General features: G+C 43.5%; 3 protein-coding genes across 4 annotated transcripts in view; all 3 read left to right on the top strand.

Annotated features, from left to right (window-relative positions):
* The window catches only part of nipal3 (NIPA like domain containing 3), a 10,105-nt gene extending 6,640 nt beyond the window's left edge, over nucleotides 1-3,465 (top strand). The window contains exons 9-12 of one of the 2 annotated variants that reach the window (XM_041847169.2): nucleotides 526-614; nucleotides 707-770; nucleotides 1,022-1,125; nucleotides 1,509-3,465. In XM_041847169.2, coding sequence (XP_041703103.1) covers nucleotides 526-614; nucleotides 707-770; nucleotides 1,022-1,125; nucleotides 1,509-1,702 — 451 coding nt within the window. In that variant the 3' untranslated portion in view covers nucleotides 1,703-3,465. The remainder of the gene's footprint in view (nucleotides 1-525; nucleotides 615-706; nucleotides 771-1,021; nucleotides 1,126-1,508) is intronic. The other variant, XM_041847170.2, reaches the window with a different exon arrangement.
* Nucleotides 3,466-3,920: 455 nt separating this feature from the next.
* LOC121539706 (calcipressin-3-like) lies at nucleotides 3,921-6,603 on the top strand. The gene is made up of 3 exons (XM_041848419.1): nucleotides 3,921-4,003; nucleotides 5,274-5,575; nucleotides 6,541-6,603. Exons 2-3 carry the CDS (start codon nucleotides 5,378-5,380, stop codon nucleotides 6,601-6,603), a joined length of 261 nt encoding a protein of 86 aa, XP_041704353.1. The 5' UTR covers nucleotides 3,921-4,003; nucleotides 5,274-5,377.
* Nucleotides 6,604-33,836: 27,233 nt separating this feature from the next.
* On the top strand, nucleotides 33,837-94,368 carry LOC121539007 (calcipressin-3). The gene is made up of 4 exons (XM_041847172.2): nucleotides 33,837-34,150; nucleotides 80,718-80,891; nucleotides 87,244-87,415; nucleotides 90,359-94,368. Exons 1-4 carry the CDS (start codon nucleotides 34,064-34,066, stop codon nucleotides 90,520-90,522), a joined length of 597 nt encoding a protein of 198 aa, XP_041703106.1. The 5' UTR covers nucleotides 33,837-34,063; the 3' UTR covers nucleotides 90,523-94,368.
* The last annotated feature ends 49,811 nt before the right edge of the window (nucleotides 94,369-144,179 follow it).

Raw genomic sequence — 144,179 nt, 5'->3', positions numbered from 1 at the left:
TTTTATAACCCAACCCTGATCTGTTCTTCTCCACAACTTTGTCCCTGACCTCCTTGGTCTTCATGGTGCCGCTTGCTTGGTGGTGTGGCAGACTCTGGGGCCTTTCAGAACAGGTGTAAATATACTGAGATTGTGACGGATCATGTGACACTTAGATTGCACACAAGTGGACTTTATTTAACTAATTATGTGACTTCTAAAGGTAATTGGTTGCACTATATCTTATTTATGGGCTTCATAGCAAAGGGGGTGAATACATATGCATGCACCACTTTTCCGTTATTAATTTTTAGGAATTTTTTTGAAACAAGTTATTTTTTTCATTTCAGTTCACCAATTTGGACTATTTCGTGTATGTCCATTACATGAAATCCAAATAAATATCCATTTAAATTACAGGTTGTAATGCAACAAAATAGAAAAACGCCAAAGGGTATGAATACTTTATTTTTTATTTTTTAGGTCTACTGCTATGTAAGACATTTATATTGTGTTTGACTGACACCTCATTGTGAATCCTCTCAGGTTTCTCTCCCAGGCTACTCACCTGTACGACTCCTCCGTGATAGCCTGTGTTAACTACATCTTATCCACATCCTTTGCCATTGTAGCAGGTAAGAGAGCTGCTGACTTTGTCTATTGAACCTCTATGGAATCACAGCCCAAGAAGGTGTGAACATCAGTCTCTTTTTTTTCACATTTACAGGAGCCATATTTTACCTGGAGTTTAATCACGAAGACATTCTTCACATCTGCATGTTTTTGTTGGGGTGAGTAGGCTTTTCTATAATTGTGCATTATTATATGTTTACTTGTGTTAGACAAAGCACCCCCCTCCTCCAGACATATGGTGGTATGGCCCAAAACTAAAGGCACCACTAAGTAGGGCTATCAGACGATTAAACAAATTAGATGGGTTTTTTTTTCTCCTATTAGTTAATGAATCTACAGATGAATCAGTTGTGTCATAAGTGCTATGTGATTTATAGCCATGTAATGTCTTATCTCTGTCCTTCATTAGATGTTTGTCCTGTTTCCTGGGAGTCTTCCTGATCACCAAGAACAGGAAGAGGCTAAAGGCCTTTGAACCCTATGTGACAATGGACATGTCGCAAGGTAATGAAGGTACAATTCCCTTTGTCGCGACGCATGTTTACACCCCCCCCCCCCCTTATCGTCCCCGATGCGAATTCAATAGCTTGCCTTGAATCTTGTGACTTTGACATCAAAACTCGCTCGACTGTCTTGCAACGTTAGCAAAAAAAAGCTAACTGGCAATTGTGATTGATGCCACCATGGTGCTCTCCACGCGTCACGACGCAGGCAATCAAACATATTTTTTATCTACAAACAAACAGCCAATATGTTAATTGGTTTCTCTGTCCCATTGCCATGAATTCAAACTCGCATGTAGTTAATGACATATGCACCTTGTGTTATAGATTCACCCTGTGTTATGAATTTATCAGTGTGTTAAGTGTAATTCTCACCCCTTTTCCTAAACGCAGGTATTCCCACCATTCACGACAAGGGCTGGCGAGCGGTGCAGCCGGACTACAATGGTTCCTTTTCCTACGGTGCCCTGGTTAACAATGACAGCGTGGCGCCTGCCACTCTACCAGAGCCTGACCATAACCAGCTGGCAGTCACGCCCAGTCCCACTGCTGCCCCTTATAGTTCGGCTGACCTGAAGAACGACTGAGGCACCCCCCCCATAGGCTGCGTCTCAATCCTCCACCCTTCTCCTGAAGTGTGCACACGTCTGGAAACGGGTGCAGAACAGGGATGTAACCGTAGACTCGGTGTAGGATGATGTCATCGTTACTATGTTACCCCCCCATCTGGCCATGTCTTACAATGAGGAAGTGTTTTGTGGGTTTTCAGAATCATGCTCTACAGGAGTGGTTCCCAAAATGTTTTTTTTTTTTGCCCATAGATTTTATGTGTGAGTTGCTCAAATATCACATGAACACACATTAAACATGACAAAATTGTATAGAATTTTGAGAAAATTAGCTTTAAACTGCAAAAATGTTCTATCCACCCCATGACAAAATGTGTAGAATTGCAGGAAATAAGCTTTAAACCTGCAAAATATTCTCTCTGAAAACAAGAGGGTCTTGTGCCCATAGAAATAGACGTGGGGGTGCGGGATGTTCCCCAATGCTGGAAGGGGGGGGGGGGCCTGAGTGAAAACGTTTGAACTCCTACTCTACTGTACTTCAACTGAGCTGTACACTCGTCTCTTCATGTCTTCCTATCTCCGGACTGCAATGAGGGGCATTTCAACCATGAGAAATTAGCTTTATTCCTGCAATGAGACATTCGCTTTACTTCTGCAAATCATTCCAGAAAGGTACTGAAGTATCCGGAAGTTGTCACATGACTTGGGGACTGACCGTGAACAAATATCGACCTGGACTCTCATTCCAGGCCCATAGACATCATGTCATACCTTTGGACATTAATGTGCCTTAGACTAAAGCATCCTGCCTGTTGCTGCCTGCTGTTGTGTGTTCGCCACATAAGATTGAGTGACTTATTCCATGTTAATGCATTTCTGCAGGATTTCTTTCAATAGACTTGCCAATGAATACTGTGCAGTTTTCTTTGTGTGTTTTGCTTGAGCAGTTGAAGACGGTGTACGACTGCTTAGTCCGAAATGACCAAAATGGTTATAAACTGTTATTGTTTTAAGTTATTTTAGTTGCATTAGTTACATTTGAATCGTCAAGTTGTAGTTTGGGGTATGGTCTTAAATGCACAATGATTGTTTGTGTGAATTCTATGTAAAACTGAAAGAACTGGTGGAAGATATTTATTGTATTTGAAGCATATTATGATAAAGGTTGAAAGGCTTTATTCATGTGGTCTTGTGTTAGGAAAGGATTTGACGCTCTGGGCTCGTATCCACATAGCGTCTGAGTGGGAGTGCTTATCTAGGGTCAGGTCCACCCTGTCCATGTAATCTTATTCTGTATGATCCAACAGACACAACTGACCCTGGATCAGCACTCCTATTCTGAGATGCTTTGTTGATACTGTTCTGCTCACCACACGTCATTTATGACAATGTCAATGAGTGTGACGCCACGTTAAGTTGGGATCTACCATAGTTGAGCTGCATTTATTATGTGGACTACTGGGATTCTGAATTGTCTTGAGTTATATAGATATTATGACAATTTCCTTGTATCACTGTGCAAGCAAAACCAATATGAAAAAAATGTCCATGAGTGACTGAGCTGATTTTAGAATAGACTACTGATGTCTCTGGTCAACACTTGTTTGTCATTCTGCCAGTCTTTTTTTCTAAATAGAAAATCCAGTGGCACCGGCACTACCAATGAGCTCACAGCATCCCATTGTTTTCTTCCTGTAATGAATGATATATAACCCTTAACCTCATTGCCACTCTGCTTCTGTATTATGAACTAGGTAAGCAAATAAATAATATACTACTGACGTTCATGCAAAAGATTCATGTATAACCACGACGAGCTATGACCATATTAAACGTTTTAAATTGGGAGGGTACCCAAAGATAATTTTGGTGATGACAGAATGTCGTTGTTTTTCCATTAGGGTGGATGAGCTACAACAAGTCCATTTGGAAACTCGCACTCTGAGGTGAGCTGAAATTGCGGAAATATTAGTTTCAGACCTGATATTTCCCTAGTCATGCAGCTTTTGTGGTATGTTAAATATCTCAAAGATTTACACCCCATTGTCACTCGCAATATATCACCGAAGGGCTTCAGCATAAGGCTTCAGTAACGTGCCGTGTGTTTACTGCGTGCTTGCCACCAATCTTGGACACGAACATCCTCCCCTTGCTCAATTACCATTGGTAGAAAAGCGCATCAGCTGGGTTATCATTGGTCTCACCGGGCAGTGACCGGTGTTAGTGTAGGCTGCATCAGATATTGTACAATCATCTAATGTAAAGAAACACTGCATCAGAGAGATACATCAACAACCGTAACCGACTGTTTTTCTTCAGGTACAGTGAATGTTGAAATTTCTGGTGGAATGTCTTGACCAGAAAGCATATTGACATGCTGGAATATTTATTTTTTGTCAATGACAGTGGTAAATCATCTCAAGAGGACACTATTCGGCCTATGTCACTTAGAAAAAAATATGTAAATATATCACTTAATCAGTCACGACTGCGATTTTGATTCGTTGACATGTCGCTGTGTGTCATTTTGACGTTGATGGAGTTTCGCCGTTTGTGACAGCTCAGCTCGCGCTAAGCTTTTATCTGTCCGCTCTTATGTAACAAGTTTTGAAACAAATCGTTTGCTTTTAAAGAGAGATAAGCAACTATTCCGTTAGGCTACAATGTTACAGCCTTGCGTTGTTGACATGCTGTGCAGTTTAGACTACATAATTTGTTATAGTCTGTAGGCTATTCTGCGGTTTGGAAAGAAATGTATGGCATGTATATCACTTGTATTTCAGCTTGACAGCATACATTACATTTTACAAATTGTAAAGACATAAGGACTTCTTCCTCAACTATGATTATGAACGTCATAGTAAGTTTTTATTACAATGTATTAATTTATAATTCAGGTTGGGTAGTGCTTCAATTATCCTTCTATCGGCCGCCAGATGTCATCCTATCCCACAACAGCATTAGAAATTACCCTCAATTGATGTATTTGTTTAGGGCCCGGTTCACCAATAGGCGGCCCGCGTGCCAAATTCGGCCAGCGGTTGAATTGTTTTCTGAACACTTTTATTTATGTTGGACATAAAATACTGTGAAATCACTACAAAGTGATTTTAATTTAGGAAATCTGTTCCCACAAATTCCCACACATAAATAGAGAGGCATTTGCTATCACATCCCAATGTAATCAAGGTTTGAAATTACTCTATTTTTGTCAAACTATATCTGTTTGAATTCTTGCGGTCAGTTTGCAGTGTAAAATTATTTATAACAATGTTCTGGCCCCCCGACCATCCGCTCAAGGAAAAATCGTCCCACTGCTGAATGTAATTGGGGACCCCTGGTGTAGGGTATACATTCTAGTGTTGAGGTCTTATAATGGGAAAAACCCAAAGGACAAATAGGAATATCTGCAATGTTTGGTTTGATCAATATTCTCATCACTTGTTGACTAGAACTGATTGTCTGACATGAATGGTGAGACCATGCAGGGAAATTGCACCATCAATGTGTAAGATAGATTAGGCTCTTTGATTACTTGAGACAAGTAAAAACAAAATACTTTTGTATTTCTCTCTTTCTTTCTCTCAAGTCTTGTCCCTGCTAGAAGCCCCAGTAGAGTTCCATCTCCTCCCCCCTAGCGGCTCACCTCTCTTCCTCTGTTCCCTGCCTCTGTGTCCCTGGACCTGGGTTGCCATGCTGCGGGAGGGGGCCAAGGCCTGGATCAACGTCTCGGAGGCTTACAGCAGCGACCCTGAAGAGGAGGAGGAGGAGGACATGGTATGTGGGGAAGACGAGGATGGAGAGGAGGAGATGATGGACCTGAGTGACCTGCCCACCGCCCTGTTTGCCTGCAGCGTCCACGAGGCCGTGTTCGAGGAGGACCGCCACCGGGTGAGACACTAGTGATGATGTCACTTCCTGGTTCAGTTTCGCCACACCACCTGGTTGGCTAAACTAAAGGGTGTTAGGGAGCAATTCACCCAAAGTGTTTTTTATCTGACTATCCATCAGAGGAGGCTGGTGGGAGGAGCTATAGGAGGACGGGTTCAATGTAATGGTTGTAATGGAATGAATGGAACGGTATCAAACACATCAAATATATGGAAACCACATGTTTGACTCTGTACCATGAATTCCATTCCACCAGCCTCCACTGCTATCCATGCATGTGTGTGTTACCTTACATTAGTTCTGTTCATCTCATTATGTTCCAAAAATAGCATGATGTCATTATCAGCGATAATTTGCACCTCTCACAGCCTCAGCCTGGCCAAATTCAGTCATCTGCTCCCGAGTGGCGCAGCGGTCTAAGGCACTGCATCTCAGTGCTTGAGGCGTCACTACAGACCACCTGGTTCGATTCCAGGCTGTATCACAACCGGCCGTGATTGGGAGTCCCATAGGGCGGCGCACAATTGGCCCAGTGTCGTCCGGGTTTGGCCGGAGTATGCCGTCATTGTAAATAAAGGTTAAATAAAAAATAAATAAAATCTCTCCCACAATGGCTGCCAATGGCCCAGGAAGCACACCTGCTGCCACAGGGTTTATTGGTGACATCGATACCTGGAAACATCCCATGCTGGGGTCTGATATGATGACTCACACATCACACACTGTCCCTAGCTGAGCCACTTGCCATATTCAGTCACCTCTGTCAGAGTTATGTGTGCGGATGTAAGAATGATATGCATGCACATGGGGTTAACTTGGCCTGTGCCTGCATACAGTACAATGATATAGTTATTGCAAGAGCATGCACACACACAGGCTCACGCCTTTAAACAAACACACACAGGCGCAGACACCCACACACACACCTAAACTGAACCTATGGGCCCTGTCCCCCTCTGTGACAGTTGTGGATCATCGTCACTCTGTCACATCTACCAGGGATGACACACTTTGCCCAGGCTGTCTAGTGTTCCCCCTCTAGTTACCTCACTCCCTCTGTTCCCCCTCTAGTTACCTCACTCTCTCTGTTCCCCCTCTAGTTACCTCACTCCATTTGTCCCCCTCTAGTTACCTCACTCTCTCTGTTCCCCCTCTAGTTACCTCACTCCCTCTGTTCCCCCTCTAGTTACCTCACTCCCTCTGTTCCCCCTCTAGTTACCTCACTCTCTCTGTTCCCTCTCTAGTTACCTCACTCCATCTGTTCCCCCTCTAGTTACCTCACTCCCTCTGTTCCCTCTCTAGTTACCTCACTCCATCTGTTCCCCCTCTAGTTACCTCACTCTCTCTGTTCCCCCTCTAGTTACCTCACTCCCTCTGTTCCCCCTCTAGTTACCTCACTCCCTCTGTTCCCCCTCTAGTTACCTCACTCCCTCTGTTCCCCCTCTAGTTACCTCACTCCATCTGTCCCCCTCTAGTTACCTCACTCCCTCAGCTTTAATATTGCAGGTAAAAGCCACAATCTATCAATGTAGTTTTTCTTTATTTTTACTGGTTTCTACATTGTAGAATAATACTGAAGACATCAAAACTATGAAATAACACATGGAATCATGTAGTAAACAGAAAAGTGTTAAACAAATCAAAGTATATTTTATATTTGAGATTCTTCAAAGTAGCCTTGATGACAGCTTTGCACATTCTTGGCATTCTCTCAACCAGCTTCATGAGGTAGTCACCTGGAATGCATTTCAATTAACAGGTGTGCCTTGTTGAAAGTTAATTTGTGGAATTTCTTTCCTTCTTAATGCGTTTGAGCAAATCAGTTGTGTTGTGACAAGGTAGGGGGGTATACAGAAGATGGCCCTATTTGGTAAATGACCAAGTCCATATTATGGCAAGAACAGCTCAAATAAGCAAAGAGAAACAACAGTCCATCATTACTTTTAGACATGAAGGTCAGTCAATACAGAACATTTCAAGAACTTTGAAAGTTTCTTCAAGTGCAGTCGCAAAGACCATCAAGCGCTATGATGAAACTGGCTCTCATGAGGACCGCCACAGGAAAGGAAGACCCAGAGTTACCTCTGCTGCAGAGGAGAAGTTCATTAGAGTTGCCAGCCTCAGAAATCGGCAATTAACTGCACCTCAGATTGCAGCCCAGATAAATGCTTCCTTCGCAGAGTTCAAGTCACAGACATATCTCAACATCAACTGTTCAGAGGAGATTGCGTGAATGAGGCCTTCATGGTCGAATTGCTGCAAAGAAACCACTACTAAAGGAAACCAATAATAAGAAGAGACTTGCTTGGACCAAGAAACACGAGCAATGGACATTAGACCGGTGGAAATCTGTCCTTTGGTCTGATGAGTTCAAATTTGAAATGTTTGGTTCCAACTGCCGTGTCTTTGTGAGACGCAGAGTAGGTGAACGGATAATCTCTGCATGTGTGGTTCCCACCGTGAAGCATGGAGGAGGATGTGTGATGGTGTGGGGGAGCTTTGCTGGTGACACTGTCTGTGATTTATTTAGAATTCAAGGCACACTTAACCAGCATGGCTACCACAGTATTCTGCAGCGATACGCCATCCCATCTGGTTTACGCTTAGTGGGACTATCATTTGTTTTTCAACAGGACAATGACCCAAAACACACCTCCAGGCTGTGTAAGGGCTATTTGACCAAGAAGGAGAGTGATGGAGTGCTGCATCAAATGACCTGGCCTCCACAATCACCCGACCTCAACCCAATTGAGATAGTTTGGGATGAGTTGGACCGCAGAGTGAAGGAAAAGCAGCCAACAAGTGCTCAGCATATGTGGGAACTCCTTCAAGACTGTTGGAAAAGCATTCCAGGTGACTACCTCATGAAGCTGGTTGAAAGAATGCCAAGAGTGTGCAATGCTGTCATTAAGGCAAAGGGTGGCTACTTGAAGAATCTCAAATATAAAATATATTTTGATTTGTTTAACACTTTTTAAATTACTATGTGTTATTTCATAGTTTTGATGTCTTCAATATTATTCTACAATGTAGAAAATAGTACAAATAAAGAAAAACACTTGAATGAGTAGGTGTGTCCAAACTTTTGACTGGTACTATATTTATTTTAGTAAATATATATTATTAAAAATATATATATAATTATTTTTTTCCTTCTTTAATATTTTCCCCTAAACCTACTACCCGTCCCCTAATTGGAGTAAACTATTCGACAACAATACTTAGGCTTCCACTTCCGGCTTAAACTACATACATTTCACGGACAGTATATTTTATATTAGTTATCTTTCGTTTGTTTTTAGTCCCAGCTTTCAGCTACCCTCAACCCCTCCCATCTATCTCTGAAGACCATCCAGTTTTGATTTCTAGCTGCCATATATTTTCCCACCGTGCTGTGATGTTTCACAAAAGTTCTGAACCTTTCTATTCTCATAGTTTCTTGATTGTAAATTAAAGATAAACGCCTTTTCTAAGAGTATTATTATATTATTGATCGATTGACTATGACTTATCAAATCACCCAGCAGTGCAGAGTTAGCGCCAAGTAAATGTTGAATTTTTTCAGCCATTTCTGAACCTGCGACCAAAAACAAGCTACATATGGGCAGTACCAAAACAAGTGATCTAATGATTCTGTCTCTTCGCAACAAAATCTGCAGCGCTGGGACGGTTGTATCCCCGATATATATATACAATTCTATTGGTTGCAATAATTTTTTATAATAATTTCAATTGAAAAATGTTAAAGTTTTGAATCCGGCGTCGTTTTGTGTATCAGTTCATAAACCATGTGCCATGGTACATCGAAAATCTCCTTCCAACTATTTTACAACCTGTATGGTGCAGCTGTACATTTTTTGTCCTTAAATGAAACTGGTATACTTTTTTATTTATCACAATTTTCTTTAGCCAACAGACAAGTTCCTTACCTTCTCCCCTTTCCACTTGCCTCCTCCATTTTTGCGGTAATGCTGCAATCAGTTGGTTGTAATTTTGAATAGATCAGACATTTCCATATATTTTTGTTAACTGCATGTGTGGCAACTCCACCAGTCCTGTGTTCTTGTGTACAGTCAATGCAGCAGACATTTTTTGGTACCCTTCCCCAGATCTGTGCCTCGACACAATCCTGTCTCGGAGCTCTACGGACAATTCCTTCGACCTCATGGCTTGGTTTTTGCTCTGACATGCACTGTCAACTGTGGGACCTTATACAGACAGGTGTGTGCCTTTCCAAATCATGTCCAATCAATTGAATTTACCACAGGTGGACTCCAATCAAGTTGTAGAAACATCTCAAGGATGATCAATGGAAACAGGATGCACCTGAGCTCAATTTCGAGTCTCATATTAAAGGGTCTGAATACTTATGTAAATAAGGTATTTCAGTTTTTTATTTTAAATGAATTTGCTATAAAAAAAAAAAGAAGCTTTTTTCGCTTTGTCATTATAGACAAGTTTTTGAGCCGTTTCCGCTCTACTTCCTGAACTCCTCCCGTCGATGCAATCCACTTCCGTTCTGCCGGGCTGGGTTTGTTTTGCTAGCTAGCTCCGTTGTGCCGACAAAGCACTGATATCGCAGTGACAAAGAGGATATAAAAATTACAATTACAACATGAAGAAAAGTGGTTCGGGAACGACGTGTGCGGTAGTTGGTTGCAAAAACTCGAGAAAGCACCTGAACGAGTGGTTAGATAGAGAGTGCTACGACCACAAACCAGCTACGAAGAGGCAATGTCCATGCGCTCCATTGTTTACATTTTTTCGCAAGCCTGATACCGACTCGGAATCAAGGACCTGGCTGAAGGCATTGAATCTAAAGAAACCACCCCTCAACGTTTTTGTTTGTTCCTATCACTTTGTTGACCAAAAACCTACCAAGGATAATCCTTTCCCAGAGTTGTGGTTGGGATACAATCGCCCTCCCCAGCCAAAGAGGCGTCAACTCACCCAGCGGACCACTGCCTCCCCCAGATAAAGAAACGCAGACTTGAATCTGAGGGTAAGTTCAGCAACTTTAGCTATGAAGCTGACAATACTGTTAATTATGAAGAAGTTGTCATACATTAACATTGCTACCGGTATTTTGCTAAGGCAGTTGATTGTTTTGGAGATGGGACAAACAATGCCCACGATAGCTACATCATTAATTGTGTGTGTGTGTGTGTGTCTGCCTGCGTGTGCCTTAGTCTACATCATAAATACAATGCAAGGTGGCAGGCTGTTAAATAATAATAATAATAATATGCCATTTAGCAGACGCTTTTATCCAAAGCGACTTACAGTCATGCGTGCATACATTTTTTTTTTGTTTATGGGTGGTCCCGGGGCTCGAACCCACTACCTTGGCGTTATAAGCGCCGTGCTCTACCAGCTGAGCTACAGAGGACCTGTTGTGATGATGATTGTGTGTGTGCGTGTGAGTGCAATGTTGTAGTACACATTTTTCCATTGTGATGTTTGTAGTGAGAGGACTCTATGCCTGCATTAATTTTGCTCCATCCATGTTTTCTCTTCCCCTTTTTAGATGCTCCAGAAACCTGTCAGCCTGTCTGTGAGGCCGAGCCTGCTACACCAAAATTTCGAGATGCCCAGACCCAATGGGAGGATCCGTCACATATTGATCACATTTACTGTTCAACAACACAGTCTGTTAAAGTAGACAAGGCCACACAGTGCGAGGCAGAAATGGGTCCTACTGTGACCAGCACCACGGTCATTGATGATGCTAGGTCCCGGCTGTATACAGGAGTGCTTATGGTTAAATTCTTCACCCTGGTGACGGTGTTGTTGCCTTTCAGTAAGCCATCAATTACCCTTCCTGTTGTTGACCAAATACTTATGACGTTGATGAAACTAAAACTAAACCTAATATTAGGAGATATTGCTCACCGCTTCAATATGTCTACATCCATGGCAAGCATTGTGATTAGTCACTGGATTGACGTGATGGGTGAACAGTTCAAAGTCCTGATCCCCTGGCTTCCAAGAGAGACCATTCGTGCCACCATGCCCTTGTCGTTTCAGAGGAACTACCCTCGAACCACCTGCATCATTGACTGTGCCGAAAGTGCCATGCAGAGAGCCACAAACCACGACTCAAGGAGTGACACTTTCAGCCAGTATAAATCACGCAACACTGTGAAATATCTCGTCGCTGTGGCCCCTAATGGGCTAATCATGTTTATATCTGATGCCTATGCTGGCAGAAGCAGCGATAAGTTTATCACCATGGACAGTGGGTTCCTAGACTATCTGAGGGCTGGTGATGAGGTCATGGCGGACCGTGGGTTCACCATTCGAGACTTGCTTGATGAGAGAAGGGTCAGTTTGAACATCCCTGCTTTCACCTACAGGCACAATCAGTTGACCAATGAGGAGACGACACGCACCAGGCGAGTAGCCAATGTCCGCATACATGTGGAAAGAGCAATCCAGAGACTGAAGGTGTTTAAGATTTTATCCCAGAATGTTCCCATCAGCATGGCACCGAAACTGGACAACATCTTAACCATCTGTGCTGGCCTAGTTAACCTGAAGAGTCCACTGATCAGTGAGGTTTAGAATCTTGCCCTGTGTCCCTGTCTACCAACACCCAGCCATGTTGTTCATTAAATACAGATAAACACAACAAATACTGCGTGCATTGTATTTTTTAATATTATATATGAATATTTTCATAGTGATGTAATTGTGTGGGCTGCTTTTGTATTTTAATACTTTTTAATACCTGTTAAGATTAAACACGCAATCTTTCTTGTTGAAGCCATTTGTTTAGTTTCCTCAAAACAATTAATTAATCCAGTGTTATTTATGTACAGTATGAGCTTACTATGAATTATGAACTGTGTTAAAATAAATTGTAGCACTCTAAGGATTGAAATTACATCAAACTTTATTTTCACTCAAACAGTAGGCACACTGATATATTGCACAGCATAAAGAGATCATGTAAACAATGGACATCTGTTGGCTCCTGTGGGCATGACCTAAATAAGGCAGTTTATTTTGGTTTTAAAATGCTGAGATATTTACTGCAGAACTGTAACCTTCCCTCAACAAAATCATCAACAATTTTCGGGAGCATGTGGGCAAAGTAGAATGTGCGCAGCCTTATGATATGCCCCTGGACAAAGCCTTGGTCGTAGGGTACTTCGATTCCTAGGTGCTCAGTTTTGTTCCAGATCACCAACTTGGAGTGCTGAAGCCCTGTGCAGTGCATCCCAATTTGTACCTGCATGTAGTAGCCTTTTGGACCATTGCAGGCAATATGGTAATCTACCCTATCTCCGTTTGCCACAGTTGTGATTTCGCAGTTCTTTGTTGCCAAAAATTCTGCAAGTGACTTGTTTCCCATCACAGGTGATTTGATCTCCAACAGAATGTCGTTGTTTATCACTCCATCGGGAGATGCTGCAAGCCGTGTTCCCAAGCTAGCGTCGACATCGCTGTGTTTACACCGGCAGACGTTGTGCCAACAACTTCCGGCGGAAATGAAATGCATTTGTGTAGAGTTATGGCGCCACCCGGGATACAGCGCGTAAACTTGTCTATAGGGTATTATGTGAAGATTGCTGAGGAAAATGTTTTATTTAATCAATTTTAGAATAAGGCTGTGACGTAACAAAATGTGGAAAAAGTCAAGGGGTCTGAATACTTTCCGAAGGCACTGTAAGTAAACCTCTAATTGTCCTCCAATAATCTACCCGATAAAACCTCCCCCCATCCCAATTTGGGTTGTCGTCCCAGTGACTGGCTGGCCATCACATGGATCCTAGGGCCTTTAAGAGATAGGGGCCCATCCTTTAAAAAGAGCACATGGTGGTTCTCTGTAGCTCAATTGGTAGAGCACGGCGCTTGTAACGCCAGGGTAGTGGGTTCGATCCCCGGGACCACCCTTACTTAAAATGTATGCACACATGACTGTAAGTTGCTTTGGATAAAAGCATCTGCTAAATGGCATATTATTACATTATTATGGTGCCACCTACATTACAGATCCAGATTCGCAGAGAACATCATTTCCAACACCTTCGCCTCGGTTCTACTGCATCTAGTTATTTAAAAAATGTATATATTTTAAAAAATCTTGCATATCTTAATTTATTCCCACAATTGATGAATACTATGCACTTCTATGAAGGATTGTTACCCATAACAACGGCCGGTAGTAGGAATTCTACATTTTTGTCAACAGATGTGGGATGCATACACTCACTCACCCCACCCCACCCCTCCCAAACAAACCGCCCCTCTCTCCCCTTCCACCCATAGATCGACCTACACCCCCCTCCCCCCCACCCCCCAACAACACACACGCACACACACAAACAATCAAACAAGCACAAACTCAAATGTTCAATAGTTGTTCCATCCCCGAGCCCAACTCGAAGAGAAGACTTGATGTGTCAATGCGTAAACAGTTTGGCTGTTTAAGAAGGCATGCCAAATTGAGCAGGAATGGGAAGATTTGATTAACCTGTATCTAGTCTGAGCTGATGGAGCCCTGATACCCCTCCTTCCCCCCAACAGGCACACACCTCTGTGCAGTCAGACAGTTGTATTATTCTGTGCCGCCAGGGCCACAATAATATGCTTCCTCTCTGATTGTCTGAGTGTGACTCCATCCCCATGGGTTACTGCAGCCAGTGTTGCCACTCCAGACTCTTGAGGGGGCGGTCCTGCTTTAGTGGGTCTTCGACCGCAATCACCTTTCTGTCATTGCTGCGTAGGCTACTATAAAACGGTTAAGGACTTCTCCTTAGTGGGTGGGTCGCTCAGGTCGGTGTCTAGGGTATAGGGTTGGCACCGTTCCATCATGATAGGACAAAAATAAGCAAACTATATATTTTTATTTTATATCCCATATCTGCGCAAAAGTGAAGACTCTCACTATGTCACAACTCCTGCTCGCAGACACACATGGGCTCTGGCATTTCCCCCCTCCCCCTTACACTTCAGTTAGTGGATGTCAATACATTGTTCACTGTACACCCTATTTGAATAAGCTTGACTAAAAATAACAATTTCGACACTTATTTGAATATTTGAAAACTGGCAATGAAATGAGAACCTTTCAAAGGTTATGCAAAAAAACTCTCGACACCCCCAAATGTTAACTTATAGGTAAGAGAGTAGGTGGTCATTTTTGGTCGCTGTCAGTTTCATTGCGCATGAATCACACACAAGCACACACACGCATGAATAACACATGCACCGCATGTCCCATATTTATATAATCCCTTTGTTCTTTCACCTTCCCTGGTTAAATCTCTGGTGCATTGACTCTTTCTCATCTGTAAGAACTCCCATCCCAAACTCAGCCTTTCTCCTACTTACATGCGAGACAGAACATCGCAACCTACATCCTGGAGTCAGTCTCACACCCCCCTGTCTTCTCCACACACACACACACACACATACAGTACCAGTCAAAAGTTTGGACACACCTACTCATTCCAGGGTTTTTCTTTATTTTTTAAAACTATTTTCTACATTGTAGAATAATAGTGAAGACATCAAAACTATGAAAATAACACATATGGAATCATGTAGTAACCAAAACAGTGTTAAACAAATAACAATACATTTTTATATTTGAGATTCTTCAAAGTAGCCACACTTTGCCTTAATGACAGCTTTGCACACTCTATATACCCATACACACACATACACACACATACACACACACACATACACACACACACACACTCAGGGCCCTTGGCTCCTAACATTTACATTACATTCATTCAGAGTTCTGAAGAAAAGTGTATACCGTACGTGAGTGTAATCAGGTAGTGGGAGCGAGGCATGTGCTATAGCTTTATCAAAAGGCTCTTAACAACTGCTGGGACTGCAAAGAGCTTTCCCCTCCAGCTGCATTAGCAAGGGGAAAAACCTAGTGACACACTTTATTTTATCTGAAGTATATTCTCCTGTGACCTGCCCTCAGCAAAAAAATTGAAAAGATTTAGATTTTAAAAAACGCTTCTTAATACTACCAAGAAGTCACGGCGGCCCAGTGATTCCTCCCGTCGTTATGGAGTAATGGCCTTGTGCTAATACTTTATTTTACAGCCCGGGTTAAAGCTGGTAACTTCCTGGTATTTACAGTTGAAGTCGGAAGTTTACATACACCTCAGCCAAATACATTTCAACTCAGTTTTTCACAATTCCTGACATTTAATCCTAGTAAATATTCCCTGTCTTTACTTTATTTTAAGAATGTGAAATATCAGAATAATAGTAGAGAGAATTATTTATTTCAGCTTTTATTTCTTTCATCACATTCCCAGTGGGTCAGAAGTTGACATACACTCAATAAGTATTTGGTAGCATTGCCTTTAAATTGTTTAACTTGGGTCAAACGTTTTGGGTAGCCTTCCACAAGCTTCCCACAATAAGTTGGGTGAATTTTGGCCCATTCCTCCTGACAGAGCTGGTGTAACTGTGTCAGGTTTGTAGGCCTCCTTGCTCGCACACGCTTTTTCAGTTCTGTCCACACATTTTCTATAGGATTGAGGTCAGGGCTTTGTGATGGCCACTCCAATACCTTGACTTTGTTGTCCTTAAGCCATTTTGCCACAACTTTGGAAGTATGCTTGGGGTCATTGTCCATTTGGAAGACCCATTTGTGACCAAGCTTTAACTTCCTGACTGATGTCTTGAGATGTTGCTTCAATATATCCACATAATTTTCCTTCCTCATGATGCCATCTATTTTGTGAAGTGCACCAGTCCCTCCTGCAGCAAAGCACCCCCACAGCATGATGCTGCCACCCCCGTGCTTCATGGTTGGGATGGTGTTCTTCGGCTTGCAAGCAACCCCCTTTTTCCTCCAAACATAACGATGGTCATTATGGCCAAACAGTTCTATTTTTGTTTAATCAGACTAGAGGACATTTCTCCAAAAAGTACGATCTTTGTCCCCATGTGCAGTTGCAAACCGTAGTCTGGCTTTTTTATGGCGGTTTTGGAGCAGTGGCTTCTTCCTTGCTGATCGGCCTTTCAGGTTATGTCGATATAGGACTCGTTTTACTGTGGATATAGATACTTTTGTACCTGTTTCTTCCAGCATCTTCACAAGGTCCTTTGCCGTTGTTCTTGGATTGATTCGCACCAAAGTACGTTCATCTCTAGGAGACAGAACTCCTTCCTGAGCAGTATGACGGCTGCATGTTCCCATGGTGTTTATACTTGCGTACTATTGTTTGTACAGATGAACGTGGTACCTTCAGGCGTTTGGAAATTGCTCCCAAGGATGAACCAGACTTGTGGAGGTCTACCATTTTTTTCTGAGGTCTTGGCTGATTTCTTTTGATTTTCCCATGATGTCAAGCAAAGAGGCACTGAGTTTGAAGGTAGGCCTTGAAATACATCCACAGGTACAACTCAAATGATGTCAATTAGCCTATCAGAAGCTTCTAAAGCCATGACATCATTTTCTGGAATTTTCCAAGCTGTTTAAAGGCACAGTCAACTTAGTGTATGTTAACTTCTGACCCACTGGAATTGTGATACAGTGAATTATAAGTGAAATAATCTGTCTGTAAACAATTGTTGGAAAAATGAATTTGTGGAGTGGTTGAAAAACAAGTTTTAATGACTCCAACCTAAGTGTATGTAAACTTCCGACTTCAACTGTACATGGTATTAACTAAGAAACTATGTGGTAACAATGAATGCTGTCTGGTACTTACCTGAAAGGATTCAACATCATTTGGAAGTAACATTTGGTATCAGAATAGTAACTACCCGGTAAGCAGTGGGCTGTAAAACAAAGCTCTACCCAACTCGTTTATTTGTTCATTTTGATATTAGTTGCCCTAGATTTGCTGCACTTGTTATTACACCGATAAGCGATTTCTGTCTAAGGAAGGTCAAGCATGATGAGGCTGATGAGGGGTGTGTGAGGGAGAATTCAGTTAGTAACGAGAGAGAAGGAAGGGTGGTGGCGGAGTGGCGTAGGGAAAAGGTCAGGAAGGCTATTAAGACCTTCCATTTCTCAGACAGTCTATGCCAGTAGCCTAATCAGCAAACCGCAAGTTTTCAGATGTTTTCAATGCTGCTGGCGGGAACAATACTTGTAGGCTACTTTCGTTGCCTATCATGATTCAGGAAGACCCCCACCCCAAAACAATAACACAATGCTTTTTGTGGTGCAGACATGCAGCACTGCAATGAAACAGTAGTGACGCATTGGTAGTGCAGGAAAATAATACGTTCTTAGTAACCCTGCACATTGTAAAGTGCTTTGAACACCAGGAAAATCTAAAGGGACACTTTGGGATTTTGGCAAGATTAACTTGTGGATACCATTTTTATGTCTCTGTGTCCAGTATGAAGGAAGTTAGAGGTAGTTTCACAAGCCAATGCTAACTAGCGTTAGCGCAATGACTGAAAGTGTATTGGTATCTGCTAGCATGCTCATTGCCAAAATCCTGAAGTATCCCTTTAACTAAAATCAGAGAATAGCTCCTCATTACATCAGGGTTGGGGTCAGCTCCTCATTACGTCAGGGTTGGGGTCAGCTCCTCATTACGTCAGGGTTGGGGTCAGCTCCTCATTACGTCAGGGTTGGGGTCAGCTCCTCATTACGTCAGGGTTGGGGTCAGCTCCTCATTACGTCAGGGTTGGGGTCAGCTTCTCATTACGTCAGGGTTGGGGTCAGCTCCTCATTACGTCAGGGTTGGGGTCAGCTCCTCATTACGTCAGGGTTGGGGTCAGCTCCTCATTACGTCAGGGTTGGGGTCAGCTCCTCATTACGTCAGGGTTGGGATCAGCTCCTCATTACATCAGGGTTGGGGTCAGCTCCTCATTACATCAGGGTTGGGGTCAGCTCCTCATTACATCAGGGTTGGGGTCTATTCGAAGTGAATTAGTTAGTCAATTCAGGGAGAAAACTGAAATTCCAATTCAATAATTGAAATAGGGGCTTTTTTTTCAATGCCTTCTCAATAAACCGAAAAGGAGAAACTATTAATTTTAAGTTGTTTTATTTATTTTTTATTAAAATCACTTCCTAAATTGACTGACTTAAATTGGAATTGACCCCAACCCTGCATTCTGTGCTATAGTAGGCTACAGTGATGTAGTGGTAAAAAGAAATAGGTGGGTAAGCTCTGACTGCCGGTCAAGGTGAAAAAACAGGTTAAACTGCAGCACTTTTTCACAAAAGTAGTGTCTTTAATAGTGCTGTATTAGCGGATCGATATAGTGTCTGTAGCGCGGGCAATAATATTTTTACAGCACCCCCTTTGAAAATACAGTAAAAAATATACAAATGTTTTTAAAAAATCAACGCAGCACCCCCAAACGACTTCCTGCGGCTATGTGAGCAGCAGAGCCATATAGAGCAGAGGTCAGTGTCATGGCCAGTGTGTTTGTTTGTATCTAGAACAGTGAGGTGACCCCAGACAGAAGGATAGAGGGGATCATGGAGAGAGAGCTACTGTGCTGCGTGTGTTATGTTGTCCGTCTATTTTTGGGACTCTGTCCCCGAGGGGGAACGTGCGGGATGGTGCGCAGTGGGCTGAAGGTCACCTAGGGCTGGGCAATATGGCCAAAATATCATTTCACAATATTTTAAATAAAATTGGGTGATTTGATGGTATTTTATGTTTTTGAATAATACAAGTTCTACATTTGCTTTATAAGTAGTGCGTGACCCTAGGGTGGCAACACATACATTCTAAGTGATTTCAAATGGGTCTTTCTCCATTCTGATTGTTTTATACTGTTCAATTCAATTTCAACCCAAAATAATTTTCAGCATTTCCATGACTTTCTGGATTTCCTGCGCTCATTTGAGATCGTTTCCACACTGCCACGCAGGGCTGCACGATATGGGCAAACAATCTTGGCCTTATTTTTAACCAAATGTTGCAATTACGATTTGACTTGCGATTTAGAGTAAAACACTTGGGTGAACTGTTGGAATCATGGAAATAGAACGATTATTCTAATTCTATAGTTAGAATATAATAGTGGGCACTTTAAATACAGTGTTGTTTGACATGACAACAAATGAAAATGCCAGAGAGGAGTTATTGTGACAGGGTAGGAACCAAAGTGTTGTTAAGTTTTCTCTTAGCTACTTCATGTAGCTAACATATTCTTGGTTTGCGTATTCCTCTTTGATTTAGAAGATACTGTTGCACAAACAACATGCAGATGTACACTACCGTTCGAAAGTTTGGGGTCACTTAGAAATGTCCTTGTTTTCAATTTTTTTTATTTTTTTGTCCATTAAAATAACATCAAATTGATCAGAAATACAGTGTAGACATTGTTGTTGTAAATGGCTATTGTAGCTGGAAATGGCTGATTTTTAATGGAATACATAGGCGTACAGAGGCCCATTATCAGCAACCATCAGTCCTGTGTTCCAATGGCACGTTGTGTTTGCTAATCCAAGTTTATCATTCTAAAATGCTAATTGATCATTAGAAAACCCTTTTGCAATTATGTTAGCACAGCTGAAAACTGTTGTGCTGATTAAAGAAGCAATAAAACTGGCCTTCTTGAGACTAGTTGAGAACAAACTGGCTCTAACCAGAATAGAAAGAGGAGTGGGAGGCCCCGGTGCACAACTGAGCAAGAGGACAAATACATTAGTGTCTAGTTTGAGAAACAGGCGCCTCACAGGTCCTCAACTGGCAGCTTCATTAAATAGTACCCGCAAAACACCAGTCTCAACATCAACAGTGAAGAGGCGACTCCGGGATGCTGACCTTCTAGGCGGATTTGCAAAGAAAAAGCCATATCTCAGACTGGCCAATGAAAATAAAAGATTAAGATGGGCAGTCTGAGATATGTATTTCTGATCAATATGATGTTATTTTAATGGACAAAAAAAGTGCTTTTCTTTCGAAAACAAGGAAATGTCTAAGTGACCCCAAACTTTTGAACGGTAGTGTAGGTCTACACCATCACTGGTATTATCAGACTGTAGAGCTAGTTATGTTTGCGCTGACTCAGTACATTTATTAGCAAGCTAGTGATTAGCATTAGCGATTAGCATTATTGGCTAACAAGATTTAGGCCCAACTTGCTATGAAAAGACAAACTAACTGTTTGCAGATGTAAGAAACAACAATCTAATAGTGTAATTATAGAATGCTAGTGGATTTACAGTGCATTCGGAAAGTATTCAGACCCCTTAACTTTTTCCACATTGTGTTAGGTTACAGCCTTATTATTAAATTACTTTTTTTCCTCATCAATCTACACACAATTCCCCATAATGACAAAGTGAAAACGGTATTTACATAAGTATTCAGACACTTTGCTATGAGACTCAAAATTGAGCTCAGGTGCATCCTGTTTCCATGATCATCCTTGAGATGTTGATTGGAGTCCACCTGTGGTAAATTACATTGATTGGACATGATTTGGAAAGGCACCCACCTGTCTATATAAGGTCCCCCAGTTGACAGTGCATGTCAGAGCAAAAACCAAGCCTTGAGGTCAAAGGAATTGTCCGTAGAGCTCCGAGACAGGATTGTGTCGAGGCACAGATCTGGGGAAGGGTACCAAAAACGTTCTGCAGCATTGAAGGTCTCCAAGAACACAGTGGCCTCCATCATTTTTAAATGGAAGAAGTTTGGAACCACCAAGACTCTTCCTAGAGCTGGCCGCCCAGCCAAACTGAGCAATCGGGGGAGAAGCGCCTTGGTCAGGGAGGTGACCAAGAACCTGATGAGTTCAATCTTGGTTTAATCAGACCAGAGAATCTTGTTTATTTACATTTACATTTTAGTCATTTAGCAGACGCTCTTATCCAGAGCGACTTACAGTTAGTGAATACATATCATGGGCTGAGAGTCCTTTAGGTGCCTTTTGGCAAACTCCAAGCGGGCTGTCATGTGCCTTTTACTGAGGAGTGGCTTCCGTCTGGCCACTCTACCATAAAGGCCTGATTGGTGGAGTGCTGCAGAGATGGTTGTCCTTCTGGAAGGTTATCTCAGCTCCACAGAGGAACTCTGGAGAGCTGGCCGCCCAGCCAAAACTGAGCAATCGGGGGAGAAGGGCCTTGGTCAGGGAGGTGACCAAAAAGGCACATGACAGCCCGCTTGGAGTTTGCCAAAGGTACCTAAAGGACTCTTAGACCATGAGAAACAAGATTCTCTGGTTTGATGAAACCAAGATTGAACTCTTTGGCCTGAATGCCAAGTGTCACGCCTGGAGGAAACCTGGCACCATCCCTACGGTGAAACATGGTGGTGGCAGCATCATGCTGTGGGGATGTTTTTCAGCGGCAGGGACTGGGAGACTAGTCAGGATCGAGGAAAAGATAAACGGAGCAAAGTACAGAGAGATCATTGATGAAAACCTGCTCCAGAGCGCTCAGGACCTCAGACTGGGGCGAAGGTTCACCTTCCACCTTCCAACAGGACAATGACCCTAAGCACACAGCCAAGACAACGCAGGAATGGCTTCGGGACAAGTCTCTGAATGTCTTTGAGTGGCCCAGCCAGAGCCCGGACTTTTACCCGATCTAACATCTCTGGAGATACCTGAAAATAGCTGTGCAGCGATGCTCCCCATCCAACCTGACAGAGCTTGAGATCTGCAGAGAAGAATGGGAGAAACTCCCCAAATACAGGTGTGCCAAGCTTGTAGCTTCATACTCAAGACGACTCGAGGCTGTAATCGCTGCCGAAGGTTCTTAAACAAAGTACTGAATAAAGGGTCTGAATACTTATGTAAATGTGATACCTGTTTTTGCTTTGTTATTATGGGATATTCTGTGTAGATTGATGAGGGAAAAAAAACAATTTAATCAATTTTAGAATAAGGCTGTAACGTAACAGAACGTGGAAAAAGTCAAGGGGTCTGAATACTTTCTGAATGCACTGTATATTCTGAAATTCTGAAATTGCCATCCCCAACTATAACATTTTCCGTCTAGATAGAACTGCCAAAGGGGGTGGAGTTGCAATCTACTGTAGAGATAGCCTCCAGAGCTCTATCATACTATCCAGGTCTGTGCCCAAACAGTTTGAGCTTCTACTTCTAAAAATCCACCTTTCCAGAAATAAGTCTCTCACTGTTACAGACCTATATCCATCCTGCCCTGCCTTTCGAAAGTTTTTGAAAGCCATGTTAACAAACAGATCACCGACCATTTCGAATCCCACCGTACCTTCTCCGCTATGCAATCCGGTTTCCGAGCTGGTAATGGGTGCACTTCAGCCACGCTCAAGGTCCTAAACGATATTATAACCGCGATCGATAATAGACAGTACTGTGCAGTAGTCTTCATCGACCTGGCCAAGGCTTTCGACTCTGTCAACCACCGCATTCTTTTTGGCAGACTAAATAGCCTTGGTTTCTCAAATGACTGCCTCGCCTGGTTCACCAACTACTTCTCAGATAGAGTTCAATGTGTCAAATCGGAGGGCCTGTTGTCTGGACCTATGGCAGTCTCTATGGGGTTGCCACAGGGTTCAATTCTTGGGCCGACTCTTTTCTCCGTGTATATCAATGATGTCGCTCTTGCTGCTGGTGACTCTCAGATCCACCTCTACGCAGACGACACCATTTTGTATACATCTGGCCCTTCATTGGACACTGTGTTAACAAACCTCCAAACGAGCTTCAATGCCATACAACACTCCTTCAGTAGCCTCCAACTGCTCTTAAACACTAGTAAAACTAAATGCATGCTCTTCAATCGAACACTGCTGGCACCCGCCCACCCGACTAGAATCACTACTCTCGACAGGTCTGACCTAGAGTATGTGGACAACTACAAATACCTAGGTGTCTGGTTAGACTGTAAACTCTCCTTCCAGACTCACATTAAGAATCTCCAATCCAAAGTTAAATCCAGAATCGGCTTCCTATTTCGCAACAAAGCCTCCTTCACTCATGCTGCCAAACATGCCCTCGTAAAACTGACTATCCTACCGATCCTTGACTTCGGCGATGTCATTTACAAAATAGCCTCCAACACTCTACTCAGCAAATTTGATGTAGTCTATCACAGTGCCATCCGTTTTGTCTCCAAAGCCCCATACACTACCCACCACTGTGACCTGTACGCTCTTGTTGGCTGGTCCTCATTACATGTTTGTCGTCAAACCCACTGGCTCCAGGCCATCTATAAATCACTGCTAGGCAAATCCCCGCCTTATCTTAGCTCATTGGTCACCATAGCAACACCCACCCGTAGTATGCGCTCCAGCAGGTATATCTCACTGGTCATCCCCAAAGCCAACACCTCCTTTGGCCGCCATTCCTTCCAGTTCTCTGCTGCCAATGACTGGAACGAATTGCAAAAATCTCTGAAGCTGGAGACTCTTATCTCCCTCACTAACTTTAAGCATCAGTTGTCAGAGCACCTTACCGATCACTGCACCTGTACACAGCCCATCTGAAATTAGCCCACCCAACTACCTCATCCCTATATCGTTATTTATTTTGCTCATTTGCACCCCAGTATGTCTATTTGCACATAATCTCTTGCACATCTATCATTCCAGTGTTAATACTAATTTTAATTATTTTGCACTATAGCCTATTTTTATTGCCTTACCTCCATAACTTGCTACATTTGCACACACTGTATATATATTTTCTCTTTGTATTTTTGACTTTATGTTTTGTTTCCCCATATGTAACTCTGTGTTGTTGTTTTTATCGCACTGCTTCGCTTTATCTTGGCCAGGTCGCAGTTTTAAATGAGAACTTGTTCTCAACTGGCTGTAGAAGCAAAGTGAAGAAGCAAAGTGAAAACAGCATTGTTGTCATTAACATTGTTGCATGTGCTGCATTGACCATGCAGACTGAATGCAAGTGTCTAGTGGTCAAGGAACAACAAATGCGTTCCTTGAGTGACAGGGGGCGGGGCTAGGTCTGAATGGAAAGCGGCATGGAGAGTGAGAGTGCGGAGAGAGTTGACTCAAGTAGCGAAGTAAACTATAAACATGGACGTTTCACACGGCATATCACATTTAACAAACCAAACATTGAAATACCATTATAGAAGGTAAATTAAAATCCCAAACCGGTCTGTGCATCAATACAGGTATATTGTAAAAATACGGTATACCGCCCAGCCCTAAGGTCACTGTCACGAATTCTGCTGAGGCTGCTCCTCCTCCTGGCTCGGGCAGGCTTCGGCGTTCGTCGTCCCCGGAGTACTAGCTGCCACCGTTGGATGTTTTCAATAGTTGTTTGGTCTAGTCTTGTGTGTGCACCTGTTTCGTATTGAGTATTGATTATGTCACCTATAAGTTTCCCTTTTGGTTTGTTTGCAGTTGTGTGTAATTGTCCGCTTGTCCGTTCGGTGTCTCGTGTATGTTTAGTGTTTACGCGTGTGTGCGTAATCGTTCGCCTCCTTTGTTTCTGAGGCCTTTGTTTTCCCTGTGCTTTATTGAGTAAAGACATTTTGGATTGAACCTCCTTGTCCTGCGCTTGACTCCACCACTGCATCCACATCCGAACTCTGACAGTCACCCATGATGCAGCGTAGAGTGCGTCCATCGTCCATCGTCCATCGTCCATCGTCCATCCCTCCTGCGGCCTTCTGGAAGCCTTTGGTGAGGTGAGCCTGCCTCTTGGTCAATCCATGGTTATGTAATGGCTAATCTCTTTGGTAAAGTGAGCCTGCCTCTTGGTCAATCCATGGTTATGTAATGGCTAATCTCTTTGGTGAGGTGAGCCTGCCTCTTGGTCAATCCATGGTTATGTAATGGCTAATCTCTTTGGTAAAGTGAGCCTGCCTCTTGGTCAATCCATGGTTATATAATGACTAATCTCTTTGGTAAAGTGAGCCTGCCTCTTGGTCAATCCATGGTTATGTAATGGCTAATCTCTTTGGTAAAGTGAGCCTGCCTCTTGGTCAATCCATGGTTATGTAATGACTAATCTCTTTGGTAAAGTGAGCCTGCCTCTTGGTCAATCCATGGTTATGTAATGGCTAATCTCTTTGGTAAAGTGAGCCTGCCTCTTGGTCAATCCATGGTTATGTAATGACTAATCTCTTTGGTAAAGTGAGCCTGCCTCTTGGTCAATCCATGGTTATGTAATGACTAATCTCTTTGGTAAAGTGAGCCTGCCTCTTGGTCAATCCATGGTTATGTAATGACTAATCTCTTTGGTAAAGTGAGCCTGCCTCTTGGTCAATCCATGGTTATGTAATGACTAATCTCTTTGGTAAAGTGAGCCTGCCTCTTGGTCAATCCATGGTTATGTAATGACTAATCTCTTTGGTAAAGTGAGCCTGCCTCTTGGTCAATCCATGGTTATGTAATGGCTAATCTCTTTGGTAAAGTGAGCCTGCCTCTTGGTCAATCCATGGTTATGTAATGACTAATCTCTTTGGTAAAGTGAGCCTGCCTCTTGGTCAATCCATGGTTATGTAATGGCTAATCTCTTTGGTAAAGTGAGCCTGCCTCTTGGTCAATCCATGGTTATGTAATGACTAATCTCTTTGGTAAAGTGAGCCTGCCTCTTGGTCAATCCATGGTTATGTAATGGATAATCTCTTTGGTAAAGTGAGCCTGCCTCTTGGTCAATCCATGGTTATGTAATGGCTAATCTCTTTGGTAAAGTGAGCCTGCCTCTTGGTCAATCCATGGTCTTGTAATGGCTAATCTCTAATCTCGGCATCCAGAAGCAAATCTTCTGCAGGTCTGTCAGGAAACACTAGGTGATGGCTGACACTACACTGCTAGCAACCCAAGTGCTTTTCCCCCATCAGACCTAAACATAATTGGAGAGAACGATGATTTCTTGCACTGAACTGATTTTAAGCAATGTGATGATTATAATAATAATATGCCATTTAGCAGACGCTTTTATCCAAAGCGACTTACAGTCATGCGTGCATAAATTTTTGTGTATGGGTGGTCCCGGGGATCGAACCCACTACCCTGGCGTTACAAGCGCCGTGCTCTACCAGCTGAGCTACAGAGGACCACCCATCATTATAGGATTATTGATGCGACATATGAAATATCATGGATTGCCTTGATCGATAATAATGACCTTACAATATCATAATCTAGTAATACGTCAGGGAGGCCAGAGTAGCACAGATGACATCGTTCCTATTTTATGGTGTTATAGTTAGTGACATAACTGTACAACATTCAGTTAAAACAGGCAACATTCTATGTTTGTTGTACTGTGCTATTTTTGGCTTGATGAATGTACTTCAATATGAATATCTAGGGCAAACGAGGATGCCTTGTCAGTTGCACAACTGAATGCATTCAACCGAAATGTCTCTTCCGCATTTAACCCAACCCCTCTGAATCAGAGAAGTGCCTTAATTGACATCATTGGCGCCTGGGGAGCAGTTGTTGGAGGTTAACTGACTTGCTCAAGGGCAGAACGGCAGATTTTTTCCCACCTTGCCAGCTCGGGGATTCGAACCAGCTACCTTTCGGGTACTGGCCCAACGCTCTTAACCGTTAAGCTACATGCTGAGTGGCGTGTAGCTCGGCTGAGCATGAGTAATCAAAATAATCAACACAGGGTGCATCTTCAGTGTCAATAGCTTGGAGTTTTACTTACATCGTAAATTTGTTGGAGTCTGGCAGTGGTTAGAAGTATTGTGTTGGGAAGTCTCCCATGGTTTGACCTCCAAAGTGTTGTGCAGGTTGTTGTTTTTGAAGAAGGAGGGGGTGACATTTAAAGTACACTTCCCTTGTACCCTTTGGAGAAAGGATATATCGACAACAGGCTTATGCTTTTGCGGCTGCGGCTGCTTGCAATTTGTCTGGCAGGGAGTCTTACTGGAGGATAACAAGTCAATGTATTTCTCTCTTTCCATCTCTTTCTCTAAACTTATCACTGTCTTTATCCCCGCTCTTGTCCTTACTTGCTCTCCATCTCTTTTTCCTCCCTTCTCTCTCAAGTTAGTCCTCTATTTATTCCTCTCTCTCTCTCTCTCTCTCTCTCTCTCTCTCTCTCTCTCTCTCTCTCTCTCTCTCCCTCTCGTGTTTTCTCTCTAAAGGTATAGTCTATTTTTAATTCCATGGATTGTTAGCTAGATACTGTATCTCTTCATGGCATTGTTGAAAACACAGAGAGAGAGAGATATAAAGATGAAATGGGAACACTTTCTATCCTTGAGCAAAGTTCCATCCCTTGCATTCAGTCTGTGATTTCCGTAAACAATAAAGCTCCTTCAACGCTGTGCTGTCTTCAACGCTGTGCTGTCTTCAACGCTGTGCTGTCTTCAACGCTGTGTGTCTTCAACGCTGTTTTTTTTCAACACTGTGCTGCTTTCAATGCTGTGCTGTCTTCAATGCTGTGCTGCCTTCAACACTGTGCTGTCTTCAACGCTGTGCTGTCTTCAACGCTGTGTTTTCTTCAACACTGTGCTGGCTTCAACGCTGTGCTGCCTTCAACGCTGTGCTGTCTTAAACGCTGTGGTGTCTTCAACGCTGTGCTGTTTTCAACGCTGTGCTGTTTTCAATGCTGTGCTGTCTTCAACGCTGTGCTGCCTTCAGCGCTGTGCTATCTTCAACGCTGTGCTGCCTTCAACACTGTGCTGCCTTCAACACAGTGTTTTCTTCAACAGTGTTTTCTTCAACGCTGTGCTGTCTTCAACGCTGTGGTGTCTTCAACGCTGTGTTTTCTTCAACACTGTGCTGGCTTCAATGCTGTGCTGTCTTCAACGCTGTGCTGCCTTCAACGTTGTGCTGTCTTAAACGCTGTGCTGTCTTCAACGCTGTGCTGTCTTCAACGCTGTGCTGCCTTCAACGCTATGCTGCCTTCAACGCTGTGCTGTCTTCAACGCTGTGCTGTCTTCAACGCTGTGCTGCCTTCAGCGCTGTGCTGCCTTCAGCGCTGTGCTATCTTCAACGTTGTGCTGCCTTCAACACTGTGCTGCCTTCAACACAGTGTTTTCTTCAACAGTGTTTTCTTCAACGCTGTGCTGCCTTCAACGCTGTGCTGCCTTCAACGCTGTGCTGTCTTCAACGCTGTGCTGTCTTCAACGCTGTGCTTTCTTCAACGCTGTGCTGTCTTCAACACTGTGTTTTCCTTCAACACTGTGCTGTCTTCAATGCTGTGCTGTTTTCAACGCAGTGCTGCCTCCAACGCTGTGCTGCCTCCAACGCTGTGCTGTCTTCAACACTGTGCTGTCTTCATCAGTGTGCTCTCTTCAACACTGTGCTCTCTTCAATACTGTGTTGTCTTCAACACTGTGCTGTTTTCAACAGTGTGCTGTCTTCAACACTGTGCTGTCTTCAATACTGTGCTGTCTTCATCAGTGTGCTCTCTTCAACACTGTGCTCTCTTCAATATTGTGTTGTCTTCAACACTGTGCTGTATTCAACAGTGTGCTGTTTTCAACACTGTGCTGTCTTCAATACTGTGTTGTCTTCAACACTGTGCTGTTTTCAACAGTGTGCTGTCTTCAACACTGTGCTGTCTTCAATACTGTGCTGTCTTCATCTGTGTGCTCTCTTCAACACTGTGCTCTCTTCAATATTGTGTTGTCTTCAACGATGTGCTGTCTTCAACGCTGTGCTCTCTTCAACGCTGTGCTGTCTTCAACGCTGTGCTGTCTTCAACGCGGTGTTTTTTTCAACACTGTGCTGCTTTCAACGCTGTGCTGTCTTCAACGCTGTGCTGTCTTCAATGCTGTGCTGTCTTCAACGCTGTGCTGTCTTCAACGCTGTGCTGTCTTCAACGCTGTGTTTTTTTCAACACTGTGCTGCTTTCAACGCTGTGCTGTTTTCAACGCTGTGCTGCCTTCAACACTGTGCTGGCTTCAACGCTGTGCTGTCTTCAACGCTGTGCTGTCTTCAACGCTGTGCTGCCTTCAACGCTGTGCTGTCTTCAACGCTGTGCTGTCTTCAACGCTGTGCTGCCTTCAACGCTGTGCTGCCTTCAACGCTGTGCTGCCTTCAACGCTGTGCTGTCTTCAACACTGTTTTACTTCAACACTGTGCTGTCTTCAACGCTGTGCTGTCTTCAACGCTGTGCTGCCTTCAACGCTGTGCTGTCTTCAACGCTGTGCTGTCTTCAACGCTGTGCTATCTTCAACGCTGTGCTGTCTTCAACACTGTGCTGACTTCAACGCTGTGCTGTCTTCAACACTGTGCTGTCTTCAACGCTGTGCTGTCTTCAACGCTGTGGTGTCTTCAACGCTGTGTTTTCTTCAACACTGTGCTGGCTTCAATGCTGTGCTGTCTTCAACGCTGTGCTGTTTTCAACGCTGTGCTGTCTTCAACGCTGTGCTGTCTTCAACGCAGTGCTGTCTTCAACGCTGTGCTGCCTTCAACGCTGTGCTGCCTTCAACGCTGTGCTGCCTTCAACGCTGTGCTGTCTTCAACACTGTGTTTTACTTCAACACTGTGCTGTCTTCAATACTGTGCTGTCTTCATCAGTGTGCTCTCTTCAACACTGTGCTCTCTTCAATATTGTGTTTTCTTCAACACTGTGCTTACTTCAACACTGTGCTGACTTCAACAGTGTGCTCTCTTCAATACTGTGTTGTCTTCAACACTGTGCTGTTTTCAACGCTGTGCTGTCTTCAACACTGTGCTGTCTTCAAAAGTGTGCTGTCTTCAACACTGTGCTGTCTTCAATACTGTGTTGTCTTCAATGTTGTGCTGTTTTCAACGCTGTGCTGTCTTCAACACTGTGTTGTCTTCAACGCTGTGCTGTTTTCAACACTGTGCTATCTTCAAGTGTCCTGATTTCAACACTGTGCTGTCTACAACCATGTTCTGTCTTCAACAATGTGCTGTCTTCAACGCTGTGCTGTCTTCAACGCTGTGCTGTATTCAACACACAGTGCTGTCTTCAACACTGTGCTCTCTTCAACGCACTGTGCTCTCTTCAACGCACTGTGCTCTCTTCAATGCACAGTGTTGTCTTCAACACTGTGCTGTCTTCAACAGTGTGCTGTCTTCAACACTGTGCTGTCTTCAATACTGTGTTGTATTCAACGCTGTGCTGTTTTCAATGCTGTGTTGTCTTCAACAGTGTGCTGTCTTCAACGCTGTGCTGTCGTCAACATTGTGTTGGCTTCAACAATCTCCTGTTTTCAACACTCTCTTGTCTTCAACACTCTCCTGACTTCAACACTGTCCTGTCTACAAATCCTTTCCCTTCTTCAACACTGTCCTTTACCATGGGGACGAGGGAAAGAATCCATCCCATCATTAGAAGATTTGACCTGGTTTGGTGGTGATCAGAGGAGCCAAGGGCACGTGTGCGACGGGGATTTCAGTCACCCCTCCACATCCTGCTACTGACTAAACATGGCCTGGTAATGTTTAGTCTACCCTGCCTCACTAAACCTCTGGACTGGGTTAAACTTCTACACAGCTGCTGGCTACACAGGCTGGCATATACAATAAAAACAATATTAGACTATTAATTCAATATGCTCCTCATTCAACATAGGAACCGGTATCGAAGAGAAGAACAGAGTAACGATACTGTGTTAGTGCATTTTAAAGTATATTCATTGATCTCTTCCTATACATTTACATTTTAGTCATTTAGCAGACGCTCTTATCCAGAGCGACTTACAGTTAGTGAGTTCATACATTTTCATACTGGCCCCCCGTGGGAAACGAACCCACAACCCTTGCGTTGCAAGCGCCATGCTCTACCAACTGAGCTACAGGGGACTATCATTTGGTCATTCTTTCTCGGCTGTGCTCTCGTCCAGGTCTTCTCCTGGTCAGAGTCTTTCTCGGCTGTCCTCTCGTCCAGGTTTCCTCCTGGTTAGAGTCTTTCTCGGCTGTGCTCTCCTCCTGGTCAGAGTCTTTCTTGGCTGTACTCTCGTCCAGGTTTCCTCCTGGTCAGAGTCTTTCTTGGCTGTACTCTCATCCAGATCTCCTCCTGGTCAGAGTCTTTCTCGGCTGTGCTCTCATCCAGGTCTCCTCCTGGTCAGAGTCTTTCTCGGCTGTGCTCTCATCCAGGTCTCCTCCTGGTCAGAGTCTTTCTTGGCTGTACTCTCATCCAGGTCTCCTCCTGGTCTGCATTATCATTATCTATACCTGCTGTCCTCCACCTGGCTTCTCTCTCTCTTCTCTAATTATTGCTTTCTCCCTCTCCCCCTTCTGTCTCTTTCTCCCCCTTTTTCTCTCTCTCTCTCTCTCTCTCCATCTCTCTCTCTCCATCTCTCTCTCTCTCTCTCTTTCTCTCTCTCTCTTTCTTTCTCTCTCTGCTCTCTCCATTAAATGTTTATTTCTTTCTTTCTCTCTCTCATTTCCTTTCCCTCTCTCCCCACACCCTCTCTTTCTCTCTCGCGGTTTCCCCTGGCTCGCTTCGCCTGACGCTGATTTGCTTTATAAATAGCTTGGCCTAGATTATGGCAGCTGCAGTGGCGCCAGGGGGTGGCTGGGCAGGGCCGAGTGAGGTGGTGTGGCACTGGCAGCCTCCATCGCTGGGAAGGCGCAGGGATAGTTTGTGTGTGGAGGGGGGATTTGTGTGTGTGCATATGTGTGTGCAATGTGTGTGTGTGTTTTGATGCTGCTACTGCCTCTGTTGCAACGGGCCTGCATGCCTGCTCATACTGACTCCCATTCCCGCCCCCCCTGAAGCCCTTGCCCCTTGCAGCTCGACAACCAAAACACACAACAACACATGACTGTTATGTCTCATGTCAGATGTGGAGAAGTTCGATTTCTGATGTGTGACTCTCGTGTGTGTATCCTGAATGTTTACGAATGCATTGCGTGTCATTGTGGGTTAGTGGGTGGGTCTACTGCCCTGGTTTCATGTTCTCACACACAACCATGACTTTGGGAGTACAAATGTGCATTATGTTTCACATAAGTGGATTTTGTGATTGTACAGTCAATTTAGCAACAGTTCCTTAATATCTGTGTACTTCTGTGGTCTGAAGTAACCAGTTATGAGTGAATGATCTAGTAATGTCACCATTTTAGATCCCCTATCAATCAGGGATCTGGTGAGGGGAATGAAGGTTGAATATCCAGGACACCCAAAATATTCACATTCACATCACAGATTTGCAAGGAGCATAAACACCTCTGAAAGATCACTGGATTAATGTGGGTAGATTATGGGTTTTATTCAAATGTAATATTAAGATGGGTTTTGAAAATGCTGACTAACTGAGAGAATTTGAAATGAGGAGCAAGAAAACTCTAGAGGAGTGCACAGAAAATGCCTAATCGTATCAAGCAACATCCTCAATCTACTCCTCAATCTAATATGATCATAATGACATGATATTCATAAATAGTACTAACGATAATGGATCAAGAAGTGTACCACTATTCTATTCTATTTTACTATAGCAACATGGGCTTCATCCCAAATGGCACCCTATTCCTTGCATAGTGAACGACTTTTGTCCAGAGCCCTGTGGATTCTGGTCAAAAGTAGTGCACTATATAGGCAATACGGTGTCGTTTGGGACGAAGCCCATGTTGCTGTTTAGTCTATTCACACCCTAACAGAGACCCTGCATTGCCTCAGGCCTGTCAGAACCAGATTGAGCCACCCTAATAGTTATAGAGAATCATATCTGTCTGACTGTCTGTCTGACTGCTTCTTCCAGCCTATTGCCTACTCATCGTGGCTTATTGTCTTAGCTAGTGAATGATGAAACTGAGAGCTTGTGCCAGAGTTGATGAGTGAGAGGTTATGCAATGCCGAAGTCTGTTGGAAGTTTGGACCAATCGGATAAGGCTGAGCGAGTAAGGGAGATGTTAACACTATGGTTACTGTAGTTTACTACACGACAGGCTGCTTCTGCAATGTCCACTACATCATACAGTAAATTAGCAGGCTATACTGGATGTCTGGATTGTTTTTACTTATTGAAGTAACTCTGACATTTCAATAACAGAATAGTCCTACATGGATTTTATTTTAAAATGGAACAGACGCAAACTGACTAGCCTAGTGTCAAACATTAGATGGTGCATTCCATTTCTGAAGAGAAGAAAAAAAAAAAGCAGCCTGTTCTATCGTACCAAAACATTATCGTTTATCATTTATGCAACCAAGACAATAGTCAAATTCTATTCCAGGATATTTTTTTGGACTTCATTATAGGCAGTCCTGATTATTGTTGCTGGGGGGAAGCGGGCCTAGAATACATAATTTCAGAGCTATTGCCGCAGTTATGTTCATTGGCTAAATGAGAAGGAAAAATAAACAACAGGAGGCAGAAAGAACCGGTGTAGTTCTACAAGCTGCAGCGTAAATGAACAAATGAGTCTGCTCATGACGTCAATGTTGTGCCCGAGCGCGCGCTGGTTGGTGCGCTCGCGAATGTTTCTGACTGCTGCTCTATGTTGGAGCGGGTAGAGCGAGAGAGGGAGAGCGAAACAGATCGAGAGAGAGTTTTCTGCTGCAGCATCACTCACTTCAAATAGCGCACCCAAACTGTCAGGATACCACCTCATCCGAAGCGAACCCATTGGAGTTAAAATCACCTGCGAGGCTGCGACTGCACTTTCTCTGAAGTAGACAAGGACCCAACGAAATAATTTATTTTATTTATATTTTTCTCAGCTACGAAAGGGAATGCCATCGATAAATATGAAACTGGAGATGGTGACCATCATCGCCTGCGAGGTAGACACGGATGTGTTTACGTCCGACAAACTGCAGGTAGGCCTATACAGTTTCATAAAACTGCACGTTGAATATTTCTGAATTTTTGTCTATTTGTGAAAAAACTTGGAATATTTCTGCCTTTTTGTCTGTTCGTACTCCGAAGTACCCAAGACCCGTTTTTTCTGCATGTCCCAAAGTGCCTGTCTTGCTTACGTTCACCCTGGGGTTTTATCAATGAAACCGCAGCTCATCAAGATGCACGCCCTGAATGCGCATGGATGCCCTCATTGATTGACGTTTGTGGGGTTGCAGAAGTGTGGACGAGAGAGGGGGGGTGCAGACCTTTTTTTTAAACTGTATGCGCTATAGACTACATCTTTCTGCGGCGTCAATGTTAGTAGGCTTACGCAAGTTACATGCGTAAATGCAGGGGGTGAGAGGAGGGGGTTGTTGAATTGAACATGTGGAGGAGCACAGAACAGAAGTGAGGAACTGCAGTGTCGGAGTCGGACCTCTCCCCTTTCAGCATTGCAGGTGCGCCAGATACATAGGAGCGCATTGATTCCCCCCTTCAGCATTGCAGGTGCGCCAGATACGTAGGAGCGCATGCATTGAATCCAACAGTCATGGAGCAGATGGTACTAAGATGCGTAAAGCCTTGGCATTAGAAAGTGCCAGTGTTTACTTTAAATGCCACACAGATGGTGGTCAAAGCCATGGCTTACCCACTGAACCCTTTAAAAATTCCTTAGCCACATTTTTCCTATCCACAGACTGTCATTGTGGATCGAGGCCATTGGCCATCCATTGTAGCCTGTTGTACAGCACAGAGCCCAGCACGTGCCGTACCAGAACAATAACTTATTAAGAGTCCGTTATCCTAAGTCTTTCCTTAATACAGTTAATCAGTCTGAACAGAGATCATATGCTATGAGTCAAAAGTACACGGTAATGCTGCAATGTCCTCAGAAAACATAAACATTGTGCACCTCTGCACACCAGGGGTTGGAAACCGAAATTATTTTCCAATCATTTAATTCTGAACAGAACAATTTATTTTTTCCATTCAGTTCCACTGTTGTGACCAGCAAATTAAAGTTCTGAACTGGTTGGAACCCCGAAAAAGTAACGACTTATATCATTCCTTTCTGTTCCCTTTTAAACCTCTGAAATCTTTATTTTATTTTATTTTAGCTTGACATTAAACTATTTCACCAAACAGTGCGAATAGAGCAGCTTTCTATGGAGCAGGCAAGCTATATTAAACTCAGCAAAAAAAAGAAACATCCCTTTTTCAGGACCCTGTCTTTCAAAGATAATTCGTAAAAATCCAAATAACTTCACAGATCTTCATTGTAAAGGGTTTAAACACTGTTTCCCATGCTTGTTCAATGAACCATAAACAATTAATGAACATGCACTGTGGAACAGTCATTAAGACACTAACAGCTTACAGATGGTAGGCAATTAAGGTCACAGTTATGAAAATGTAGGACACTAAAGAGGCCTTTCTACTGACTCTGAAAAACACAAAAAGAAAGATGCCCAGGGTCCCTGCTTATCTGCGTGAACGTGCCTTAGGCATGCTGCAAGGAGGCATGAGGACTGCAGATGTGGCCAGGGCAATAAATTGCAATGTCAGTACTGTGAGACGCCTAAGACAGTGCTACAGGGAGACAGGACAGACAGCTGATCGTCCTCGCAGTGGCAGACCACATGTAACAACACCTGCACAGGATCGGTACATATGAACATCACACCTGTGGGACAGGTACAGGATGGCAACAACAACTGCCCGAGTTACACCAGGAACGCACATTCCCTCCATCAGTGCTCAGACTGTCCGCAATAGGCTGAGAGAGGCTGGACTGAGGCCTTATAGGCCTGTTGTAAGGCAGGTCCTCACCAGACATCACCGGCAACAACGTAACCTATGGGCACAAACCCACCGTCGCTGGACCAGACAGGACTGGCAAAAAGTGCTCGTCACTGACGAGTCGCGGTTTTGTCTCATCAGGGGTGATGGTCGGATTCGCGTTTATCGTCGAAGGAATGAGCGTTACACCGAGGCCTGTACTCTGGAGCGGGATCAAATCAAATCAAATCAAATCTTATTGGTCACATGCGCCGAATACAACAGGTGCAGACATTACAGTGAAATGCTTACTTACAGCCCTTAACCAACAGTGCATTTATTTTTAACAAAAAAAGTAAAAATAAAACAACAACAAAAAAAGTGTTGAGAAAAAAAGAGCAGAAGTAAAATAAAATAACAGTAGGGAGGCTATATATACAGGGGGGTACCGGTGCAGAGTCAATGTGCCGGGGGCACCGGCTAGTTGAGATAGTTGAAGTAATATGTACATGTGGGTAGAGTTAAAGTGACTATGCATAAATAATTAACAGAGTAGCAGCAGCGTAAAAGGATGGGGTGGGGGGGCAGTGCAAATAGTCCAGGTAGCCATGATTAGCTGTTCAGGAGTCTTATGGCTTGGGGGTAGAAGCTGTTGAGAAGTCTTTTGGACCTAGACTTGGCACTCCGGTACCGCTTGCCGTGCGGTAGCAGGGAGAACAGTCTATGACTAGGGTGGCTGGAGTCTTTGACAATTTTGAGGGCCTTCCTCTGACACCGCCTGGTATAGAGGTCCTGGATGGCAGGAAGCTTGGCCCCAGTGATGTACTGGGCCGTACGCACTACCCTCTGTAGTGCCTTGCGGTCGGAGGCCAAGCAGTTGCCATACCAGGCGGTGATGCAACCAGTCAGGATGCTCTCGATGGTGCAGCTGTAGAATTTTTTTGAGGATCTGAGGACCCATGCCAAATCTTTTCAGTCTCCTGAGGGGGAATAGGCTTTGTCGTGCCCTCTTCACGACTGTCTTGGTGTGTTTGGACCATGATAGTTCGTTGGTGATGTGGACACCAAGGAACTTGAAGCTCTCAACCTGTTCCACTACAGCCCCGTCGATGAGAATGGGGGCGTGCTCAGTCCTCTTTTTTTCCTGTAGTCCACAATCATCTCCTTTGTCTTGGTCACGTTGAGGGAGAGGTTGTTGTCCTGGCACCACACGGCCAGGTCTCTGACCTCCTCCCTATAGGCTGTCTCATCGGTGTCGGTGATCAGGCCTACCACTGTTGTGTCGTCGGCAAACTTAATGATGGTGTTGGAGTCGTGCCTGGCCATGCAGTCATGGGTGAACAGAGAGTACAGGAGGGGACTGAGCACGCACCCCTGAGGGGCCCCCGTGTTGAGGATCAGTGTGGCAGATGTGTTGTTACCTACCCTTACCACCTGGGGGCGGCCCGTCAGGAAGTCCAGGATCCAGTTGCAGAGGGAGGTGTTTAGTCCCAGGATCCTTAGCTTAGTGATGAGCTTAGAGGGCACTATGGTGTTGAATGCTGAGCTGTAGTCAATGAATAGCATTCTCATGTAGGTGTTCCTCTTGTCCAGGTGGGATCAATTTGGAGGTGGAAGGTCCGTCATGGTCTGGGGCGGTGTGTCACAGCATCATCGGATTGAGCTTGTTGTCATTGCAGGCAATCTCAACGCTGTGCATTACAGGGCAGACATCCTCCTCCCTCATGTGGTACCCTTCCTGCAGGCTCATCCTGACATGACCCTCCAGCATGACAATGCCACCAGCCATTCTGTGAGTGATTTCCTGCAAAACAGGAATGTCAGTGTTCTGCCATGGCCAGCGAAGAGCCCGGATCTCAATCCCATTCAGCACGTCTGGGACCTGTTATCCCCGGGGGGTGAGGGCTAGGGCCATTCCCCCCAGAAATGTCCGGGAACTTGCAGGTGCCTTGGTGGAAGAGTGGGGTAACATCTCACAGCAAGAACTGGCAAATCTGGTGCAGTCCATGAGGAGGAGATACACTGCAGTACTTAATGCAGCTGGTGGCCACACCAGATACTGACTGTTATTTTTGATTTTGACCCCCCCTTTGTTCAGGTACACATTATTCAATTTATGTTAGTCACATGTCTGTGGAACTTGTTCAGTTTATGTCTCACTTGTTGAATCTTGTTATGTTCATACTAATATTTACACATGTTAAGTTCCCACAGGGGGCCAGTATAAAAAAAAGTAAAAAAAATAATAATATGTATTCACTAACTGTAAGTCGCTCTGGATAAGAGCGTCTGCTAAATGACTTAAAAAAAAAAAAAAAAAAAGTTTGCTGAAAATAAACACAGTTGATAGTAAGAGGACGTTTATTTTTTTGCTGAGTTTAGTTGTTTACATGCATTGAACAGACAAGTGTATGGCATGAGATGCGACTGACATTTTGCAGATGGGGAGAGAATGAGAGACGGTGGAGGAGGAGACTTGGCTTGAAGCGCTGGGCATCTTGTTATGACATGCATTATCTGAATTAGGCCCACATAATTAAACCTACGGAGGAGGGGCTTCTATGAAGGAACTTTGAATGTCTGAACTTCTGAGAGTTGGACTTTACGTTGGACCAGACCTAGCTAGCTAGCTATCTAACAAGCTTGTGTGTGCAGAGCGGCACCAGAATTAAAATAAAAACACTTACCTTTTTGTAGTTAATAAATCCAATGTGAAACGTGATAACTATAGTATCCTTAACTAGCATTGAAAAAGTTAATCCATTCTCAAATAAAAAATCTCTCTCCCTAATTTCGGAATCACGCTTGTAACTTCAGTAGGCTAGTAGCTTAGGAGGAGGAAGGGCAGGTAGCCTACACACTCACACAGTAGTCGGTTCAATTATTTGAATTCCATTTCATGAGCTAAATGCACACATCAAACCGTTTCTCTAGAGATAAATCAGATCCAGCCTGAACTGTGACGATGTAGTAGGGAGTTGTAGTTTCCAACAGGCCAATATTCTACATAGTTTAGCGCATTAAACGTGGTAATTAACTACAATGACTATAATCCATTGCGCATCTACTTGTCTACTTTTACGTCTGCTACGGAAGGGAGAGGAATGCGCAATTGTGAGGTGATATGTGACTGACCGCCTCGATTCGGTCTTATGTGGCAAAATTTGAAATTGTGTTTTTTACATTGGATAAAAGTAGAGACTCAGAGCTAGAAAATGGTATATCATACACTGCAGTTGAGGAACAATGGGAAAGTAATTCTGCTTTTGAAAGTTGATCAACTTGGAACCCCACTTTTGAGAAAATGGCCCTTGAATGTTTTGGTACACCTACTGGAGAGCTCTTCTTTGTCTACACCCGTTCAGCATCGCTCACACCCTCTTAAGTCTTAGCTCCACCCATCTCTTTAAGGATTCAGAGTGAGTAGTTTAGTAAACAACCAAAGATTTCAAGACTAAAAGTGGTAAAAGTAGTAGCCTACAATAAGGAAAAACTCCAGGTAAAAATACACTTAATCTAGTTGTCACGACTTCCGCCGAGGCTGCCTCCCCTCCTTGTTCGGGCAGGTTTCGGCGTTCGTCGTCACCGGCTTACTAGCTGCTGCCGATCCATTTATCATCACTCCACTTGTCTTGTCTAATTAATCACACACACCTGGTCCTTATCCCCAATTAGTCATTGTATAAGTGTTCCCTCTGCTTCCTTGTCTGTGTGGGTGATTGTTTGTTGTGAGCTGTGTGTAGCTCGGTTGAGCTACCCTTACCTTGTTGTTGCCAGGGTAGATATTTCCCCTGTGCCTGAGTGTTGTTGTCCCATGCTTGCCCAACTGTTTATCAACGGAATAAACTTTTTGGATGCGTATTACTCTCCTGCTCCTGACTCCTTCTATCACACGCATCACACTAGTCCTTGGCCTAAATCCTAATCTGACTTTACATTTTAGTCATTTAGCAGACTCTCTTATCCAGAGCGACTTACAGTTAGTGAGTGCATACATTATTTTTTAAATTTTCATACTGGCCCCCCTGTGGGAATCGAACCCACAACCCTGGCGTTGCAAACGCCACGCTCTACCAACTGAGCTACATCCCTGCCGGCCATTCCCTCCCCTACCCTGGGCCAATTGTGCGCCGCCCCATGGGTCTCCCGGTCGCGGCCGGCTATGACAGAGCCTGGATTCGAACCAGGATCTCTAGTGGCACAGCTAGCACTGCGATGCAGTGGCTTAGACCACTGCGCCACTCGCACTTTGGTCTCTGGTAAAAACACACTATATCAGATCAAATCTAAGTTTATTTGTCACATGCACAGGATACAAAAGGTGTAAATGGTACAGTGAAATGGTTACTTGCATAGCAGCAATATCAAAAACAGAAAGTGTCCAGATAAAAATATTTTATAAATATTTTATAATTATTAGATGACGCTTACCCGACACATTTGTCTAAATTGATGGGTCATGTGAAGGAAATGCTATAACCACCCCTCAGTCACATCTAACTAAGTGGATGGGTCACTATTGTCTAGACATGTACACATGTTCATGAAATACAATAGATGGCCGTAATCACCCGCAGACACACCTGGCTAACCTGATGGGTCATTTACAGTACATTCGGAAAGTATTCAGACCCCTTGACTTTTTCCACATTTTGTTACGTTACAGCCTTATTCTAAAATGGATTACATTGTTTTTTTCCCCCCTCATCAATCTACACACAATACCCCATAATGACAAAGCAAAAACTGGTTTATATACATTTTTGCAAATTTATTAAAAACAAAGAAATGAAATATCACATTTACATAAGTATTCAGACCCTTTACTCAGTACTTTGTTGAATCACCTTTGGCAGCGATTACAGCCTTGAGTCTTCTTGGGTATGATGCTACAAGCTTGGCACACCTGTATTTGGGGAGTTTCTCCCATTCTTCTCTGCAGATCCTCTCAAGCTCTGTCAGGTTGGATTGGGAGCGTCGCTGCACAGCTATTTTCAGGTCTCTCCAGAGATGTTAGATCGGGTTCAAGTCCGGGCTCTGGCTGGGCCACTCAAGGACATTCAGAGACTTGTTCTGAAGCCACTCCTGCGTTGTCTTGGCTGTGTGCTTAGGGTCATTGTCCTGTTGGAATGTGAACCTTCGCCCCAGTCTGAGGTCCTGAGTGCTCTGGAGCAGGTTTTCATCAAGGATCTCTCTGTACTTTGCACCCTTCATCTTTCCCTCGATCCTGACTAGTCTCCCAGTCCCTGCCGCTGAAAAACATCCCTACAGCATGATGCTGCCACCACCATGCTTCACCATTGGGATGGTGCCAGGTTCCCTCCAGACGTGATGCTTGGCATTCAGGCCAAAGAGTTCAATCTTGGTTTCATCAGACCAATCTTGTTTCTCATGGTCTGAGAGTCTTTAGGTGCCTTTTGGCAAACTCCAAGCGGGCTGTCATGTGCCTTTTACTGAGGAGTGGCTTCCGTCTGGCCACTCTACCATAAAGGCCTGATTTGTGGAGTGCTGCAGAGATGGTTGCCATCTGGAATGTTCTCCCATCTCCACAGGGGAACTCTGGAGCTCTGTCAGGGTGACCATCGGGTTCTTGGTCACCTCCCTGACCAAGGCCCTTCTCTTGCTCAGTTTGGCCGGGCGGCCAGCTCTAGGAAGAGTCTTGGTGGTTCCAAACTTCTTCCATTCAATTGAATTTACCACAGGTGGACTCAAATGAAGTTGTAGAAACATCTCAAGGATGATCAATGGAAACAGGATGCACCTGAGCTGAATTTCGAGTCTCATAGCAAAGGGTCTGAATACTTATGTAAATAAGGTATTTCTGTTTTAAATTGTTTATACATTTGCAGAAATTCTGTTTTTGCTTTGTCATTATGGGGTATTGTGTGTAGATTGATGAATATTTTTATTTATTTAATCCATTTTAGAATATGGCTCTAATGTAACAATGTGGAAAAAGAGAAGGGGTCTGAATACTTTCGAATGCACTGTAATCATCTGGCAATTGGAGTCTTTTGTTTAGTTAGCTAAGCAATGAACCGGCATAATCCCAACTCATACTACTACCAATACAAACATTGTCATAGCTGTAGTATGAATCTGGAATAAGTTTCTGAGTGACAGAGTGAGGGTTTTGCATATGCATTTTGTTGTGTTTTTTTTGTGGGACTGTAAAAAAAATGCCCGGAACGTAAAATAATCGTTATGTTCCGGAACAGTATAGATAACTTTAGTTCTGATTCTGTTTCTCGAAAATGTTTGTTCTTTTTCGGTTTTCTGTTCTGTTCCCTGAACCGGTTCCAACCCCTGCCACGCACGCACGCACACACGCACTCACACTCTCTCACACACACACACACACACACACACACACACACACACACACACACACACACACACACACACACACACACACACACACACACACACACACACACACACACACACACACACACACACACACACACACACACACACAGAGAGGGCATATAGACAAGCACCCAAATGTATTGGACCTAAGAGGAAAGGTAAGGTAAACAGAACAGACAGGCTCACACCACCCTGACAAACCACAGCTCATCTCTAAATCCAAAAACAAAGCACCTTTTTATTTTTTCACGTTCTCCCCTGCAGCACCTGAGCTCTGCATATCCTAACTCTTCACCACAGACTCCCAAAACCCTACTACCACATCTTGCCTGAGGTGTTGAGGTGTAGGAATTGAGGGACAGTGTGCGATGATATTGTTGTTGGTTATAGTGATACAGTGTCTAGTTGTGAATGATATGCTGTCCATCTTGTGGTGGTCCATGGCCAACCTGGAACTGGTGCTGTTCTGATTCTGCCATATTGAGGAATTGCCACCTACAATATCATACTTGGCCTATATCTAGCTCTGGTGCAGGGTGTTAGTGTGCATTCCTCTACTAACTGCCTGTATCGACTAACACCCTGTCTCGACTAACACCCTGTCTCGGCTAACACCCTGTCTCGACTAACACCCTGTCTCGACTAACACCCTGTCTCGGCTAACTCCCTGTATCGGCTAACACCCTGTATCGGCTAACTCCCTGTATCGGCTAACACACTGTATCGGCTAACACCCTGAATCGGCTAACTCCCTGTATCGGCTAACACCCTGTATCGGCTAACTCCCTGTATCGGCTAACACCCTGAATCGGCTAACACCCTGAATCGGCTAACTCCCTGTATCGGCTAACACCCTGTATAGGCTAACTCCCTGAATCGGCTAACTCCCTGAATCGGCTAACACCCTGTCTCGACTAACACCCTGAATCGACTAACACCCTGTCTCGGCTAACACCCTGTATCGGCTAACACCCTGTCTCGACTAACACCCTGTCTCGGCTAACACCCTCTATCGGCTAACTCCCTGTATCGGCTAACACCCTGTCTCGACTAACTCCCTGTATCGGCTAACACCCTGTCTCGACTAACACCCTGTCTCGACTAACACCCTGTCTCGGCTAACAACCTGTCTCGGCTAACAACCTGTATCGGCTAACACCCTGTATCGGCTAACTCCCTGTATCGGCTATCACCCTGTCACGACTAACACCCTGTATCGGCTATCACCCTGTCTCGACTAACACCCTGTATCGGCTAACACCCTGTATCGGCTAACACCCTGTATCGGCTAACACCCTGTCTCGGCTATCACCCTGAATCGGCTATCACCCTGTCTCGACTAACACCCTGTATCGGCTAACACCCTGTATCGGCTAACACCCTGTATCGGCTAACACCCTGTCTCGGCTAACTCCCTGAATCGGCTAACACCCTGAATCGGCTAACACCCTGAATCGGCTAACACCCTGTATCGGCTAACACCCTGTATCGGCTAACACCCTGTATCGGCTAACTCCCTGTATCGGCTAACACCCTGTATCGGCTAACACCCTGTATCGGCTAACACCCTGTATCGGCGTTAATGGAGGAACCTTAGTAGCCCAAACCTTGCTGCCTGTTTGGAGATGATCAGACTAGGGAAATGGAAAGGGGGATACCTAGTCAGTTGCACAACTGAATGCATTCAACCGAAATGTGTCTTCCACATTTAACCCAACCCCTCTGAATGCGGGGGGCTGCCTTAATCAACGTCCACATCATCGGCGCCCAGGGAGCAGTTGGGGTTAACTGCATTGCTCAAAGGCAGAACGGCAGATTTTTACACCTTGCCGGATCAGGGATTCGAACCAGCGACCTTTTCGGTTACTGGCCCAACGCTGTTAACCGCTAGGCTACCGCCACCAACTAACATACTATGTTTTTTCAGATAGCCTCTGGTCTTGGATTAGTCTGTCAGAAGCACTGGTTGGTGCTTTTGTCAGTAGTACTCTATAAACTGAACCTGTGGTTCTAGGCAGTGGTGGAAAAAGTACCCTGTTGTCATACTCGAGTAAAAGTAAAGATATCTTAATAGAAAATGACTCAAGTAAAAGTGAAAGTCACCCAGTAAAATACTACTTGAGTTAGTCTAAAAGTATTTGCTTTAAATATACTTAAGTATCAAAGTACATGTAATTGCTAAAATAAAGTAAAAGTATAAATTATTTCATATTCCTTATATTAACCAAACCAGACGCCACAATGTATTTTATTGTTTTACATTTAGCCAGGGGCACACTCCAACACTCAGACATAATTTACAAAAGAAGCATATTTGTTTAGTGAGTCCACCAGATCAGAGGCAGTAGGGATGACCAGGGATGTTCTCTTGAGAAGTGCATGAATTTGACCATTTTCCAGTCCTGCTAAGCATTCAGAGTACTTTTGGGTGTCAGGGAAAATGGATGGAGTAAAATAAAAAGTACATTCTTTTCTTTAGTAAGTAAAAGTAAAAGTAGTCAAAAATATAAATAGTAAAGTACAGATACCCAAAAAATTACTTAAGTGGTACTTTAAAGTATTTCTACTTAAATATTTTACACCACTGGTTCTAGGTTAGTAAAGTTAATTGATAGCCTGGTCCCAGATCTGTTGGTGCTGTATTGCCTAACTCCTATGGTTATTGTCATGCCGTGTCAAACAGATCTGGGACCATGCTAGTTAATTGAATCCTGTGCCTGGTGTAGTTATGCTGGCAATGCTAGCTGATGCTAACAGGGTTAGTTTAAGTGGATGGCTGGCCTAGGCCTTAGCAGTTGCTATAGGACCTGAGATAGCTGATGCTAGCAGGGTTAGTTTAAGTGGATGGCTGGCCTTAACAGTTGCTATAGGACCTGAGATAGCTGATGCTAGCAGGGTTAGTTTAAGTGGATGGCTGGCCTTAACAGTTACTATAGGACCTGAGATATCTGATGCGTTAATCTGTGTGGTGGTTTGTTATTACCTGGAGAATATAGAGCAGCATCAGCAGATTCAAATGTGTAAGGAATGAGCTACATGAACAGGCTCTCTCACATGGTACACGTCAGACATCATACAGTATACACACACATACATGCAAACACACGTGCGCATGAACATACACAGTACACACACACACACCACAGAGAAAAAATACACACATGCAAATGAATATCACACACACACCAATACAATCTTTTCAATAAGCCTTACTACTAACATATAACTTACCCTTAGTGTAATTACCAGGTGGTAGTAAGTCGATAAATACGTTAAGTGTGTTAAGTTCACTGATGGACTGTAAGCTGGATGCGGTTAAGCAATAGAGGGCAACAAAACGTGTAGGCTGTTTAACATATGACCTCTAACTAAAACATTGAAACCCATTATTGGGAAACTACAGATAGGAGAGAAACAATGTATTCAGTGAGCTACACACACACACACACACACACACAGACAGAGAGAGAGTCTCTCTCTCTCTCACTCACTCACTCACTCACTCACTCACTCACTCACTCACACACACACACACACACACACACACACACACACACACACACACACACACACACACACACACACACACACACACACACACACACACACACACACACACACACACACACACAGTAGTGACTCAGCAGGATGGAAAAAGGTACCTGTTGTCAATTCCGTCTCTGTCAGTGTTCTGTCAGCAAACCTCCATCCATCCAAACTAAATCCCAGGCCTGTAGAACCCTACTTTCTTTCCATCAGCAGTTGTGGCCTGCCGGTCTGTTCCCAAGCCTACCATCATAACAATGGCAGCCGTCTGTGTCACTTGTACCTCTGACTGTCGCCCTGGAAACTCAGCGTAGAGCTTTGAGGAGCCACACCTGTTTTGATGCCTGGCCGGCTCACTTCAACTTCTGTATGGTCGATGTTTTTGCTGAGATCTTTGTTTTGGTCTCTTGCCTATTTATCAAGCGTGTACTCATGTTACAGTAGAGGGTGATATGGCCAAAATATCATTTGATATTTTTCACATTTTGGATGGTATTTTATGTTTTTTGAATAATAAAAGTTATAAATATGCTTTATGAGTAGGTCATACCCTAGGGTGGCAACACATACATTATAAGTGATTTCAATGGGGCTTTCTCCATTCTGGTTGTTTTATACTGTTCAATCCAACTATAAACAAAAATACTTTTCTGCATTTTCTAAAATGTCTGCATTTCCTGCACTGTTGTTATAATTTCCACACTGTTGCCATCCAGGGCTGCATAATATGGGCCAAAGAATCTAGGCCTAGTTAATTGGTGAACTGTTGGAATCATGGAAATATAATTATTATTTAAATTCTATAGTTGGAATATAGTGGGCAGCAGTGGTGGTCGGTGCCATTTAAGATTAATCAAATAAAATCAATCAAATAAAATTGTATTTATCACATGCGCCGAATACAACAGGTGTAGACCTTACCGTGAAATGCTTACTTACAAGCCCTTAACCAACAATGCAGTTCAAGAAATAGAGTTAAGAAAATATTTACTAAATAAACTAAAGTAAAAAATAAACTAAAATGTAACACAATAAAATTACATAACAATAACGAGGCTACAGTTGAAGTCGGAAGTTTACATACACTTAGGTTGGAGTTATTAAAACTCGTTTTTCAACCACTCCACAAATTTCTTGTTAACAAACTATAGTTTTGGCAAGTCGGTTAGGACATCTACTTTGTGCATTACACAAGTAATTTTTCCAACAATTGTTTACAGACAGATTATTTCACTTATAATTCACTGTATCACAATTCCAGTGGGTCAGAAGTTTACATACACAAAGTTGAATGTGCCTTTAAACAGCTTGGAAAATTCACAAGTCTGGTTCATCCTTGGGAGCAATTTCCAAATGCCTGAAGGTACCACGTTCATCTGTACAAACAATAGTACGCAAGTATAAACACCATGCGACCACGCAGCCGTCATACCACTCAGGAAGGAGACACGTTCTGTCTCCTAGAGATGAACGTACTTTGGTGCGAAAAGTGCAAATCAATCCCAGAACAACAGCAAAGGACCTTGTGAAGATGCTGGAGGAAACAGGTTCAAAAGTATCTATATCCACAGTAAAACGAGTCCTATATCGACATAACCTGAAAGGCCGCTCAGCAAGTAAGAAGCCACTGATCCAAAACCGCCATAAAAAAGCCAGACTACGGTTTGCAACTGCACATGGGGACAAAGAGAGAAATGTCCTCTGGTCTGATGAAACAAAAATAAAACAGTTTGGCCATAATGACCATCGTTATGTTTGGAGGAAAAAGGCAGACCCTTGCAAGCCGAAGAACACCATCCCAACCGTGAAGCACAGGGGTGGCAGCATCATGATGTGGGGTTGCTTTGCTGCAGGAGGGACTGGTGCACTTCACAAAATAGGAAGGAAAATTATGTGGATATATTGAAGCAACATCTCAAGACATCAGTCAGGAAGTTAAAGCTTGGTCGCAAATGGGTCTTCCAAATGGACAATGACCCCAAGCATACTTCCAAAGTTGTGGCAAAATGGCTTAAGGACAACAAAGTCAAGGTATTAGAGTGGCCATCACAAAGCCCTGACCTCAATCCTATAGAAAATGTGTGGGCAGAACTGAAAAAGTGTGTGCGAGCAAGGAGGCCTACAAACCTGACTCAGTTACACCAGCTCTGTCAGGAGGAATGGGCCAAAATTCACCCAATTATTGTGGGAAGCTTGTGGAAGGCTATCCGAAACGTTTGACCCAAGTTAAACATTTTAAAGGCAATGCTACCAAATACTAATTGAGTTTATGTAAACTTCTGACCCACTGGGAATGTGATGAAAGAAATAAAAGCTGAAATAAATCATTCTCCGTACTATTATTCTGACATTTCACATTCTTAAAATAAAGTGGTGATCCTAACTGACCTAAGACGGAATTTTTACTAGGATTAACTGTCAGGAAATGTGAAAAACTGAGTTTAAATGTATTTGGCTAAGGTGTATGTGAACTTCCGACTTCAACTGTATATACAGGGGTACCGGTACCGAGTCAATGTGCGGGGGTATTTTTATTTGTATTTATTATGGATCCCCATTAGCTGCTGCCAAGGCAGCAGCTACTCTTCCTGGGGTCCAGCAAAGTTAAGGCAGTTAGACATTTTAAAAACATTACAATATGTGTGCCCTCAGGCCCCTACCCTACTACCACATATCTACAGTGCCTTGCAAAAGTATTCATCCCCCTTGGCGTTTTCCTATTTTGTTGCATTACAACCTGTAATTTAAATTGATTTTCATTTGGATTTCATGTAATGGACATACATTAAATAGTCCAAGTTGGTGAAGTGAAATTAAAAAAATAACTGTTTAAAAAAATTCAACAAAAAAAATTACTGAAAAGTGGTGCGTGCATATGTATTCACCCCCTTTGCTATGAAGCCCCTAAATAAGATCTGGTGCAACCAATTACCTTCAGAAGTCACATAATTAGTTAAATAAAGTCCACCTGTGCGCAATCTAAGTGTCACATAATCTGTCACATGATGTCAGTATATATACACCTGTTCTGAAAGGCCCCAGTCTGCAACACCAGCGGCACCACCAAGCAAGCGGCACCATGAAGACCAAGGAGCTCTCCAAACAGGTCAGGGACAAAGTTGTGGAGAAGTACAGATCAGGGTTGAGTTATAAAAAAATATCCGAAACTTTGAACATCCCACTGAGCACCATTAAATCCATTATAAAAAAAATTGAAAGAATATGGCACAGCAACAAATCTGCCAATAGAGGGCCGCCCACCAAATCTCACAATAAATTAATACAACCGAAAGCTTACCTTGACTGTGAATAGTTGCAGTGTGGATAGCTAGCTAACATAAATAGCTAGCACCCCTCTCTGTTTGAGTCAGTTTGTTGAGTAGGCTAAATTAGCTGCATTAGCTAAGTAAGTGAAAGGTAAACTAAGAAGAAGAAAAAAATTTATATTGACATTGATAGCTAGCTGTCTCTCTGCTGCTTCTCCTTAATTTTTGAAGACATTAATTTGTTCAAAACTGTTCAACTATTGTCTTGTTCTCTCTTTGAGTCAACTACTCACCACACGTTATGTACTGCAGTGCTAGCTAGCTGTACTTTATGCTTTCAGCACTATATTTATTATCTGATCCTTTGATTGGATGGACAACATGTCAGTTCATGCTGCAAGAGCTCTGAGAGGTTGGAGGACGTCTTCCAGAAGTCGTCATAATTACTGTGTAAGTCTATGGAAGGGGGTGAGAACCATGAGCCTCCTAAGTTTTGCATTGAAGTCAATGTACCCAGAGAAAGATAGAAAAGAATTAGCTGTCCTCCGACTACACCATGGTTCTACCCAAGAGAGTGCTGTTGAGGCTACTGTAGACCTTCATTGCAAAACAGTGTGTTTTAATCAATTATTTGGTGACTATATTTAGTATAGTTTTACTGAAATTATAACTTCTTTAATGTTTCACTATTTTTATGAAATTCACTGAGGAGGATGGTCCTCCCCTTCCTCCTCTGAGGAGCCTCCACTGCCAGAGATCTGTATATAATGAGGAGATGCTAATTTCTCCGCCCTAACAATAGGAGTCGTTGTCCCAAAGGCGGGAAGGCAGGCGACAAGCCTTCGCTTCACCTCTTCCTATCTGTCTGACTAGCGATTAGCATTAGCGGCTAACAAGATTTATTTTAGCCACAACTTGCTAAGAAAAGACAAACTAGGAGACAGTAGTTTGCAGACAGTGAGATACACACACACACAAACTATAAGTTTAATGTAATTATAGAACGCTTGTGGAAAGCAGCATGTCACCAACATCGTACTGCATCTAGCCGACCTTGCAGAGTGCAGCAGTGGGAACAGCAAGAAAGTGTTCGTGACTCCGTGGTCGAGCAACTGCTCTCTCCTTGAGTAACAGGGGGGCGGGGCTTGGTGTGGGAAGCGGCCTGAAGCAGGAGGAAGGAGAAGACGTCTCATATAGCAAACGGAGTCAACTATAAAAACGGACATTACACACGCCGAGTAGTGTATCACATGTAACAAACCATACATTGAAATACCGTTATAGAAGGTAAAGTAAAAACCCAAACCGGCCAGTGCATCCATACCGGTGTATAGTAAAATACAGTATACCGCCCAGCCCTAGTACAGTACATAATCTAAAATTAAATGTGTCAAAACGTCATGTTTGAAATTATGAAATCATATTTTATTGAAAACATGGTACATTTGGGTTGCTGTTTGGCTTGCAAGGTCATCATATCATATTAAAAAACCTGCAGTGATAAAAGTCAATACATATTTCAAACAATCAGCAAATACCCTCTAAGCAAGGTTGCACTCAGCAAGCCCTCACAAAGGGCAGCACTTGCTCGATGATATAACCATTCCAATACAGCTGTGTAGATGTTTACGTGGCTGTAGTAGAGATGAGACAAACAGCATGTGTCAGCTGGACAGGTAAAGGAGAGGAGTGGTGGACGAAGCGGACGGAGGTATTATGTTCTGTCCAGGTGGGAAACCAGATCTGGCCCTGGCAGGCGGACCGGGCCTAGGCCCCTGGTGCATCTGTGTGGAGCTCTGATAGCCTAGCCAGGGAGCAGGGGGCTCAGGTTTTCACTTCTCCCACTCTGGGGACATGTCGAGCTGGGCCACGGTCGGCTCACATTCCCCCGAAACCTTAGAGAGGCTCTGGGTCTCGGGTGTCACGTAAAAGGTTAGAACTATGTCCGTTGGGAGTGACGTAGAAAAATTAGCACAAAAAACAAAGGTCTGTCTCCAACTCTGGCTTCTATCGTTGCCGGTGTGTCGGGTTACGAGAGCCAGGATGACAGGGTTGTGAGACGATAAGGCGAAGGCTAAAGGAAAAAACTTTCAGCTAAGCAAATGGAATGTGGGACGAAGCTTTTTATTCACTGATGTGGACGTCAATTCAACATCTATTCCACGTTGGTTCAACGTAATTTCATTGAAATTACATGAAAACAACGTTGATTCAAACAGTGTGTGCCCAGTGGAATGACTTGATGAATTTATGAAATTGCTTCTTCCAATTATTGATAAACATGCACCTGTTAAGAAACTGACTGTTAGAACTGTTAAGGATCCATGGATTGATGAGGAATTGAAAAACTGTATGGTTGAAAGAGATGGGGTGACTTACTGCAAATTGAGAAATTATGTGACTAAATTCAACAACAAAAAAGAAGAAACTGTATTATGAAGCCAAGATCATTGATATAAAGAATAATGGAAAAACACTTTGGAGTACTTTAAATGAAATTATTGGCAGAAAGACATTCAACTCCATCTTTCGGTTTAGTCATCACCATTTGATGTTGCCAATTATTTTAATGATTACTTCATTGGCAAAGTGGGCAAACTTAAGCAGGAAATGCCAACAATGAACAGTGAGCCATTGTACTCATGCATAAAAAAAACGAAATTAAATAAAATCATTGTAAGTTAGAATTTTGTAAAGTTAGTGTGGGAGAGGTGGAAAAATTTGTTTTATCGATCAGTAATGACAAACCTCCTGGCATTGACAACTTACAGTAGATGGAAAGCTACTGAGGATGGTAGATGACTATATAGCCACTCCTATCTGTCATATCTTTAATCTGAGCCTAGAGGAAAGTCTTTGTCCTCAGGCCTGGAGGGAAGTCATTCCGCTACCCAAGAGTGGTAAAGTGGCCTTTACTGGCTCTAACAGCAGACCTCAGCTTGCTGCCAGCTCTTAGTAAACTGTTGGAAAAAATTGTGTTTGACCAAATACAATGCTATTTCTCGGTAAACAAATTTACAACAGACTTTCAGCATGCTTATAGGGAAGGGCACTCAACATATACTGTACTGACACAAATGACTGATGATTTGTTTAAAGAAATTGATAATTAGAAGGTTGTGGGAGCTGTACTGTTAGAATTCAGTGCAGCCTTTGATATTATTGACCATAACCTGTTGTTGAGAAAAAGTATGTGTTATGTCTTTTCAACCTCTGCCATATCGTGGATTCAGAGCTATCTATCTAATAGAACTGAGTTTTTTTTAAATGGAAGCTTCCCTTAATGTCAAACATGTAAAGTGTGGTGTACCGCAGGGCAGCTCTCTAGGCCCTCTACACTTTTCTATTTTTACCAATGACCTGCCACTGGCATTAAACAAAGAATGTGGGTCCATGTATGCTGATAATTCAACCATATACGCATCAGCAACCACAGCTAATGAAGTCACTGAAACCCTTAACAAAGAGTTGCAGTCTGTTTTGGAATGGGTGGCCAGTAGTAAACTGGTCCTGAACATCTCTAAAACTAAGAGCATTGTATTTGTTACAAATCATTCCCTAAGTTCTAGACCTCAGCTGAATCTGGTAATGAATGGTGTGGCTGTTGAACAAGTTGAGGAGACTAAGTTACTTGGTATTACCTTAGATTGTAAATTGTCATGGTTGTAGAGATGGGAAGAGGTCTGTCTGTAATAAAAAGATGCTCTGCTTTTTTGACACCACACTCCACAAAGCAAGTCCTGCAGGCTCTATTTTTTTTTATCTTATCATGATTATTGTCCAGCCATATGGTCAAGTGCTACAAATAAATACCTTTTCACAGTCCCCAGGTCCAGAACAAATTCAAGGAAACGTACAGTATTATACAGAGCCATGACTGCTTGGAACTCCCTTCCATCTTATATAGCGCAAGTGAACAGCAAACCTGGTTTCAAAAAACAAATAAAGCAACACCTCACGGTGCAACGCCTCTCCTCCATGTGACCTACTTGTTGTGTGTACTGTATGTACTTACATTGACATATTTGTGTTGCCACACGAACGTTTCGGGTATGAGCCCTTTGTCAGCGTGCAAGGCAATGGCAACCAATGTCACAACAAAAAGACCACAAAGGTGGGCATAATTATACATTCACAGTCAGTATTGGCCCAATCAAGAGATCCCGGCAGAGGGAGCTGTGGGGAAAACATGAAAATCAAATAAAGGTAGACACACAATACAAATACATGATGATGTCATTACCAAAATGTTTGGCCTATTTATAACCTACTACAAAAAACAAGAAAGAACATTTTTAAGGCCTGCTGGGGCAAGAGTGACCAAGCAGTCTATCCAATATGTCTCTTTGGAGAAGTCATTTATCCCTATCTACTCCCCTACGTGGCGCCTTCACCAATTCAATGCCCATATAACGTAAGGCACTTAGTTCCATGATTATGGCTATTGAAATACCTGGCAACCGATGATTTTTCATCATTGGTTTGCGAATGGAGCTTTTATGCTCACATATCCTTGTCTTAAGTTCACGTTTGGTCTTACCCACATAATACAAGTTACAGGAACACTGAAGGAGATATACAACATATTTCGTGTTGCATGTTATTCTACCTCAAACCTTTATCCTCTCACCCCAATGGGGACGGATAAGAGAGTTCCCTCTGATCATGGCATCACAGTGGACACAGTTGTGACAAGGCAAACTGCCATCAGGAATGATAGACATATAATGTGATGCTTGTTTCTTAGGCGAATCTGACCTTTTCTAAACAAACCTGTAAAATTGAGGGTCTCTTATAGCAAAACCTCAGGGGGGGGATTCAAAAACTTGTCAATAATCAACTGACTGGCTTTCTTGATGTCTATAGTATTCTCTTTGGTATGCAATCTCGTTTTCGCTCAGGTTATGGATGTATGAAAATGTATGCACTCACTAACTGTAAGTCGCTCTGGATAAGAGCGTCTGCTAAATGACTAAAATGTAAATGTGTCACTGCAACCTTTAAAGGTCCTAAATGATGTCACCAATGCCCTTGATTCTAAGCAATGTTGTGCTGCTATTTTTATTTACTTGGCCAAAGCTTTTGATACTAGACCATTCCATTCTTGTGGGTCGGCTAAGGAGTATTGGTGTCTCTGAGGGGTCTTTGGTCTGGTTTGCTAACTACCATTTCTCAAAGAGTGCAGTGTATAAAATCAGAACATCTGCTGTCTCAGCCACTGCCTGTCACCAAGGGAGTACCCCAAGACTCGATCCTAGTTCCCACGCTCTTCTCAATTTACATCAACAACATAGGAAGCTCTCCCATCCATTTATATGCAGATGATACAGTCTTATACTGAGCTGGACCCTCCCTGGATTTTGTGTTAAACGCTCTACAACAAAGCTTTCTTAGTATCCAACAAGCTTTCTCTGCCCTTTACCTTGTTCTGAACACCTCCAAAACAAAACAAAAGTAATGTGGTTCGGTAAGAAGAATGCCCCTCTCCCCACCGGTGTGATTACTACCTCTCTGGGTTTAGAGCTTGAGGTAGTCACCTCATACAAGTACTTGGGAGTATGGCTAGACGGTACACTGTCCTTCTCTTAGTACATATCCAAGCTGCAGGCTAAGGTTAAATCTAGACTTTGTTTCCACTATCGTAATCGCTCCTCTTTCACCCCAGCTGCCAAACTAACCCTGATTCAGATGACCATCCTACCCATGCTAGATTACGGAGACGTAATTTATAGATCGGCAGGTAAGGGTGCTCTCGAGTGGCTAGATGTTCTTTACCATTCGGTCATCAGATTTTCCACCAATGTTCCTTATAGGACACATCACTGCACTCTTTACTCCTCTGTAAACTGGCCATCTCTGTATACCCGACGGAAGACCCACTGGTTGAGGCTTATTTATAAAACCCTCTTAGGCCTCACTCTAGACCTTATACGAATATTCCTCATCAAGAGGGTTTAGATGCAATAAAACATTATTTGAATCAAAGAACAGAACTGGATCCCCCCAATGACTACTGTTGAGCTTGACTAGTGAAATATTGACTAAGAATTATTTAAAGTTTGAAGTCTGTTATTATCTTCAGGTTCAAGGAACTGCTATGGGATCGCCAGTTGCGCACAATTATGCAAATGTATTTATGGGGAAATTTGAGTTGGACTTTGTATATGATAATCCCTATTCAAATGTTATCAAGTGTTTATGAGATATATTGATGACATTTTTTTTATTTGGTCAGGTGATGATCTTGAATTGCAGGAATTATTTACATACATGAATTCCAGGATGCCGTCCATTAAATGTACGTTAGTATCCGATAAAGAACATGCTTCCTTTTTGGATTTTTTGTTTTAAGAAAGATGGCAATGGCTTGCACACTGAGGTGTATAGAAGAGAAACAGATAGAAATACCTTTCTTCATTTCAGCAGACTGGAAACACTGTTTGTTATTTTAACTAAAACATAACAAATCTTTGTTAAACATAAATACCAAACCTGTTTTTGCATGGATTCCGCAACGCGGTTAGCTTTTAACAGCTAGAACCACTATTTCTTGTCCCGGAATCCTGCTTAACTGACAGGTTAAAGTCTGCTGCTAACATTAGCCATCAAGCTGACGAAGTTAGTCCCAGATGAGTTTTCCAATGGAGCCCTCTTTGTCTGGAGAGGTAAATGAACGGTTCCAGCGCTGTAGGAGCTGTATCTACTACGCTTTGTTTCGGGACAAACCGGATCACTCAGAGTTCCAATGCGGCAATTGTTTGCTTGCGGAGGATTATAGGCTTGAGGTGGCTTCCTTGATCACGCAGGTAGCCAGCCTATGTAAGAAACTGGGGAAAACGCAGAGTGGAAAGTTGTACCTTTTCTGCACCATCCTGTGAAGCGTGGGAATGGGCGGAATTCCTCGTCCTTCTCGCCAGCCGTGATTTTGGGCAGCTCCATGGTAAGACGTGACTGTTCCTGGTGAAAAAAACATGTCCTATCCCGGAGCTCGAGTAAATGACATTACTAAGCTGCTCCCGTATGTACTACGCCAGAACATTGATTCTATCGTAGTCCATGTGGGTTTTAATGACATTATGAAGGGCAGCTCTGAACAGTTTTTAACTGGATTTCAAAGAGCTGATTAACTCTCTGCTAGACACTAATCAAATACCCATCATATCTGGCCCTACGCCCTCTCTGAATGGTGGCATTGAATGCTTTAGCAGGATTATTTCTCTTCACAACTGGCTACGTGATTATTGCAGCTCAATGGATGTAACTTTTGTTGACAATTTCGATACCTTTTGGAAACAAAACACGTTTTATAAGGAGGATGGGATCCATCCAAATCATTTGGGTTCCTGGATCCTTTCACAGAATTATAAGGCTGCGATGAGACAATGACTTATCAATGACCCAAGCCCAGCTCAGCTAATCCCTACCATTGTGTCGCTGAGTCATCATAATACTTTAGCTTTATGTACATTATACCAGGGGCATTGGTAGACACAATGTAAGAAACCTAATTTATGTCCCTCTAACTGCCCTGAATGCCTCTGCTGATCCTACAGCTATTGTATGCAGCAATCATGTGTCTATGAACCAGATTTATGCTGTTAGCACTGAGGCGGTGTGCCCTAGTAGGAAGTCCACTGTGTGCAGCTCACCCTGCAGTACTTCTGCTAAGCTTCCCAGTAAAGCAATGAAAACAAGCAAGCATTCCAGAAAAGTGCTCAAAATACCCCACGTTAGCATATGTAGCTTAAGAAACAAGGTTCATGAAATTAATAACTTGCTAGTAACAGATGACATTCATATTCTGACTATCTCTGTAACTCACTTAGACAATACCTTTGATAATACAGTGGTAGCAATACAAGGTTATAACATTTACTTAAAAGACAGAAATGCCAGTGGTGGAGGTGTTGCTGTTTATATTCAGAACCACATTCCTGTAAAGATTAGAGAGGATCTCATGTTAAATACTGTTGAAGTAATATAGCTACAGGTTCATCTGCCTCACCTAAAGCCCATTCTTGTGGGAAGCTGCTATAAACCACCAAGTGCTAACGGACAGTATCTGTATAACGTGTGAAATGCTTGATAATGGATGTGATATCAACAGAGAGGTATATTTTCTGGGTGATTTAAATATTGACTGGCTTTCATCAAGTTGCCCACTCAAGAAAAAGCTTCAAACTGTAACCAGTGCCTGCAACCTGGTTCAGGTTATCAGTCAACCTACCAGGGTAGTTACAAACAGCACAGGAATGAAATCATCAACATGTATTGATCACATCTTTACTAATGCTGCAGAAATGTGTTTGAAAGCAGTATCCAGATCCATCGGATGTAGTGACCACAATATAGTAGCCGTATCTAGGAAAACCAAAGTTCCAAAGGTTGGGCCTAATATAGTGTATAAGAGGTCATACAATACGTTTTGTAGTGATTCCTATGTTGTTGATGTAAAGAATATTTGTTGGTCCGTGGTGTGTAATTAAGAGCAAACAAATGCTGCACTTGACACATTTATGAAATTGCTTATCCCAGTTACTAATAAGCATGCACCCATTAAGAAAATTACTGTAAAACTGTTCAATCCCCGTGGATTGATGAGGAATTGAAAAATTGTATGGTTGAGAGGGATGAGGCAAAAGGAATGGCAAATAAGTCTGGCTGCACAACCGATTGGCAAACGTACTGCAAATTGAGAAATCATGTGACTAAACTGAATAAAAAGAAGAAGAAACTACACTATGAAACAAAGATAAATGACATAAAGAATGATAGTAAAAGGCTTTGGAGCACATTCAATGACATTTTGGGAAAAAAAGCAAACTCAGCTCCATCATTCATTGAATCAGATGGCTCATTCATTACAAAACCGACTGATATTGCCAAATATTTTAATTATTTTTTCATTGGCAAGATTAGCAAACGTAGGCATGACATGCTAGCAACAAACGCTGACACTACACATCCAAGTATATCTGACCAAATTATGAAAGACAAGAATTGTAATTTTGAATTCTGTAAAGTGAGTGTGGAAGAGGTGAAAAAAGTATTGTTGTCTATCAACAATGACAAGCCCACCGGGGTCTGACAACTTGGATGGAAAATTACTGAGGATAATAGCGGATGATATTGCCACTTCTATTTGCCATATCTTCAATTTAAGCCTACTAGAAAGTGTGTGCCCTCAGGCCTGGAGGGAAGCAAAAGTCATTCCGCCACCTAAGAATAGTAAAGCCCCCTTTACTGGCTCAAATAGCCGACCAATCTGCCTGTTACCAACCCTTGGTAAAGTTTTGGAAAAATAGTGTTTGATCAGATACAATGCTATTTTACAGTAAACAAATTGACAACAGACTTTCAGCATGCTTATAGGGAAGGATATTCAACAAGCACAGCACTTACACAAATGACTGATGAGTGGCTGAGAGAAATTGATGTTAAAAAGATTGTGGGGGCTGTTTTGTTAGACTTCAGTGCTGCTTTTGACATTATCGATCATAGTCTGCTGCTGGAAAAACATATGTGTTATGGCTTTACACCCCCTGCTCTATTGTGGATAAAGAGTTACCTGTCTAACAGAACACAGAGGGTGTTCTTTAATGGAAGCCTCTCCAACATAATCCAGGTAGAATCAGGAATTCCCCAGGGCAGCTGTCTAGGCCCCTTACTTTTTTCAATCTTTACTAACGACATGCCACTGGTTTTGAGTAAAGCCAGTTTGTCTATGTATGCAGATGACACAACACTATACACACCAGCTACTATAGCAACTGAACTGACTGCAACACTTAACAAAGAGCTGCAGTTAGTTTCAGAATGGGTGGCAAGGAATACGTTAGTCCTAAATATTTCAAAAAATAAAAGCATTGTATTTGGGAAAAATAATTTACTAAACCCTAAACCTCAACTAAATCTTGTAATAAATAATGTTGAAATTGAGCAAATTGAGGTGACTAAACTGCTTGGAGTAACCCTGTATTGTAAACTGTCATTGTCAAAACATATTGATACAACAGTAGCTAAGATGGGGAGAAGTCTGTCCATAATAAAGCGCTGCTCTACCTTCTTAACAGCACTATCAACAAGGCAGGTCCTACAGGCTCTAGTTTTGTCGCACCTGGACTACTGTTCAGTCGTGTGGTCAGGTGCCAGAAAGAGAGACTTAGGAAAATTGCAATTGGCTCAGAACAGGGCAACACGGCTGGCCCTTGGATGTACACAGAGAGAAAACATTAATAATATTTTACATTTTGCATGTCAATCTCTCCTAGCTGAAAGTAGAGGAGAGATTGACTTCATCACTACTTGTATTTGTGAGAGGTATTGACATGTTGAATGCACCGAGCTGTCTGTTTAAACGACTAGCACACAGCTCAGACACCCATGCATACCCCACAAGACATGCCACCAGAGGTCTCTTCACAGTCCCCAAGTCCAGAACAGACTATGGGAAGCGCACAGAGCCACATAGAGCCATGACTACATGGAACTCTATTCCACATCAGGTAACTGATGCAAGCAGTAGAATCAGATTTAAAAAACAGATAAAAATACACCTTATGGAACAGCGGGGACTGTGAAGCAACACAAACATAGGCACAGACACATGCATACACACACATGATAACATACGCACTATACACACACGTACACATGGATTTTGTGTTGTAGATATTTGGTAGTGGAGTATGGGCCTGAGGGCACACACTTCGTGTGTTGTGAATTCTGTAATGAATGTACACTACCGGTCAAAAGTTTTAGAACACCTACTCATTCAAGGGTTTTTCTTTATTTTGAATATTTTCTACATTGTAGAATAATAGTGAAGACATCAAAACTATGAAATAACACATATGGAATCATGTAGTAACCAAAAAACTGTTAAACAAATCAAAATATATTTTATATTTGAGATTCTTCAAATATCCAGCCTTTGCCTTGATGACAGCTTTGCACACTCTTGGCATTCTCTCAACCAGCTTCACCTGGAATGCTTTTCCAACGGTCTTGAAGGAGTTCCCACATATGCTGAGCACTTGTTGGCTGCTTTTCCTTCACTCTGCGGTCCGACTCATCCCAAACCATCTCAATTTGGTTGAGGTTTGGGGGATTGTGGAGGCCAGGTCATCTGATGCAGCACTCCATTACTCTCCTTCTTGGTAAAATAGCCCTTACACAGCCTGGAGGTGTGTTGGGTCATTGTCCTGTTGAAAAACAAATGATAGTCCCACAGGGTTACGTAAACCATAGGAAGTTTGGGGAGGATGATGATGATGTGAAATACCTAAATGACAGATTGGTAATAGGATTAACGCTCCCCACGCTATAACCTGATTTCAATCTCTGAGAAATGGAGCATTACATCTCGTCCGTCGATACCGTTCCAACTCCCATATCGATCCCACAGCAATAACACAACCACTGTCAGGCAGCCTCAGTCGCAGTTATGTAGACACACTGTCATATTGTCATGAGTTGTTTAGTTGTTTGGCTGTTTTTGTTGTTGTTGCAGTGAATGCTAAGGCTTATTGCGGTTAGGCTATCTAAGGTGTGTTTTAGTTTTATCAGCATTAGCATAAGCCGCTATGAGGGAGGTAAATGTGAGTTGTTTTGCTGATTAGTAGCGCTGAAGGCTAAGCTAAGGCTTAAATTCCTACCAACTGCCACCAACTTCCTACAGTTGGACACAAGTTTGATCCAAGGCTAATATGAGAATAGCGACAAGGCACAAGGCACAAAGGCAAACAGTAGATGGCTGATATTGTCAAACAGTAGATGGCTGATATTGTCAAACAGTAGATGGCTGATATTGTCAAACAGTAGATGGCTGATATTGTCAAACAGTAGATGGCTGATATTGTCAATTAATATATTGTTCAAGGTTGCAGTTTGTTCACTGTTGTATGGTGGGTGAGGTTAGTGATATATCCTGTTAACTAAAGCCCTGTTAACTAAAGCCCTGCCTTGATGGGTTTGTCCGTAACTAAAGCCCTGTTAACCAAAGCCCTGCCTTGATGGGTATATCCTTAACTAAAGACCTGTTAACTATATTTTTACATTGACATTTTTGTCATTTACCAGATGCTCTTATCCAGAGTGACTTACAGTAGTGAATGCATACATGTTTTTAGTTTTTCGTGCTGGTCCCCCATGGGAATCGAACCCACAGCCCTGTCGTTGGAAGTGCCATATCTAAAGCCTTCCTTGATGGGTTTGTCCTTAACTATATGTATGTGGTCCTCTGTAGCTCAGCTGGTAGAGCACGGCGCTTGTAACGCCAAGGTAGTGGGTTCGATCCCCGGGACCACCCATACACAAAAAAATCAAAATAATGTATGCACGCATGACTGTAAGTCGCTTTGGATAAAAGCGTCTGCTAAATGGCATATTATTATTATTATATATTATAACTAAAGCTAGGGCTGGGCGATATATCTAATTCATTCGATTAAATGTATGTTTTTGTGCGATATTCCAAATGCCTGTATCGCAAGAATCAAGGTTTAGTTATTTTTCGTTTTTATGAGTGTTTTTGTCCGCTTGTTCTCGTGTTGTATTTTTGGTCTTGTCTTTTTACTCCTTCTGTGCTGTGTGCACCTCCCCATTTACACCAGAGATCTGTATATAATGAAGAAATGCACACCTCCGCCCTAACAATGGGAATTGTTGTCCCAAAGGCGGGAAGGCAGGCGACAAGCTTATGTCCAAAATAAGCCCATAGAAACGCATTGGTCTTATTTTGGGCAGATTTTAGCGAGTGTGAAACCTCTCGCCTCACCTCTTCCTCTATGGTTTACACACACCAAGCCCCTCCCCCTGCCTCTAACGCCAACAAAGTTGACAGATCACATCTTCCTCTCTGATAAGCGGTTTCAGCTCGCTATTTGCATTTGAGGTTTGGTCCAACAGAATCGGTCATATGGATACCGAAACACATCGAGACATTATTTTACTGTAATAGAGAAGTTAACTTTTCTAACAATACCCTTTTTATGTCTCAACTACTCAAATTGCGCGCAGAGCAGACACTACTAAAATAAGAGTATTAATGAACATTGATTCTGGAAAATGTATGCTCAGTTTGTCGCGCGTGGCACTGGGGTACCACGTACCGCTAGCAGCATTTTAGCCAAATACTGTTATACTAGCTGTCTAGTATGTGTTTTATAAATGTGCAATAAGCATAAAACACAATTATATAAGGAATTGGCAACTCGTTCTCATTCTGAGAAATAATGTAGGCCACTTGATTTCAACATCTGAACAAAGTGGATAGGCTAACATGCTTTTCAAACAGTTGGGGACAGACAGAAGGGTATGTTCATAACAATTCAACTGTTCAACCTTGTTAGCTAGCAAATAGATCCAAGTTGGCTAAACTTGAAATATAAAGATTAGCTAGCTAATCGCTAGCACGTGGGCTTGAGAGATTGTTGATGAGACTATAATAATAAAAATAATTAATCATTTAGCAGACGCTCTTATCCAGAGCGACTTACAGGAGCAATTAGGGTTAAGTGCCTTGCTCAAGGGCACATCGACAGATTTTTCACCTAGTCGGCTCGGAGATTAGAACCAGCGACCTTTCGGTTAGTGGCACAACGCTCTTAACCACTAAGCTACCTGCCGCCCTCAGACCTGTGTTAATTTTCTATAATGCCTACTACAAGAAGTTAGTCATTAGTGAATGTGCATTATGCATGGTTCTAGTTACATTTGTAAAGAAGAAGGGCATTTTCATAGACAGACTTGATTATTGCAACAACAAAAAAGCAGGTTAAACTATTTTGATGAAATAATTTAATTATTAGTGGGTCTTATGGTTGTGGAAGTCTTATATTTAACCTAGGTATAACTTCACAAGCCCTGAATTCATTAGATTATTGCTGACTGTTTGAAATGCAGTGTATTCTACCTTTAATTGTACAACAACGCTTATTTAGAGAGATGTGCCCTTGAGCAAGGCACTTAACCCTAATTGCTCCTGTAAGTCGCTCTGGATAAGAGCGTCTGCTAAATGACTAAAATGTCAAATGTAAATGTAAAACATCAAAAAAATGTAGATATACAGTACCAGCCAAAAGTTTGGACACACCTACTCAATCAAGGGTTTTTCTTTATTTTTATACTATTTTCTACATTGTAGAATAATAGTGAAGACATCAAAACTATGAAATAACACATATGGAATCACGTAGTAACCAAATTAAAATATATGTTATATTTGAGATTCTTCAAAGTAGCCACCCTTTGCCTTGATGACAGCTTTGCACACTCTTGGCATTCTCTTAACCAGCTTCACCTGGAATGCTTTTCCAACAGTCTTGAAGGAGTTCCCACACATGCTTAGCACTTGTTGGCAGCTTTTCCTTCACGCTGCCGTCCAACTCATCCCAAACCATCTCAATTGGGTTGAGGTTGGGGGGTTGTGGAGGCCAGGTCATCTGATGCAGCACTCCATCACTCTCCTTCTTGGTCAAATAGCCCTTACAAAGCCTGGAGGTGTGTTGGGTCATTGTCCTGTTGAAAAACAAATGATAGTCCCACTAAGTGCAAACCAGATGGGATGGCGTGTCGCTGCAGAATGCTGTGGTAGCCATGCTGGTTAAGTGTGCCTTGAATTCTAAATAAATCCCTGACAATGTCACCAGCAAAGCACCCCCACACCATCACGTGGATCGCCCATAAATAAATAAAAATATTTGTAGGCCATATCGCCCAGCCCTAACTAAAGCCCTGCCTTGATGGGTTTGTCCTTAACTAAAGCCCTGTTAACTAAAGCCCTGCCTCGATGGGTTTGTCCTGACTAAAGCTCTGTTAACTAAAGCCCTGCCTCGATGGGTTTGGCCTAACTAAAGATCTGTTAACTAAAGCCCTGCCTCCTGGGTTTGTCCTTAACTAAAGCCCTGTTAACTAAAGCCCTGCCTCGATGGGTTTGTCCTTAACTAAAGCCCTGTTAACTAAAGCTCTTCCTTCATGGAAACACTGATTACCCGCTTACTAGGCGGATATGAGTTTTTGGCTAGTCGACCAGGGTCGTATCAGGGTGGTACCAGGGTCGTATCAGGGCACATGGATGGAGGATCAAGGCAATGTTATGGTGAGATCACCACTATCAGTTTATTTCCACTGATGTAGCATGTTCAATGCTTATGTCATCAGAAAAAATGTAGTCACCATTGTGTTATTCATTTAACTCTTTGGACATTGCAAATATGAAATGTCTAAGGTTTCATCCAGATGACTACCTAGTGTTGTTTTTTCTATATTCAAGCAGTAGGGAAAATGACCCTGTTACAGTATATTGCACTTTGCAATAACAGGGAGATGTTGTTTCTGCTTATAGAAGTACAGCCCTGCTGTTTTTGTATTATCCTGGTTTGACTGCATCAGCAAAGTGTGTGTGTGTGTGTGTGTGTTTAATTATGGGCCTGCTGCCCTGCTAATCGTCACTGAGCCCGATACTAAACAAACGTAATCCTACTTTTACATAACACAAACAATAATAATATAATAATAATATGCCATTTAGCAGACGCTTTTATCCAGAGACTTACAGTCATGTGTGCATACATTTTTACGTATGGGTGGTCCCGGGGATCGAACCCACTACCCTATTATGCTCTACCAATTGAGCTACAGAGGACCACCCATACCGAATACAACAGACAGATACGTTGCGTGTGTGTTGCTGTCAGTGTGAGTGTGAGAGACGTGCCTGCGTGGTGTGTATTCCTCTCTCATCCACACTGTAACACCACAGAGACAGCTCATTTTAATTCCATCTGTAACTCATCCCTTGTCTCGCTCCTAGACCAAAGTAGCCGAACCACAAACAGTATCTTCGCAATATATTCACAAACCAGAATCGATCAATGTCTTCAGCTTGACCAAGTGTTTTTCGGTTGATTTCCTTTCGGGAATAATCACTTCCTTTCTTCCTATCTGTGTTGTCTTGGCGTTGTTATGGCCATGACAACCTTTCCATTACCGTCAGGAAAATCACCACCTCATTACCCACAGGGCAATCTGCTGAAAGATGACTGCCGCCGCAGGGGATTGTGTCACTCGTCTCTGTCTCTCTCTCGGCTCCTTTGGGCCAGCTCATTGGCCAGTCCAAGTCACCTGGAGTTTTACATAAAGGTGGCATAGAGATAGTGGAGGAGCATGGGTAATGCGGTACTGGATACCTTTTTTCTTGGAGTACTTAAGTCAATGTCAATACTATCATAGGCTACTACTTAGAATGGATGCCCAATGGGTTGCTTCATACTAAGTGCTATACTCTAGTATAGCTATTGGCTATTGGAACGGAGCCTTTTGTCTGTTTCAGACTTGGCCAAATACACTAAAATTGGGACCAGATGCATTTTTGCTTGGCACTCAGCATTAAGGAGAGCGATTGGGGGTAAGGCCCTGCTTTGCACTCAGCATTAAGGAGAGCGATTGGGGGTAAGGCCCTGCTTGGCACTCAGCATTAAGGAGATGAATTGGGGGTAAGGCCCTGCTTGGCACTCAGCATTAAGGAGATGAATTGGGGGTAAGGCCCTGCTTGGCACTCAGCATTAAGGAGCTAGATTGGGGGAAGGGCCTGCTTGGCACTCAGAATTAAGGAGAGAGGTTGGGGGTAAGGCCCTGCTTGGCACTCAGCATTAAGGAGGTAGATTGGGGGTAAGGCCTTGCTTGGCACTCAGCATTCAGGAGAGAGGTTGGGGGTAAGGCCCTGCTTGGCACTCAGAATTAAGGAGAGAGGTTGGGGGTAAGGCCCTGCTTAGCACTCAGCATTAAGGAGGTAGATTGGGGGTAAGGCCTTGCTTGGCACTCAGCATTAAGGACATAGATTGGGGGTAAGGCCCTGCTTGGCACTCAGCATTAAGGAGGTAGATTGGGGGTAAGGCCCTGCTTGGCACTCAGCATTAAGGAGATAGATTGGGGGTAAGGCCCTGCTTGGCACTCAGAATTAAGGAGAGAGGTTGGGGGTAAGGCCCTGCTTGGCACTCAGCATTAAGGAGGTAGATTGGGGGTAAGGCCCTGCTTGGCACTCAGCATTAAGGAGATAGATTGGGGGAAGGGCTTGCTTGGCACTCAGCATTAAGGAGCTAGATTGGGGGAAGGGCTTGCTTGGCACTCAGAATTAAGGAGAGAGGTTGGGGGTAAGGCCCTGCCCTTCTGGCTCATACAAGCCAAGTCTACTTACCAACTGACTTATCTACAGTACCTTCTTATGATCCAACCAGACTTTGAACAGTCATTCAGCCAGACTTGTTCTGTCCCGTTACTACTTCAGTGACAAAAAATGTCCCCCAGTTTTTTGCACAGACCTTCCCCCATGAAGTTAGATGAACAGGTCCCACAGGGGCCAACTGTGATTAAACGCTTTAGAGAACACCTTGTTCTATTTTCTTCATGCTTCTCTCTCTGTCCACCAGGTCTTCATGCTTCTCTCTCTGGCCACCAGGTCTTCATGCTTCTCTCTCTGTCCACCAGGTCTTCATGCTTCTCTCTCTGGCCACCAGATCTTCATGCTTCTCTCTCTGTCCACCAGGTCTTCATGCTTCTCTCTCTGGCCACCAGATCTTCATGCTTCTCTCTCTGTCCACCAGGTCTTCATGCTTCTCTCTCTGTCCACCAGGTCTTCATGCTTCTCTCTCTGTCCACCAGGTCTTCATGCTTCTCTCTCTGTCCACCAGGTCTTCATGCTTCTCTCTCTGGCCACCAGATCTTCATGCTTCTCTCTCTGTCCACCAGGTCTTCATGCTTCTCTCTCTGGCCACCAGGTCTTCATGCTTCTCTCTCTGTCCACCAGGTCTTCATGCTTCTCTCTCTGTCCACCAGGTCTTCATGCTTCTCTCTCTGGCCACCAGATCTTCATGCTTCTCTCTCTGTCCACCAGGTCTTCATGCTTCTCTCTCTGGCCACCAGATCTTCATGCTTCTCTCTCTCTGTCCACCAGGTCTTCATGCTTCTCTCTCTGTCCACCAGGTCTTCATGCTTCTCTCCCGATGGGAGCTGACGGAGGACCACGGGGCCTGTCAAGGTCTTCATGCTTCTCTCTCTGTCCACCAGGTCTTCATGCTTCTCTCTCTGTCCACCAGGTCTTCATGCTTCTCTCTCTGGCCACCAGGTCTTCATGCTTCTCTCTCTGTCCACCAGGTCTTCATGCTTCTCTCTCTGTCCACCAGATCTTCATGCTTCTCTCTTACTGTGGATAGCAGGTGTGTGTGTGTGTGTTTGTGCTTGTGTGATTGTGTGTGTACCTATGTGTGTGTGTGTGTGTGTGTGTGTATGTTCTACACCTTGGATTAAAAGGCCCGGTCGATCTTCCTTGACAGGCCCCGTGGTCCTCCGTCAGCTCCCATCGGGTTTGAGGCGCGTCTATCTTCCTTGACAGGCCTCGTGGTCCTCCGTCAGCTCCCATCGGGTTTGAGGCGCGTTACCTGTCGCATTATTTGGCCCGCGCCCACATGCGAACATGACCCCTTATTTATGAGAGAACAGATTCTCAGGTTACACCAGAGCCCAGAGGAGAAATGAAGTTATATGTACAGGCACCACAGCTGCTCCGTGGCTTGCTACCCTGACTGTCAAAATGACACTTTCTTTGTCATAGATATTAGATACCAGACTCATGCTGTGCTTGTCTATGATTATAAGTCGCTCTGGATAAGATTGCCTATGATTGTAATAAGGCGAAATTACTTAAATGTAAATGTGAAATGTATGTTTAATTGCCAGTCATACCAACTCCTTGTCCATCATTTTCATGCTAAACATTTTTGTCTTGACAATGACAGCATACAGCAATGGATTTGTTATTTTTGTTATTGCATTTTGTACTTTTATTTATTCAGGGGGGCCCAATTGAGACCAGGGTCTCATTCTTAATGGTGCCCTAAGAACAAAAAATGCACAAATGAAATGAATTCAATAAAACAGCAACAAACAAAAGAAATCTACAAGATACAGCACAGACACACTACATTTCAACAACACAAATACATTAGTACAAATCAAATCAAATCAAATTGTATTTGTCACATACACGTGTTTAGCAGATGTTATTGCGGGTGTAGCAAAATGCTTGTGCTTCTAATGTGCTAGTGATGGCTATTTAACAGTCTGATGGCCTTGAGATAGAAGCTGTTTTTCATTCTCTCGGTCCCAGCTTTGATGCACCTGTACTGACCTCGCCTTCTGGATGATAGCGGGGTGAACAGGCAGTGGCTCGGGTGGTTGATGTCCTTGATGATCTTTTTGGCCTTCCTGTGACATCGGGTGCTGTAGGTGTCCTGGAGGGCGGGTAGTTTGCCCCCGGTAATGCGTTCGGCAGACCACACCACCCTCTGGAGAGCCCTGCGGTTGTGGGCAGTGCAGTTGCCGTACCAGGCGGTGATACAGCCCGACAGGATGCTCTCAATTGTGCATCTGTAAAAGTTTGTGAGGGTTTTAGGTGCCAAGCCAAATTTCTTCAGCCTCCTGAGATTGAAGAGGCTCTGTTGCGCCTTCTTCACCACACTGTCTGCATGGGTGGACCATTTCAGTTTGTCAGTGATGTGTACGCCAAGGAACTTTCCTCATCAAAGTTTTAAACTTCCCTATTGGCACCAGGGATTCAAGATGTAATGTGGTTAGTAAATTATTCCAAACATGGGGGACGTTAAAACTAAGGTGCTGATTTACCTAGGTTGGTAGAGACACAAGGGACCTCAGGAGTTAACCAACCCTGTGTGTTTGGTGCCTCGTATTTGTATACTTTTTAAATACTTTTTATAACAGAGAAGTGAGATACACTCAGTGGCCAGTTTATTAGGTACACCCATCTAGTACTGGGTTGGACTCCCCTTTGCCTCCAGTACAGCCTTGGGGCATGGAAACTTTGTTCAATTGGTATCAAGGGACCTAACGTGTGCAAGGAAAATATTCCCCAAACCATTACACCACTGCCACCAGCCTGTACTGTTGACACCAGCAGGATGGGGCCATGGACTCATGCTGCTTACGCCAAATCCTTAAAAAAATTGTTTTAAGAAAACAAGTGATAGACAACAATACAGATAAAAACAAATAAATAAAAAATGGTGTACAGGTGTGGTTGGAAGCCCAAGGGTTGATATGAAAACCACACCACAACAACACTATATACAATACATAAGTACACAAATAAAAAAGGTTTGTTAAAACAGATAACAAAACCTACTAATTATAAATGTACAAATGAATTGATCAGTAATCACACACACAAAAAAAGATATTTGTTTTGTTTAAATGTGTGTGTGCATGTGAGTGTGTGAGAGTTAGGCTATGTGGAGGAGATTACTGAGTAGTTTGGTTCATCAGGCTGACCCCAGTCTTCATGGAGGGGATTACTGAGTAGTTTGGTTCATCAGGCTGACCCCCAGTCTTCATGGAGGGGATTACTGAGTAGTTTGGTTCATCAGGCTGACCCCCAGTCTTCATGGAGGAGATTACTGAGTAGTTTGGTTCATCAGGCTGACCCCCAGTCTTCATGGAGGGGATTACTGAGTAGTTTGGTTCATCAGGCTGACCCCCAGTCTTCATGGAGGGGATTACTGAGTAGTTTGGTTCATCAGGCTGACCCCCAGTCTTCATGGAGGAGATTACTGAGTAGTTTGGTTCATCAGGCTGACCCCCAGTCTTCATGGAGGAGATTACTGAGTAGTTTGGTTCATCAGTGTCACACCCTGGCTCTGGGACTCTATATGTTGAGCCAGGGTGTGTTCATTCTATGTGTTCTGTTTCTTTGTTTGGGTGTTCTAGGTTGTCTGTTTCTATGTTTGCCTGTGTGACTCCCAATCAGAGGCAACGAGTGTCAGCTGTCGGCTGGTTGTCTCTGATTGGGAGCCATATTTAAACTGTATGTTTTCCCTTGGGTGTTGTGGGTTTTTGTTCCGTGTCGGTATTGTTAACCGTGGACTTCACGAGTCGTGTTTTGTTTGATACTTTAATTAAATAAAGTCATGTTTGTTTCACACGCTGCGCCTTGGTCTACTTCTCTCCCTGACGATCGTGACAGAAAAACCCACCGTAAAAGGACCAAGCAGCGTGTCCAGGAGCAGGCAGACTGGACATGGGAGGAAGCGCCGGGAAAGGAGATGGAGAGGCTGGCGATGGCCCAGGTGGGCAAAGTGTGGTCCTGGGAGGACATGCTCGGGGGCAAGGGACCTTGGGGTAGGATTAAGGCCCTGGCGAGAGAGGAGCAGCGGCGTCAGCAGTGCCATCGTCGGACGGACGAGAGGCACCCCCAAGAATTTTTTAGAGGGGGGCACACGGCATGGGCGACTGGGCAGCAGGAGGCTGCCACAGGGCGAAATGGGAGACGAGGAGAGAAGGCCACCGGGTTACGGGAGCCATTGGCGAGAGGAGGGAAGGAAGTTGTAGAGGCACGGCGAGAGGTACTGAGGTGTATTACCAGTCCGGTCCGGCCCGTTCCTGATCCCCGTTTAAGGCCAGTGGTGTGTGTTCCCAGTACGGTCCGGCCTGTTCCTGCTCCACGCACCAAACCTACGGTGTGGGTCGCCAGCCCTGCCCGGCCTGTTCCTGCTCCACGCACCAAGCCTACGGTGTGCGTCGCCAGCCCAGCCCGGCCTGTTCCTGCTCCACGCACCAAGCCTACGGTGTGCGTCGCCAGCCCTGCCCGGCCTGTTCCTGCTCCACGCACCAAGCCTACGGTGTGCGTCGCCAGCCCAGTCCGGCCTGTCCCTGCTCCACGCACCAAGCCTACGGTGTGCGTCGACAGCCCAGCCCGGCCTGTCCCTGCTCCACGCACCAAACCTACGGTGTGCGTCGCCAGCCCAGCCCGGCCTGTTCCTGCTCCACGCACCAAGCCTACGGTGTGCGTCGCCAGCCCTGCCAGGCCTGTTCCTGCTCCACGCACCAAGCCTACGGTGTGCGTCGCCAGCCCAGCCCGGCCTGTTCCTGCTCCACGCACCAAGCCTACGGTGTGCGTCGCCAGCCCTGCCCGGCCTGTTCCTGCTCCACGCACCAAGCCTACGGTGTGCGTCGCCAGCCCTGTCCGGCCTGTCCCTGCTCCACGCACCAAGCCTACGGTGTGCGTCGTCAGCCCAGCCCGGCCTGTCCCTGATCCACGCACCAGGCCTACGGGGTGCGTCGCCAGCCCGGCCCGGCCTGTCCCTGCTCCACGCACCAAGTCTACGGTGCGCGTCGCCAGCCCGGTCCGGCCTGTTCCTGCCACTCGCACCAAGTCTACGGTGCGCGTCGCCAGCCCGGCCCGGCTCGTTCCTGCCACTCGCACCAAGCCAGGGGTGCGAGTCGTCAGTCCGGCACAACCCGTGCCTGGGTCATCGGTGCCAGATCAGGTACCGCTTTATTGCTCCCCAACGGAGCTGAAGCTAGCCGCTCCTGCTACGTCCAGGTCAGCTCCAGCCAGCGGAGCCAGACTGGACCAGGGGCGCTTATGGGGGTGCATTGGAGGGTGGTGGTCAAGGCCGGAGGCAGAACCGCCGCCGAGGAGGTATGCCCGCCCAGCCCTCCCCTGTTTTGCTTTAGTTGAGGCGCGGTCGCAGTCCGCGCCTTTAGGGGGGGGTACTGTCACACCCTGGCTCTGGGACTCATATGTTGAGCCAGGGTGTGTTCATTCTATGTGTTCTGTTTCTTTGTTTGGGTGTTCTAGGTTGTCTGTTTCTATGTTTGCCTGTGTGACTCCCAATCAGAGGCAACGAGTGTCAGCTGTCGGCTGGTTGTCTCTGATTGGGAGCCATATTTAAACTGTATGTTTTCCCTTGGGTGTTGTGGGTTTTTGTTCCGTGTCGGTATTGTTAACCGTGGACTTCACGAGTCGTGTTTTGTTTGATACTTTAATTAAATAAAGTCATGTTTGTTTCACACGCTGCGCCTTGGTCTACTTCTCTCCCTGACGATCGTGACAATCAGGCTGACCCCCAGTCTTCATGGAGGAGATTACTGAGTAGTTTGGTTCATCAGGCTGACCCCCAGTCTTCATGGAGGAGATTACTGAGTCGTTTGGTTCATCAGGCTGACCCCCAGTCTTCGCTTGAAGTTATTGAGGGATGATGAGGTTTTTGCAATGTGACGATAAGAATTCCAGAGTATGGTACCTCTATATCTGATAGAGAATTGACTATGTGAGGTGTGGCAGTGGGGAGGGTGAAGGTTTTCGCAGTGTCTTGTTATATAGATGGATTTGAGATTTAACCTGGAAGAATCCATTGAAGGGTTTAGGTAAACTGTCTGGGAGGTATGAGTATTCGTAGATGAAAATGCATAATTGGCGTACATTAATGTCGTAAATAGAAAATATATTGAGTTTCTTAAACAGAAGTTCAGATGGAGCCAGGTAATTAGAGGAGGTGGCTAGTCTTGCACATTTATTTTGTATGATGAGTAATTTGTGTAGGTAGGAGGCATATGTACTGGCCCAGACAATATTACAGTAAATTAGATATGGGTAAATTAAGCCATAGTATAGAGTTAGGAAGCAAGCCTGATGAACCAAACCACTAATCTCTCTGCCATCAGCATGACGCAACAGGAACCGGGATTCGTCTGACCAGGCGATGTTTTTCAACTCCTCACTTGTCCAGTGTTGGTGATGGCCTGTCCACTGGAGCCGCTGCTTCTTGTTTTTAGCTGATAGGAGTGGAACCCGGTGTGGTCGTCTGCTGCAATAGCCAATCCGTGACAAGGACCAACGAGTCCTATACTGTAATACTACTACTAACCTACTACTCACCAATGTCATTGGGTTCATCAAGCTTATTATCTTAGCGATGTATTACAACATACTGTACTTAACTGTCCATGCGATTAAAGACTTACTCTGTGTTAAGCCTGAGTAAACTGGTCCCAGATCTGTTTGTGCTCTTGGTCCCAGATCTGTTTGTGCTCTTGGTCCCAGATCTGTTTGTGCTCTTGGTCCCAGATATGTTTGTGCTCTTGGTCCCAGATATGTTTGTGCTCTTGGTCCCAGATCTGTTTGTGCTCTTGGTCCCAGATCTGTTTCTGCTATTGGTCCTGATGTGGCAAATTCATCCTTATACTGATCAAAGAACAAAAGTATTTCCAGAGTTTTTGTAGAATTATTACAATGGACAAAGCCAAGTGGTCTGCAGAGCATCTCCCTTCCATCTCTCAGCTCTCAGTTTATATAGTCATTTTACATACATTTTAGTTTAACCCCTCCCTCTTTGGTTCCACCGCCACTGTCTCCAGTTTTCACCTCTTGACCGCTCCACCCACTTCCTTAGTTTATGATAGTGGCGAAATCTGACTTCTATTCAGTTTGGAAACAATGGTGGTGTGACCAACCAAGCTTTGTCATGCAAAAATAATCATGTTCAGTTTAAACTCTGTTCAACCCCGGCTCACCCTTGCTTGACCTGGAGATTGATTGTGGACATGGCAGGTCCACAATCAATCTCTCAAAAATACCCAAGCCCAACCCCTCTCTCCCACCCCGTCAGGCTGTAATTAATCAAGAAGACACCCAAGGAGAGACAAAGGGTTTAACCTGAACTCTGTTCAACCCTGGCTCGTTCCAGGGATATGCCTAAGGAGAGCCACAGGGTCACAGTCTGGTTTCAGTCACTGATAAGATAAGACAACTGTAGAATTTGACCCGAACACAGGTCAGATGCCCATTTCACACACACACAAACCCAGTGAGAGGAACCAATTGAGTTCTTGCCTAGCAACAGAGATAAAAATCCATATTAATGTAAAAATCCACATCAGTCCCAGATCTCTTTGTCCTCTTGGTCCCAGATCTCTTTGTGCTATTGGTCCCAGATCTCTTTGTGCTATTGGTCCCAGATCTGTTTGTGCTCTTGGTCCCAGATCTATTTGTGCTATTGGTCCCAGATCTCTTTGTGCTATTGGTCCCAGATCTGTTTGTGCTCTTGGTCCCAGATCTATTTGTGCTATTGGTCCCAGATCTCTTTGTGCTATTGGTCCCAGATCTATTTGTGCTATTGGTCCCAGATCTCTTTGTGCTATTGGTCCCAGATCTATTTGTGCTATTGGTCCCAGATCTGTTTGTGCTATTGGTCCCAGATCTCTTTGTGCTATTGGTCCCAGATCTATTTGTGCTATTGGTCCCAGATCTGTTTGTGCTATTGGTCCCAGATCTCTTTGTGCTATTGGTCCCAGATCTGTTTGTGCTCTTGCCAATAGACACTCAGTTGTCGTTCACTAAACTGGTTTGCTCCTACAGACAGTGAACTGGTTTGCTCCTACAGACAGTGAACTGGTTTGCTCCTACAGACAGTGAACTGGTTTGCTCCTACAGACAGTGAGTCACGTGGCCGTGGCTTGCTTTATAAAGCAGGCAGATGGGCATCGAAGGCATTCAGTTACTGTTCGATTGAACGTTAGAATGGGCAAAACTAGTGACCTAAGCGACTTTGAACATGGTATGATTGTCGGTGCTAGGGGCACCAGTTCCGGTATCTCAGAAACGGCCGGCCTCCTGGGCTTTTCACGCACAACAGTGTCTAGGGATTACCGAGAATGGTGCGACAAACAAAAAACATTCAGTCAGCGGCAGTCCTGTGGGCAAAAACAGCTCGTTGATGAGAGAGGTCGAAGGAGAATAGCAAGAATTGTGCAAGCTAGCAGGCAGGCCACAAACAGGCAAATAACGGGGCAGTACAACAGTGGTGTGCAGAACGGCATCTCAGAATGCACAACTCGTTGGTCCTTGTCACGGATTGGCTATTGCAGCAGACGACCACACCGGAGTCCACTCCTATCAGCTAAAAACAAGAAGAAGCATTACTACAGTATAGGACTGGAACTCACCTGTAGATCTTAATTTCATTTTCTACAAGTGGGTCTCCGGACCACAATGTTCCATCATGTTATCCCATTTCTCACGCACACACACACACACACCAGAGCTGGGTTCAAATACTATTTCAAATATCTCAATTACTTTCACATACATTTATTCCAATATGTTTTATTTGAAAAAACAAGTAGTTGAATATTTGAATGTATTTGCAAATACACACTTGGAAAGTATTGGCATGTATTTGAAAAAATACTCAAATACATTGACTCAAATACACTCCCATGCAGTTAACTCGGGTATTTGAAAATAGTATTTGAAAATACTAAAATACATAAGTATTGAAATAGCACACACACACACACACACACCTCTACATTCACAGACATACTGTATATATATACATTCACAAACACACACCTGTACAAAACATACACACACATACATACAAACACACAAGGAGTGGGGCACAGCAGGAAACATGGCGATGGCAGATGTAGCAGGGCTGACGCAAACATGCCTTTCCTCAGTTTCCTGGCTCGCTGTACCACGACAGCTTTCGAATGGTTCTGTCTGCATTATACAATATTTATCTTGAGTTTCATCTACTGTATTTATATTTGGCTACAATTGGGAGAGATTGACTCACAGCCACAGCTCATATGTAACTATATTATGTGATGTAATATAGTGATGCGAGAGGTTCTAATCACCATAGAGGGTAGATTAAACAGTGACATGAGGAATTGAACACAGTTGTGACGATGCAGATTAACCTCAGCCTCTACTGCAGGATCTCACTGCTGCCACCAAATGTAACAATGTAGGATGTCAATGCCTTTGCAGTAGTATGTAGAATGCCTTTGCAGTAGAATGTAGAATGCCTTTGCAGTAGAATGTAGAATGCCTTTGCAGTAGGATGTAGAATGCCTTTGCAGTAGAATGTAGAATGCCTTTGCAGTAGAATGTAGAATGCCTTTGCAGTAGGATGTAGAATGCCTTTGCAGTAGGATGTAGAATGCCTTTGCAGTAGGATGTAGAATGCCTTTGCAGTAGGATGTAGAATGCCTTTGCAGTAGAATGTAGAATGCCTTTGCAGTAGGATGTAGAATGCCTTTGCAGTAGGATGTAGAATGCCTTTGCAGTAGGATGTAGAATGCCTTTGCAGTAGGATGTAGAATGCCTTTGCAGTAGAATGTAGAATGCCTTTGCAGTAGAATGCCTTTGCAGTAGGATGTAGAATGCCTTTGCAGTAGAATGCCTTTGCAGTAGGATGTAGAATGCCTTTGCAGGCTTCTGGAGGGGCTAGGTAGGGTTGCTGAACTTACTTAGTGCTGCCAACATGTAGATGTTTGATTGTTATTGATTTTGGATTTACAGTTCACTCAGATGTGATGGGGAGATTGATTCCAATAAAAAGCAGATTGTGACTTGGGGTATTTGGGCCGTCTGCAGTCATCTCATTCCTTATGTCCTCATTTCAACTCTCGCACACTAAATATGGTCTTCGACAATGATCCTTGCGGATCGAAACATTGAGTATGTTTACATGCACACTAATAATTTGATATTAAACTGATTATGGCAGAAGGCCAAGTATGGCATCAGTCATGTAAACACCTTACTCTATTTATCTTAATCGGCGTAAGGTCATAATCGAAGTAAGCATACGCAGATTAAAACACCTGGTTTTCTGAGCAACCTTTCCAACTATTAGGACATGACCTTTCCAACTATTAGGACATTACCTTTCCAACTATTAGGACATAACCTTTCCAACTATTAGGACATAACTTTTCCAACTATTAGGACATGACCTTTCCAACTATTAGGACATAACCTTTCCAACTATTAGGACATGACCTTTCCAACTATTAGGACATGACCTTTCCAACTATTAGGACATGACCTTTCCAACTATTAGGACATGACCTTTCCAACTATTAGGACATGACCTTTCCAACTATTAGGACATGACCTTTCCAACTATTAGGACATGACCTTTCCAACTATTAGGACATTACCTTTCCAACTATTAGGACATAACCTTTCCAACTATTAGGACATAACTTTTCCAACTATTAGGACATGACCTTTCCAACTATTAGGACATAACCTTTCCAACTATTAGGACATGACCTTTCCAACTATTAGGACATGACCTTTCCAACTATTAGGACATGACCTTTCCAACTATTAGGACATGACCTTTCCAACTATTAGGACATGACCTTTCCAACTATTAGGACATGACCTTTCCAACTATTAGGACATGACCTTTCCAACTATTAGGACATTACCTTTCCAACTATTAGGACATAACCTTTCCAACTATTAGGACATAACCTTTCCAACTATTAGGACATTACCTTTCCAACTATTAGGACATGACCTTTCCAACTATTAGGACATGACCTTTCCAACTATTAGGACATGACCTTTCCAACTATTAGGACATAACCTTTCCAACTATTAGGACATGACCTTTCCAACTATTAGGACATGACCTTTCCAACTATTAGGACATGACCTTTCCAACTATTAGGACATGACCTTTCCAACTATTAGGACATAACTTTTCCAACTATTAGGACATGACCTTTCCAACTATTAGGACATAACCTTTCCAACTATTAGGACATGACCTTTCCAACTATTAGGACATGACCTTTCCAACTATTAGGACATGACCTTTCCAACTATTAGGACATGACCTTTCCAACTATTAGGACATAACCTTTCCAACTATTAGGACATGACCTTTCCAACTATTAGGACATGACCTTTCCAACTATTAGGACATGACCTTTCCAACTATTAGGACATGACCTTTCCAACTATTAGGACATAACCTTTCCAACTATTAGGACATAACCTTTCCAACTATTAGGACATGACCTTTCCAACTATTAGGACATAACCTTTCCAACTATTAGGACATGACCTTTCCAACTATTAGGACATAACCTTTCCAACTATTAGGACATGACCTTTCCAACTATTAGGACATGACCTTTCCAACTATTAGGACATAACCTTTCCAACTATTAGGACATGACCTTTCCAACTATTAGGACATGACCTTTCCAACTATTAGGACATAACCTTTCCAACTATTAGGACATGACCTTTCCAACTATTAGGACATGACCTTTCCAACTATTAGGACATGACCTTTCCAACTATTAGGACATGACCTTTCCAACTATTAGGACATAACCTTTCCAACTATTAGGACATGACCTTTCCATCTATTAGGACATAAACAGCTTAATCGCCGTTCCAGCAGTGTATTTGATCTGTGTATGAGCTAGCACCGGGTAGCGCAAGCCTCTCTCTTATGTACTAGTGAAGTGAGTTCGAAAAACTGAAAGTATGCATCTTTTCACATAGTTTTCACATACAGTTGAAGTCGGAAGTTTACATACACCTTAGCCAAATACATTTAAACTCAGTTTTTCACAATTCCTGACATTTAATCCTAGTAGAAATTCCCTGTCTTAGGTCAGTTAGGATCACCACTTTATTTTAAGAATGTGAAATGTCAGAATAATAGTAGAGAGAATGATTTATTTCAGCTTTTATTTCTTTCATCACATTCCCAGTGGGTCAGAAGTTTACATACACTCAATTAGTATTTGGTAGCATTGCCTTTAAATTGTTTAAACTTTGGTCAAACGTTTTGGGTAGCCTTCCACAAGCTTCCCACAATAAGTTGGGTGAATTTTGGCCCATTCCTCCTGACAGAGCTGGTGTAACTGAGTCAGGTTTGTAGGCCTCCTTGCTCGCACACGCTTTTTCAGTTCTGTCCACACATTTTCTATAGGATTGAGGTCAGGGCTTTGTGATGGCCACTCCAATACCTTGACTTTGTTGTCCTTAAGCCATTTTGCCACAACTTTGGAAGTATGCTTGGGGTCATTGTCCATTTGGAAGACCCATTTGCGACCAAGCTTTAACTTCCTGACTGATGTCTTGAGATGTTGCTTCAATATATCCACATAATTTTCCTTCCTCATGATGCCATCTATTTTGTGAAATGCACCAGTCCCTCCTGCAGCAAAGCACCCCCACAGCATGATTCTGCCACCCCCATGCTTCACGGTTGGGATGGTGTTCTTCGGCTTGCAAAGCACCCCCTTTTTCCTCCAAACATAACGATGGTCATTATGGCCAAACAGTTCTATTTTTGTTTCATCAGACCAGAGGACATTTCTCCAAAAATTACGATATTTGTCCCCATGTGCAGTTTTGGAGCAGTGGCTTCTTCCTTGCTGAGCGGCCTTTCAGGTTATGTCGATATAGGAGTTGTTTTACTGTGGATATAGATACTTTTGTACCTGTTTCCTCCAGCATCTTCACAAGGTCCTTTGCTGTTATTCTGGGATTGATTTGCACTTTTCGCACCAAAGTACGTTCATTTCTAGGAGACAGAACGCGTCTCCTTACTGAGCGGTATGATGGCTGCATGGTCCCATGGTGTTTATACTTGCGTACTATTGTTTGTACAGATGAACGTGGTACTTTCAGGCGTTTGGAAATTGCTCCCAAGGATGAACCAGACTTGTGGAGGTCTTCAATTATTTTTCTGGGGTCTTGTCTGATTTCTTTTGATTTTCCCATCATGTCAAGCAAAGAGGCACTGAGTTTGAAGGTAGGCCTTGAAATACATCCACAGGTACACCTCCAATTGACTCAAATGATGTCAATTAGCCTATCAGAAGCTTCTAAAGCCATGACATCATTTTCTGGAATTTTCCAAGCTGTTTAAAGGGACAGTCAATTTAGTGTATGTAAACTTCTGACCCACTGGAATTGTGATACAGTGAAATAATCTGTCTGTAAACAATTGTTGGAAAAATTACTTGTGTCATGCATAAAGTAGATGTCCTAACCGACTTGCCAAAACGATAGTTTGTTAACAAGAAATTTGTGGAGTGGTTGAAAAAGCACCTGCTTTCAATATACTTTGTATCCCTAATTTACTCAAATGTTTCCTTTATTTTGGCAGTTACCTGTAGCTCTGGCTGGAAAGCAGCTGAGGGAATTTGAATGGGGATTGGGGAGTGCTCATCTTGTACAAGCAGCTTATTCACTTTTAACTTTCCCACAGCTTACACTCTTTACCAGCCTGTTACTGTAGTGAGTAATGTCTCATACCTTGACACGTCCATATCCCCATATCTACACGGTACTAACGTGCATGTGTTGGACGATACTATTGGAACAAGAGGTGAATTACATGTTATGATCTAGTACCAGTAGTAAAGTATGACACATACGTGTACCAATATTATTTTTGTTTTAGTTTAAGGACTAATTCTTATTTTGTGTCATAGTATATGCTTAATTCATTCAATTGTGTCCTTTTAGTAAAACTACGGTATGTATGTGATTGAGAGCCTTTCTGTTCAGCCGAATTCAATCACAGTTGCTCTAACCCAAAATGTGATTGCTAACATGCAAAACATGTTGGGACTGTATCAGAAGTAAATTCCAAAATATCAAAGAAGTAACATCAATGCAATGTCATAGTTAGAAACTTCCAAGCACAAACCTGTGATAGAGCTTGAAACATGAATTGACATTTTAATTAATAGCTATGTGAACAGGAAGTTAGTAGTGCTAAAAGTACAGCAGACTGTAGAACTTCCTCATAAACATAATCAACAGCATGTAACATGCAGCAGAATGCTGGTTTTTGAATGGATTATTCCTTTAACAGAGACATTTCAGGACAGGTGCAGGGTCATCTCTAGTCTAAAATGCCCGCCCTCTCTTTCTTTCCTTCTCTCCCAGGAGCGGTTCGAGGCCCTGTTCAGGATCTATGACGAGCAGACGTCCTTCCAGATGTTCAAGAGCTTCAGGCGAGTCCGCATCAGCTTCAGCACTCCGGAAGCGGCCGCCCGCGCTCGCATCGAGCTCCACGAGACTGAGTTCAACGGCAAGCAGCTCAAGCTCTACTTCGCCCAGGTGAGTGAGCTCTTCCTGGGGGAAGGTTTGGGCCGGAGCTGGGGCCTGTTGGGAGATATGGTAGTCATTACAGTCCAGGTTAGCCCTGCCTTTTTTAGTCTGTTTTCTTCCAGTTAGTCTGTTTTCTTTCATTTGGTACCTAATGAGCATGACCCCAGGTATTACAGAGGCTAAACACAGAGCAGTATACTGAATCGTAGGGCATGTACTGTACTCTCCAAGGGTGTGAAAGTGGCCCCAACAACACTGGCCCCAACAACACTGGCCCCAACAACACTGGCCCCAACAACACTGGTCCCAACAACACTGGTCCCAACAACACTGGCCCCAACAACACTGGCCCCAACAACACTGGCCCCAACAACACTGGCCCCAACAACACTGACTTTAAAACAGTTACAGAGTTTAATGGCTGTGATAGGAGAAAACTGAGGATGGATCTACAACATTGTAGTTACTCCACAATACTAACCTAATTGACAGAGTGAAAAGAAGGAAGCCTGTAATAATAATATGCCATTTAGCAGACGCTTTTATCCAAAGCGACTTACAGTCATGCGTGCATACATTATTTTATTTTTTTTGTGTACGGGTGGTCCCGGGGATCGAACCCACTACCTTGGCGTTACAAGCGCCGTGCTCTACCAGCTGAGCTACAGAGGACCACGTACAGAATAACAATATTCCAAAATATGCATCCTGTTTGCAACGAGGCACTGAAGTACTGCAAAACATGTGGCAAAGTAATTAACTTTTTGTCCTGAATACAAAGTGTTACACTATATATGCAAAAGGATGTGGACACCCCTTCAAATTAGTGGATTCGGCTATTTCAGCCACACTCGTTGCTGACGGGTGTATAAAATCGAGCACACAGCCATGCAATATCTATAGACAAACATTGGCAGTAGAATGGCCTTACTGAAGAGCTCAGTGACTTTCAACGTGGCACCGTCATAGGATGCCACCTTTCAAACAAGTCAGTTCGTCAAATTTCTGCCCTGCTAGAGCTTCCCCGGTCAACTGTAAGTGCTGTTATTGTGAAGTGGAAACATCTAGGAACAACAACAGCTCAGCCGCGAAGTGGTAGGCCACACAAGCTCACAGAACGGGACCGCTGAGTGCTGAAGCACGTAACGTGTAAAAATCTTCTGTCCTCGGTTGCAACACTCACTACCGAGTTCCAAACTGCCTCTGGAAGCAATGTCAGCACAATAACTGTTCGTCGGGAGCTTCATGAAATGGGTTTCCATGGCCGAGCAGCGCACACAAGCCTAAGATCACCATGCGCAATGCCAAGCGTCGGCTGGAGTGGTGTAAAGCTCGCCGCCGTTGGACTCTGGAGCAGTGGAAACACGTTCACTGGAGTGATGAATCACGCTTCACCATCTGGCAGTCCGACTGACAAATCTGGGTTTGGCAGATGCCAGGAGAACGCTACCTGCCCGAATGTATAGTGCCAACTGTAAAGTTTGGTGGAGGAATAATGTTCTGGGACTGGTTTTCATGGTTTGGGCTAGGCCCCTTAGTTCCAGTGAAGGAACGATTTTGTGCTTCCAACTACAGTGAGGGAAAAAAGCATTTGATCCCCTGCTGATTTTGTATGTTTGCCCACTGACAAAGACATGATCAGTCTATAATTTTAATGGTAGGTTTATTTGAACATTGAGAGACAGAATAACAACAAAAAAATCCAGAAAAACGCATGTCAAAAATGTTATAAATTGATTAGGATTTTAATGAGGGAAATAAGTATTTGACCCCTCTGCAAAACATGACTTAGTACTTGGTGGCAAAATCCTTGTTGGCAATCACAGAGGTCAGACGTTTCTTGTAGTTGGCCACCAGGTTTGCACACATCTCAGGAGGGATTTTGTTCCACTCCTCTTTGCAGATCTTCTCCAAGTCATTAAGGTTTCGAGGCTGACGTTTGACAACTCGAACCTTCAGCTCCCTGCACAGATTTTCTATGGGATTAACGTCTGGAGACTGTCTAGGCCACTCCAGGACCTTAATGTGCTTCTTCTTGAGCCACTCCTTTGTTGCCTTGGCCGTGTGTTTTGGGTCATTGTCATGCTGGAATACCCATCCATGACCCATTTTCAATGCCCTGGCTGAGTGAAGGAGGTTCTCACCCAAGATTTGGCGGTACATGGCACCGTCCATCGTCCCTTTGATGCGTTGAAGTTGTCCTGTCCCCTTAGCAGAAAAACACCCCCAAAGCATAATGTTTCCACCTCCATGTTTGACGGTGGGGATGGTGTTCTTGGTGTCATAGGCAGCATTCCTCCTCCCTCCAAACACGGCGAGTTGAGTTGATGCCAAAGAGCTCCATTTTGGTCTCATCTGACCACAACACTTTCACCCAGTTCTCCTCTGAATCATTCAGATGTTCATTGGCAAACTTCAGATGGGCCTGTATATGTGCTTTCTTGAGCAGGGGGACCTTGCGGGCGCTGCAGGATTTCAGTCCTTCACGGGCGTAGTGTGTTACCAATTGTTTTCTTGGTGACTATGGTCCCAGCTGCCTTGAGATCATTGACAAGATCCTCCCGTGTAGTTCTGGGCTGATTCCTCACCGTTCTCATGATCATTGCAACTCCACGAGGTGAGATCTTGCATGGAGCCCCAGGCCGAGGGAGATTGACAGTTCTTTTGTGTTTCTTCCATTTGCGAATAATCGCACCAACTGTTGTCACCTTCTCACCAAGCTGCTTGGCGATGGTCTTGTAGCCCATTCCAGCCTTGTGTAGGTCTACAATCTTGTCCCTGACATCCTCGGAGAGCTCTTTGGTCTTGGCTATGGTGGAGAGTTTGGAATCTGATTGATTGATTGCTTCTGTGGACAGGTGTCTTTTATACAGGTAACAAGCTGAGATTAGGAGCACTCCCTTTAAGAGTGTGCTCCTAATCTCAGCTCGTTACCTGTATAAAAGACACCTGGGAGACAGAAATCTTTCTGATTGAGAGGGGGTTAAATACTTATTTCCCTCATTAAAATGCAAAACAATTTATAACATTTTTGACATGCGTTTTTCTGGATTTTTTTGTTGTTATTCTGTCTCTCACTGTTCAAATAAACCTACCATTAAAATTATAGACTGATCATTTCTTTGTCAGTGGGCAAACGTACAAAATCAGCAGGGGATCAAATACTTTTTTCCCTCACTGTATGTGGCAACAGTTTGGGGAAGGCCATATCCTGTTTCAGCATGACAATGACCCCGTGCACAAAGCGAGGTCCACACAGAAATGTATTGTCGAGCTCGGTGTGGAAGAACTTGACTGGCCTGCACAGAGCCCTGACCTCAACTCCATCAAACACCTTTGGGATGAATTGGAACGCCGACTGCGAGCCAGGCCTAAATCCCCAACATTAGTGCCCGACCTCACTAAGTGAGTCTCCTCAGTCCCCTCAGCAATGTTCCAATACCTAGTGGAAAGCCTTCCCAAAAGAGTGGAGGCTGTTATAGCAGCAAAAGGGGGGACCAAATCCATATTAATGCCCATGATTTTGGAATGAGATGTTCGATGAGCAGGTGTCCACATACTTTTGGTCATGTAGTGTATGTTTGGGGCAAATCCAATACAACACGTTACTGAGTACCATTCTCCATATTTTCAAACATAGTGGTGGCTGCATCATGTTATGGATATGCTTGTAATCGTTAAGGACTGGGGAGTTTTTCAGGATAAAAAGGAAATTGAATGGAGCTAAGCACAGGCAAAATCCTAAAAGAAAACCTGGTTCAGTCTGCTTTCCATCAGACACTGGGAGGTGAATTCTCCTTTCAGCAGGAAAATAACCTAAAACACAAGGCCAAATCTACACTGGAGTTGCTTACCAAGAAGACAGTGAATGTTCCTGACTGGCCGAGTTACAGTTTTGACTTAAATCTACTTGAAAATGTATGGCAAGACCTGAAAATGGTTGTCTAGCAATGATCAACAACCAATTTGACAGAGCTTGAAGAATTTTGAAAATAATAATGTGCAAATGTTGCACAATCCAGGTGTGGAAAGCTCTTATAGACTTACCCAGAAAGACTCACAGCTGTAATCACTGCAAAAGGTGCTTCTACAAAGTATTGACTCAGGGGTGTGAATACTTATGTAAATTAGATATTTCTGTATTTCATTTTCAATACATTTGCTAAAATCTCTTACAAAATGTTTATCATTATGGGGTATTGTGTGTAGATGGGTGAATCCATTTTGAATTCAGGCTGTAACACAACAAAATGTGGAATAAGTCAAGGGGTATGAATATTTTCTGAAGGCACTTGTGGTGCATGTTGAATCAAAGCACTCGGGAGGAGCATATTTGTGTGCAGGCTTTCATCCTTTCTCTATTTCTCTACTGTACTCTCCCATTGAGAATGTAGTGGTAAGAGTCTATGGGGTAAGGGTCTATAGGGGTAAGAGTCTATAGGGGTAAGAGTCTATAGGGGTAAGAGTCTATAGGGGTAAGAGTCTATAGGGGTAAGAGTCTATAGGGGTAAGGGTCTATAGGGGTAAGAGTCTATAGGGGTAAGAGTCTATAGGGGTAAGGGTCTATAGGGGTAAGAGTCTATAGGGGTAAGAGTCTATAGGGGTAAGAGTCTATAGGGGTAAGAGTCTATAGGGGTAAGGGTCTATAGGTGTAAGAGTCTATAGGGGTAAGAGTCTATAGGGGTAAGAGTCTATAGGGGTAAGGGTCTATAGGGGTAAGGGTCTATAGGGGTAAGGGTCTATAGGGGTAAGAGTCTATAGGGGTAAGGGTCTATAGGGGTAAGAGTCTATGGGGTAAGAGTCTATAGTGGTAAGAGTCTATAGTGGTAAGAGTCTATAGGGGTAAGAGTCTATAGGGGTAAGGGTATATAGGGGTAAGAGTCTATAGGGGTAAGAGTCTATAGGGGTAAGAGTCTATAGGGGTAAGGGTCTATATGGGTAAGGGTCTATAGGGGTAAGAGTCTATAGTGGTAAGAGTCTATAGGGGTAAGAGTCTATAGGGGTAAGAGTCTATAGGGGTAAGGGTCTATATAAGGGTCTATAGGGGTAAGAGTCTATAGGGGTAAGAGTCTATAGGGGTAAGAGTCTATAGGGGTAAGGGTCTATAGGGGTAAGGGTCTATGGGGTAAGAGTCTATAGGGGTAAGAGTCTATAGGGGTAAGGGTCTATAGGGGTAAGGGTCTATATGGATAAGGGTCTATATGGGTAAGAGTCTATAGGGGTAAGGGTTTATGGGGGTAAGAGTCTATAGGGGTAAGGGTCTATGGGGGTAAGGGTCTATAGGGGGTAAGTGTCTATAGGGGTAAGAGTCTATAGGGGTAAGGGTCTATAGGGGTAAGGGTCTATAGGGGTAAGAGTCTATAGGGGTAAGAGTCTATAGGGGTAAGGGTCTATAGGGGTAAGGGTCTATAGGGGTAAGAGTCTATAGGGGTAAGAGTCTATAGGAGTAAGGGTCTATAGGGATAAGGGTCTATAGGGATAAGGGTCTATAGGGGTAAGAGTCTATAGGGGTAAGAGTCTATAGGGGTAAGGGTCTATAGGGGTAAGAGTCTATAGGGGTAAGAGTCTATAGGGGTAAGGGTCTATAGGGGTAAGGGTCTATAGGGGTAAGGGTCTATAGGGGTAAGGGTCTATAGGGGTAAGAGTCTATAGGGGTAAGGGTATATAGGGGTAAGGGTCTATAGAGGTAAGGGTCTATAGGGGTAAGGGTCTATAGGGGTAAGGGTCTATAGGGGTAAGTGTCTATAGGGGTAAGAGTCTATAGGGGTAAGGGTCTATAGGGGTAAGGGTCTATAGGGGTAAGAGTCTATAGGGGTAAGGGTCTATAGGGGTAAGGGTCTATAGGGGTAAGGGTCTATAGGGGTAAGAGTCTATAGGGGTAAGAGTCTATAGGGAGTAAGGGGTCTATAGGGGTAAGGGTCTATAGGGGTAAGAGTCTATAGGGGTAAGAGTCTATAGGGGTAAGAGTCTATAGGGGTAAGAGTCTATAGGGGTAAGGGTCTATAGGGGTAAGGGTCTATAGGGGTAAGAGTCTATAGGGGTAAGATTCTATAGGGGTAAGAGTCTATAGGGGTAAGGGTCTATAGGGGTAAGGGTCTATAGGGGTAAGGGTCTATAGGGGTAAGAGTCTATAGGGGTAAGAGTCTAGGGGTAAGAGTTAGAGGTCGATTGGGAATGGAAACAGGGTCGTGTTCATTAAGCTCCAAACAGAAGAAAATCAAAACAGGCAGGGACTACCTTTCATTTTCAGTTGCTAAATGTTTTCAACATTTTCCGTTACAAATGAACATGACCCAGATTTTATATCTGACATCCATTCTGACATGTCCCACTCTCCTCTCCTCCTCTCCTCCTTCTATAGGTTCAGAATTCTGGGGAGGATATAGACAAGTCGTACCTGGCTCCTCCCGCGCCCGTCAAACAGTTCCTCATCTCGCCCCCTGCCTCGCCGCCCGTGGGCTGGAGCCAGAGCGAAGATGCCACGCCTGTCATCAACTACGACCTGCTGTGTGCGGTGGCCAAGCTGGGCCCAGGTCAGTACACACACACACACACACACACACACACACACACATACATACATACATACATATACATACACATATCAAATCTCAAATCTCTGGAAGACTGAAACAGGTTTCCCTCAAGAATGTCCCTGTATTTAGCGCCATCCATCATTCCTTCAATTCTGACCAGTTTCCCAGTCCCTGCCGATGAAAAACTGTCTGTCTGGCTGAGTTAAGGGCTAGCGTTGGCCATACTCTGTGATTGTCTGTCTGGCTGAGTTAAGGGCTAGCGTTGGCCATACTCTGTGATTGTCTGTCTGGCTGAGTTAAGGGGCTAGCGTTGGCCATACTCTGTGATTGTCTGTCTGGCTGAGTTAAGGGCTAGCGTTGGCCATACTCTGTGATTGTCTGTCTGGCTGAGTTAAGGGCTAGCGTTGGCCATACTCTGTGATTGTCTGTCTGGCTGAGTTAAGGGCTAGCGTTGGCCATACTCTGTGATTGTCTGTCTGGCTGAGTTAAGGGCTAGCGTTGGCCATACTCTGTGATTGTCTGTCTGGCTGAGTTAAGGGCTAGCGTTGGCCATACTCTTTCCCTGTCTCTCTCGCTAGGTAAAGGGCTAGCGTTGGCAGTCAGATGGTGACCTTTAAGAAATGTCAGCCATATCAAACAAGGAGTGCTCTTTCTACTGGGGACAGGGCGGTAGGGTCACATGGTTCAAGAGGTCACCGAGCTCCCAGGATGCTTCACTGTGTCATTTGGACTTTCTCCTGAAGTGTGCGCTCGTACACAACTCCCCACAAATTGAAAAGCATTGGGCTAGAAGGAGTTTCCACCATATTTCTTACTTCAGTCATTTCCTTCCTTGTCTCCTTCTCAAAACCCATTGGAGGAGAAGGTCCTCCCCTTTGACCTTCTCCTCCAATGGGTTTTGAGAAGGAGACGAGGAGAGAGGAGAATGGATGCAAGGAGTTTTTTATTTAACCTTTATTTAACTAGGCAAGTCAGTTAAGAACAAATTCTTATTTACAATGACGGCCTACCAAAAGGCAAAAGGCCTCCTGCGGGGACGGGGGCTGGAATTAAAAATACAAATAGAATATAGGACAAAACACACATCACGACAAGAGAGACACCACAACTCTACATAAAGTGAGACCTAAGACAACAACATAGCATGGCAAAAGTGTATGCTATTGAGATCTTCCCTGTGAAGGGAAGTGAACAAGTGCACACTTCAGAAGAATGTACAGATTCGTTTTTTTTAACAATGGTAAAGACCCTGGTTATCTGTGGAAAGGAAACCCTCCTCACCAGTAATATATGGACTTAACGGCAGACAGACGCTATAGTTAGTTACACCATTATATGTTTAGTAGGTTCAGGACAGGAGGCAAAGAGATTTTCTTGGCCAATCCCGGCCTTTGGTTTTTGTCTGTGGTTGTCTGGAAATCCAGACATCTGAATATTGTAGCACTCTGAGTGCCTCTATTTGGTCTACCTACAAACCTGAACGGCTGTCAAAGAAGATGTCATTTAGCATTTCTCTGACTTGGCTTAATCTTATATGCACTGCCACCACCCCTCAGCATAATGCATTACAGGAATAATGATAATTCCTACATTACATGATTTACCATGTTTCAGCCAAGACCCACCACCATAGTGCTGTTCCTATGGTAACACCAGGCGGCATCAGGAAATTGGCCCTGGCTCTTGCTGGGGCTTCTTTAGCCTGCCTCTAAATCATGTTAGTGCGCTGCTGCAGCGTGGCCCGCTAGCGCTCTCTGCTGGCCTCCTGTGGTAGTGACCTTCCCGAGACAAAATAGGGCCTTTTTCTGTCAGACAGCAGTGTGGGAAACCTCTTCCCTTGTTTCCCTTGGCCCTGTCTGGTCTCCATGGCAACTGTGATACAATCTGCATATGTATTTTGGGCGGTTGGGATGAGGGCATTTGTGTTGCTTAACCCTGGGATTCTCCGGACTCCACAGCACCGACCATATCAAATCTTATCTGTGATATTTCACCTCAATTTGATATACTGATACTGGCTGTATATTTTAGGAATCATATAACATTTAATCCATGCCATAACAGTAATGTTATGTTAAATATATATAAATATATATTATATCTCCTCTACTATTGCAGTAGTTTGGCACACGATAGCAACAATTGCCAGTGTGATCCTATCCTAGCCTGCAGTACATTTCATTAGGCTGCAGCCAGCCAGCCAGCCGGTGTTATTACAGCTGATAACATCAGCCATAGCAGGGCTAATACTCAGTTCATAGTTCCAGAGGAGACATGTTATACAAGCATTTCACTACACCTCCAATAACATCAGCTAAATATGTGTATGCAACTAATAAAATTTGATTTTAGACCCATGGGGCGGCGCACAATTGGCCCAGGGTAGGGGAGGGAATGGCCGGCAGGGATGTAGCTCAGTTGGTAGAGCATGGCGTTTGCAACGCCAGGGTTGTGGGTTTGATTCCCACGGGGGGCCAGTATGAAAAATGAAAGAAAAAAATTTATAATAATGTATGCACTCACTAACTGTAAGTCGCTCTGGATAACAGCGTCTGCTAAATGACTAAAATGTAAATGATTTGATTAGATTTTTGATCTTGCAGCTTAGCTTAGCGGTTAGTGTTGTTATTTCTGTCTTTCAGGCTTATTTACAGGCTCCTCTACCTCTGGTACTGTAGGCTTGGATCTGTTCCTGGAGTCTGTTCAATCTGCCTCAATGGTAGATCAGACTTTTATGGGCCATCTAATCAAGAGATTGAAACTGAAATGCTGATGTAGGCCTGTTGATGGATCTGTGGCATTGTAAAGGCTAATAAATGGTGTATTAAAGTCTTTCTCTGTTTTTCTTTCTCTCTCTGCCTCGCTCTCTCTCTCTCTCTTTCTCTCTCTCTCCTTCCCTGTCTCTCTCCTTCCATTCCTCCCTACCCTCTCCCTCTTCAGGGGAGAAGTATGAGCTGCATGCGGGCACCGAGTCGACCCCCAGCGTTGTAGTTCATGTGTGCGACAGCGATGCAGAGGACGACAGCGACGAAGCACGGCCCAAGCAGAAACAGCAGATCGTCCAAACCCGACGCCCCGACGGACCGTCGCAAGTCCTCAACTAGGACGCCACCCCCTCCGGACCCCACTCCTACGACCCCAACACACACGCACCAAGTCCTGTCTTCTCTGTCTCTGCATTCGCAGAGCACAACAAGACAACGCCCCTCATTTCAGTTCAACCAAAAACACACGAACAGCAGACAGTTGGTGGTGTTTGTGGAGGGAGCATGGCTATTGGATGGAATGAGGCGGCCTGGCCCGTATGGATGATGGAGGATGGATGAGATTCACACACACACTCATCACACTCAAAGGAAAGGAAGGGGGGAACGGGGGTGCCTAACTCTTGACCCCTGACCTCTATTCAGCCAGGGGCGGTAATGTAACACCTTGTCCCCTAAAGCAGGCACCCTGTCATAGAATTATACACTCAGCTCTCATCTGTAGAAGTACTGTAGTAGTTCATCTGTAGAAGTACTGTAGTAGTTCATCTGTAGAAGTACTGTAGTAGTTCATCTGTAGTTGTACTGTAGTAGTTCATCTGTAGTTGTACTGTAGTCTTACCTCGTCCTTCCTTCCTGCTTACTGTCACTGGTTAGTTGTGTCGCGCAGTGGTCTTCGGGGACATGCAATACTTACAAAAAGGTATTTGGGTTTCTTTACTTTTTACTTTGAATTTTTTCTTCTGATTGTTAGTCTGTTATTCTTCTGCTATTTATCATATCAGCTGATTGGTTGTTTCTGCTAACACAGAATGAGGATTGATTGTCTGGTATTCCTCTTCTTGTCTTCATGTATATATGAGAACATACTCCTACAGAGACTCAAATACTAAACTGCTGTATAAAGCAAAGGAACCTATGGAGGTCACACTACATAGCAGCAGGTCGCCATGTGGTAACATCAGAGTTGTGGTGGTGTTCGCATTTTATTTACATATTTTTTGGTTTGCTAATGTCCTTTTTATCGGAGAGGTGTCTATTGAAGTGTTGCTGAACTAGGTGTGCATTCTTCTTAACATGTATTCGATACCATAAACAATAGGTTTTTTTGCATGCTTACTAACGTAGTCGGGAGCTGAGGCGTTTTATACTGGTCAAGACGACAGGGAAATGGAATGAAGCTTTTGACGACACGCATATCTCTAGTTTTATAGTGTCGGGGGAGACGGGGGAGACGGGAGAGGCTGGCTGAGGGAGAGAAAAGACAGAGTGAACGAGACCTTTACAGTGTGAGTAAAGCCGAAGAGTTGGGCTTTAGGATAGGAGTAAAGCCTAAAAGTTGGGCTTTAGGATAGGAGTAAAGCCTAAAAGTTGGGCTTTAGGATAGGAGTAAAAGCTAAGAGTTGGGCTTTAGGATAGGAGTAAAAGCCTAAGAGTTGGGCTTTAGGATAGGAGTAAAGCCTAAGAGTTGGGCTTTAGGATAGGAGTAAAGCCTAAGAGTTGGGCTTTAGGATAGGAGTAAAAGCTAAGAGTTGGGCTTTAGGATAGGAGTAAAAGCCTAAGAGTTGGGCTTTAGGATAGGAGTAAAGCCTAAGAGTTGGGCTTTAGGATAGGAGTAAAGCCTAAAAGTTGGGCTTTAGGATAGGAGTAAAAGCTAAGAGTTGGGCTTTAGGATAGGAGTAAAAGCTAAGAGTTGGGCTTTAGGATAGGAGTAAAAGCCTAAGAGTTGGGCTTTAGGATAGGAGTAAAGCCTAAGAGTTGGGCTTTAGGATAGGAGTAAAGCCTAAAAGTTGGGCTTTAGGATAGGAGTAAAGCCTAAGAGTTGGGCTTTAGGATAGGAGTAAAGCCTAAAAGTTGGGCTTTAGGATAGGAGTAAAAGCTAAGAGTTGGGCTTTAGGATAGGAGTAAAGCCTAAGAGTTGGGCTTTAGGATAGGAGTAAAAGCCTAAGAGCTGGGCTTTAGGATAGGAGTAAAAGCTAAGAGTTGGGCTTTAGGATAGGAGTAAAAGCCTAAGAGCTGGGCTTTAGGATAGGAGTAAAAGCTAAGAGTTGGGCTTTAGGATAGGAGTAAAAGCTAAGAGTTGGGCTTTAGGATAGGAGTAAAAGCTAAGAGTTGGGCTTTAGGATAGGAGTAAAAGCTAAGAGTTGGGCTTTAGGATCGGAGTAAAGCTAAGACTAATTTCCTACAGAGGGCATTTTTTAAAATTCCCATCTTACCAGTAATGTTTTTGGGGTCTTGTTATGTTATCAATACAGCTTTCTTCTTCTGAGACCTATATTGCTTGTTTTGCACTGAAAATTACTCGATCTCTAGAGCTACATTAAAGGAATGTCCTGACTTTCCTCTGTCAGCTCTTAAGAGTTTAAGGCTGCTTCTTAGTTCTTGCTGTAAACAGCTCAATAGTCAGTAGGTGGAAATAGTCCATTAGGTTTTAATGATTGACATTAAGCGTTGCTGAGAAATTGAAAAAGGTTCATTAGCCTCCCAGCCTCTGGAGATGGCAACCAAAGCCTTCATCTCACCTTGCAGTCACAGCACAAACTATATATTTGGAAACTCGAGAAACTAAAGAGAAGATAAAAAAGAAATGTTATTAAAAATGAGTTTTATTGTCACATACACCGGATAGGTGCAGTGAAATGTGTTGTTTTACAGGGTCAGCCATAGTAGTACAATGCCCCTGGAGCAAATCGGCTGAATTACTCCAATTTGGAATACTGCTGCATTCACAGTTGTTACTTTGCTCACAACAAATCTATAAGTTCTTCCCAACTCCCAAATAAAATGAATAATACATTAATGAAGTGTGCTTTTAGTCATTACTTTTAATCCTCTCCTAAATATCTTAGGAGGAAATTTAATAGTACCTTTTTCCAGAATTATAGATGTTTCTCCTGACCATGCACCTTGAATAAAAAAAAGCATAAAATGTCAAATATAATGTCAAGTGTCTGTTATTACAATGATTTGATGCCATAAAAAGTCCCTCATGTTTTAGTTTTGTCACAGGAACATTCTCCATGTAGTGAGTCTGTTGTATAAAGACTATTCCATGTAGTCTGTTGTATAAAGACTATTCCATGTAGTCTGTTATATACAGACTGTTCCATGTAGTCTGTTGTATACAGACTGTTCCATGTAAGAGTCCTTGATTTCATTCCCAACCTGAAAAGGTGTTTTGAAACCAGTATATTTTTACAAAATAAAAGCCCAACTGTTGAGGGGTACATTTGGGCCTCGGTGGTTAACCTAAACCTTTTCTGTTTTAGACAGCATGAAAAATGACTTCTTTTTTGCTCACAAAAGATGGTCTGTCTGCATGCGAGCACTTTATTGTCAGCAGTGTTTTTTCTTCTCACTGTAGATGCAGTCTTGCTAGAGAGAATGTTCTATATTTCTTTTGTTCTTTTTTAATATTCTGTTTTTCAGGATGAACACCTGGGTAGCCTTCTCACTAGCAGAGCAGCGTGAGTTTAACACTCAAATATTCTGAATTCCATCTCTCGCTACTGGGGTTTTGAAGGCTCTGAGGCCTTTGGATATATGTGCAAGAGTGTACTACTGAATAGGTGTGGTAGGAAGAACAGGAAAACTTGTATTTTGAGAGGATGGTTGGTTGCAACTATAGAACAAATGTGTGTTTTTGTTAGTGTTTGTCCTTGGAACAAGTGCAAGCTTTGTCCTTTCAGAGGTGACTTCTAAAAACATAGCTGCCAGCGAGTGTTGAAACACACTGCAATGGTACAGGCAGTTTTTAGTTGTGCTGACTGGTGAAAATAATGCTGATTGATGACAAAGATAGTGATTATGTTGATGAGGCTGTTCTGATGTTTTCTACTGACTGCTGTTCTCTGTCTCTGAAACTGGGAGCATTTTGGGTCACAGGCGAAAAGATTTTAAAAAATGTATTTTATTTTTATTTAACCTTTATTTAACCAGGTAAGCCAGTTGAGAACAAGTTCTCATTTACAACTGCGACCTGGCCAAGAATAAAGCAAAGCAGTGCGATAAAAACAACAACACAGAGTTACATATGGGGTAAACAAAACATAAAGTAAAAAATACAACAGGAAATATATATACAGTGTGTGCGAATGTAGTAAGTTATGGAGGTAAGGCAACAAATAGGCCATAGTGCAAAATAGTTACAATTTCGTAATTAACACTGGAATGATAGATGTGCAAAAGATGATGTGCAAATAGAGATACTGGGGTGCAAATTAGCAAAATAAATAACAATATGGGGATGAGGTAGTTGGGTGGGCTAATTACAGATGGGCTGTGTACAAGTGCAGTGATCGGTAAGGTGCTCTGACAACTGATGCTTAAAGTTAGTGAGGGAGATAAGAGTCTCCAGCTTCAGAGATTTTTGCAGTTCGTTCCAGTCATTGGCAGCAGAGAACTGGAAGGAATGGCGGCCAAAGGAGGTGTTGGCTTTGGGGATGACCAGTGAGATATACCTGCTGGAGCGCAGACTTCGGGTGGGTGTTGCTATGGTAACCAGTGAGCTAAGATAAGACTGGGATTTGCCTAGCAGTGATTTATAGATGACCTGGAGCCAGTGGGTTTGGCGACGAATATGTAGTGAGGGCCAGCCAACAAGAGCGTACAGGTCACAATGGTGGGTAGTATATGGGGCTTTGGTGACAAAACGGATGGCACTGTGATAGACTACATACAATTTGCTGAGTAGAGTGTTGGAGGCTATTTTGTAAATGACATCGCCGAAGTCAAGGATCGGTAGGATAGTCAGTTTTACGAGGGCATGTTTGGCAGCATGAGTGAAGGAAGCTTTGTTGCGAAATAGGAAGCCGATTCTAGATCTAACTTTTGATTGGAGATGCTTAATGTGAGTCTGGGAAATATATTTAGTGTATTTGTTGCCGAGGCCAGTTCCAGTGTGCAGCTAAAAAAAATTGGCTTCTAATTTTATGTTGATGTAAAAATAAAAATAAAATAAAAACCTTCTGAAATGCTCTATCAAATCAATTCTTATCTTGTCGTGTTGAAAATGGACTCAGTTCAAATGTTTTTTTTTGGAACGTCTACAATACAAAACGGTCAATACCGTCCATTACTGTTGTATACTGTTCTGTTGAAATCTGAATATTATGTCTTGTACTGTAGTTATCCAGAAAACTAAGTAGCAATCAAGCAATAATTTACAGTTATATACAGGTATCTGTATTTCATGTTATGTACTATTTTCCACAGTTGTTTTCTCTGACTGTTACAACAGTACTTGCTTATATTTGTGTAGTACAATTGTCATTCGTTTCACATGAGAAATACATAAAGAACTATTCTTAAAGATGTTTGGAGTTTGTGTGTTTTTTTAAGCTCCGGCATAATCCGTTTTTCCTTTTGCCCTGAATGTACTGTATCTTCAAATATACGACGTATGCTACGCTATACATTAATACTATATACTACTAAACTATACTTATCAAATCACGTTTTATTTGTCACATGCTTCGTAAACAACAGGTGTAGACTAACAGTGAAATGCTTTCTTACGGGTCCTTCCCAAAAATGAAGAGAGAAAGAAAATAGAGAAATAATAGAAAAGTAATAACAAGTATACAATGAGTAACGCTATCTTGGTTATGTACTGTACACGGGGTACCTGTACCGAGTCGATGTGCAGGGGTATCCAGAACGCTGCAGCCCGTCTGGTGTTCAACCTCCCCAAGTTCTCTCATGTCACCCCGCTCCTCCGCACACTCCACTGGCTTCCAGTTGAGGCTCGCATCTACTACAAGACCATGGTGCTTGCCTACGGCGCTGTGAGGGGAACGGCACCTCCTTACCTTCAGGCTCTGATCAGACCCTACACCCAAACGAGGGCACTACGTTCATCCACCTCTGGCCTGCTAGCCCCCCTACCTCTACGGAAGCACAGTTCCCGCTCAGCCCAGTCAAAGCTATTCGCTGCTCTGGCACCCCAATGGTGGAACAAGCTCCCCCACGACGCCAGGACAACGGAGTCACTGACCACCTTCCGGAGACACTTGAAACCCTACCTCTTTAAGGAATACCTGGAATAGTATAAAAGTAATCCTTCTACCCCCCCATAAAAAAAAAGTGATTGTCCCACTGGCTATCATAAGTTGAATGCACCAATTTGTAAGTCGCTCTGGATAAGAGCGTCTGCTAAATGACGTAAATGTAAAAATGTAAATGATACGTGTATATATAACTAGGAATAAAGCTATTTGGTTAACTACTGTATTTAACTATTTAGCAGTCTTATGGCTTGGGGGTAAAAGCTGTTCAGGGTCCTGTTGGTTCCAGACTTGGTGCATCGGTACCGCATGCCGTGCAGTAGCAGAGAGAACAGTCTATGACTTGGGTGACACCGCCTGGTATAGAGGTCCTGGATGGCAGGCAGCTTGGCCCCAGTGATGTACTGGGCCGTACGCACTACCCTCTGTAGCCCCTTGCGGTCGCATGCCATGCAGTTGCCATGCCAAGCGGAGATGCAGCCAGTCAAGATGCTCCCAATAGTGCAGCTGTCAAAGCTGTCAAAGCTGTCAAAGCTAAAATACCACCTCTGCAGGATTAACAATTCAACTCACCCCTGCCTACCCAATAGCAGGTCAGATATCAGTCCTCATTAATCCCTACAGGTCTGATAGATGCTGCTCTGCCTTACCACTGAGCTAGTCTACAGCTTGCGACTGTTCCTCAAACTCAACAGTAAGGACCTTACAGTAAAGTGGGCTATCCCCGAAGTCGAGTGCCTACGCTCCCTCACCCTGAACCTTATAAACCCGGCGCCTTCTCAGGATCGTCTGGGCCAGAGTTTCTACCTCGGCACACCATGAGCGGGTCGCCCTCCTCTGGATTGACTTTAGCCCAGAGACACCCCTCCCTACGACTCCTACCAATGCACTCAATAACTATAGTCTCAGGCAAGGTTCCTTTATACCAGCTACTCGGGTTCCCTATGGAATGATTAACCAAGAAAATTAGCTAGAGATCCTCAATTAATCAAGCCTATTTCAGAGACCCAGAGTAAAACGACATGCACTTGTATAACTCTTTGATGACACAGGGTTTCAGAACAATAAAGCAAGTTTATTCAAAATTCCAGAAACAGGCATAAAAAATCCCAGATCAATCAATCAATCAATCACAAATCAATATCACAAATCAATGATGAGCAAAAAGTGACAGTGAACGTTTTTTGTCTGTTACAATTTTATGAGAAGCAAAATATTGAATAACAAGAAAACGGTTTCTTACCTTCTAATACTCTATAAACAGTTTTTTGGCTGCCCCCTCAGGATGATCAGTCCTTCAGATGGCGTCTAAAACTCGAACAACTACTTTACCAAACTTCTATCAATGAGGTAACCTTAAGGATTCCTTCTAGAATTTTACTTTAACTGAGTATAATAAAAATCAAAATATCAGTATAATAAAAATCAAAATATCAGTATAATAAAAATCTAAATATACTTTCAGCTAAAAAGCTACATAAAAAATCTTCTTCCAGCTGTCGACAGTTTCTTCTAGCAAGCTCAAAGAGAGTTCTCCTCTCCCAAAAATCACAGCTCTTTTATACCCTCCATTCTTCTTTCTGCTAACTCATCGTGACTGACACCTGCTCCGATGACGCGTTCAGTGGTTAACACCTAATGCGGACTTCTCTCCTTTCCTCACCTAGGCAGGACGTTCGCTTACACAGGATGCCCGCCTTGACAGGATGTCTCCTCCTGGACGCTCTGACCAGGGAACTTCCAATGCAGACTAGCATTCTTAATGTTCTTTGTTAACATTAACTTTTAAAACATTCATTTTTAAACATTACCATTCCCCACTTAGCTCCATTATAATCCCACTCTAACCTAATTTATTACACTCCCATTACCTCTTAGATATCCAACAAGTTAAACATCACATCATTACAACATTTCAGCATTATAACCTTTCATTATCAACCTCATACAGGCCCTACGGCCTTGTCCCTATAGGCTTAACAAACCTAGTCTATATGCATCATACCTTAATGCAAACAACATTATAAAATTGTTAACCATTTTACTGCATTACTCTAATCCCCCTTTAATAATATATTCCACTGTACATTTCCCCATGCTTTCAAACTTTAACATTTAACATATTCAACCTTTAATCATTATTTTAGTAAATTCCAGTCCCAATTCATTTATTTTACTTATTTTTCTTATTTTCCTTAGTCAATGTCAATTCTCTCTCAATGTTCATTCTTCTTTGTGCTCCGTGTTTGTGTGTGAAAGTGGAACTTCTTCATGAGTGTGTGTATGGAAATGTGTCTCTAAAATGTCACAGAAAAGCCTTAGCCTACTACTCTTGACACAGCTGTAGAACTTGAGGGCCAAATCTTTTCAGCCACCTGAGGGGGAAGAGGCGTTGTCGTGCCCTCTTCACGACTGTGTTGGTGTGTGTGGACCATGATAGGTCCTTAGTGATGTGGACACTTTCCGGAGGGTGGTGCAGTCAGCCCAACGCATCATCAGGGGCACACTGCCTGCCCTCCAGGATATCTACAGCACCCGATGTCACAGGAAGGCCAAGAAGATCATCAAGGACCTCAGCCACCCGAGCCACGGCAGGTTCACCCCACTACCATCTACAAGGAGGACACAGTACAGGTGCATCAAAGTTGGGACCGAGAGACTGATAAACAGCTTCTATCTCCAGGCCATCAGACTGTTAAACAGTCACTACTAGCTGGCCTCTGCACAGTGCCCTGCCCTGAACCTTAGTCACTGATACTAGCCGGCTACCACCCGGTACTCTACCCTGCACCTTAGAGACTGCTGCCCTATGTACATAGAGTCATTGAACACTGGTCACTTTAATAATGTTTACACACTGTTTTACCCACTTTATATGTATATACGTATTCTAGTCATAGCTCATCCTATATAACTACTGCTGGACACACCTTTTCTATTCATATACTGTCCATTCTGTCTATACACACCATTATATACAGTATATCATGTATATATATTTATATTCCGGATTTATTTATTTTTACTTTTGGATTATGTGCGTATTGTTTTGTATTGTTTTCTAGATATCAGTACTGTTGGAGCTAGAAACATGTGATAACATCTGCAAATCTGTGTACGCAACCAATACACTTTGATTTGATTTGACCTGTAAGTTTGCATATGTTTTTGTAAAAATGGTCCCAGCCATTACAAGTAAAATGCCTTCAATCTAGCTTCTGAGGGCCTAGCCGATGGCTGATTTAGCAAACTAGATTAATCTCCCCAGAGACCACCAAAGAAAAATACTGATTTTGATATTTTTGCTCTTCAGTGTTAACCCTTTCCTTTCCAACACAAACTGAAGAAATGAGAATATAATTGAAAATCAGAATATAATTGAAAATAATAATATAATTATAATACCATTGAAATATCATTGAAAATATTCAATTGAAATTAAATTGAAATGTATATTTTAAAACTAAAACCATTATATTATAAATCCTTAGGCCTTCTCTGAAGGCGTAGAAGGTCCTCACGGTTCCCCACTGTTCGAATTGCACATTGTTCTTGAATTCTAAGAATTTTGAGTCATGCATTCTTTCAGTACAGTCAAATCCTAATATGGCCTGTTCCTCAGGCAGAGATTAAAGCCTATTGTCCTGGCTGGACTGAAATGCTTTTTTAATGGAGATTCTCTTTGATCTTGTTGTTTAGTCCAGGAGTAAGTTTACTGTCATCTGTTTCTGGGAAACTGGCTCATAGTGTTTTGGAGTAAGAGCTAAATCTTTCAATGAACACAAGGCCTATATTGATTTATTTATTGCAGGTCCCTGTCATATCACACCTTGTCTGTCTGCTTTGGCCGTGTTGAGAAGAAGCTGTTAATGCCATGAAGAGATAAAGGCAGACGAAGGAGGCTAATGTCAACACTTTAATCTACACCTCCGTGGGAGAAGTGCACAAAAGTTGCCTTGCTATTGTAAAGCCGCTTTGACTCACCTTCGTCTGTACTGAAGTAGCAGATTTCTGTTTGTGTAGAATATATGGAAACTGTCATAGGGAACATGATATACGTACTGTAAGAGATACTTCGTACTGTCTGAAGGGGCTGAACTAGCAATCAAAAGAGCCATATAGTGGTGTATTATTTGAATGGCAACAAAACAAAAATGGATACTGACATATATTAAAGAATATGACATAACCAATCTCTGCAGAGTAGCATGGTGTTCATTTTCAATTATTAATAATTAATTCATTTCAAGCTTTAAAATAAATTAATCAGTAATAAATCAACAATCAAATGTCACTGCATCCCCACCGACTGTTTGTATTGGAGTGAGATCAACAAAAAAGGGTTGCCATTTTGAAAGATGCATTCATTCTTCTCCTGCATCTGTGTGAAATCTGATCCAGATCTTTAGAAGTGGCTTATGTAATAGTCCTGATGATAAAAAAGTTTTTTTCCACAGGGGATCTTTTCAAGCAAACAGGCAAACAGAGTTAAGCCTACTGGGAGCGGGCAGAAGAACAATGCCTGTCCAGTTTAATGACTCAGTTACACTTTCTCACAAAAGAGGGAAAGTAAGTAACTAGGTTTGGAGTTCTAGAGGGCCACCACCTAGCCTCGCGCAGGTAAATACACCTGGTCTAAAATACTGTTTGAAATAATTGAAAATACTTAATCTGTGCTTGATTGAGCTTGCCTGTCTAAATGGACCAATGGAATAATCCCAAACAGTAAAGCCCACCCATCTGGCACTCCAGGAAGACCAGAGCAAACGCTCAAACGATTTGAACGATTTCGAATAGTATTTGAACCCAGGTGTGCAGGTAACACGAGGCTAACAGCTAGCATGTCTATTGAATAGCTGGCACGGACAGGAGAACCATTGCTGCTTGTCACGGGATCTGGTGAGAAGAGAGGAAAGAGGAGGAGAGAAAAGAGAAAGCATGTTTCCAATTCAGCGAGACACGTGTTGGCCAAGCCTTTCATTTAGGCTGTTTGTCTTGGTAATAGAATATCCCCCTTGGGGTGAGGGGAGTGGCTTTCTGAAAGAGAAAAGTCATGCGTTACATATATGTTCTGTTGTAGACCAATCCAATGACCTGTGTACACACTATATTGTACGTTAGGAGGGTATATTACATACAATGAAATGGGAAATAGCCTACAGCTAGAGGGACATAAAATACATTATTTAGTTAGGGACCTTTTAGTTGGGGGACCTTTTAGTTGGCAGACCTTTTAGTTGGGGAACCTTTTAGTTGGGGGACCTTTTAGTTGGCAGACCTTTTAGTTGGGGGACCTTTTAGTTGGGGGACCTTTTAGTTGGGGAACCTTTTAGTTGGGGACCTTTCAGTTGGGGGACCTTTTAGTTGGGGACCTTTCAGTTGGGGACCTTTCAGTTGGGGACCTTTCAATTGGGGGACCTTTTAGTTGGGGGACCTTTTAGTTGGCAGACCTTTTAGTTGGGGGACCTTTTAGTTGGGGGACCTTTTAGTTGGGGAACCTTTTAGTTGGCGACCTTTCAGTTGGGGGACCTTTTAGTTGGGGACCTTTCAGTTTGGGACCTTTCAGTTGGGGGACCTTTTAGTTGGGGGACCTTTTAGTTGGGGACCTTTTAGTTGGGGGACCTTTTAGTTACAGAGCTTTTAGTTTGGCACCTTTTAGTTGGGGACCTTTTAGTTGGGGGACCTTTTAGTTGGGGACCTTTTAGTTGGGGACCTTTTTGTTGGGGACCTTTTAGTTGGGGGACCTTTTAGTTACAGAGCTTTTAGTTTGGCACGTTTTAGTTGGGGACCTTTCAGTTGGGGACCTTTTAGTTGGGGACCTTTTAGTTTTGCACCTTTTAGTTTGGCACCTTTTAGTTGGGGACCTTTTAGTTGGGGACCTTTTAGTTGGGGGACCTTTTAGTTGGGGACCTTTCAGTTGGGGACCTTTTAGTTTGGCACATTTTAGTTGGGGACCTTTCAGTTGGGGACCTTTTAGTTGGGGACCTTTTAGTTTGGCACCTTTTAGTTGGGGACCTTTTAGTTGGGGACCTTTTAGTTGGGGACCTTTTAGTTGGGGACCTTTCAGTTGGGGACCTTTTAGTTGGGGACCTTTTAGTTTGGCACCTTTCAGTTGGGGACCTTTTAGTTGGGGACCTTTTAGTTGGAGACCTTTTAGTTTGGCACCTTTTCTTTTAGTTGGGGACCTTTCAGTTGGGGACCTTTCAAAATCAAATCAAATCAAATGTTATTTGTCACATGCGCCGAATACAACAGGTGTAGACCTTACAGTGAAATGCTTACTTACAAGCCCTTAACCAACAATGCAATTTTAAAATCACAAAAAATACAATATAAAGTAATATGAAATAAAAGTAACAAATAATTAAAGAGCAGCAGTAAAAATAACAATAGCGAGGCTAAATACAGGGGGTACAGGTACCGACTCAATGTGCGGGGACCAGTCCAAAACATGCATTCATTCCTTGAAGTTACCGGCAATGGAACGTTTCAGAGAGACTTTATACAGTGAACATGCAGATTGATTTCTGTGTACATCCAATGTAGAGTTGACGTCCTAATGTGGTTGGTCGGTACCCAACTGGACACAGCACTGATGTGCTCCCTGATTGGTCTGTTGAAATTGTGTTTATGAGATAACATCTCTGAGCGACACACATAGGTGCAGGCACACAGTCACACACACACACAGTCGAAAACACACACACACACACACACCAACAATCTGATACATTCTGTAGTACAGACACATTACTAGCTAACTGTAAGACAGTGTTTGACCCGGGGAAAACCCCATAATATTCATGTCCTGTTTTTCTTCTCTTCACGTCCGCGGGGTCATCAAGGTCAAGGTTCAGGTCAGCGGGGTCATCTACTTCTGTGCTTCCCCCTGTGGAAGCCGGGCCTCGTTGGAGCAGAGAGGTCGGGGAGAGGTTACTCGCACATTCACCAGCCTCTTGCTCGAAGTCTGCTACCACCCAGAGGATGCCCACAATTAGGGTAAGCAGAGTGCCTCTACTTGTGGGAGTGAAAGGAGTAACATCTTCTTCTGTAACATCTTCTTCTTCTGGCTCTGCTACTTCCTTACAGTGGGAGGCGTGGATCCAGGTGTCTTTCCCTAAGCACTTTACCGCTGTTGGGGTGGTGAGGGCGATCTGATGTGGTCCCTTCCACCTGGGTTTTACAGGTTCTTTACCTCTTTCGTGCCTCCTGATCACTACCCAATATCCAGGCTGGAGATCGTGATGGGGACGGTCTCAAGGGGAGTTTGGGCAGCAGAGACCTGTCAGTGAACAGCTTGGAGTTAGTCAGAGCTATACAGTGAGGGAAAAAAGTATTTGATCCCCTGCTGATTTTGTACGTTTGCCCACTGACAAAGACATGATCAGTCTATAATTTTAATGGTAGGTTTATTTGAACAGTGAGAGACAGAATAACAACAACAAATTCCAGAAAAACACATGTCAAAAATGTTATAAATTGATTTGCATTTTAATGAGGGAAATAAGTATTTGACCCCTCTGGCAAAACCCTTGTTGGCAATCACAGAGGTCAGACGTTTCTTGTAGTTGGCCACCAGGTGTGCACACATCTCAGGAGGGATTTTGTTCCACTCCTCTTTGCAGATCTTCTCCAAGTCATTAAGGTTTCGAGGCTGACATTTGGCAACTCGAACCTTCAGCTCCCTCCACAGATTTTCTATGGGATTAAGGTCTGGAGACTGGCTAGGCCACTCCAGGACCTTAATGTGCTTCTTCTTGAGCCACTCATTTGTTGCCTTGGCCAAGTGTGTTTTGGGTCATTGTCATGCTGGAATACTCATCCACGACCCATTATCAATGCCCTGGTTGAGGGAAGGAGGTTCTCACCCAAGATTTGACGGTACATGGTCCCGTCCATCGTCCCTTTGATGCGGTGAAGTTGTCCTGTCCCCTTAGCAGAAAAATAATGTTTCCACCTCCATGTTTGGGGGGATGGTGTTCTTGGGGTCATAGGCAGCATTCCTCCTCCTCCAAACACGGCGAGTTGAGTTGATGCCAAAGAGCTCGATTTTGGTCTCATCTGACCACAACACTTTCACCCAGTTCTCCTCTGAATCATTCAGATGTTCATTGGCAAACTTCAGACGGCCCTGTATATGTGCTTTCTTGAGCAGGGGGACCTTGCGGGCGCTGCAGAATTTCAGTCCTTCACGGCGTAGTGTGTTACCAATTGTTTTCTTAGTGACTAGGGTCCCAGCTGCCTTAAGATCATTGACAAGATCCTCCTGTGTATTTCTGGGCTGATTCCTCACCGTTCTCATGATCATTGCAACTCCACGAGGTGAGATCTTGCATGGAGCCCCAGGCTGAGGGAGATTGACAGTTATTTTGTGTTTCTTCCATTTGCGAATAATCGCACCAACTGTTGTCACCTTCTCACCAAGCTGCTTGGCGATGGTCTTGTAGCCCATTCCAGCCTTGTGTAGGTCTACAATCTTGTCCCTGACATCCTTGGAGAGCTCTTTGGTCTTGGCCATGGTGGAGAGTTTGGAATCTGATTGATTGATTGCTTCTGTGGACAGGTGTCTTTTATACAGGTAACAAGCTGAGATTAGGAGCACTCCCTTTAAGAGTGTGCTCCTAATCTCAGCTCGTTACCTGTATAAAAGACACCTGGGAGCCAGAAATCTTTCTGATTGAGAGGGGGTCAAATACTTATTTCCCTCATTAAAATGCAAATCAATTTATAACATTTTTGACATGCGTTTTTCTGGATTTATTTGTTGTCATTCTGTCTCTCACTGTTCAAATAAACCTACCATTAAAATTATAGACAGATCATTTCTTTGTCAGTGGGTAAACGTACAAAATCAGCAGGGGATCAAATACTTTTTTTCCCTCACTGTACAGTCCTTCATCATAGTGTCATCCAACAGATGAAGATCTGGGACTGCAGCTGGTGGTGAAGCGGGGGTCCTCATGGGATGGGCCATCAGTACCTCATGTGGACTGAGGCCAGTTTTCCGGACTGGGGTGGAACGCATTGAAAACCAGGCCATGGGTAGCGCATCCACCCAGGTAAGTCCTGTTTGAGCACATACTTTTGCCCGTTTATTTTTCACAACGCCATTGTAACATTATACAAGTCCAGAACTTTTTCGGGTGAAACGGTACATGCTGATTTCTCTTAACTTGCCTCATGTCACACAGTTCTTTCATTATCTTCGAGTTTAAATGTTCCCCCCTGTCTTTATCATAACTTTGTGGGACACCGAATCGTGGAACTGTATCATGTAACAGGCATTTAGCCAGTCTTCATTTGCTTCCACTTTAGATGTGGGGATCGTTTTTTTATTTTTCACACTTCATTTACATAGTTATAGCATAACTTCCATCCTTACATGGACTGTAATGGTTTTGCTCTTCCGAGGTTGGGGCACACACACAAACACACGCGATACACACTCACAGACACACACACACACACATGCACAATACTCACACACAGCCACACCCTCTGTGTGGGATGCCATTGAGAAATCCGGGGTATTTGAAACAGGACTGGAGCGGAGGTATATCTTGCCAGTCAGGCAGCCTGAGACTGGATGTGCGTCGTTTTGATTAACGCCTAGGGCCAGGCATGCAGACCTGAAAAACCAGCTGCTCTGAATTACACTTACCAGCATTACCAGCTTCCACACACACTCCACAGAGAAGTAACAGAAACCATCCAACATTCTGTGTGTAGTTTCTGTGGTTTCTGCGTCTCGTGGGATTTTATGATTTTCTTTTTCTTCTTCGACTGGCATTGTATCCCACTCCTCTCCCCTCAAAACCCCTCCCCCAGCTGCAACGGTCTCTGAGTGGACTATGCCCCCCTCGGCTGAGTGAGTGGGCGCCAAGTGCTGCTTTTGAGGCTCCTAGAAGAATGGTCTGGGACAGAACTTGACAGACAGCGGAGACAGCTAGGTGAGCAATCTGAAAGAGGGAAAGTAGTGACAAAGGGCTTTCTTTCCCACATACTATATCTCTACCAGTCTCTGTTGTATCTGTGAGTGAGTTGGTCACAATTCTGACTAATCTGGGAGTGGGATAGAACCGGGTAGGGGAGATGGGGGAGACGGGGGAGACGGGGGCGAGGGGGGGTCCCAGACGTTGTGGCGACTGCCAGGCAGCAGGTGATTCTCAGGTGGAACAGAAAAGCCGGTCGATCTTTCTTAAGAGAGCAATAAATACTTCTTTTTTTTTACAATCAACAATTATTCCAATAGCCTTGAATTTAGAAAATGTGTTAATTTGATTGTATATGAAGACTGGTTCCTCTCAGTATTGTTCTAAAAGCAGATCAGTGACCTGCCATTCTGCTGTCTTTGGCTTCTCTCCAGCTGCTATAGAAAATGTCATCTAGCCCTTGTTTTTGAGGATGCTCTTCCACACACACATTTCCCCTATGTTTAAGTGGTTTGATAAACTCAATATGTGTCTACTATCCGATGAACAGTGTTAGATAGTACTAGATTAATGTCTTGTTTGTGGCACAGTTCGTCGTTGGCAGTCTCCTTTTGGGAAATACTATAAATATATAGTTTTGTCCTGACTGTCTTTTGAAAGGCTGCTAACAATGAATTTTGAACTGAGTGAAGTCATTGTACAAGCACACCCTTTTCACAACTCAAACAGAGACACGCTCAAGTGTTTTTTTAGTCCAGGTTCAGAGTATACAGTGGGGGAAAAAAGTATTTAGTCAGCCACCAATTGTGCAAGTTCTCCCACTTAAAAAGATGAGAGAGGCCTGTAATTTTCATCATAGGTACACGTCAACTATGACAGACAAAATGAGGAAAAAAAATCCAGAAAATCACATTGTAGGATTTTTAATGAATTTATTTGCAAATTATGGTGGAAAATAAGTATTTGGTCAATAACAAAAGTTTCTCAATACTTTGTTATATACCCTTTGTTGGCAATGACACAGGTCAAACGTTTTCTGTAAGTCTTCAAAAGGTTTTCACACACTGTTGCTGGTATTTTGGCCCATTCCTCCATGCAGATCTCCTCTAGAGCAGTGATGTTTTGGGGCTGTCGCTGGGCAACACAGACTTTCAACTCCCTCCAAAGATTTTCTATGGGGTTGAGATCTGGAGACTGGCTAGGCCACTCCAGGACCTTGAAATGCTTCTTACGAAGCCACTCCTTCGTTGCCCGGGCGGTGTGTTTGGGATCATTGTCATGCTGAAAGACCCAGCCACGTTTCATCTTCAATGCCCTTGCTGATGGAAGAAGGTTTTCACTCAAAATCTCACGATACATGGCCCCATTCATTCTTTCCTTTACACGGATCAGTCGTCCTGGTCCCTTTGCAGAAAAAACAGCCCCAAAGCATGATGTTTCCACCCCCATGCTTCACAGTAGGTATGGTGTTCTTTGGATGCAACTCAGCATTCTTTGTCCTCCAAACACGACGAGTTGAGTTTTTACCAAAAAGTTATATTTTGGTTTCATCTGACCATATGACATTCTCCCAATCCTCTTCTGGATCCTCCAAATGCACTCTAGCAAACTTCAGACGGGCCTGGACATGTACTGGCTTAAGCAGGGGGACACGTCTGGCACTGCAGGATTTGAGTCCCTGGCGGCGTAGTGTGTTACTGATGGTAGGCTTTGTTACTTTGGTCCCAGCTCTCTGCAGGTCATTCACTAGGTCCCCCCGGGTGGTTCTGGGATTTTTGCTCATCGTTCTTGTGATCATTTTGACCCCACGGGGTGAGATCTTGCGTGGAGCCCCAGATCGAGGGAGACTATCAGTGGTCTTGTATGTCTTCCATTTCCAAATAATTGCTCCCACAGTTGATTTCTTCAAACCAAGCTGCTTACCTATTGCAGATTCAGTCTTCCCAGCCTGGTGCAGGTCTACAATTTTGTTTCTGGTGTCCTTTGACTGCTCTTTGGTCTTGGCCATAGTGGAGTTTGGAGTGTGACTGTTTGAGGTTGTGGACAGGTGTCTTTTATACTGATAACAAGTTCAAACAGGTGCCATTAATACAGGTAACGGGTGGAGGACAGAGGAGCCTCTTAAAGAAGAAGTTACAGGTCTGTGAGAGCCAGAAATCTTGCTTGTTTGTAGGTGACCAAATACTTATTTTCCACCATAATTTGCAAATAAATTCATAAAAAATCCTACAATGCGATTTTCTGAAAAAAAAATGCTCAATTTGTCTGTCATAGTTGACGTGTACCTATGATGAAAATTACAGGCCTCTCTCATCTTTTTAAGTGGGAGAACTTGCACAATTGGTGGCTGACTAAATCATTTTTCTCCCCACTGTATGTATCACATATATCAATAGTCAATTGTATATCTATACTACCAGAAATCCCTGTTGATACATTTGATACATTTAATATATTTTGCCATTACAAAATTATGTTCTTAATGTATTGCATAATGAAATGTCAAGATTAAATATAACCCTGATTTTGGATTTGGATTCAATACATTCTCATCACTTCTAGAAGGAGTGATCTCTTTGCCTCTCAGGAAAGGCTTGTTTGCCCGGGGACTAGATGGAGCCCTTCAAGTACCCAGACACCAGGGCCTGAAAAGTGGGCTGTGGGTGAACGGTGAACTGCTTTGGGAACAATTCATCAAACATGCAGTGGAAAACTAGGAGTCAACAAACGTTTCTGTAATTTTAGCGTGTGACGAAGAGCCCGAACATCGCTGATAGCTGCGTGATATTATATGAAGAGCGACTAGCTGCACCTGTGCCATATTACAGCTTCAGAGCTGACTGTCTTTGATTGACTGGTTCAATATTGACTCAGACCTGCATTTGATTAAGGGTTAGGGTTAGGTTGCTCAGTTCATTGTACTGTGTAGAAAGTTTAGCCGGTTAACAACGCTAGGCTTTTTTGTTGTTGAGGAAACTAAATTGTCTGTTGGAAGCCAATTGTATGAAAAGAACAATAAAACCATATTTGTTTGCTGAGGGAAATGGAGAGGATATTAGCTTTGTGGAACAACATACAGTACACACATGTGGCTTGAGGAGTTAGAGAGGGGTTAGAGAGGGGTCAGAGAGGGGTTAGAGAGGAGTTAGAGAGGGGTTAGAGAGGGGTCAGAGAGGGGTTAGAGAGGAGTTAGAGAGGGGTTAGAGAGGGGTCAGAGAGGGGTTAGAGAGGAGTTAGAGAGGGGTCAGAGAGGGGTTAGAGAGGAGTTAGAGAGGGGTCAGAGAGGAGTTAGAGAGGGGTCAGAGAGGGGTCAGAGAGGAGTTAGAGAGGGGTCAGAGAGGAGTTAGACAGGGGTCAGAGAGGGGTCAGAGAAGGGTTAGAGAGGGTTCAAAGAGGGGTCAGAGAGGGGTTAGAGAGGAGTTAGAGAGGGGTCAGAGAGGGGTCAGAAAGGAGTCAGAGAGGGGTCAGAGAGGAGTTAGAGACGGGTCAGAGAGGAGTCAGAGAGGGGTTTAGAGAGGAGTCAGAGAGGGGTCAGAGAGGAGTTAGAGAGGGTCAGAGAGGAGTCAGAGAGGGGTTTAGAGAGGAGTCAGAGAGGGGTCAGAGAGGGGTTTAGAGAGGAGTCAGAGAGGGGTCAGAGAGGAGTTAGAGAGGGTCAGAGAGGAGTCAGAGAGGGGTTTAGAGAGGGGTCAGAGAGGAGTTAGAGAGGGTCAGAGAGGAGTTAGAGAGGGTCAGAGAGGAGTCAGAGAGGGGTTAGATGGAGAAAGAGGAAGAACAGCAAATAGAACAAAAGGTACAGTTGAAGTCAGAGTTTATAGTCGGGTTTATGTTCAGTAGACTATTGGTTGTTGAATAAATGCAGGTGATTGGTAGGGCATTGTTGTATCGGCCTACTTCCTTTCTTGAGCTAATTGTATAACGTACTCCTGAAACAGAAAATGTTTCAATTTTAATGTCATATTGATCTCCAAACGTCCAGAGAACATCCCTACAATGTCCAGAGAACATCCCTACAATGTCCAGAGAACATCCCTACAACGTCCATGACTCAGCTATACAGCATGTGATCATAAAGTTATTAATGGCTGTCACCTCAGTAAATATGTAATTAGTAATCGCCCTGATTCGACCATGACTTAATGTTGAGTCACCAACAGATACGGAGTTGTGTGATACTTGCTGAAGAGGAAGCAGACAGAGGAAGAGTGGTGAAATTGGAATTGGAAGCGTTAGTTGAGGTCCATTATTCTCTATTTTGACTGTCTGAAAACAAAAGACTAATTGACTATTGCCTGAGATACTGTTTCAAACAGTTGAGAATCAAATTGTTGTAATTTTGTTTAAAATATCCTGCACACTCTCGGTCGCAACCTTGAACAAACAATGTGTACATGGAGGGAACCCCCTTTGGAGCACTTCTTAGTCTTAGTACAAAACACATCCTCATCCTCTTTGACTATACCAACTAACCCTATTCCACTATATTAGATAATTCCAGCTGTGCATTCGAAACACAGAGAAAGGTAAAATCTCCGTGTCCAGCGTCAGTTGGGTTTCATAGAAAAGCCATGCGTGGGGGTCGTAAACCGCATCTCACCTAGCTTCCTGATTGACCAGCTTAAAAGGGGATCTTATCCAATAGGAAGTGGCCCTGGAAGTGGAATCAAGCTGTCTGACCTGTGGGTGAACCTAGCAGTGGGTGCTGCCAGGCAAAAAGTACCCGGAAGCACTGGTCTGTAGCCAGCTTTTTAAATATTGTTGTGATGGTTTTAGTTAGTGTTGTGGTTGGTAAGGCAGGTCCAGGATCAGATCAGTAACCTATAGGTAGCTTGGTTATTAGGATATGGCATGGGCTGTCACAGGGGTAGTGAGGATAGTTGTGGGCGTTGGACTCTGTTAACCTGAAGGGTCCGAAATAAATCTCAGATACTGCTGAGACAGCAATACTGACTTGATTCCATTATAACCATGGGCATCACAGGAAATGGCTGATTAAAAAGACAGTTCACCCAAATTACAAAATGACTAGTCTTTGGACAAGGAGAGACACAATCCATGCTTTGGTATTGTTTAACTGGCTGCTGTCAACAAATGGTTGACCACAGAGAATGGTTGACCAAGGAGGTTCCCCACTGATCCTCAGACTAACTTTTCTAGTATGTTATTGAGGTTTTGTTCGAGCAAGGGTGTCTTACCAAGAATTAAAGGTCTTGAGACGGAGTAGGATCTGGCGTCATAGAATCATCGTTCTTCCTTTCTTACCAACTGTAAATATCTATGTAATTAGGGCTAACATGATGTCGCGATAATATTAATTTCTGATCCTTTTACAATCAAAGTCTCCATAGTGACTGACTTTATGAAGACTTCAGATCTGTGTGTTAAATCCAACATGATCTCCCGAGCTAGAGAACAGGCTGCATGGAGGCTCAGGTCTGAAAAATGGGGGCAATACTTGACTGGCCTGTGATTCAGGATATGTGCTGTGTACTTTTCCCTCAGGGTTAGTGCCTATCTATAATACTGTTAGACCATGCACATTTTATGAAATGTCTAACAGATGCCACCCTTTACCTTTCTCAACAATAACATCTGAAAAGTTGTACTGAAAAATTGCACAATTAAAGCAAACATTACGTATGTCTTCAGGCTTCCATTAAAGAGATACACAACTTCCTTTCGGATTATGGATGAACTATGCCCCTTTAAGCCTCCCCAAGAGGCTAGAAGCTCTTGATTAAGTCACCACTCTTATTAAAAAGGGATCCAAAAGGATTCTCCTATGGGGATAGCTGAAGAACCCTTTTAGGTTCTAGATAGCACCTTTTTTTCTAAGAGTGTAGGTGTTGAACTAAGGTTGCTATTGTAATTTAACAAGAAGATCTACTTTTTTTATTACCATTTTTAATTAGCTTTTTATTTTTTATTTTTTTAATCCTCACAAGCTGTTAAACATTTAATAACATTTGTATGGCCTTAGGTAGTGATTGACTTTTTCAACCAATGGATGGCTTATTATAACTGTCCAATTGATTGGTTGATGAATTTATATACTGTACTTGATTGGCTGTTACTATTTTGGGGGTGGTTGTTATGCTGATAGCTGTGGAGCAGAGACACAGTGTCTGCAGGCACATTGACTTCCAACATGTTGAGCACTCTGGACAGTAGTTTGGAATGATGGAAAACAGATGTGGGGCCTCCCGGGTTCTGCCCTGCACAGTTCTAACAGGCCTTGCATCAGGAGAGGAGGCAGCTATCTACGCGCCCCCAGCGTGGAAAATATTCTTGCTGTTATGAAATTGTGTTTTGCATGTTTTGTGGTGGTGAAGCCATTTGAATGTAATCAGCTAGGAATGGGGATGACTTATTTTTGTTTCTCTGAGTGTGTGTGTGTGTGTGTGTGTGTGTGTGTGTGTCTGTGTGTGTGCGTGTGTCTAATCAAATCAAATGTTATTGGTCACATACAGTGGGGGAAAAAAGTATTTAGTCAGCCACCAATTGTGCAAGTTCTCTCACTTAAAAAGATGAGAGGGGCCTGTAATTTTCATCATAGGTACACGTCAACTATGACAGACAAAATGAGAAAATAAAATCCAGAAAATCACATTGTAGGATTTTTAATGAATGTATTTGCGAATTATGGTGGAAAATAAGTATTTGGTCAATAACAAAAGTTTCTCAGTACTTTGTTATATACCCTTTGTTGGCAATGACACAGGTCAAACGTTTTCTGTAAGTCTTCACAAGGTTTTCACACACTGTTGCTGGTATTTTGGCCCATTCCTCCATGCAGATCTCCTCTAGAGCAGTGATGTTTTGGGGCTGTCGCTGGGCAACACGGACTTTCAACTCCCTCCAAAGATTTTCTATGGGGTTGAGATCTGGAGACTGGCTAGGCCACTCCAGGACCTTGAAATGCTTCTTACGAAGCCACTCCTTCGTTGCCCGGGCGGTGTGTTTGGGATCAATGTCATGCTGAAAGACCCAGCCACGTTTCATCTTCAATGCCCTTGCTGATGGAAGGAGGTTTTCACTCAAAATCTCACGATACATGGCCCCATTCATTCTTTCCTTTACACGGATCAGTCGTCCTGGTCCCTTTGCAGAAAAACAGCCCCAAAGCATGATGTTTCCACCCCCATGCTTCACAGTAGGTATGGTGTTCTTTGGATGCAACTCAGCATTCTTTGTCCTCCAAACACGACGAGTTGAGTTTTTACCAAAAAGTTCTATTTTGGTTTCATCTGACCATATGACATTCTCCCAATCCTCTTCTGGATCATCCAAATGCACTCTAGCAAACTTCAGACGGGCCTGGACATGTACTGGCTTAAGCAGGGGGACACGTCTGGCACTGCAGGATTTGAGTCCCTGGCGGCGTAGTGTGTTACTGATGGTAGGCTTTGTTACTTTGGTCTCAGCTCTCTGCAGGTCATTCACTAGGTCCCCCGTGTGGTTCTGGGATTTTTGCTCACCGTTCTTGTGATCATTTTGACCCCACGGGGTGAGATCTTGCGTGGAGCCCCAGATCGAGGGAGATTATCAGTGGTTTTGTATGTCTTCCATTTCCTAATAATTGCTCCCACAGTTGATTTCTTCAAACCAAGCTGCTTATCTATTGCAGATTTAGTCTTCCCAGGCTGGTGCAGGTCTACAATTTTGTTTCTGGTGTCCTTTGACAGCTCTTTGGTCTTGGCCATAGTGGAGTTTGGAGTGTGACTGTTTGAGGTTGTGGACAGGTGTCTTTTATACTGATAACAAGTTCAAACAGGTGCCATTAATACAGGTAACGAGTGGAGGACAGAGGAGCCTACAGGTCTGTGATAGCCAGAAATCTTGCTTGTTTGTAGGTGACCAAAGACTTATTTTCCACCATAATTTGCAAATAAATTCATTAAAAATCCTACAATGTGATTTTCTGGAGAAAAAAAATCTCAATTTGTCTGTCATAGTTGACGTGTACCTATGATGAAAATTACAGGCCTCTCTCATCTTTTAAAGTGGGAGAACTTGCACAATTGGTGGCTGACTAAATACATTTTTTCCCCACTGTACACATATTTAGATGTTATTTCGGGTGTAGCGCAATGCTTGTGTTCCTAGCTCCACAACAATACACACAATACAATACACAGTGCATTCGAAAAGCATTCAGACCCCTTGACTTTTTCCACATTTTGTTATGTCACAGCCTTATTCTAAAATGGATAAAAAGAATGATCCTCATCAATCTACAAACAATACCTCGTAATGACAAAGCAAAAACAGGTTTTTATACATTTTTGCAAATTTATAAAAAATACAAAACTACATTAAATTACATTTACATAAGTATTCAGTGCCTTTACTCAGTACTTTGTTGAAGCACCTTTGGCAGCGATTACAGCCTTGAGTCTTCTTGGGTATGACGCTACAAGCTTGGCACACCTGTATTTGGGGAGTTTCTCCCATTCTTCTTCTCTGCAGATTCTCTCAAGCTCTGTCAGGTTGGATGGGGAGCGTCGCTGCACAGCTATTTTCAGGTCTCTCCAGAAATGTTAGATCGGGTTCAAGTCCGGGCTCTGGCTGGGCCACTCAAGGACATTCAGAGACTTGTCCTGAAGCCACTCCTGCATTGTCTTGGCTGTGTGCTTAGGGTCGTTGTCCTGTTGGAAGGTGAACCCTCTCCACAGTCTAAGGTCCTGAGTGCTCTGGAGCAGGTTTTCATCAAGGATCTCTCTGTACTTTGCTCCGTTCAGCTTTCCATCGATCCTGACTTGTCTCCCAGTCCCTGCCGCTGAAAAACATCCCCACAGCATGATGCTGCCACCACCATGCTTCACCGTAGGGATGGTGCCAGGTTTGCTCCAGGCGTGACGCTTGGCTTTCAGGCCAAAGACTTCAATCTTGGTTTCATTAGACCAGAGAATCTTGTTTCTCATAGTCTGAGAGTCCTTTAGGTGCCTTTTGGCAAACTCCAAGCGGGCTGTCATGTGCCTTTTACTGAGGAGTGGCTTCCATGTGGCCACTCTACCATAAAAGCCTGATTGGTGGAGTGCTGCAGAGATGGTTGTCCTTCTGGAAGGTTCTCCCATCTCCACAGAGGAACTCTGGAGCTCTGTCAGAGTGACCATCAGGTTCTTGGTCACCTCCCTGACCAAGGCCCTTCTCCCCCAAATGCTCAGTTTGGCCGGGCAGCCAGCTCTAGGAAGAGTCTTAGTGATTCCAAACTTCCATTGAAGAATAATGGAGGCCACTGTGTTCTTGGGGACCTTCAATGCTGCAGAAATGTTTTGCTACCCTTCCCCAGATCTGTGCCTCGACACAATCCTGTCTCAGAGCTCTACCGATAATACCTTTGACTTCATGGCTTGGTTTTTGCTCTGACATGCAGTGTCAACAGTGGGACCTTATATAGACAGGTGTGTGCCTTTCTAAATCATGTCCAATCAATTGAATTTACCACAGATAGACTCCAATGAAGTTGTAGAAACATCTCAAGGATGATCAATGGAAACAGGATGCACCTAAGCTCAATTTCGAGTCTCACATCAAAGGGTCTGAATACTTATGTAAATAAGGTATTTCTGTTATTTATTTATTTAAAATTAAAAACCTGTTTTCGCTTTGTCATTATGGAGTATTGTGTGTAGATTAATGAGGAAAACAAGCAATTTAATCCATTTTAGAAAAAGGGAAGGAGTCTGAATAATTGCATGTGGTATATCTGAAGAATAGTATATGTACAGCAATAGTTAAATAGAATAGGCCTTGACTAGAATACGGTATATACATATGAAATGGGTAAAACAGTATGTAAACAATATTAAAGTGACCAGTGTTCCATGACTATGTACACTGAACAAAAATATAAATGCAACATGCCACAATTACAAGTCATATAAGGAAATCAGTCAATTTAAATAAATAAATTAGGTCCTAATCTATGGATTTCACATGACTGGGAATACACATATGGATCTGTTGGTCACAGATACTTTTTTTTTAATGTAGGGGCCTGGATCAGAAAACGAATCAGTATCTGGTGTGACCACCATTTGCCTCATGCAGCGCGACGCATCTCCTTTGCATAGAGTTGATCAGGCTTTTGATTGTGGCCTGTGGAATGTTGTCCCACTCCTCTTCAATGGCTGTGTGAGGTTGCTGGATATTGGCGGGATCTGGAACACGCTGTCGTACACGTCGATCCAGAGCATCCCAAACATGCTCAATGGGTGACATGTCTGGTGAGTATGGCGCAGTGGTCTAAGGCACTGCATCGCAGTGCTAGCTGTGCCACTAGAGATCCTGGTTCGAATCCAGGCTCTGCCGTAGCCGGCCGCGACCGGGAGACCCATGGGGCGGCGCACAATTGGCCCAGCGTCGTCCAGGGTAGGGGAGGGAATGGCCGGCAGGGATGTAGCTCAGTTGGTAGAGCATGGCGTTTGCAACGCCAGGGTTGTGGGTTCGATTCCCACGGGGGGCCAGTATGAAAAGTAAAAATAAGAAAATAATGTATGCACTGACTAAAATGTAAATGTGAATGTATGCAGACCATGGAAGAACTGGGACATTTTCAGATTCCAGGAATTGTGTACAGATCCTTGCCACATGGGGCCATGCATTATCATGCTGAAACATGAGGTGATGGCGGCGGATGAATGGCACGACAATGGGCCTCAGGATCTCTGTGCATTCAAATTGCCATAGCTAAAATGCAATTGTGTTCGTTGTCTATAGCTTATGTCTGCCCATACCATAACCCCACCGCCAACATGGGGCACTCTGTTCACAACGTTGACATCAGCAAACCGCTCGCCCACACGACGCTATATACTGCCATCTGTCCGATACAGTTGAAACCGGGATTCATTCGTGAAGAGCACACATCTCCAGCATGCCAGTGGCCATCGAAGGTGAGCATTTGCCCACTGAAGTTGGTTACGACGCTGAACTGCAGTCAAGTCAAGACCCTGGTGAGGACGACAAGCACGCAGATTAGCTTCCCTGAGACGGTTTCTGATAGTTTGTGCAGAAATTCGGTTGTGCAAACCCACAGTTTCATCAGCTGTCTGGGTGGCTGGTCTCAGACCATCCTGCAGGTGAAGAAGCCGGATGTGGAGGTCCTGGGCTGGCGTGGTTACACGTGGTCTGGGGAGGTCCTGGGCTGGCGTGGTTACACGTGGTCTGGGGAGGTCCTGGGCTGGCGTGGTTACACGTGGTCTGGGGAGGTCCTGGGCTGGCGTGGATACACGTGGTCTGCGGTTGTTATGCCGGTTGGACGTACTGCCAAATTCTCTAAAACAACGTTGGAGGCGGTTGATGGTCGAGAATTGAACATTAAATTCTCTGGCAACAGCTCTGGTGGACATTCCTGCAGTCAGCATGCCAATTGCACGCTCCCTCAAAACTTGAGACATCTGTGGCATTGTGTTGTGTGACAAAACTGCACATTTTAGAGTTTAGTTATTGTCCCCTGCACAAGGTACACCTGTGTAATGATCATGCTGTTTAATCAGCTTCTTAATATGCCACACCTGTCAGGTGGATGGATTATCTTGGCAAAGTAGAAATGCTCACTAACAGGGATGGAAACAAATTTGTGCACAACATTTGAGAAAAATAAGCTTTTTGTGCGTATGGAACATCTTTTACTTCAGCTCATGAAACATGGGACCAACGCTTTACATGTTGTGTTTATCTTTTTGTTCAGTATACATAGGGCAGCTGCCTCTAAGGTGCAGTAGAGTAACCGGGTGTGACAGTGACTAAGTTCGGGGTGAACAGGCCGTGGCTCGGGTGGCTGAGGTCCTTGCTGAGCTTCTTGGCCTTCCTGTGACACAGGTACTGTAGATGTCCTGGAGGGCAGGCAGTGTGCCCCCGGTGATGCGTTGAGCAGACCGCACCACCCTCTGGAGAGCCCTGCGGTTGCGGATGGTGCAGTTGCCGTACCAGACGGTGATACAGCCCGACAGGATGTTCTCAATGGTGCATCTATAAAAGTTTGTGAGGGTCTTAGGGGCCAAGCCAAATGTCTTCAACCTCTATTGCGCCTTCTTTACCACACTGTCTGTGTGGGTGGACCATTTCAGATTGTTAGTGATGTGCACACTGAGGAACTTGAAGCTTTTCACCTTCTCCACTGCAGCCCTGTTGATGTGGATGGGGGCATGCTCCGTCTGTTGTCTCCTGAAGTCCACGATCAGCTCCTTCGTTTTGTTGACGTTGAGGTTATTTTCTTGGCACCACTCCACCAGGTTCCTCACCACCTCCCTGTAGGCTGTCTCGTCGTCATAATCAGGAGACAACCTACAGGGAGGGGGTGAGGGCCTTGGCGGAGTGGTGCCAGGAAAATAACCTCTCCCGCAACGTGTGTGCAGGCTTCCGTGCGTGTGTGATAGAGTGTGTGGGGGTGTAGGACTAGCTGCATGTAATGGTACAGAGGCTGCTCTTCCGTGTTCCAGGGTTTTCAGCTTTTTATAGCCGATGCAAATGTTGTTATCTTTTGAAGCACCTGTTCAGATTGCGTTCCATTGTATTGAACTCTCAGTAGCCGCCACACAGTAACCCAGAAGCCACTCTGGCATCCATTTCATACACAACTGTTACACAAAACACACTTACTGTTTGATTAAAGGGATAGTTCACTTTTAAGAAGTTTTAGATTAATTTTGGGTGTTGTCATTTCATCCAAGCCATTTTTTTATATTTTTTTATTAAGCTGGCAAGCATTTTTGAAGCATGTTGAAAATATATATATAAAAAACTTCCCAAAATAAAGTAAGCTGTCCCTTTGAGCACTAGGAGTAAGTCAGTGATCTACTACCAGAAATATTCTAAGAAGATGCTAAACTTATTAGCATTAGCCGTAACGCCAGTGAGAATGTTAACCGCGTGGTGCATTCTGGGTCAAGGAGAGCACTCCTTTAAGGAGTCATTTGGGCACTAGTTCAACCAGCCAACATTAGCATGAGATGTTTACTGTTAACTTGTTCTCTGTAATATTGTATATTGTACAGTTTCAACCAAAAAGACCAGGGAGGTTTTCCAATGCCTCACAAAGAAGGGCACCTATTGGTAGATGGGTAAATAAAATCAAAAAAAGCAGACATTAAATATCCCTTTAAGCATGGTGGTTATTAATTACACTTTGGATGGTTTATCAATACACCAAGTCAATACAAAGATACAGGCATCCTTCCTAACTGTTGGGAAAGGGCTCATAAGGAAGCATTTCACGGTAAAGTCTACACCTGTTGTATTCGGTGCATGTGACAAATACAATTTAGGGTGCGTTCGTAAGAATAACTAATGAATTTACGAACACTCAACACCCGTTGAATATGGCCAGTGTCAAATGGTCAGAGTGAGGTGTCCTCTCATTTGTGTCTGGAAGTAGTGAGCAAGCTAGCCAACGTTAGCCTGCTAGCTTGGGCGCTTTACTGCCATTGTGAGGTCAGAACGCTCGGATCAACCCTACTCCTCGGCCAGAGCGTCCAGTGAGCGTTTGAATTTATGAATGGACAATCTGACAACGCTCTGAATTTACGAACGTCCAGAGTGCACTCTGGCACTCCAGATTGAATGTACAAACACACCCTTCATTTGATTGATTTGATTATGAATCGTGACATTATGTACCTTAGAAGAAAATAAGAAGTTACTCGACTCATACCCTGACTTTCTAGAAGGGAGTGCGTGGCGAATGGCTTAGCAACCTCATGACGCATTATGACAACATAAACGTGATTGGTCGAGATTCCCCATTATCTAAGCGTTATGCATTTCTCCATTCATTCTCCCCGCTGTTTAGCATCTCCCTCCTTCTTATAAATATCTCTGATACTACTTTTCTACTATACAGACCAGGTCAAAGGTCAAACCAGCAATGAGGCAAGGGGCTAGACAAGATAAACTACAAAACAGTCAGGGCTGGATTCAATTTACAGTTGAAGTCGGAAGTTTACATAAACCTTAGCCAAATACATTTGAACTCAGTTTTTCACAATTCCTGACATTTAATCCTAGTAAAAATTCCCTGTTTTAGGTCAGTTAGGATCATCACTTTCTTTTAAGTATGTGAAATGTCAGAATAATAGGAGAGAGAATGATTTATTTCAGCTTTTATTTCTTTCATCACCTCAAACTACGCAACAGTTTATAATTTGGAGAGAGCACCTCAAACTACGCAACAGTTTATAATTTGGAGAGAGCACCTCAAACTACGCAACAGTTTCTAATTTGGAGAGAGCACCTCAAACTACACAACAGTTTCTAATTTGGAGAGAGCACCTCAAACTACACAACAGTTTCTAATTTGGAGAGAGCACCTCAAACTACGCAACAGTTTCTAATTTGGAGAGAGCACCTCAAACTACGCAACAGTTTCTAATTTGGAGAGAGCACCTCAAACTACACAACACTTTCTAATTTGGAGAGAGCACCTCAAACTACACAACTGTCACGGATTCTGCCGAGGCTGCTCCTCCTCCTAGTTCGGGCAGGCTTCGGCGTTCGTCGTCCCCGGAGTACTAGCTGCCACCGTTGAATGTTTCTATGTTTGATTGCTTTTGTCTGTCTGTTACACCTGTGTCCGTTTGTGTCTGATTACGTGTTCTATAAGTTGCCTGTGTTGTATTGGTTAGGTTGTGTGTTGTTTTTCGCCTGTCCGTAGTGCTGCGTGTTTTTTCTCTGTTTTGTTGTTTTATTGTTTTACGCATAGTTTGCGTAATAGCTCGCCTCTGTTTTGTTTTGAGGCCGATCGTTGTATCTTTGCCTTGTGGTTCACAAGTAAACTTTATTGGACTAAGCTTCGGTGTCCTGCGCCTGACTCCCACACCACATACACCTCAGCCTTGACAACAACAGTTTCTAATTTGGAGAGAGCACCTCAAACTACACAACAGTTTCTAATTTGGAGAGAGCACCTCAAACTACACAACAGTTTCTAATTTGGAGAGAGCACCTCAAACTACACAACAGTTTCTAATTTGGAGAGAGCACCTCAAACTACACAACAGTTTATAATTTGGAGAGAGCACCTCAAACTACACAACAGTTTCTAATTTGGAGAGAGCACCTCAAACTACACAACAGTTTCTAATTTGGAGAGAGCACCTCAAACTACACAACAGTTTCTAATTTGGAGAGAGCACCTCAAACTACACAACAGTTTATAATTTGGAGAGAGCACCTCAAACTACACAACAGTTTCTAATTTGGAGAGAGCACCTCAAACTACACAACAGTTTATAATTTGGAGAGAGCACCTCAAACTACACAACCGTTTCTAAACCAGCATTTAAGGAAATGTGCCCTTCATAAAGGGAAGGTTCCGTGCCAAAAGAAATAGCGCTGACTGTCATCTGCATTGTTCTGTAAACTGTATTGTCAACAGTGTTGAACAAGGACAGACAGACCGTATCACCACTTTATTGTACAATATCTTGGTCCTAGTAATAGTTAATGCGCAGGCATAGCCTAAAAGGCTGCCCAAAGTAGGCCAACTTCATTCCTGTGGCTTTTGGCACGTGTTCATTCATTTCGCCCACTTGTGTTTTGTCTTCCTCTGTCCTCTCTCTCTCTCTCTCTCTCTCTCCCTCTCTTCCTTTCTCTCTCTCTCTCTTCCTTTCTCTCTCTCTCTCTCTCTCTCTCTCTCTCTCTCTCTCTCTCTCTCTCTCTCTCTCTCTCTCTCTCTCTCTCTCTCTCTCTCCCTCTCTTCCTTTCTCTCTCTCTCTCTTCCTTTCTCTCTCTCTCTCTTCTTTCTCTCTCTCTCTCTCTCTCGTCCTCGCCCATTTTGTTGGAGAGGATATGGCAGGCATGACTCAGGTGGCTCTTGGACTCATAAGTGACTCATGACTCATACTCTGACTCAAGTCAATTTTCATATCATTCCTATGACTGAATAGCCTCCATGCTTAGATTAAAAATTCCTGTGCAGCAGGTACAACGTTAATATGACAGACTCTCTCCCAGGGTGACGCCAAGCACCAAGTTCATTAGCAATCATCTAACAATAACCTATGTAATAAAATGAACATATAGCCACTTTGTAGAACATGTTTTTACCTTTTTAATGGGCGCAAACTGTAGTTAGAAGGAATCAACATCATATGGTCTGTCGTATCGGGTGAATGGTGGCAATTATTGCTGATAAACAAAGGAGTCCGCTCATACTGAACTTTGATCATAAGGTTTATTCAGATCACAAGCTTCAGCATAAGTGACAGGTGACATGCCCACCCGGAGAGCGACGCCTCAGAATGGCCGCTCTAACTTCTTATTCGTTTAACCCCTACTTATAAACAATGCAAAAAGATGGGCTCCCTCTTCTGGCCAATCACCAGTCTCCCCTGTCTACAACACACTTCCTGTCTGTTGTATGTGGCGTTACACTAAAACATTCCCTCTTGATACTAAAATTAACGTCCTCTCTGGTTCCACTTAAAACATTAACAACGTCATAATCTCAATACACGACAGGTCCTCTGTAGCTCAGCTGGTAGAGCACAGCGCTTGTAACGCCAAGGTAGTGGGTTCGATCCCCGGGACCACCCATACACAAAAATGTATGCACGCATGACTGTAAGTCGCTTTGGATAAAAGCGTCTGCTAAATGGCTTATTATTATTATTATGCTCAATGTGAAGGTTTACTGCAGGTCGTGAATGTATCAAAAGACATGCTACGTGTTTTCTCTCTCTGCACAGGATATTGTTGAAGATGACTTCAACTGTCTCACATGAGACCAACTTCACTACAGTCTTCTCCAATACCACGACCACCACCAAGTCCAAAGAACAAATACTCTCCCAGAGTAAGTAGGCGTTTGTGTCACAGGAGGTTGGTGGCACCTTAATTGGGGAGGACGGGCTCGTGGTAATGGCTGGAGGGAAATTTGTGGAATAGTATCAAATACATCAAACACATGGTTTGATGCCATTCCATTCACTCCGTTCCAGCCATTGTTATGAGCCGTCCTCCCCTCAGAAGCCTCCATTGGTGTGTGTGTGTGTGCGTGTGCGTGTGCGTGTGTGTGACCTGGCTGGTGTGTGTGAGAACCATTATTTTTTTTTTTTACATCATTTTATTTGGAGTTCAAATTAAAAAAAGATTCAGTAGTTAATAAACTATTCCGAATATTTTCTAAATTTCACCAAGTGGTTATCATCAAACAAAACACCTCCCCTATGGAAGTTCAAATCAATAGGATAGTATGGCCCTAGTTAAGATAAGCATGTGCTGATTAGATGTCACACCATCTAATCAAGATGTACTGTAAGGGATTGGAAACAATTTAAACGTAACCCTTTCACTAAAGGATACACCTACAATCCCTCCTAACTATGCCATCTATCAACAATGAAAGGCTCAACACAGCATGCAAGATGGCTGACCAAGGAATGTTGATGACAGGGTACTAAATTACCATTCACTATCACAAATAAATAACACGTTTCCTCTCTGCTCATTTTCCAGGTTCAGGGGCTATGATTGCTGTCATCGTCATTGGCATCATTATTCTCGTAACTATACTGCTTGTCATCCTGAAGACATACAACAGGTCAGGCTGCATTCCATATAAATAGGCCTCCATGACATTCTCAGAGTGTTTTCACACTTGGTCCCTTTCAGCCAATTTCTCTGAACTCAGTGCGGTTTGCTTCATTTTTTTGTTCAGCGTGAACATTCCAAAGGAACTCAGACCCCTCAAAAAAGCCCCCGAAGTGAACCAAACTGAAACCGTCTCTGGAGGTGGTCTGAGTTCGGTTCTCTTGAATTCCGCGATCCAGTTCCCTTTTTTAGGGCAACGTGAACACAAAGCTCCCCAGGTTCGCTTGTCATTATTCACGCACCACACACTAGACTACTGCAACACCGTTGCCCCTGCCATAACCCCTCACACTAGACTACTGCAACACTGTTTCCCCTGCCATAACCCCTCACACTAGACTACTGCCATAACCCCTCACACTAGACTACTGCAACACCGTTTCCCCTGCCATAACCCCTCACACTAGACTACTGCAACACTGTTTCCCCTGCCATAACCCCTCACACTAGACTACTGCCACACTGTTTCCCCTGCCATAACCCCTCACACTAGACTACTGCCATAACCCTTCACACTAGACTACTGCAACACTGTTTCCCCTGCCATAACCCCTCACACTAGACTACTGCCATAACCCCTCACACTAGACTACTGCCATAACCCCTCACACTAGACTACTGCAACACTGTTTCCCCTGCCATAACCCCTCACACTAGACTACTGCAACACCGTTTCCCCTGCCATAACCCCTCACACTAGACTACTGCAACACCGTTTCCCCTGCCATAACCCCTCACACTAGACTACTGCAACACCGTTTCCCCTGCCATAACCCCTCACACTAGACTACTGCAACACCGTTTCCCCTGACATAACCCCTCACACTAGACTACTGCAACACCGTTTCCCCTGCCATAACCCCTCACACTAGACTACTGCCATAACCCCTCACACTAGACTACTGCAACACCGTTTCCCCTGCCATAACCCCTCACACTAGACTACTGCCATAACCCCTCACACTAGACTACTGCAACACCGTTTCCCCTGACATAACCCCTCACACTAGACTACTGCCTCACCGTTTCCCCTGCCATAACCCCTCACACTAGACTACTGCAACACCGTTTCCCCTGCCATAACCGCTCACACTAGACTACTGCTACACTGTTTCCCCTGCCATAACCCCTCACACTAGACTACTGCAACACTGTTTCCCCTGCCATAACCCCTCACACTAGACTACTGCAACACTGTTTCCCCTGCCATAACCCCTCACACTAGACTACTGCCATAACCCCTCACACTAGACTACTGCAACACTGTTTCCCCTGCCATAACCCCTCACACTAGACTACTGCCATAACCCCTCACACTAGACTACTGCAACACTGTTTCCCCTGCCATAACCCCTCACACTAGACTACTGCAACACCGTTTCCCCTGCCATAACCCCTCACACTAGACTACTGCAACACTGTTTCCCCTGCCATAACCCCTCACACTAGACTACTGCCATAACCCCTCACACTAGACTACTGCCATAACCCCTCACACTAGACTACTGCAACACTGTTTCCCCTGCCATAACCCCTCACACTAGACTACTGCCATAACCCCTCACACTAGACTACTGCAACACTGTTTCCCCTGCCATAACCCCTCACACTAGACTACTGCAACACCGTTTCCCCTGCCATAACCCCTCACACTAGACTACTGCAACACTGTTTCCCCTGCCATAACCCCTCACACTAGACTACTGCAACACCGTTTCCCCTGCCATAACCCCTCACACAAGACTACTGCCTCACCGTTTCCCCTGACATAACCCCTCACACTAGACTACTGCCATAACCCCTCACACTAGACTACTGCAACACCGTTTCCCCTGTCATAACCCCTCACACTAGACTACTGCCAACCCCACGTTTGACACTGCCATAACCCCTCACACTAGACTACTGCAACACTGTTTCCCCTGTCATAACCCCTCACACTAGACTACTGCAACACCGTTTCCCCTGCCATAAACCCTCACACTAGACTACTGCAACACCGTTTCCCCTGCCATAACCCCTCACACAAGACTACTGCCTCACCGTTTCCCCTGACATAACCCCTCACACTAGACTACTGCCTCACCGTTTCCCCTGACATAACCCCTCACACTAGACTACTGCCATAACCCCTCACACTAGACTACTGCAACACTGTTTCGCCTGTCATAACCCCTCACACTAGACTACTGACATAACCCCTCACACTAGACTACTGCAACACCGTTTCCCCTGCCATAACCCCTCACACAAGACTACTGCCTCACCGTTGCCCCTGCCATAACCCCTCACACTAGACTACTGCAACACCGTTTCCCCTGCCATAACCCCTCACACTAGACTACTGCAACACCGTTTCCCCTGCCATAACCCCTCACACTAGACTACTGCCATAACCCCTCACACTAGACTACTGCAACACTGTTTCCCCTGCCATAACCCCTCACACTAGACTACTGCAACACTGTTTCCCCTGCCATAACCCCTCACACTAGACTACTGCAACACTGTTTCCCCTGCCATAACCCCTCACACTAGACTACTGCAACACCGTTTCCCCTGCCATAACCCCTCACACTAGACTACTGCAACACCGTTGCCCCTGCCATAACCGCTCACATGTGTGCCACAAAAGAGAGAAGATTATGATGAGCAGGTTAGTGGAAAAACTTGTGCTGTTTTTGAATATTGATTAGCGATTGTCAAGGATGCACAGAAATGCCAAAATGTGTGTGGAGTTTTGTACTGACACGATGTTCAGATTATTTGTTTGCAATATGTGTTCTAGTACAGGCTAATAAAGCTTCATACGCTGTTTATTTGATGGTTGGGTTTGAATAGTGTGAGAAGACAACAACATATTTGTTGAGAATCACAACATAGGGTACATCAAGGTCCCTGCTATCTGAAATCCTTGGGACGTCACAACTCTGACGTTACCCCATTGAAGTTGACATTTAAAATGGTTAAGGTAAGGGTTAAGGTTAGGAAATGGTTATGGTTAAGGTAAGGGGTTAAGATTAGGGTTAGGATTTAGGGTAGGGATGTCTCAAAGATCCAGCATAGCACTAACCACAAAATCAGCTATCTTTTTAACGGGCCAGTAGCCTACATTTGGTGTACAATTTTCAATTACAACAATAATGCATTAATCTGCATTATTCTTCTGCTATTTATTCTGTTACCAATAATATTTACATGTTAATATTATCTTCAAATTATAATTATCACTATAGGTCTCATCTTTTAACTATGTAAATTCAATCTATTAGCTTCCACTATGTTAGTATATCTACGCTGAACAAAAATATAAATGCAACATGCAACAATTTCAAAGATTTTACAAAGAGTTACAGTTCATATGTGACCGACCGACTCGATTCGTTCTGATGTAGCAACATTTGAAATTGTGTTTTTTACATTCTATAAAAGTAGAGACCCAGAGCTAGAAAATGGTATATCAAACACTACAGTCGAGGAACAATGGGAAAGTAATTCTGCTTTTAAAGTTGATAAACTTGTAACCTCACTTTTGAGAAAATGGCCTTTGAATGTTTTGGTACAACCATTCAGCATCGTTCACACCCTCTAAAGCTTTAGCCCCACCCATCTTTTTAAGTTGTCGCAGTGACATCATGAACATTCTATTGAAATGGATACTAATAGTGGAGTCTTTTGTTAAGACATGTAGCTAGCTAGCTAAACAATTAACCATAATCTCAATTCATGACTTTACTACCCTGCATGAATCTGCAGGTAGCTAACCAACCAGGTTTAATGTTAGCCAGCTAACGTTAGCTAGCTAGCTAACAGTACACTTTAACTTGAAATGAAAACGACTTTCTGACAAAATTAGAAATGTGTAATATCTGAAAATGTAGCTAGCTAGACTATCTTACCCGTATACATGGATGGACGCTTCTCCCTCTCTGTCACGGATGCCATGGTTTCCCTTAGTTTGAAGATGTAATCCGGAGACAGGTGTTTTCTCCATCTCCTTAGCTATCATACTCTAATTCCACTGATTTCAAAAATCAGTCCTGCAGAAAGTGGAGAGCAAAACTTATGCAGTTCTACTACGCAATATATATATATTTTTAAAGCCGCGTTAGACAGGATTACCTACACATACTGACCAGCTCAAATAGTGGGCTAAATGGCAGACCAATCCGAACTCATCTTTCGGCATGTCCAGCCTACTCATTATCTCAGCCAATCATAGCTAGCGGGAAGGTTGCTGTCTTTTTCTGTGGCTAAACAACCTAGGCTTGTAATTTAACAATTGTATTCGTATTTACAGATGGCATACAAGTTTGATATTAAGGCACATGAAAGTTCACATGTTCCAGAAGGCATTTTTGGCAAAAAATGCATTTGGATTTTTAAAAAAAGTGTGAAGTAGTGACGCGTGACATACGCCTAGTTTCCTGAAACGAGTCACATATAAGAAAATCAGTCAATTGAAATAAATTAATTAGGTCCTAATCTATGGATTTCACATGACTGGGAATACAGATATGGATCTGTTGGTCACAGATACCTCAACAACAAAAAGTAGGGGCGTGGATCAGAAAACCAGTCAGTATCCGGTGTTACCACCATTTGCCTCATGCAGCGCAACACATCTCCTTCTCATAGAGTTGATCAGGCTGTAGATTGTGGCCTGTGGAATGTTGTCCCACTCCTCTTTAATGGCTGTGCGAAGTTGCTGGATATTGGCAGGAACTGGAACACGCTGTCATACACGTCGATCCAGAGCACCCTAAACATGCTCAATGGGTGACATGTCTGGTGAGTATGCAGGACTTGGAAGAACTGGGACATTTTCAGATTCTAGGAATTGTGTACAGATCCTTATGGCTTGGAGCTGTGCAATATCATGCTGAAACATGAGGTGATGGTGGCGGATGAATGGCACGACAATGGGCTTCAGGATCTTGTCACGGTATCTCTGTGCATTCAAATTCCCATCGATACTATTTAATTGTGTTCGTTGTCCGTAGCTTATGCCTGCCCATACCATAACCCCACCGCCACCATGGGGCACTCTGTTCACAACGTTGACATTAGCAAACCGCTCACCAACATGACGCCATGCTGTCATATGCCCAGTACTACAGTTGAAACTGGGATTCATCCGTGAAGAGCACACTTTTCCAGCGTGCCAGTGGCCATCGAAGGTGAGAATTTGCTCACTGAAGTCATTTACGACGCCGAACTGCAGTCAGGTCAAGACCCCTGTGAGGACGACAAGCACACAGATTAGATTTTATGAGACAGTTTCTGACAGTTTGTGCGGGTGGCTCGTCTCAGGCTATCCCGCAGGTGAAGAAGCTGCATGCTGAGATCCTGGACTGGCGTTTTTACACGTGGTCTGCGGTTGTGAGGCCGGTTGGACGTACTGCCAAATTCTCTAAAACGATGTTGGAGGCAGTTTACGGTAGAGAAATTGACATTCAATTCTCTGTCAACAGCTGGTGGACATTCCATTCAGCATGCCAATCAGCAGCTCTCCCTCAAAACTTGAGACATCAGTGGCATTGTGTTGTATGAAAAATGGAATACACTGAATAGAAAGCAAAACTCCAGCACACTGGTGATGTTGATGCTTCTGAACATTAAATGGGTTGCATAAAATATCCGTGCTATAACAAATAACATTTTAGCACATTTACTATTGAATTGTATATATTGTCCTAATCCAGATGGTATTCACTGTATATGTTATCCTAATCCAGATGGTATTAACTGAATATGTTGTCCTAATCCAGATGATATTAACTGTATATGTTGTCCTAATCCAGATGGTATTAACTGTATATGTTGTCCTAATCCAGATGTTGCTGACTTTTCCTGATTATTCATTAGAAATGAACTAACATTTAAAAATGCAATTTATAACTATGGTATGTTTTGTTATAGTGTGGGCCCAGAGTTTTTCCTGGTCAGGTGACAAGGTCAGGGAAATCTCAGGGTCCTAAAGTTGACCTTTAGAATAGAATAGAATAATTTAGGAAACGTATTTTTTAAAGCATTCAGATAAAAAATTTAACATATTCAAATGTCTTTCTCCTTCACAAGGCGGACACATGCATCCAGAGTGCTGGGTAGAGGCTCCAAAGGTCCACCTCGTCAGAAGATGTCTTCCTCTACAATGCAGACCAGCATACCCTTGGGAAATTTAGGAGCCAGCTCTGTGTCTGGTAGCTTTGCTCTGTCGAGTAGTATGTCAGAAAATGGATTCCGGCTACCCCGAGTGGAACTAAACAGCCTGGACCACAACAACTTGGAGCAGCAGAGTACGATCAGCGATTCCACAGTGGTCACCATACATGATACTCCATCACTAGGAAATACATAGCAGACCTCTAACTTATTGGACAGGGGACAAAGTCAGCATATCATGCTTGAAAACAAATGATGAACAAAGTGGTGCCATAGGGAAGCAATGGACACTCCTGTGGACATAAAACAATTATTTCTCGACTATAGTGTTCAGAACATGGAAAGAATGATCCTGCTGTCTGTGCATTTATAGCTGTGCTTCCAACAACCATGAGGATAAGCGTTGGAGGAGAGATGTGTACAAGATTCAAGACATGGCTAGTTATTCTATGTGTGTAAAGTTCTATGGGAGGGAGTTGTTGACAGGGTTTTGAATTGATTCACATTACTCTGATGTGAGTGTTTTTTTGTAATAATAATGTTGTTATGGTTTTCACCACACAGGCGAAAATCATCAGAATGTTTCTGTGAAAAGTCAATAATGGTTTGAACCCAGTGGAGCTCTACATAGCAGACAATTATGAAATAGTAAGTCCCAATTAGTTTGACACCAAAGTATTTAGCACTTTACACACACCCTGTCCTGTGATTATTTGTTGTTCTTTAATTGAAATTAATACTGAAAAGAAATGTTGATATTTCTAAAAGTGTGTGCATGTTTCTGCTAGAAGATGATTACATTTCATCATTTAGCGGACAGTTTTACAGAACAACTAGGTTAGTTGGTGACATTATTCACTTTATATTCATTTTTTATATCACTGCCTAAGTTTGCTTGAAAATGAACTAATTCACTTGGATGCAGTCAATCTATATCCGACAATAGTGAAATGGATGGAGGCTCTGTCAAGCCTGGGAACAACATCAGTTTTGATGACAAGATAATACTTTCATAATAAGATGCACACATAAAACAATAGAATCGTAGACGCTATTTATTGACTTTAAATGCACAACAGATGTCAACAGGGGTTTGAGAATATTTTTTTGAATGACTGGCAACTGAAAGATTTGGCGCCCTCATCTGATGGAAAGTAGATATTGAGGCAAATTTGAGGCTGCATTACAGATCTCAATGAGCTGCAGTTGCAATGCATTTGGACGTTGTTTACGATTTTACATTAAATTGATTAAGACCATCACACTTGAACAAAATAAATATTTTAGTTGTATGCTCTATGAAGCCACAGTTAGCTTCTGAAATGAAACCATCAGATATAATTACTAACTTTGATGGAGCCAACGTTGCAGAACTGTTTACCGTAGTTGACTTGAATGCTACTCAGTACTTTTGTGTTTACGATGGTGTCCGTGGGTAAGTATCTAGATAGCTAGCATATCGGGTAGACTACCGTATATCCTGATTGCTCTCTTATTTTATAAATCACACAATGAAACTGAGCAGTCTGGATTTATTATTTAACCTACCTAGAAAATGAAAGTCAAAAGTTAGTAACTTGTAGCTAGCTTTCAAGACATTTAATATATTTACATGATTGTTCAATTCGCACGTTTTGAACAGTTCAACAGACCTAAAATAAGCCAGGCTTGTGTTTTGATGTGGAATATGGGGACACGTGTAACACCTGTTTTTACATTTTACACCACCGGCATTGTTGTCTGTCCAATATGAGTACCCATTTCAACTGAAATGTATAATTAAGTTTGAATCAAATGTAGGCTAATTAAGGAAGATGGTAGACAGATCTTTACTTATTTGCTTATATTTTTTAATTTTATTTAAAAAACTGCATTGTTGGTTAAGGGCTTGTAAGTAAGCATTTCACTGTAATGTCTACACCTGCTGTATTCGGCGCATGTGGCAAATAAAATTTGATTTGATTTGACAGATGATTGACAGACATTTGCTTTCTAGTGGAGGTACTTTGCCTCCTGCTGGTAGCTGTGCTGTGGGGCTGCACCAACCCACATCTGAAGAGAGGCACAGAGGGGATTGAACATGTTAAAAAGGAGAACAAGTTTCTTCAGTTCCTGGCTGAGGTCAAGTTCCTGTTTTTAAACATCAAGGTAAATTCAAACCTGTATTTGGAGAGAGACTACAACTTTTTAATTTATTATTCTACAGTGCATTCGGAAAGTATTCAGACCCCTTGACTTTTTCCATATTTTGTTACGTTACAGCCTTTTTCTAAAATGGATTACATTGTTTTTTCCCCATCAATCTACACACAATACCCCATAATGACAAAGCAAAAACACGTTTTTAGAAATGTTTGTAAATGTATTTATTTTAAATCAAAAAGGAAATATTACATTTACATACGTTTTCAGTCCCTTTACTCAGCACTTTCTTGAAGCACCTTTGGCAGCGATAGCCTCGAGTCTTCTTGGGTATGACGCTACAAGCTTGGCACACCTGTATTTGGGGAGTTTCTCCCATTCTTCTCTGCAGATCCTCTCAAGCTCTGTCAGGTTGGATGGGAGCTTCGCTGCACAGCTATTTTCAGGTCTCTCCAGAGATGTTCGATCGGGTTCAAGTCCAGGCTCTGGCTGGGCCTCTCAAGGATATTCAGAGACTTTATTCCGAAGCCACTTCTGCATTGTCTTGGCTGTGTGCTTAGGTTTGTTGTCCTGTTGGAAGGTGAACCTTCGCCCCAGTCTGAGGTCTTGAGCACTCTGGAGCAGGTTTTCATCAAGGATCTCTATGTAGTTTGCTCCATTCATCTTTCCCTTGATCCTGACTAGTCTCCCAGTCCCTGCCGCTGAAAAACATCCCCACAACATGATGCTGCCACCACCATGCTTCACCGTAGGGATGGTGCCAGGTTTCCTCCAGGCGTGACGCTTGGCATTCAGGCCAAAGAGTTCAATCTTGGTTTCAGCAGACCAGAGAATCTTGTTTCTCATGGTCTGAGAGTCCTTTAGGTGCCTTTTGGCAAACTCCAAGCGGGCAGTCATGTGCCTTTTACTGAGGATTGGCTTCCGTCTGGCCACTCTACCATAAAGGCCTGATTGGTGGAGTGCTGCAGAGATGGTTGTCCTTCTGGAAGGTTCTCCCATCTCCACAGAGGAACTCTGGAACTCTGTCAGAGTGACCATTGGGTTCTTGGTCACCTCCCTGACCAAGGCCCTTCTCCCCCGATTGCTCAGTTTGGCCGGGCGGCCAGCTCTAGGAAGTCTTGGTGGTTCCAAACTTCTTCAATTTAAGAATGATGGAGGCCACTGTGTTCTTGGCGACCTTCAATGTTGCATAAATTGTTTGGTACCCTTCCCCAGATCTGTGCCTCGACACAATCCTGTCTCGGAGCTCTACGGACAATTCCTTCGACCTCATGGCTTGGTTTTTGCTCTGACATGCAGTGTCAACTGTGGGACCTTATATAGACAGGTGTGTGCCTTTCCAAATAATGTCCAATCAATTTAATTTACCACAGGTGGACTCCAATCAAGTTATAGAAACACCCACCTGAGCAACCCATACACCAAAGAGAAGTTCCCATCTCTTTTATGGACCTGCTGTGAGTATGCAGCCTAAACAGAGAAATAAATGCGGTCAGAGACCTACTTGAGCAGCACCGCCCCCTCAAGATTCTGAGCCTGCCTGGCAGGGTTGGTCCTACAAAGCCAGAGCCCCCTGATGGGAGAGCATACTATACAAGGAAATTCTCAAAGCTGCTAATGAGAACCTTGACGACCTTTTACCTAGCCGGTGGGGATTCCGGTGGGGTACGCCCACCCAGGTAGTGGCAGTGCTGGCAACACTGGCTGCAGTAACCCATGGGGAGGGGGTCACACTCGGACAATCAGAGAGGGGGTTTATCATTGTGGCCCAGGTGGCACAAAATAATCAAAGGTCTGACCGCACGGAGATGCTTGGGAAAATGGTTACAACAGGGGATTAGAGTGTTTGTGTCTCAGGTGAAGAGGGTGGATCTGATCTCCATCACCTAGGACTTGACATAGATTAAGTAGATTAATCAAATCTCACATTCTTATCAATTTCTGCTCAATCTGCATGAATTTATAACTGACTTTCTCAATCAGCTTTAACTGTATGTGCACTCGTAAATCAGGTTATTTCTCGAGTTGGGCTCTGGGATATAACAGCCGTTGAGTATCTGATTTTATGGTGGATTGTGGAGGAGGGGGGTTGAGTGTGTTGGAGTATGTGAGTATGTGCGTGTGTGCTTGTCTGGCATCTGTTGTGGGGGGGTGGGGATGTTGGGGGGGAGTGGGGGTATGGAATGGACCACGGGAATTATTTGCTAGGATAATAATTGCTTGTCAATGAATTAAATGTAATACAATGGTAATCCGGGTTATATGTTAAAATCCTACGCGTGAACTGCCGACATTATTACGCATATTAATTGATAATGATGGAAAATAGGATATGCATAATTTTTTTTAAATAGTTATATATATATAGAGGTGACAGCATTGGAAATGCTTTTGGCGGTTAATCTGCTTCTGTTTTGTGGGTGGCACTGTGTGCTGTTTTCGATGGATGGGTCCTGGCCTCTCGGGGCCTTAGGGATCCGGAGGGACGTGGGTGGGATGCTGATCACTGGGATGACGGCTCAACTTGGGATGGGGAGGGGCTTTAGCAGGAGAATTAGTGGAGAACAATTGAAGGGTTACTCCGTAGCAATACAAATATCACGGTACAGCTATATGGACACTCAATCATTACGGTATTTTTTATTGGTAGATTTACAAACATATATAATGATAAATAGACTTGAAACTTGTATCTCATTATGGTGTATGGTGAAATAAGTATAGCCAGTTATAATTGTAATGGCTTAGCTGATAATAACAAAAGAAGAAGAATATTTACATGGCTCAAAGAGAAGGAATATAATATCTATTGTATACAGGAAACTCATTCAACATTTTGAGATGAAGTTGCGTGGAAAAAAGAATGGGGGGGAAATATACTTCTCCCATGGGCAAAGAAATTCAAAAGGGGTGATGATATTAATTAATAGTAATTTCGATCCGAATGTGCAAATTGTCCAAATAGATACGCAAGGTAGATGGATTATTTTAAATATGTTATTGGACCATAAACAGATATGGCTCATTAACCTTTACGGACCAAATAATGATGATCCTGAATTCTTTGACAATATATATAATAAATTCTCAACCCTGCAAGCAATTCAAGACAATATTATTATGGTGGGTGATTATAATACTGTTTTAAATAGCTCAATGGACCGTAAAGGAAATCACACCACAAACAATCACCCACATGCTCTTAAGGAAATCGTGAACGTCATGGATACATTAGAACTAGTAGATATATGGAGGCTTAAATATCCTGATCTAGTGAGATATACATGGCGGAGACTCAATCAAGCTAGTCGTCTTGACTTCTTTCTTATGTCATTCTCGTTGGCACCAAAAGTTTAAAAAAAGTGTTGATAGGGGACAGAATACGGTCGGACCATCATAAATGGCATATACATTACTCTTACTGAATTTCCACGTGGGTGAGGATATTGGAAATTTAATCAAAGCCTATTGGATGATAATTTATTTATAATTAGAACAAAGGAATTTATAACTGACTTTTTCCAACATAACATAGGTACAGCGAATCCTCTTATTGTATGGGACACCTTTAAATGTGCCTTTAGAGGCCATGCAATTCAGTACTCATCTCGAAAACAAAACCAATTTAGGTCAAAAGAGTTTATACTAACAAAGGAAATAGAAAGTCTAACAGAACAGATAGATGGCAATAAAAACTGTAACATAGAGGCTCAGAATAAATTAGAGGAAAAACAAAAAGAAATGGAGAAACTTATTCAAGAAAGATCAAGTGTAATATATTATAAAAATAAAGCAAACTGGGTGGAATATGGGGAAAAATGCACAAAATTATTTTTTAATCTTCAACATAGGAATGCTACCAAAAATAACTTAATGAAACTGGTTACAATTGACGGAGTCACCCATAATTCACCAAATTATATTTTGAAGGAAGAAACAAAGTACTTTAAGCATATGTTTTATTTTCAGTCGCCTCCATCTCCTCTAACTGAAGCTAATTGTAGAGAATTTTTTTCTATTGATAATGTCAAATTAACAGCCACACAGAAAGACTCATGTGAAGGTGAAATTACAGAGGAGGAACTTCTGGATGCAATTAAAGACTTTAAGTCTGGGAAAACTCCAGGGTTGGATGGCATACCAGTCGAGGTATACCAAACCTTTTTGATATACTAAGAGGACCGTTATTAGCATGTTTTAACCACTCCTATGTAAATGGTAGATTATCTGACACTCAAGAAGAAGGTCTGATCTCATTATTACTGAAACAGGATACAAGTGGAAAATATAAAGATCCAGTCCATTTACAAAATTGGAGGCCCCTTACACTTCAGTGTTGTGATGCAAAAATTCTAGTAAAATGTATAGCGCATAGAATTAAAAAGGTATTGTCGGATATTATTCATTCTAATCAGACAGGTTTTTTACATGGAAGATACATTGGAGATAATATAAGGCAAGTATTGGAAACAATAGAACACTATGGAAAATATGGGAAACCAGGCCTGCTATTCATAGCAGACTTCGAAAAGGCATTTGATAAAGTTCGACTGGGGGTTTATATATAAATGCCTGGAGCATTTCAATTTTGGAGAATCTCTTATAAAATGGGTCAAAATCATGTATAGTAACCCTAGGTGTAAAATAGTAAATAATGGCTATTTCTCAGAAAGTTTTAAACTGTCAAGAGGAGTGAAACAAGGTTGTCCACTATCGGCATATCTATTTATTGTGGCCATCGAGATGTTAGCTATTAAAATCAGATCCAATAATAATATCAGAGGATTAGAAATCCAGGGCTTAAAAACAAAGGTGTCATTGTACGCTGATGATTCATGTTTTCTTTTAAATCCACAACTAGAATCCCTCCACAGCCTCATAGAGGATCTAGATACATTTTCTAACCTCTCTGGATTACAACCAAATTATGACAAATGTACTATATTACGTATTGGATCACTAAAAAATACAGTTTTTACATTACCATGTAGTTTACCAATAAAATGGTCTGATGGTGATGTGGATATACTCGGAATACATATCCCAAAGGAAATAAATGATCTCACTTCAATAAATTTTAATAGAAAGTTAGCAAAAATAGATAAGATCTTACTACCATGGAAAGGAAAATACCTGTCAATTTGTGGAAAAATCACCCTGATTAACTCTTTAGTATTATCCCAGTTTACCTATTTGCTTATGGTCTTGCCTACACCTAGAGAACAGTTTTTTAAATTATATGAGAAAAATATATAAAATTTTATTTGGACCAGACAAAATTAAAAGGGCATATTTATATAATGAATATGAATTCAGAGGACAGAAATTATTACATATTAAAGCATTAGACCTATCACTAAAAGCTTCAGTCATACAAAAGTTATACTTAAATCCGAACTGGTTCTCAAGCAAATTAGTAAGATTGTCTCACCCAATGTTCAAGAAAGGCCTTTTTCCCTTTATTCAGATTACAACAACTCATTTGCAGTTATTTGAAAAGGAAATAATCTCCCAAATATCACTATTTCTAAAACAAGCCATAAAAAGTTGGTTGCAATTTCAATTTAATCCTCCAGAAACGACAGAACAAATAATGCAACAAATATTGTGGTTAAATTCAAATATACTAATTGACAAAAAACCTTAATTTTTTGACAGAATGTTTAAAAAAGGTATAATCTTCGTAAATGATATCATCGGTAGGACTGGTGGAGTTATGTCGCACATGCAGCTAACAAAAATAGATGGAAATGTCTGCTCTACCCAAAATTACAACCAAATAATTGCAGCCTTACCGCAAAAGTGGAAGAGGAAAGTGGAAGGGGGAGAAAGTAAGGAACTTGTCTGTCGGCCTTGCATTAAAGAACATAATTGGTTAAGGAAAACTGTGATAAATAAAAAAGTATATCAGTTTCACTTAAGGACCAAAGGATTGACAGCCATCCCATATAGATTGCAAAATAGTTGGGAAGAGATTTTTGACGTACCGATCCCATGGCATAGTGTTTATGAACTGACACGCAAAACGACACCGGATTCAAAAATTAGAATCTTTCAATTTAAATTATTATATAAAATTCTTGCTACCAATATAATGTTATTTATATGGGGGATACAATCTTCCCAGCTCTGCAGATTTAGCTGTGAAGAGACAGAATCATTAGATCATTTGTTTTGGTTCTGTCCATTTGTAGCTTGTTTTTGGATACAGGTCCAGGAATGGCTAAAGGATTGCAATATTTACCTGGAGCTAACCTTGCAGATAGCATTACTGGGTGATCTGAAAAGTCATAGTCAATCGATCAATAATATAATAATACTTTTAGCAATTTTTTTTATTTTTAATTCACGATCTGTAGAAGCAATGAGAATAGAAAGGTTTAGAAAAACATCACAGTACGGTTGAAATATATATGGCAAATAGAAATCCTATATGGATGGTGTTAAGAGATAGATGGGAGGTATTGAATAGAGTTGAAGGATGGGACTAATAACAAATAACAACAAATAATAACAAAGATAGCTAATAATGTAAGCATACTGTGTCCATAATAAGTATATAGGTTGTATGTTGGGAGCTTTTGGAAAAGAGCACAGTTAGAAAGATATGGCATATAGAAGCAAACCGGATGGACATCATGAAAATGATCGGAGAGGTTGAGAGTAGAAGAAGTTCAGGAGCAAAAAAAATATATATATATATATAATATAATTATTGTAAAATTAACTGTAAGTAGAGACCTGGGCATTGTTGTTCACTAATTTACTCCAAGTAGGGAAAGGATGGCGGGGTTGAAAAGTAATAAAGGGGAGTATATATATAAAAAACATGGGGGATTGGAAGTGATGCAGACAATTACATTGATAGAAGATACAATCTATCTGCAATATTAAGCTGATCCATCCCCCAGAGAAAAAAAAGAAAAAAAAAAAAGTTATAGAAACATCTCAAGGATGATCAATGGAAACAGGATGCACCTGAGCTCAATTTCGAGTCTCATAGCAAAGGGTTGAATACTTAAGGTAAATAAGGTATTTTTATTTTACTTTTTAAAATACATTTGCCATAATGTCTAAAAAACTGTTTTTGCTTTGTCATTATGAGGTATTGTGTGTCGATTGATGAGGAAAAAACCTGAAAATAGCTGTGCAGCGACGCTCCCCATCCAACCTGACAGAGCTTGAGAGAATCTGCAGAGAAGAATGGGAGAAACTCCCCAAATACAGGTGTGCCAAGCTTGTAGCATCATACCCAAGAAGACTCGAGGCTGTAATCGCTGCCAAAGGTGCTTCAACAAAGTACTGAGTAAAGGTTCTGAATACTTATGAAAACGTGATATAATTTATTTTTTATAAATTTGCAAAAATCTATAAAAAACAGTTTTTGCTATTTGATTACGGGGTATTGTTTGTAGATTGATTTGGATTAATCTTTTTTTGGTATCCATTTTAGAATAAGGCTGTAACGTAACAAAATGTGGAAAAAGGGATGGGGTATGAATACTTTCCAAATGCACTGTTTGTGAATTTCCATGCTTGTCCTGATCATTGTGGCAGATGCAGCCTATAACAACATGTCCCTTCACATTTGCAGTACCTGATTCCATTCCTACTGAATCAGAGTGGGTCCTTTGTGTACTACTTCACTTTTGCCACCACAGGTGAACTACATCTAACTAATACGACTAATTGAACTACAGTTTGACTGTTTTACACATCCTCTAGGTTTCTTTTATCACAAAATCTCATGATTGACGGCTATATTGATGCCAGTTACCCTGTGTTCTGGGGTGTAGGGTGAAGTTGCCCCTAGATGCTGATATTGGGTCAGTATTGCATTTTCCCCACTAATGGTTAAGGTTAGGATTGGGGGAGGGAAGCTGATCCTAGATCTGTACCTAGGGGAAACTTCACCTAGGAGCGTGTTCTAGCTCTGCTGTGACAGTACAGTGTTCATCTCTCCTCTTCCTCCCCCTTTTCTTCCTCCTCTTCCTCTTCCTCTTCCTCCTCCTCCTCCTCCTCCTCCTCCTCCTCTTCCCCTTCCTCTTCCTCTTCCTCCTCCTCCTCCTCCTCCTCCTCCTCCTCCTCCTCCTCCTCCTCCTCCTCTTCCTCCTCCCCTCATACAGATCTGTCTCTGGTTGTGCTCGTGGCCAACTCCCTCACCTCCCTCTTCACCCTGCTCACTGGGAAGCTGCTCGGGGAGTTTAGGAGGGAAAAGTTGTTATAATGTCACCACTTTCCAAACATAATGGCACACATTGTGTACAACATTGCCATCGCTCTCTAGGCAGTTTGGTTAGCCTTAGCACACATTGCATTGAGAATTATTGGTCATTTGGTATGGGCATACAGTGCCGGCCTTTGGTTGTTTTGGTCATGCCGTGTGTGTGTGTGTGTGTGTGTGTGTTTGTTGATGCAGGAGCTGTTGGAGGAATAGTCCTCACCATAGTGGGCATCACTCTGCATTGTGAGCCTCATCACTGGACAGCAGAAGGGCACACAGGTCTCACCAGAGAACTAGAAACAGTATATGTACCAGCACAGTACTCTATTGTATCTATCTCTATGTGTCTTGCACACAAAAAAAGGACTGGACACATTTTAACAGGTTTCATCTCCTACCTTTCCATAGGCTTAGTTATGTCATCAATAGAAGTGGCTTCATACTACATAACATACTTCTTCAACTACAGTAGTGTTTAGGTTGTCCATAGGGTCCAAAGCGTTTCACAACATTTTGTAACGGAGAATGAAAACGAGCACTTCTTGTCAGACTGTTCAGGTAGTAGGCTACCTCCCCGTTTCAAAAGGTTTTATTCCTACTGTGGACACAACCCTGACCTCTGGCACAACCCTGACCTCTGGCACAACCCTGACCTCTGGCACAACCCTGACCTCTGCCACAACCCTGACCTCTGGCACAACCCTGACCTCTGGCACAACCCTGACCTCTGCCACAACCCTGACCTCTGGCACAACCCTGACCTCTGCCACAACCCTGACCTCTGGCACAACCCTTACCTCTGCCACAACCCTGACCTCTGGCACAACCCTGACCTCTGCCACAACCCTGACCTCTGCCACAACCCTGACCTCTGCCACAACCCTTACCTCTGCCACAACCCTGACCTCTGCCGCAACCCTGACCTCTGACGCAACCCTGACCTCTGCCACAACCCTGACCTCTGCCACAACCCTGAAATCTGCCACAACCCTGAAATCTGGCACAACCCTGACCTCTGCCACAACCCTGACCTCTGGCACAACCCTGACCTCTGGCACAACCTTGACCTCTGGCACAACTCTGACCTCTGGCACAACCCTGACCTCTGGCACAACCCTGACCTCTGCCACAACCCTGACCTCTGGCACAACCCTGACCTCTGGCACAACCCTGACCTCTGGCACAACCCTGACCTCTGGCACAACCCTTACCTCTGCCACAACCCTGACCTCTGGCACAACCCTGACCTCTGGCACAACCCTGACCTCTGCCACAACCCTTACCTCTGCCACAACCCTGACCTCTGCCACAACCCTGACCTCTGCCACAACCCTGACCTCTGCCACAACCCTGACCTCTGGCACAACCCTTACCTCTGCCGCAACCCTGACCTCTGCCGCAACCCTGACCTCTGACACAACCCTGACCTCTGCCACAACCCTGACCTCTGCCACAACCCTGAAATCTGCCACAACCCTGAAATCTGCCACAACCCTGACCTCTGCCACAACCCTGACCTCTGCCACAACCCTGACCTCTGCCACAACCCTGACCTCTGCCACAACCCTGAAATCTGCCACAACCCTGACCTCTGGCACAACCCTGACCTCTGCCACAACCCTGACCTCTGCCACAACCCTGAAATCTGCCACAACCCTGACCTCTGCCACAACCCTGACCTCTGGCACAACCCTGACCTCTGCCACAACCCTGACCTCTGGCACAACTCTGACCTCTGGCACAACCCTGACCTCTGGCACAACCCTGACCTCTGGCACAACCCTGACCTCTGGCACAACCCTGATCTCTGGCACAACCCTGACCTCTGGCACAACCCCTGACCTCTGGCACAACCCTGACCTCTGGCAGCCAGGCAGTAGTGATTGGACATTGTGTAAATTAGTATGTAAATTAACTTAGCGGGAACTCAGCATGCACAGTGCTGTGGCTAATCCCACACCTTATAACTACTGTCACGGTTTCGGCCGGGGTGGCCCCTTCTCCTTGTTCGGGCAGGCTTCGGCGGTCGTCGTCTCCGGAGTACTAGCTGCCACCGTTCTATGTTTCTTGTTTGATTGGTTTTGTCTGTTTGTCACACCTGTTCGTTGTTTAGTTTCATTAGGCACCCTATTTAGTTCCCTTGTGTTAGGTCAGGGGTTGTGTGTAATTGTTCTGCTGTCGTGTGGTTTTGGTCCTCTGTATTTTGTTCTCTCTTATTTTCGGGTTGTAATAGAGAGTCCTGCACGTTGTGCATACTTACTTTGACTGTCTAGTGTGCGTTTGTTTTCGCCTGTGGCCTGTTGCCGGTTTTGGCGTGCACTACGGACTTCACTAAAGAGCTTTGGATTTATATCTCTGTGTCCTGCGTGTGATTCCACATCCCACTACACTCCAACCCTGACAGAATTACACACCATCTGATGGAATCAGCAGGATCACCCGCACCCACCGAGATCATGGAGGAGCGCATTCGTGGTCAAGAAGATCGGATCAACCAAATCGGGCACGCCCTGGACCGAGTGATGAACACCCTCCATCGATGGGAGACCAGCGGGGTACCCACACCCCCACCTACCGCACCATCACCATCGGTCAGCCCGCCCGTCCAACTACCGGAACCCAGTGGGATTCGGCTCTCGCTCCCGAGGGCGTACGATGGCACCGCTGCCGGGTGTCAGGGGTTCCTGTTACAAGTGGAACTCTACCTTGCCACCATACACCCGGCGCCCTCGGGACACGAGAGCGTTTCCGCCCTCATCTCCTGTCTCACCGGCAAGGCGTTGGAGTGGGCCAACGCCGAATGGAGGAGAATAGATGCCGCCACTATCACCTATGCGGAGTTCTCCCGCCGCTTCCGTGCGGTCTTCGACCATCCACCAGAGGGGAAGGCGGCGGGGGAGCGTCTATTCTACCTCCGGCAGGGGATGAGGAGCGCTCAAGAGTTTGCGCTGGAGTTCCGGACTCCAGCGGCAGATGCAGGGTGGAATGAGCGGGCCCTCATAGACCACTTTCGTTGCAGCCTCAGGGAGGACGTCCGCAGAGAGTTGGCGTGCAGGGATACTACACTCTCATTTGACCAGTTGGTGGACATGGCCATTCGGCTGGACACCCTGCTCGCTAACCGCGGACGTCCCAGGTGGGGGTCGCCCATTCCACCCTCCAGCACCTCCGAGCCGAGCCCGATGGAGCTCGGAGGTGCTGGCGCTAGAGGAGGGAGAAGAAGGCGTGCCGTCCCCTGCACCAACTGTGGCCGTGGAGGGCACACCACGGCTAGGTGCTGGGGAGGGTCCCCTGGTGGAGGAGACGGCAGACCACACATTGGGGAGTCCTCCCAGGTGAGTAGGCGCCCCACTTACCCAGAGCTTTCTGTCGTACACATAACCATACCTGTTTGGTTTCCACAGGTTGCACCTCGTTCCCAGCATAAGGCGCTAGTAGATTCAGGCGCAGCTGGGAATTTTGTAGATCGTAAATTCTGTGTTGAGTTAGGGATTCCCCTCCTTCCGGTTGATAATCCTTTCCCTGTACATGCCCTAGATAGTCGTCCGTTAGGATCTGGGTTGATTAGGGAGGTCACAGCGCCACTTAGGATGAAGACGCAGGGGGGTCATGAGGAGACGATTAAACTCTATCTGATCGACTCTCCTGCGTATCCGGTGGTACTGGGGCTTCCCTGGTTGATTACCCATGATCCTACGATTTCGTGGCGAGAGAAGG

Source organism: Coregonus clupeaformis, chromosome 21 (genome assembly GCF_020615455.1).
Source record: "Coregonus clupeaformis isolate EN_2021a chromosome 21, ASM2061545v1, whole genome shotgun sequence".
Classification (NCBI taxonomy): domain Eukaryota; kingdom Metazoa; phylum Chordata; class Actinopteri; order Salmoniformes; family Salmonidae; genus Coregonus; species Coregonus clupeaformis.
The sequence above is the reverse complement of the archived record's forward strand: the minus strand, read 5'-3'. Positions and strand labels throughout refer to the sequence as shown.

Bases quoted from the DNA above. Each gene is read 5' to 3' on its own strand.
- LOC121539706 (XM_041848419.1), top strand. From the start codon at position 5,378: ATGCTGCGGGAGGGGGCCAAGGCCTGGATCAACGTCTCGGAGGCTTAC. The intron at 5,576-6,540 runs GTGAGACACTAG...CCTCTGTGACAG, and splicing joins TCGAGGAGGACCGCCACCGG to TTGTGGATCATCGTCACTCT.
- LOC121539007 (XM_041847172.2), top strand. From the start codon at position 34,064: ATGCCATCGATAAATATGAAACTGGAGATGGTGACCATCATCGCCTGC. The intron at 80,892-87,243 runs GTGAGTGAGCTC...CTCCTTCTATAG, and splicing joins TCAAGCTCTACTTCGCCCAG to GTTCAGAATTCTGGGGAGGA. The intron at 87,416-90,358 runs GTCAGTACACAC...CTCCCTCTTCAG, and splicing joins GGTGGCCAAGCTGGGCCCAG to GGGAGAAGTATGAGCTGCAT.